At 46.7% G+C, this 144,179-nt stretch overlaps 1 protein-coding gene and 2 long non-coding RNA genes across 3 annotated transcripts; 1 reads left to right on the forward strand and 2 right to left on the reverse strand.

The window, feature by feature from the left end:
• Positions 1 to 23,492: 23,492 nt before the first annotated feature.
• Positions 23,493 to 33,832, reverse strand: LOC118501180. The gene is made up of 4 exons (XR_004903786.1): positions 33,770 to 33,832; positions 29,468 to 29,845; positions 28,854 to 28,924; positions 23,493 to 27,864 (listed from the first exon to the last, which is right to left on the reverse strand). It is a non-coding gene; the product is annotated as an uncharacterized LOC118501180 (long non-coding RNA).
• Positions 33,038 to 99,531, forward strand: NECTIN1 (nectin cell adhesion molecule 1). The gene is made up of 6 exons (XM_036028398.1): positions 33,038 to 33,962; positions 83,973 to 84,323; positions 84,816 to 85,118; positions 85,543 to 85,660; positions 87,112 to 87,263; positions 96,131 to 99,531. The coding sequence occupies exons 1-6, from the start codon at positions 33,884 to 33,886 to the stop codon at positions 96,676 to 96,678; spliced, it is 1,551 nt and encodes a 516-aa protein (XP_035884291.1). The 5' UTR covers positions 33,038 to 33,883; the 3' UTR covers positions 96,679 to 99,531.
• LOC118501181 lies at positions 37,024 to 45,668 on the reverse strand. Its single transcript, XR_004903787.1, has 2 exons — positions 43,006 to 45,668; positions 37,024 to 38,516 (listed from the first exon to the last, which is right to left on the reverse strand). It is a non-coding gene; the product is annotated as an uncharacterized LOC118501181 (long non-coding RNA).
• Positions 99,532 to 144,179: the final 44,648 nt, after the last annotated feature.

A 144,179-nucleotide genomic window follows, 5' to 3' on the forward strand; every position in this document is an offset into this window, starting at 1 on the left:
GGTTATAAATGCCATTGAATGAGCATGTGTACTATGTGGCTGTCCCATTCAAAATGACAGAGAGTAGAGCAACAAATCTGCATCAAATTTCACATTAAGCTTGAACATTCCTGCATGGAAACTGTTCAAATGTTTCAGAAGGCAGCAGCTGTGGGCAACTGGTGATCAGCAACTTCATCACAACAACACATCTGCTCATGCATCACATTTTGTACAGAGTTTTTTAGTGAAACATCAAATCACCCAGGTGACTTAGCCCCTCTATAGCCCAGATTTGGTTCCCTGTGGCTTCTGGCTTTTCCCAAAACTAAAATCACCTTTCAAAGGGAAGAGATTTCAGACCATTGATGAAATTCAGAAAAATAAGATGGGGCAGCTGATAGCAATTGGGAGAACTGTGCAAGATCCCAAGGTGCGTACTTTGAAGGAGATTGAGGCATCATTATCCTATGTACAATGTTTCTTGTATTTTGTACCTTCTTCAATATATGTCTCTATTTTTTCATATAAAATGAATGGATACCTTCTGGATAGATTTCATGTGTATATAATATGTATATTATATATAATGGAATATTAATCAGCCATTAAAAAAGAATGAGGGTCTTCTGCACTACTCAAGGGCATCTCCCTGCTCCCCAGCAATCTCACAAGATCCCTCTATATCAGTACTAACCATGTGAGCAAACCCAGTCTTAAATAAACAACTTTCCCTTGGTCACAAGCTCACAAATGGCGGTGAGGTAGATTAGAGCAGAGCCCACTTCCCCCTGCAACTGGTGGAAAACCCAGCTGATCTACTAAGAAGAAAGTGAACAAACAATGGAATCCCAGCATATATGAAGGTTGAAGGCCTAAATTGTAGGGGACATTGAAAAACACATGGTGGGAGCTGTGAACACCAATATACCTGCTGGAAGAGAGAACATACAAACAAAGGAATCAACAACAGATAATAAAGGCAGATGGCAGAGAGGTGAGCAGAAGCCACACTAACCTCCACCCAGGACCAATCTGGAATACAACTAAACCAAGGAGAAATTACCCAGAATAACTCAACAATAGCAAGAGAGAAGCCTCTTAACGTCAGACAGACAGAAGAACCAGCTTCAACACAACTTATCCAAACTGCACAACAACAAGGTTGGATACAAGGTGGTGGGCAGAGTGATCCTAATCAACCAGCTAGAGGGAAGGAAGTAACCAAGATTACACACAAAGAATGAAAGCAGAATTCTAAGGATCGATAAATCCAGGAACTGGTTCTTTGAAAAGATAAACAAAATTGACAAGCCTTTAAGCAGGCCCATCAAGAAAAAAAGAGAGCACAAATCAGAAATAAGCACAATCAGAAATGAAAGAGGAGAGATTACAACTGATACCACAGTAATTCAGTGGATTACAAGAAATTGCTATGAAGGACTGTATGCCAAGAAATTTGAAAACATGGGTGCAATGGACAAATTTCTACAAAAATATAATCTTCCAAAACTCAATGAAGAAGCAGCAGAAAGCCTGAACAGACCAATAACAACTGACAAAATTGAAGCAGTAATCAAAAAACTCCTAGCACACAAAAGCCCTGGACTAGATGGCTTCACAGAAAAATTTTACAAAACATTTAAGGAAGAGCTAACCCCTATCCTTCACAGACTTTTCCAAAAAAATCAAAGAAGATGGAGGACTCTGAAAGTCTTTTTACAATATTAGCATCATCCTAATACCAAAACCAGATAAAGACATAACAAAGAAAGAAAACTACAGGCCGATATTGCTGATGAGCATAGACGCTAAAATCCTCAACAAAATATTGGCAAACCTCATCCAGCAATACATTAAAAAGATCATACACCATGATCATATAGGATTCATCACAGGGATGAAAGTATGGTATACTATTCACAAACTAATAAATGTAATGCCTCACATAAACAAAAGCAGAGACAAAAATCACATGATTATATTAAAAAATGAAGAAAAAAGCATTTGATAAGGTACAGCACCCATTTATAATTTTAAAAACTTAGAAAAGTAGGAAAAGAGGGAGTGTTTCTCAACACAATAAAGACCATATATGAGAGACCTACAGCCAGCATCATACTTGATGGGCAAAAACCAAAAGCTTTCCCACTAAGATCAGGAACAAGACAAGACAAAGTCCTAGCCAGAGAAATCACACAAGAAAAAGAAATAAAAGGCATATGAATTGGAAAGGAGGAAGCAAAACTGTCATTGTTTGCAGATGACATGATAGTGTACATAGAAAACCCTACAGACTCCACCAAAAAACTACTCAACCTAAGAAGGGAATTTGGCAAAAACAGTGGAATAAAAAGTCACTATTCAGAAATCAAAGGCATTTTTTTACACCAACAATGAAATATCAGAAACAGAAATCAGGGAAAAAATCCTATTTGATGTAGCAACAAGAAAAATAAAGTACTTCAGAATAAACCTAACCAAGGAGGTAAAAGACCTATACTCAGAAAACTACACAATACTGAAGAAAGAAATTAAGAAAGACACAAACAAATGGAAGCATGTATCACGTTCATGGATTAGAAGAATTAACATCATCAAAATGTCTATAGTTCCCAAAGCAATTTATAGATTCAATGCAAGCCCTATTAAAGTACCAATGACATATTTTATAGGTATAGAACAAACACTTCAAAAACAACATGGATGGAACTGGAAATCATTATGCTAAGTGAAATAAGTCAGACAGTGAGGGACAAATACCATATGATCTCACTTTTAGCTCGAACATAATCAACAAAAGAAAAAAGCAAACAAAATATAACCAGAGTCACTGAAATTAAGAACAATCTAACAATAGCCAGAGGGGAGGGGGAAGGGAACAGTGGGAAGAAGCATTTTCAGGAACTACTATAAAGGACACATGGACAAAACCAAGGGGGGCGGGGTGGAAGCAAGGGATGGAGGTGGGTTTGGGGGGGGGGGGGGTTTGGGGAAAAAATATGAACAACTGTAATTGAATGACAATAAAATAATTTAAATTAAATTTTAAAAATTATATGGAACCATAAATGACCCAAATATCTGCAGCAATTTTGAGAAAGAAGAACAAAGTAGGTGGGGTTACCATATATGATATCAAACTGTATTACAAGGCCGCTATAATCTAAACAGTCTAGTACTGAAGGAAGATGGTGGAGGAGTGAATGAAAGTCACACTGACCTCCTCCCAAGACCAATTTGGAATTACAACTCAGTTGTGGAGAAACCACCTGAACAAACAACTGAGCAATAGCCAAAGAGAAGCTTGTAACTTCAAACAGAATCATCTCCAACACAACCGGTCTGGTAAGGAGTGTGGTAGCTAATTGAGAGGGTTGGCTGGGTACCCAAGGGTGGCAGCACCGGCCTTAAAATTAAGTGGCCAGTTGGATCCCCTGAAGAAGATTGGGGTCTAAACCCTAACCTAGGATTCCCAGCCTAGAACACCAGAGCCCAAAAAGTACACAGATAAGAGCCAGTGAAAAAAGCAGTAGGGTTGCTCTCTGCCAAAGACAGACAGTTGGAGACTAGCCGCCAGGATCCTGGTGCTGAGTCATCCCCCAGAGAGCAGCAGCCTTTGTGCTCAGCCAGACCCCTCCCCTCTGAGTGGCTGTAGCCTGAGGGGAAACAATAGCCCCCACCACAGGAGCGATTTGGCCCTCCCTAAGGTGTTTAAACCTGACTGCTGAGTGCAGAGGGACCATATTAACAATTGAAAGAGACAGCCAGTGACAGCAGATCACTGGAAGTGTCAAACAGGCTGCCTAAGGTCAGACGGGGTCAACATCTGACAACACCATAGGCACATCCAGAAAGAAAAAAATCAGTGGTAAATACAAGAGACTACTGATATGAAAGTCACTGTGGTCTTCTTCATGATGTGCGATATTTTCTTTCCTGCATAGCTGTATAACATTTTTAGTCCAGCAAATTTGTATATAGTGTCACTAAATTTTATACTATAATGTATTTCAATTCACATATTTTACCCCTTCCTTCTCTTAGCCCATCTTACCTTCCTCTTTTGTTGCAATACTCTCATTTCAAACTTGGTTTTCTCTCTAGCTACAAGTTGTTTCCATTCCACACTCTTACCATTTCTCCCCTATCCAGACACTCAGAACAAATTCTCTTGTCAAGGGTCATTTCACATCCCTTTGCCCAGCTATTAAAATACCTGTGTTCTCTCTACACCTATAACAAACTTTACTAGTAGGTTGTGGGTAGGGTAGCTGTTGTTGCATTGTTTTTGCAAGGTTATCTCTAGAGCTTCACTATTTCAGTATTTCAAATAACAAATCTTACTGGACCCCTCTCCTACTCATTTTTTTACTCAAATTTTAATTATGCTTTCTTCACCTGTTTTTTTTTTTCCTTTCTTGGCTTTCTTGTATTTCTCTTGCATCCTTCCCTTTTATTTTTCTTTATTCTCCTTTTTTTTCTATTCTTCACATCCCAAATTTTAATTTTTCCCTCACTTAGTCTAGTCCTTGTTCCTCGCTCTTAGTATTCCCTCTCCCTCTATCATTTCAAAATCACTTCCCATTACTCTAAATATCCCTTGGACTTTTCTTTGTTTCTTTTTTCCTTCTTATTTCCAAACTGTCATATGTGGGCACAGGTAACCAGGTTCTCAGTGATCAGGACAAAGAATTGAACTGAACACACAGAGTTTATAGCAGAGAATATGGGAGCAGACCAACTCCAAGCAGAGACTGACCTCATGGGCTGGAGGGTTTCTATTCTTATAGGGTGGATCCTTCCTGGCTAGTTTTGGTGGGCTTTTACTGTGCATGTGCAAGTACTTCTGTTATTTTAACACTACTGCACATGTGGTCTCCCATGATTTTCCCTGATTGATCACCAGAAAAGGGATCACACAATGTTACCAAATGGACCCCCCTTCTCCTGGGGTCCCCTGTACTAGGTTCCCCTTGCCTGTGGCCAGGGAATTATAGCTCTCCATGTCAGAGATTGGTGAAAAGGAAAGGAACTATGCATTCAAAAGTTATACAGACTTAAGAGTAATGACTTAATGTCTTCATTAAAACTCCAAAGTCCCTTAACACACCCACAAACGCATACAGTCCTTCCTTCCCCCCTTTGCCCAGTCTTGGGTACTGTATCTCAGGAAAAGAAATAGAAGTCCATAGCTCAGGTAGCCCCCAGCTCTTCCCAGTAATCCATGCTTGGCTGGCAGGCCTCCCTCGGTTCCCAGCACAACCAGCTGTGTCACCGGGATCTCCAGTTCTTAATCCAAAACCACATGGCACCTTCTCATAGCCCACCAACAAGAGTCCTTTCACCCCTTCCCTTCCCATAGTGTCTCTCCCGCATTCTTCTGAACTGCTATGAGAAAGCTGTGCATTGCTGCAACACCTTGCTTTCGAGCTTCCTAAGCTGTGTGGCAAAGGGAGACCCAAAGCTGCGTGGTTCTCCCCTGCTAAAGTCATGTAATTCTCCTCTTCTGAAACTGAGTGGTGATTATTGTCATGGTTGCCATGCCTGGGTTTATATCCCAGCACCAATCTTACCCTGCAGTCCCATTTCTGACTCCTCCCACAATTGACAACACTTGATTTTTCCAGGTTTTCTGGACTGCCATAGTAAGTTGGGGCAGGTGCGAGATAAAGTGCTTCTCAGATAAGATCAAGTTAAAGGAGTTCATCATCACCAAGCCCTTATTATATGAAATGTTAAAGAGACTTATCTAAGAAAAACAAGATAAAAATATGTATAGTAAAATGACAGAAAACTCACAATTATTAATAACCACACCTAAAACAAAAACAAAAACAAACTAAGCAAACAACTAGAACAGGAACAGAACCACAGAAATAGAGATTACATGGAGGGTTAGCAACAGGAGAGTGGGAAGAGGAGAGAGGGAGAAAAGGTACAGAGAATAAGTAGCTTAGATGGTAGGTAGAAAATAGACAGGGGGAGGGTAAGAATAGTATGGGAAATGTAGAAGCTAAAGAACTTATGACATATGTACATGAACTAAAGGGGGGGATGTGGGTGGGAGAGGGTGTGCAGGGTGGAGGAGAGTGAAGGGGTAAAAATGGGACAAGTGTAATAACACAATCGATAAACTGTATTTAAAAGAAGAAGAAACAAAAAGTATCCCACAAAAAATAGGAAGACAAAGAAACAACCCCCAATCTAAAGGAAAGGAGGAATCCTCAGAAGGGATGCTAAATGAAATAGAGGCAAGTCAACCAACAGATATTGAGTTCAAAACAATGTTTATAAGGAAGCTCAATGAACTCACTGCAAACTACCCAAAACTACAGGAAAATTGCAAGGAATTTTCTGCAAACTATATCAGCATAAAAAATGACATAGAAACAATCAAGAAGGGCCAAGAACAAATGAGGGATACAATTTCTGAATTAATAAGCACGGTAGAAGGAATCAAAAGCAGGCTAAATGAAGCAGAGGATCAAATCAGTGAGCTGAAGGACAATGTAGAAAAAAACTTCCAAAAAGAGCAAGAAAAAGAAAAAAGAATGAAAATGAATGAAGGGGTGTTAAGAGAACTACAGGACAACATGAAATGAAATAATATCCTTATAATAGGGATACCAGAAGGAGAAGAAGAGCAAGGGATAGAACACCTGTTTTAAAAAGTAATGATGGAAAACTTCTCTAATTTGATGAGAGAAGAAGCCACACAAATACAGGAAACACAGGGGGTCCCAATAAGAGGAAACTAAAGAGGCCCACTCCAAGACACATCATAATTAAAATGGCAAAATTTAAAGACAAAGAGAGAATCTTAAAGGCAGCAAAGGAGACACAGGAAGTAACATACAAGGGAGCCCCTGATAAGACTTGCAGCTGACTTCTCAACAGAAACATCACAAACCAGAAGGGAATGGACAGAAATATTCCAAGTAATGAAAAACAAAGGCCTGCAATTGAGACTACTCTATCCAGCAGGACTCTCAATTAAAATGGAAGACCACATAAGAAGCATCCAGGACAAAAAGAAGACTAAAATAATACACCTCCACCAAACCAGCACTGCAAAATATGCTAAAGGGATTGTTTTAAAAAGAGGAAGAAAAACAATGAGAGAGAAAAGAACAAAGATAACAAAGGGAGTCGACTGGCAATGAATAAGTACCTATAATAATAACCTTAAATGTAAATGGATTAAATGCCCCAATCAAAAGATATAGGGTAGCTGCATGGATAAGAAAACATAACCCACACATATACTGCCTACAAGAGACCCACCTCAGAACAAAAGACCTACACAGACTGAGAGTGAAAAGCTAGAAACAAATAGTCCAAGCAAAAGAACAGGAAAAAAAGGCCAGAGTACCGACACTCATATCACACAAAATGCACTGCAAAACAAGGACCCTAAAAAGAGACCTATAAGGACAATTCATAATACTTAAGGGAAGTCCAGAAGACAAACACATTATAAACATATATGCACCCAACATAGGAGTACCCAAATACATAAACAAAATTTTGGAGGATTCAAGAAAGATATAGACAGCAACACACTTATACTAGGGGACTTTACATCCCACTGTGAAAATGGATAGATATTTCAAACAAAATATCAACAAAGATATTGCAGCATTGAACAATGCCCTAGAAGAAATGGACTTAACTGATCTATAGAACCTTTCATCCCAAAGAAGCAAAATACACATTCTTTTCAAAAGCACATAAAACATTTTCAAAGAAAGACCACATGATAGGACACAAAGGAGCCTCAACAAATTCAAGAAAACTGAAATCATAGAAAGCATCTTCTCAGACTACAAAAGTCTGAAACTAGAAACCAAGCCCAAGGAAAAAACTCAAAACCACTCAAACTCATGGACATTGAATAGCATGTTATTAAACAATGAATGCCTCAAGAATGATCAAGGAAGAAATCAAAAAGTTTCTGGAAACATCTCCTAGCTAGTGTAGCTCAGTGGATTGAATGTGGATCTGCAAACCAAAGGGTCACCAGTTCAATTCCCAGTCACAGCACATGCCTGGGTTGCAGGCCCTGTCCCCAGTGTGGGGTGCATGAGTGGCAATGACACATTGATCTTTCTCTGCCTCTCTCTCTTCTTCTCTTCCAGTCTCTCTACAAATAAATAAATGAAATATATTTTTAAAGGTTTCTGAAAAAAATGGAAATGAACTCACAGTAGTCCAGAACTTATGGGACACAGTGAAGGCAGTCCTGGGAGGGAAGTTCATAGTGACACACGCCTACTTAAAAAGGATAGAAACACTTAAAGTAACCACCAAACCCTACATCCACAAGAACGGGAGGAACAACAACAAAGACAACTCAGAGCAAGTAGAAAGAAGGACATAACCAACAACAGAGCAGAATTAAATGACATAGAGACTAAAGAAACAATTCTAAGGATCAATAAATCCAGAAGCTGGTTCTTTGAATAGATAAACAAAATTGATACACCTTTAAGCAGACTCACCAAGAAAAAAAAAAGAGACAGGACCCAAATAAGCACAATCAGAAATGAAAGAGGAGAAATTACAACTGATACCACAGTAATTCAGTGGATTACAAGAAATTGCTATGCCAAGAAATTTGAAAATCTAGGTGAAATGGACAAATGTCTACAAAAACATAATCTTCCAAAACTCAATGAAGAAGCAGCAGAAAGCCTGAACAGATCAATAACAGCTGATGAAATCGAAGCAGTAGTCAAAAAACTCCCAGCACACAAAAGCCCTGGACCACATGGTTTCACAAGAGAATTTTACAAAACATTTAAGGAAGAGCTAACCTCTAACCTTCACAAACTTTTCCAAAAAATGCAAGAACATGGAAGACTCCCAAACTCTTTTTATAATGCCTGCATTATCCTAATAACAAAACCAGATAAAGATACAACAAAGAAAGAAAACTACAGGCCAATATCGCTGATGAGCATACTGTAGACACTAAAACCCTCAACAATACATTGGCAAACCGCATCCGACAATATAGTAAAAAGATCATACACCATCATCAAGTGTAGGGAACTGCTTCACATGGCGTGGAAATGTAGCTCAGCCTCCATGTGGAAAACCAGTGGGGAGCGAGTGGCACACAGGATCACAACCACAGAGAGGTTTTCCCATGGGCAATCAGGCCTGCATTTCACCTAGACTGCTATAAGACTCACTTTTGCTAAAACTCCCTCACCCTTCATTGAGGCAGCAAGTGCTTACTACAACTTCCTAAAATCTGAGCTAAACCTCCCAAGTATGGAGCATGGCCAGTTCAACCACTTTTCCCCTTGGTCTGCAGCATCCTTCTCTTTGAAGTAATTAGCAATATTCTTTCCTTTGTTATCTGTAAAAAGTAATCACCTTCAGTGAACCAGTGCATAGTAAATGAGGACTATCCTACATGTAACAAAAGCCCATCCAGGCAGGGACTGGGGTCCTCTCATGTGAGAGAGAGAGAGAGAGAGAGAGAGAAAGAGAGAGAGAGAGGCCATGCCTTCCCTTTTTCTCCACAGGACTTCTGCTGCCTGTGTGTATTTGTTCACCAGCAGCTACAACATACACAGATCTTACAGGCCATGATCCACATCAATCAAGTGCAATTCACCCCAGGAAAGCAAGGATGGTACAATATTCACAAATCAATAAATGCAATACCTCACATAAACAAAAGAAAAGACAAAAAATTACATGGTCGCATCAATACATGTGGAAAAAGTATTTGACAAAGTACAGCACCCATTTATGATAAAAAAAAAAAAACTGAGCAAAGTGGGAACAGAGGGAGCATTCCTTATCATAATAAAGGCCATATACAAGAGACCTACAGACAACATCATATTCAACAGGCAAAAACTAAAAGTTTTCCCACTAAGATCAGGAACAAGACAAGGATATCTGCTTTCACCAATCCTATTCAACATAGTATTGGAAGTGCTAGACACAGCAATCAGACAAGAAAAAAAATAAAAGACATACAAATTGGAAAGGAGGAAGCAGAACTGTCCTTGTTTGTAGATGACATGACAGTGTACATAGAAAACCCTATAGACTCCACCAAAAAACTACTCGACCTAATAAGTGAATTTAGCAAAGCACTGGGATACAAAGTCAATATTTAGAAACTGAAAGCACTTTTTACACCAACAATGAAATAGCAGAAACACAAATCTGAAAACAAGAATCCCATTTTATATAGCAACATGGAAAATAAAGTACTTCAGAATACACCTAACCAAGATGGTAAAAGATGTGTGCTCAGAAAACTACACAATACTGAAGAAAAAAATTAAGGAATACAGAAACAAATGGAACCATATACCATGCTCATGAATTGGAAGAATTAACATCATCAAAATGTGTATACTACTCAAAGCAATTTATAGTTCCAATGCAATCCCTATTAAAGCATCAATGACATATTTCACACATATAGAACAAACACTTCAAAAATGATATAGAACTATAAATGACCATGAATACTTGCAATAATTTTGAGTAAGAAGAACAGAGTAGGTGGGATTACCATACTTGATAGCAAACTATATTACAAGGCCACGGTAATCAAAACAGTCTGGTACTGGCATAAGAACAGACACATAGATCAATGGAACAACAGAATAGAGAGCCCAGAAATCAACCCAAGTCTCTATGGTCAATTAATATTGGACAACGGGGGCAGAAACATAAAATGGAATCAAAATAGTCTCTACAACAAATGGTGTTGAACATTCTGGATAGTTATATGCAAAAAATGACTCTAACAGCAACTTACACCATATACAAAAATAAACTCAAGATGGATAAAAGACTTAAACACAAGTTGTGATACCATAAAAGTCCCAGAGAAAAACATCAAGAGCAAAATCTTAGATATTCCATGCAGCAATATTTTCACTGATATGTCCCCTAGAGCAAAGATATAAAGGGAAGAATAAACAAATGGGACCTCATCAAAATAAAAAAGCTTCTTCACATCTAAAGAAAACAGTATTAAAATGAAAAGAGAACCAACTATATGGGAAAATGTATTTGCCAATGATATCTCAAAAAAGGGTTTGATTTCCAAAATATATAAAGAACTCATATGACTCCACTCCAGGGAGACAAAGAATCCAATTAAAAAATGGGCAAAAGACCTGAACAGATACTTCCCCAAGGAGGTCAAACAGATGATCCAGAGGCATATGAGCGAATGTTCAGCATCACTAGCCATCAGAGAGATGAAAATTAAAACCACAATGAGATACCACTTCACACCCATGAAAATGACGATCATAAACAAATCAACTAACCATAAGTGCTGGTGGGATTGTGGAGAACAAAGAACCCTAGTACACTGTTGGTGGGAATGTGAACTGGTGCAGTCACTGTGGAAAACACTATGGAATTTCTTCAAGAAACTAAAAATGGAATTGCCTTTTGACCCAGCCATTACACTGCTGGGTTTATACCCTAAGAGCTCTGAAACACTAATTCAAAAGAACTTATGCACCCCATTGTTCATAGCACCACAATTTATAATAGTCAAGTGCTGGAAGCAGTCTAGGTGTCCTTTGTAAATAAGTGGATCAATAACTATGGTATATTTACACAATGAAATACTATGCAACATAAAGAAATAAGGAGCTTCTACCTTTCACAACAACATGGATTGAACTGGAAAGTATTGTGCTAAGTGAAGTACGCCAGGTGTTGAAAGACTAATACCATATGATCTCACCTGAAAGTGGAACCTACTTAACAAAACAAACCAACAAGCAAAATATAACCAGAGACATTGATATTGACAACAAACTTACAGTAACCAGAGGGGAGGGGAGGGGAAAAATAACATGGGAACGAAGAGAAAGGGATGTAAATCAACGTGAATGAGGGACCCATGGACGAAGCCAAGGGGCATTGGGATTGAGGGTGGGAGGTGGGCGTTATTAGGGCAGGGTAAAGTGGTGGTGAGAAAATGGGGACAACGGTATTCAAACATCAATAAAAAAAAAAAGTTAAAAAAAAAACAGCCTGGTACTGGCATAAAAACAGACACATAGACCAATGGAATAAAGCAGAGAGAGTAGAAATAAATTCAAGTCACTATGGTCAGTTAATATCTGACAAAGGGGGCAGAAGCACAAAATGGAGTCAAAATAGCCTCTTCAACAAATGGTGTTGAAGGATCTGGACAGCTACACGCAAAAAAAAATAAATAAATAATTGAACTTGATCACCAACTTATACCATATACAAATATAAAATTCAGGTGGATAAAAGACTTAAATATAAGTTGTGATACCATAAAAGTCCTAGAGGAAAACATCAGCAGGAAAATCTCAGATATCCCACACAGCAATATTTTCACCAATATGTACCCTTTATAAAGCAAGGGACATAAAGAAAAGAATAAACAAATGAGACCTCATCAAATTAAAAAGCTTCTGCATAGCTAAAGAAAACAGTATTAAAATGAAAAGAAAGCCAACTATATGGGGAAACATATTTGCCAATGATACCTCAGACAAGGGTTTGATCTCCAAGATATATAAAGAACTCACATGACTCCACTCCAGGAAGACAAACAACCCATTCAAAAATGGGCAAAAGAGTTGAACAGACACCTCTCCAAGGAGGACATACATACAGAGGGCACAGAGACATACAAAAAGATGCTCAGTATCACTAGCCGTCAGAGAGAGGCAAATTAAAACCACAGTGAGATACCACTTCACACCAGTCAGAGTGGCCATCATAAACAAATCAACAAACAAGTGTTGGAGAGGATGTGGAGAAAAGGGAACCCTAGTACACTGTTGGTGGGATACAGACTGGTGCAGCCACTGTGGAAAACAGTATGGAATTTCCTCAGAAAACTAAAAATGGAACTGCCCTTTGACCTGGAAATTCCACTGCTGGGATATAATATCCTAAGAACCCTGAAACACCAACCCAAAAGAACCTATGCACTCCAATGTTCATAGCAGCACAATTTACAGTAGCCAAGTGCTGGAAGCAACCTAGTACCTATCAGTAAATGAATGGATCAAAAAACAATGGTACATTTGCACAATGGAATACTATGCAGCAGAGAGAAAGAAGGAGCTCCTACCCTTTGCAACAGCATGGATGGAACTGGAGAGCATTATGCTAAGTGAAATAAGCCAGGCAGTCAAGGACAAATACCATATGATCTCACCCTGAAGTGGAACCTAATGAACAAAACAAACAAACAAACAAGCAAGCAAAATATAACTAGAGACATTGAAATTAAGAACAAACTGACAGTGACGAGGAGGGAGGTGGGAGGGGATAATGGGGAGAAGAGGGGGAGGGGTTTTCAGGAACAACTATAAAGGACACATGGGCAAAACCAAGGCAGGGGGTGAAAGCAAGGGATGGTGTGGGTTTGGTTGGGGTTGAGTGGGGAATGATAGGAGGTAAATGCAGACAATTGTAACTGACAAACAATAAGATAATTTTAAAAACTTGATGGCATTTAATGCAAGCAATAAATTTCCATTTTGAACATAAAACTGCATATGCATATACATTTTTCTAAGATTTTAATTTAATTTTTATTTAACATTAATTTTTAAATTACAATTGATATTCAATATTACACCAGTTTCAGGTATACACTATAGTGTGAGACATTTATGCAACTTATCAAATGATCATCTTGATAAGTCTACTAATACTCTTGACACCATACATAGCAATTATAATATTATTGACTGTATTCTCTATGTTGTACTTTACATCCCTGTGACTGTTTTTGTAATTGCCAATTTGTATTTCATAATTCCTTCACCTTTTTTACCTATAATCCCAGCACCCCTTCTATCTGGCAATCATCAATTTGTTCTCTGTATCTATGAGTTTGTTTCTATTTTCTTTCTTCATTTGTTTTTTAAATTTCACATGGAAGTGAAATCATATGGCATTTGTTCTTCTCTCTCTGAATTATTTTACTCAGTCCAATATGCTCTGGGCCCATCCATATTATTGCAAATGACAAGATTTCATTCTTTTTAATTTTTATTTATGTATTTACTTTTAATGTTTAAGTACAGTTGACTGCATATCCCCCCCACCACTCGCCCCACCCCAGCCATCCCCACGTCCCACCCCTGACCCCAATGTCCCTTGGTTTTGCCCATATGTCCTTTATAGTTGTTCCTGAAAACCCCTCCCCCTCTTCTCCCCATTATCCCCTCCCACCTCCCTCCTCGTCACTGTCAGTTTGTTCTTAATTTCAATGTCTCTAGTTATATTTTGCTTGCTTGTTTGTTTGTTTGTTTTGTTCATTAGGTTCCACTTCAAGGTGAGATCATATGGTATTTGTCCTTGACTGCCTGGCTTATTTCACTTAGCATAATGCTCTCCAGTTCCATCCATGCTGTTGCAAAGGGTAGGAGCTCCTTCTTTCTCTCTGCTGCATAGTATTCCATTGTGCAAATGTACCATTGTTTTTTGATCCATTCATTTACTGATAGGTACTAGGTTGCTTCCAGCACTTGGCTACTGTAAATTGTGCTGCTATGAACATTGGAGTGCATAGGTTCTTTTGGGTTGGTGTTTCAGGGTTCTTAGGATATTATATCCCAGCAGTGGAATTTCCAGGTCAAAGGGCAGTTCCATTTTTAGTTTTCTGAGGAAATTCCATACTGTTTTCCACAGTGGCTGCACCAGTCTGTATCCCACCAACAGTGTACTAGGGTTCCCTTTTCTCCACATCCTCTCCAACACTTGTTTGTTGATTTGTTTATGATGGCCACTCTGACTGGTGTGAAGTGGTATCTCACTGTGGTTTTAATTTGCCTCTCTCTGACGGCTAGTGATACTGAGCATCTTTTTGTATGTCTCTGTGCCCTCTGTATGTATGTCCTCCTTGGAGAGGTGTCTGTTCAACTCTTTTGCCCATTTTTGAATGGGTTGTTTGTCTTCCTGGAGTGGAGTCATGTGAGTTCTTTATATATCTTGGAGATCAAACCCTTGTCTGAGGTATCATTGGCAAATATGTTTCCCCATATAGTTGGCTTTCTTTTCATTTTAATACTGTTTTCTTTAGCTATGCAGAAGCTTTTTAATTTGATGAGGTCTCATTTGTTTATTCTTTTCTTTATGTCCCTTGCTTTATAAAGGGTACATATTGGTGAAAATATTGCTGTGTGGGATATCTGAGATTTTCCTGCTGATGTTTTCCTCTAGGACTTTTATGGTATCACAACTTATATTTAAGTCTTTTATCCACCTGAATTTTATATTTGTATATGGTATAAGTTGGTGATCAAGTTCAATTATTTTTTTTTTGCGTGTAGCTGTCCAGATCCTTCAACACCACTTGTTGAAGAGGCTATTTTGACTCCATTTTATGTTTCTGCCCCTTTTGTCAAATATTAATTGACCATAGAGACTTGGGTTTATTTCTGGGTTCTCTATTCTGTTCCAATGCTCTATGTGTCTGTTTTTATGCCAGTACCAGGCTGTTTTGATTACAGTGGCCTTGTAATACAGCTTGGTATCAGGTATTGGGATCCCTCCTACTTTGTTCTTTCTCAAAATTGCTGCAGCTATTCAGGGTCATTTATAGTTCCATATAAATTTCTGAAATGTTTGTTCTATATATGTGAAATATATCATTGGTACTTTAATAGGGATTGCATTGAATCTATCAATTGCTTTGGGTGGTATGGACATTTTGATCATCATGTTTTTTAAAATGTTCAAATATATTGTGGTAGCAGAATAATGGATGCTAAAAATGTTCATGCCTTAATCCTGTGACTTGTGTTTATGTTATGACATGGCAAAGGATTTTGTTGATGTGCTTCAAGTATGGCCCTTGAGATGGAGATATTATCCTGAATTGTCTAGGTGGGCCCAACCTGATCACATGAGTCCTTGAAAGCAGCCAGCCTTTCCTGGCTGGGTTAGAGAAAGATGTGACCACTGAAGGAGATTCATAGATGCAATATTGCTGGCTTTGAAGATGGAAGAAGGGGACACAGGCCAACAAACATGGGCCTCGGGAAGCTGTAAAATGTCAGTAAATGGAGTCATCCATAAGATCACCAGAAAAGAATACAGTCCATCCTACACCTTGATTTTTAACCAGTGAGATTTGTGTCAGACTTCTAGCCTCTGGAACTGTAAGATAATAAATTTGTGTTGCTTTACACCACCAAGTTTGCAGTCATTTGTTACAGCAGCAATAGGAAACTAATATGTGTAAACACTGAGAACACTATCTGGCACATAGTAAGAGCTTAATAAATGGTAGCTCTCTAATATAAATACTATAATTATCATTATCATTATCATCATTACCAGTGTTATAATACTAGGTAGAGGAGACAGACACACTGTTGCTTCCATCCCAGAGCAGCTGCTCAGAGCCTGTATCTCTCTTTACTGGGTGTTGGATTCTTAGTGTAAGGAAGCTAGGAGTAGAGAACATACTCAAAACAAAATGTCACTTGGCACAGGGTACCTGAAGGTGAGAGACAGATGACCCTACTCCCTGCAGTCCCTTTCTTTTAAAGAACAAGAGTGGAAGCACCCTGGGAGGGCAAGATAGGCCTGCCTGGCCCAGGCAGGAGAGCATACCTATAGCTGTCATTGCAGAGATGACAGTTTCAAAGCTTAAGTGTTCTCCAAACAAACCCTACATAACTGGGACTACTACTGTGAAGACAGAGTGTCCAGGAAAAACTAGCCTACTCCAAGAGTTTGGCATCCAAAACCTATACCCGCTATGCTCTATGCCATGGAGTCTATGGGAGTGAACAGAACCTACAGGAGGAAGGACTTCAAGTTAAACAGAAGGGGAACTTTCTCTTGGGAGAAAGCACAGAATGCCAGGTAATGTGAGATTTATTGAGAAGATCCAAAAGAATGAAAAGGGGCACTTCTTCTGAACAGTTGTGTGCTGGGGCAAGGTGGGAGAGGGAGGTAAAATGGCCTCCAGAGGCCCAGTCTGTGATGAGCAATACATTGCCTTCACAGAATAAGCCCCGCCACCACACCCTCTCTTTCTCAGTCCCTCTCCTGACCAAGCGAAAGTGAAGCTTTGCCCCATAGAAACCTCCCAGCCCACCCACCTCTCTTTCTTCCCTTCCAGAAGCCCTTTGTCCCCAGTTTTCCTCTTTAGTGACCATCCATCTTCTCTGAATAGTAGGGGGCTTCAGAAATCTGTTTCCATTTAGATGTTCTACTTCTCAAGAGCCAATGAGCCTGGCTCCAAACTGGCAGCCTTTCATAGTCCTCAGTTCTAAGGTAACCTCAGACTGAGCCCAGCATAGACACTAGACCTCCCCTATCTCAGGGGACAAGGGCCATTTCCCTTCAGGCCTATGACAAAAGACCAATTAGACTGTAAGAACAGGATTCATGCCTGTCTATTCACCACAGGGCCTGACATAGAGTAGACCTCCAAAACCATTTGTTGAATAATGGAACATACTCTAAAAGAGTATACAGCCTTCTCAGAGGGCCCAGGGAAAAAAATGCAAGGCCTTCTCATCTCCCTCTAACGGGACCTCAGCAGAAAGAACCACTCCAAAGAGATGACTGCTTTGCGGTGACTAGAGACAGGAATGAGCTAGTTTGGGGGGACCAGGAGAACCATGGCTTCCTGGTGTAGCTTAACCTCAGCCCAAGGGCTCAGAAGTTTCCAACTATCAGCTCAGAATTGCCTCCCTCCCTCCATCCCCCACCCTCAACCTCCCTTTCTGAGGTTGAGCTCTGAGCTGATGTTCTTTCACTGCTCCCTGATCCCAGCATTCTTGGGCAGCTCATGGATAGTGGAGCCTCTCCTTGGTCTGCCCTCCACCCCCCAACCTCCACCTCACTTTCTGATAAAGAAACTCCCCTTACCACCACCCCTCATGTCTGCATGGGGACCTTGCAGGTCTGCTGCTGATCCAAATTAGAAAAAAAATTCCTCTTTCTCTGGGTGTATGCAGGCCCCATCAGGATACATGCCTGATGAGAAGAGCCTAAGCTGAATTTTAGCCCCATCCACCTCTTGGCCAAATGTCCTTGCACAGTGCACTGCCTGCTCACCTTCACACAGCAGCCCTATTTAACATACTCCAAGGAGTACACCCATTTAAGGGGCCTGATAGATCAACAAGTCTTAACCTCTAATTTTACAAGTGAGGAAGTAGAGAGAGACCCAAAAGGGCAGGGTAGTTTATCCAAAGTCACTCACCAATCTAGTGGCAGACCCAAGGCCAAAGATCCAGATGTCCTGACTCTCAATCTAGTGCTTGTTCCCTTATACTGCTCTACCCAAGCCTCACTCTTGAGAAGAAAAGACAAAACCAGAACAGCAGAACTCCTGAAAGCAGCACCTAGGGAAGTCTTCTTGCACTGATTAGAAGTTATAACCTCATTCCAAACTCTGTCTAGACATAAAATTGAACATAATACTATCTGAACCTTGTATTGCCTAATGCTTGGCTGCTGTGGAACAGAAATACAGATCTTCCCCATTTACTTCCCACCTACCAACCAGCACAGGCCAGCACATCTGCCTTGGCCTAGAAACTCCCAGAGCTTCTTGCTTCAGAGCTCCTGAATCCACAAGTACTGGGAAGATGACTTTTAATTCAGATGAAGATGAGGCAATGGTGATAGGGGAGAGGGGGAGAAAGAGAAGGAGAAGAAGGGAAAGAGCAGGAAGAGAAAGAAGAGGGCAATTTCTGGTACCTTAATTTTTTGCCCAGGGTTCCCAGTTGCCAATAACACCACTGAGTTCTGCTTCCCAGAATAGGTAGTGAAGATACACATAAACACATTCTCACTCCATCACTCTCTGGATTGTGGTCTGCAATGCAATGTACTGACTAAGCTCAGGCAGGCTCATAGCTTCTGGTTTTGAATCCTGGCTTTGTCACTTTGTGTTGCAAAATTTTAGACAAGTGCCTTAACTTCTTTGTGTTTCAGTTTCCTCCTCACTACAACAAACATGACTTCAGAGTTTTTGAAGATTATGAGAGTGAATATAGCAGGTACTCAGTAACCATTAGCTATAACCTATATTGGGGTACTGTTTTTTCACACCTTGTCTTGGCCTTTTTTTTTTTTCAGTGAGGACGGGAGGGGCATTGTCCAGGCTGTCCAGCATAGTTTTCCAATTATTCCAATTGTCAGAGCTGAGATGAACTGCCTTGAGAAGTAGTGAGCTCACTCTCACCAGAAGCAAGCAAGTGGAATCCAGATGAGCATTTGGCATGGATGTGGCAGAAGCAGGTGGGAGTGAGGGATCGCTTCCAAAGCCCCTTCTAGCCCTGAGAGACTCTGAATATGTAAATAAACCCACATCTCCCAGCACCCACATGGGCAGAGCTTTGCCCACAAATGGGGATACAGATGCAAAGGCACACTCTCAACACTGGCTTTAGGGATCAGGGAGGAGTGTTTTAAACTAGGTAAGCCAGCAGCTCCACTCAGCCCATTCCCTAGCACCCAGGCAAGTCCTGTGTACACACAGGCATCCAGGTGGCAAGCAGGATCTTTGAGGCAGGCACTGAGCAAGATTTCAAGTAACCTGCTTCCTACCACTCCCAGTTGTCTTTTTATGGGCACCAACTGCCAGCCCCTGCCAATTTAGTGCACTCCAACTCTAAGACAGAGTTAGGGCAGAGACCAGAACTGAGGCAAGGTAGTAGAGTGTTAGTTTTATCTCTGATGTAGGTGGACTGATGGGAAACCTGGGGTAATTCTGGTAGCCCTGGCCTCTGAAGGATCAGGGTGCCCAGAGAGGTAAGGACTTCCTAACACAGAAATGATGAAGCAGGAATTTGTAGAAGGTTCAAAATTATCACCTCTAGCCAAAGGTCAAATCCAGATCCAGCTCTACCTCCAGGAATAAGATAAGAAAAGAATAGAAATGGACATCACATGGAGGATTATCAATGTGGCAGGGGAAGAGGGAGAATGGGGGAAAAGGTACACGGAATAAGAAGCATAATTGGTATATACAAAATAGACACGAGGATGTTAAGAATAGTATGGGAAATGTAGAAGCCAAAGAACTTATATGCACAACCCATGGATATGAATAAAGGAGGGGATTACTGGAAGGAAGGGACTACAGGGCAGAGGGGTATAAAGGGAGAAGAAATTGGGACAACTGTAATAGCATAATCAATAAAATATACTAAAAAAGAAAAGAGATTCAGGAAATCCTTGCTGCCAAAACCATTCCTGCTCCTGCCTCCTCCACCATCTCACACCACACCCCCACTTCTATTAGGCATTCTGTGGAAAAGACCTGGCACTGATAAACCAGAGCCGCAGCATATTCAAACCTTCCCATCAGCCCAAGATGCATCACTGCACATTATTTCTCTTTGCAACAGCTGTGACAGCAGTTTTTCCATCCTAACAATACTGGCTTCACCTGGTATTAAAAAGAGCCTCTAAGTGCCACAAACATCTTTGCTGGGAGAGACCATGCACCAGAAGGTGAGGGGAGGTAGGCCAGCCTAGGATGAACCATTTGCTACAGATTCCCTCAAAAATGGATGCAAGAATTAGGCAGAGGTGGGGAACAAAGAGCCAGCCTCACAGGGATAGAACTTTCCCCAGGAATATATGTCCAGCCCCATGCCGCCTGGGGGTGCTGGGTGCTTCTGGGTGCTGGGTGTGTATGTCTGTCTGTCTGTGTATCCCCCTCCATCTTTCCTACCACAGCCTGGCCTCTTCCCAATCATTCCCTGTCCCTTTTGGAGACTGAGGAGGGTCACAAAACAACAGAAAGTGTAGGGGGGGAGGGATGGGAAGCCACCTCGTGGGTATTTGCTGCTGTTGAGCCAAGAGGCCTAGGGCTCCCCAGAACCCAGATGCAGTATGCTCCCCTGGAGGGTCTCCACACTCTCTAAACATAGAGGATGGGGCCAACAGAGGCAGTGGCTGGAGCCTCCCCAGACTCTGTGGGCAGTCCCATCCTATACTCTAGGGAACACAGGGACATAAGGGCCCCTGGCCTCACATCCACTAAGTGGTGCTGAGCAGTCATGCACCTCCCACCAGCAGCAGCCCCAATAGCATGGAGGCTCCTAAGGCACCTGGAGGTGAGCTGTTGTGATGGGTGCCTAGTCAAGGACTCACAGGATGGGGGAGAGAGATCGCAACAGCATCCTCTCCTTCATTTATTCATGTCCACTGAATTCCCACGGCCTCAGCACTCAGTTGCATGTTCTTCTCTTGACAGCCTAAATACCTTCCTGGTCAAGAAGCCCACACTCAGAGGGACAAAAGATACATGCAGGAAGAGCTAATCTGAGGCAATCTATACAAAGGCCCAAGGGGGAGGTACAGCTAGTGCTCTGAGCTCAGGAACAAAGTAAAATAAGACACTACAGAACTCTGAGCCAGATTATTTTAGCCATTCTGCTCTGGATAAATCAGATGGGTGAGACTCATCATTCCTTCCAGTACCCGGAACAGGACTAGGCCCTGAGCATACAACTGTGACCAAGTAACACAGTCCCTGCCCTCAGAGTGCTTATATAGCCTAGTGAGGGAGGAAGACATCAGGCAAACAACTACACAAACAATTAACTACAGCTGTCGTAAGTGCAACGGTATGTAAAGATTTAGGGAGGAAGTTTGCACACATACTTGTGGTCACCTGCTCCAGTCCTAACCAGGGTTGAAAATGGGGAAGTTTATGCTGTGGAGAACATGAGCCCACTTCCACTTAGTCCAAAGTAGACCTAAGAAACTGTTGCTAACATCCAAAGCACAATCAAGGCTAGGGTGATTTGTTCCTCTAAGTAAAATGGAAAAAGAACCAACATATACTGAGTGCTTAGTTCTATGTGCCAGGCACAGTTGATGTCTTCTCAGTCTTTACTCTGTGAAGTATATGTTGAGCCCACTTCACAGAAGAGGAGACTGAGTCTCAGGGAGGTAAAGATATAGGCCCCAGGTACCAAGAGACTTCAGGCAAAGCTAGGATTGGAACCCATACCTGCCTGAGTCTAAACCCTTATCTCTTCTGCTTTAATATGCTGCCTCTGGGGCCATATTTAGATGTCCTGCTGGAGGCCCAAGCAGGGAGCCTAAGAGAAAAGAGAAATGGAAAGAGAAAGGGGTAAGGAAGCACCAGACTGTGGCTCTCACCAGCTCCCTTTCACCACCACCAGCCCTTTCTCAGCATCTCCTGAACAAACCACCACAAGCTTAACATTCTGCTCAGTTATCACTCTGCTCCAACTCCAAATGTTTATCAACACATGCTGTAATGTAGTCATCTCCTGGGAAAATACACACCAGGTAATGGATTCTAACAAAAGTGTCAAACAGATTTCCCCTTTCTCCCACCCTCCCACCAGACCAGCACACCCAGGAAGCACCTCTTGTCCTGCTACCCCTCCAGTCCTACAGTGAAGACCTCCTCAGGCAGCTGAGACAGTGACCTGGCAGTGTCCCAAGCATGGTGCACAGGGCAAAGAATGCTTCCCACACTTCATTTCATCAGATCCTCACAGCAGCACTGTAAGGCTGGTCTTACTGTCTCCATTTTGCAGATGCAAAAACTACAGCACAGAGTGATGATAAAACCAGAGTGAAACATCAGCAGCATCAGAAGCAAAGGAAAAGATGATCTTTCTGCCTATTCTTTCACCATCAGGCCATCTTCTACTCTACAGAGCACAGGCCTTTAAAGGAAGCTGTGTCATCCCCTTTGAAAGTTGTTGGATCTGAAGCCTAAGGCCTGGGCCTCCATGGACTTGGCAGGCCTGATATCAGGGGGCTGGCTGCCTGTTCCCTATTTCCGCCCGAGCCAATTAGGGCACAGGGTGCTCAATAGGTCCTGAAAGCTCAACACTGAGCAAAAAGGAGGCTTCACTGTGGTGGGAGAGGAAAGACAGGCTCTGAAAGAGGGAGCACTACCCTGGTTCTTTTCTCTCCCATTCTCCTAAAACCAGACCTTAAAGCCAGCCCAGGCAGAGGGGAAAGAGAGTGCATGCAACTGGGGAGAGATCCCAGGTGGGACAGGATCACCTCACCCCCTACCAAGACCTCCAGGCTCTCCCAGGATCAGCTCCTGTGGCCACACAATCCTAAAAGAAATCAAAATTTACTTTTCCCTCCAACCAAGTCAGTTGTTACTTTCTTCTGATGAGACTTGTAAATGAGACTTTATGGGATTTCTACCTATGGCAGCATCCCTTTATCAACCTCTAATCCCCACTTGTCAGCTGAGGTTCACTCTGGGAAATGCTTTTTTTTATTTTAAATTATTTTATTGTTGTTCAATTACAGTTATCCCTGTTTTCTGCCCACCCCTCACCCCACACCCTCCATACCCACCTCCCTCCCTTGCTCCCACCCTCCCCCTTGGTTTTGTCCATGTGTCCTTTATAGTAGTTTCTGAAAACCCTTCTTCCCACTGTCCCCTCCTCACTCCCCTCTGGCTATTGTTAGATTGTTCTTAATTTCAATGACTCTGGTTATATTTTGTTTGCTTTTTTCTTTTGTTGATTATGTTTTCACTTGAGATCCAGAACCTAATAGCAGGTCCCTGTCCTTGTCCCTGCTTTCCAATGTGAGAGCTATAAGTTGTCAAACAGGCATGGGCCATGGGATATTCACATGGGGAAGTCAGATCTAGGTTCTAGGCCACCTCCCAAATGGCATACTTAACCTCTTCAGTAGATCTGCTACACCTACCTACCTCACTGGAATGCTATGAGGATCAAATGGGTTTTAGTCCTGAAAGCCCTTTGAAAAATATAAAGCAATCCCCCAACCTGGATTCGCTATTATTATTATTATTGTTGTGATTGTGTATAGATAAAACTGGAAGAGCAAATTGTGACATTCTCTATGTTTATGAGAGTGAGTTTGTTGGTGTACACAAAAGTACACACACAGTTTCACAGAAGGATAGAGATTTTGTGTTTGTACCTGCCTTCAAAGGAGCATATGGGGCAATGTATATGAATCTATATTGGTACATGGGCACCCATTTCAGCATTTTAATATAGTATCAGGTTAAAAATAATAATATAATAATCTATGTGCCAGGTGATTTGCTAAACACTTAAATATAGGGGTATGGGACCACTTGGGTGAACAGGCATTAATAGAGTGTGTACTCATTCATCACATGCAGGTAGCAGGGAATCTCTCCATGCGCTTGCCTGAGTTTCAGTGAAAGTGTGAACATAAATGTCAGTGAATCTGTGTGGACACATGTGTATGTGTACAAATATATGTAAATGGGTGTATACCCACCTCCCTGTACCTGGACTGATTGATGTAATTGTTCATTACATATTAGCTGCCTGGGATGCCCTGAGTTCATTGCCATGCAGCCATGAAGCCCACACACACATTGTGGTGATAGAAGCATGCTTGGAAGGGTGGGGAGAGGGGTGCCACTCTGCTCTCTATAGGCACAGTCTGTGCCAGGCAGCAAGGCCCCTGCCAGGGGAAGGTTTGGATTGACTATAATAAGCTTGGAGCCACAGAAGTGCTCAGCAATGAGCCAGGCTGAGAGACCCTGGGAGCAGGACAGACAGAGCTGGCACCTTCAGGTCCAGAGGACATGACCATAATAGGCTAAACCTGGTACCAGACCCAGGAATACCATCTTAGCATAGTAAGGGTTGGGGCTGTTGAGTTGCCAGGTGTGAAACATCCTGGCCTCCTCAGTGCCTCCAGGATTAAGTCCACATTCCCTAACATCATGCAAGGCCCTCACAACCTGGCACAAACCTCCCCGGCCCCTCTCTCCCTCTGCTCATGTACTGCACCAGACAGTCTTACTCAATTTTTGATACATCCAGTTCCCCGGGCCTTTTTGTTGCTTTTCCTTCTGCCTAATTTCTCTACATGACATCCCTGGCTAGCCAGCCCTCATCCCTCGGGGCTCATCTCACCTCTATAGGAACGTCACCCTGACCCTTCCTTACCTCCTAGATTAGAAGCGTCCCCACACACAGGAAGTTCCTACTGACATCTAGATTTCCCTTTATCCCACTTCCTGATAGATCCTTTCTTCCCTATTAGACTTTGGCACCAGGAAAGAAGGGAGCATGTCTCAGTAATTAATTCATGGCTTTATTCCAATGCCTGGCATGGCATCTGGTCAAATATTTGTTGAACTATTGCTAAAAGCCTGTTATATGAGAGTGGTTAAGCTCCCCATATCTAAATCATGATGTGCATCTGAACAGGATCTTCGTCTCTCAGGTCTCAAGGCTGGGGAGAACACCCCTTCCCCTATGCCCCCCTCCTCTGTCCCACCCCACCAATAGTAATCATTATCCCCAACAGGTGTAAAGATGGTAGAGTTTACAAAGTACTTTTACAAACATCCTGGAAGTCATCAACACCATTTTACAAATGAGAAAACTGAGGCATAGAGAGCTTAAAGTGGCTCATTAATAGGGTGACCAATTCGTTCTGGTTGGCCAGAACTTTACCAGTTCCAGCACGGAAGTCCCATGTCCTGGAAAGCCCCTCAGACCCAGGCAAAAATGGGACAGTTGGTCACACTTCTTATCCACAGTTAGTAATAGCAGATCCAAGACAAAATCCTTGGACTCCTGACTTCAAATCATATACCCTCTACTTGCTCAACTTCCTCCTGAGGTTTCTCAAAATTCAGTGACCTGCCTGGGCACTGTCTATTCTTTGTATGTCATTTCAAGGCCACTTGACACCCTCCTGGAACATGTCTCCTCACAAACAAGTGCTCAAGGATTGCAGGGCATTCATATTAATCTAAATTAAATATAATTCAGAGGCTGATTTCTGGAGGAAAACCACTTTACATAATATAGAAAAATTAAATCTACTATTACAATAATCTCACAATGATATTGAAATAAATCTTAAAATAAAAAACTTTACCCACAAATTATTTTCATTTATCCATGTTGCCTTCATTTTATAGGTGCATTTTTTTTACAGAATTGTAATGCAATGTATATACATCATGCTTGTTTTCTTTCTACTTCACATTATAGAAATCTGGTTTTCATTTTCCTCATTCCAGATCCTCCACATCACTAACAACCCTCATTAGACTGGATCACAGGGAGCTGGGTTCAGAGCTACCTGCTTCTTGAAGGACTCCCTTTTCAGGGCCCCAGCTGGGCTTCTGCAGGTTGCCGTGTAAACCCTGTCTTCGTGTGTGTGTGCTGTTTGCAGGGCAGAGGGACATAGTTTCATCAGATCCTAAAAAGATCTGAAACCCAAAGAAGTTAATTAAGATCCATAATCCCCTAGAGAAGGATGTGCAGGCTCATCTCTATGCTCCCAGGGCTGCCTTCTCTACTGGGTTTGGGCTGACCCAGAAATTCTGGTCTCCCTTACAACAAATTCCATTTCTCAGCTTCCATATGGCTCTCAAAAAAATCAGGTTTCTTTATAAGGTAGTCCATCCTGATAATTATTTTGACCACAACACCCCCTCATCCTGGATCTAAAGGCACCATTGAAAAGAAGAGAGTGTAGGTGGGAGGTTGAGTATCTTCTTCTTCTTTCTAAGTCCCTTCCCTTTTTCCTCTTTCTACACTGGGCATGATCCAGGTTAAAGTCATACCCAGCCCTGTCCTAACTGCTCATCTAAGCTTCTTGGTCCATGCAGTTCCTCACTGAAAATGAAAACCTCTTCTCAGTACTGCTATTGAGTTCTAGGTATAGCCACCCCAAGTCAGGGAGGAATACGGCCTCCAGTCACGTCCAGAATGCCTTAGGATTTTGGATGTGGTGATTCACAGGAATATATTGAAAGCCTCCTGACCAGAGCCAGGGCATAGACAAATCTTCTGAACTCCCTTCTTGCTGAAAAATTGGGTGGCTCAAGATGGAACTAGGGCCTTTCTATCATTGCTCAGAGCTCCAGCTCCCAAAGTCAGACAAATCCCTGGCACACCATGGCCCACAAGGGAGAGACTGGCTGCCTGTTTGCCATCATGGTATCACTCTGAGGTGGTAGATCATTGGACCTGGAAGGCAGCTGTGTTCAGCTGCACCATTGTTCCCAACAGCAATAGCAGCCATGGCAATAGGGAGGCTCTGCAGTGATCTCTGTAAGAATAACAATTAAAAGTTACATAGCACTGTGGGATACAGAGGCACCATCATGATCACCACAGCTACCAGAATGGTGACAACAGTAACTAGATGCTGTGGTTTCCCAGCTACCCACAGGAGCACTGCCAGGGGTGAGGTTGGCCTGTCAGGTTAAAGAAGGGGGCACCCATGCCATGCCAGTGGGCTCTCTCTGGGACTGGCTAGGGCTTTGATCATATTCCCTCCATGGGATTTCTCCTCTTCCTCTCCTCTCTCCTTGCCCTTAGCTTCAACTGACCCCAGACTGGGAACACAGGAGTGGGTGACCCCATTCAGCATACCACTCTAATATATGTTCAAGTTTATTTTCTCCTAGCAATGGATATCAGGGTGTTGTGACATCTCAGGGACTTCTTAATAGGATTGCCTTCACATCAAAGTTAGCTTTATTAGCCAATTACTGAATGACAGTGAGGGGCCTGCAGTATGGCCTGAAAGGGAAGTCATTATTGTATTGACTTTGGGCCTTCTCCAAACCTAATAGCTGCCTCTCTGAAAAAGCCTTTGGAAGCTAAAGGAGGGCTTTGAAGAAGGTTTCCTGGGGACGACCCCTCCCACAGGGCTGATCTCTGTCTGGTCACTGCCCCCAACCATGGTATAGATGAGAGAGCTGGGTCCAAGTGCCTGTCCTTCAAATGGGATGCCATTCCTGCAGTCATCCAGTCTCAAAGCCAGGATGGAATGTGGAATTCATCAGATCAACTCTCCATGCCAGGACAAGAATCCCATCTACAGCATTCCTAATAAATGGATCTGGGCCTCAGTCTGTTAAGGGACAGGGAGTTCATTCCATTGCTCTTTCCCTCAGTCTGTTAAGGGACAGGGAATTCATTCCATTGCTCTTTCCCTAAATATTCTTCCCTAGAATAAATTACAATCTACTTCCCCATCACATACACCCAGTAATCTTGATTCTTCTCTGTGAAAGCACATAGACTACACTGGTTCCTTCTCCCTTCGAGTTTTGGAAGATTGCTAAGTACATTTCCATTCCACCTCCTTTGGTCTTCCCATTACAAGATCTGAAGCCACCTTCTGTCTTCTCTCTACAGGTAACCTCAATTCCGACTTTACTACAATGACCTTATTATTAACTTCCCTGCTTTCTACTCCAAAACTTCTATCTCCACTGTTCTCTTCATCTTCCCTCCAGGTTTAAAGAAGTCTGAGTCCTCTCCTTTACAAGGCTAAGCCCTCTCCTCCCCTAGTTTCATCATCAAGGCCTCCTCTAGAGCCTGATCCATGAAGTACAAATTGTCACTTCCTACACTGTTTCTCCAATCTTCTCTGTCTACTACCATCTTTCTCTCTGCTTCTAAGATACTCAGTAACTTTTGATTTCCCATCCAAAAGGAGAAAATAGGCTCCTTGGCATATGTTATGTTAACCCTCTCCAAGCTTCTGATCCATTTTGCTCATTCTGCCCACCACCAAACTTCTCAAAAGTAGGGTAAACACTTGCTGCCTCTGCTTTTTCACTTCCATTTGCTCTTTCTCTCACTTTGATATGGGTTCTGCCCCTGCCCAGCCACCAACACCACCCTCTCAAAGGTCACTAGTGCATTTGCCATGATTTCCAAAGACCTCTCCTGATCACCACCTGGGTTCTATGGTTTCTGACACTGTTGGCAACTTCGTCCTCCATTAAATTCACTTCTCATTTGGCTTCCATGGCCACATTCTCTCCTTCCTTCCCTCCTTCCTCACTGACCAATCCTCATCTGTCAGTCCTACTTACATTATTGACAATTCACCTGAAAATATAGCTCTGACAGCTCTCAATAAGTGCTCCTCAGTTCAGAAATCTTCAATGGCTCACCACCACCTATAGAAAAGAAAATCATGGAATTATAGAATAATGAAACTATGCATAATACATAATATATAATGTAATAATATATCAGGGGGGGTTCAAACATTTTTAAGCAGCACAACCCATTAACAAGAATTTTTCTCAGCATCCCAACATTTAAAGACCATGAAAACAATGTGCTCTTTAAACATGGATCTTATGAAAGTGGGGTGTGGGGAACCCAGGAACTTCTAGGGGTTTCACAACACTATTGAAAAAATCATTGAATAAATTAAATTGCTCAGTCTGCAGATGAGAAAACAGGCCAGGAGAGTGGGAAAGTGATTGGTAGGAAGCAGCATAGGATATGAGGCAGTAAATCAACACATTTTCATTAAGTGCCTACCAAGTTCCAGGCACATTCTAGGTGCTTGGGATAAAACACAAACTAGACTAACGTGGTCCTGCCCTGGAGGGGCTGACGGCCCAGTAGGGAATTAATCAAGTGTTATAAACAACTACCGAAGTGATTATAAATATGCAAAGAGCTGTGAGAACATGTAGGAAGAGACTCACATGGTCTGAAGAGCAGAGTGGGCCACCCTGGGGAAATCACATGTGTAACCTGAGCACTAAAGAATAGATGAGTAACTGGTCAAAAAGAAGGAGAAGAGCACTGGTGCAGATGTAACAGCTTAAGTGAAGATTGAAGAGATGAGTTTGATGGCTGGAATCTCAGGAAAGCCCAGCAACTCCCACTCAAAGCCCTGGAGCTGTGTGAGACAGGTTGCAGAAGCAAAAGCCCCACAGGCCTTGCTGAGTACTTGACGTACTTGACGCCAGCCTCAGAAGTTGGCAGGCCAAGGAAGGGTTCTCGGGTGTTGTGATCTGATCATTGAATTAGAAGACAATCCACTGCTAGACTCAATGTGGAATGGAATTGTGGGTTGGATTCTGGAACATAAAACAGACATTAGTGGAAAAATGAGAAATCTGAATAAGTTCCATAGTTTCATTAATAGTGTTATATAACATGCTAATTTCTTAGATTTGACAAATGTACAGTGGTTATATAAGAAGTTAACATTGGGAAAGCTAGATGAAGGACATATGGAAATGCTGTATCTTCTTGGCAACTCTTCTGTAAATCCAAAACTATTTCAAAATAAAGATATATCTATATCTATCTATCTATCTATATATATTATCTTTATATATATATATAATTCTGGCATCATGGCAGAGAGAAGCAAAACTGGATGTGGAGAGAAAGATAAGTAATAATAATGACTAATACCTAAAAAGTTTTTCCTGTACACCAGCCATTGTCCCAAGCACTGAATTTAACCCTGACAACTCCATGAGGTAGATGCTATTATTTCCCCTTATTACACAGATGAGGAATCTAAGCACAAAGAGGTTAAGTCACTTGCCTAAGACTAACACAACTACTGAGTGGAAGAGCTTGGGTTTAAGGATTTGAATCCAAGCAGTGTAGCTCCAGAGTCCTGGGGACTTGACCATTACATTTTATTCCTTCCATTCAGTGTGCACAGGTTATATTGCCAGAGGATATTACAAGGTTCAAGTAGAAATTATGTGTGCATGGCCTAGGGTGATAACAGTAGAAATAGCACAATTATCACTAAACTTAAGATAAATATTGGAAGCAGAATCAAGAGCATTACATTTTAAATTGGAATATGGCAGTTAAAGAAGAGGGAAGAAGCAAGAATGACTCCTAGGTTTCCAGCTTAAGAGTAAGGACCAGAACCTAGTCTCCTGACAGTTGGTCCTTGCTTCTTCCTGCCACTGAAGGGAACCCTGTAGATGGTTCACAATCTGTCTGTCCCTTTCTCTTACACATCCCCAGAATGCAAAATAAACTGGACCACTTGCTGTTTCCACATAGGCTCTGACCTCTCTTACCTTTATGTCCTTATACAAGTTGTTCCCTTCACCAAAATTCTCTCCTCCATCTCCCTTGGTTCAAATCTGATCCACACCGCAGGGCTCATTAAAACGTCTCTTCCAGAAGCCTTTCCTGCTGTCCACAATGAGAAACACTCACTCTCTCCTTTAGAGGCCACCATGTTTTGGCTCTCTTTGGCAGCAACCTACCACCCTAGAATATAGTTATTTGAGGATGGTATTGGCTGTTGCTCACTCTTGTTTCCTCAGCACCTAGCACAGCACATACTTAAAAAGACCCCTGTTTCCTTTCTGAGTAAACGTACTACACACACACACACACACCACCTGGCACCCATGGGGGTGCTCTGTGTGTTTTAGGGGCTTATTTTTAAAGATGTTGAGTGGGTTATCAGGCAGTCTCATTTACTTTCCTCCATATTCTCCACCCAACCCATCCCAGGCAGTTGTACCAACAACCAGATGCACCCTCTCTGGAACCCATTAGCAGAAGATCTAAGAAACCTTACCCAAAGATGGAGAGGTGTGAGAGCATGAGCAGGAAATGAACAGTCCTTGGTGTACCTGGAACTGCCTCCTCAAACCCATCTACTCAATTCTTACAACATGCCAGGCAGAGTCTGAGACCACAGCAATGAACATAATTCAGCCCCAGCCCTAAACGTGCTTAGAGGCCAGTGAGGAGGTACCTGGCTACCAGACTGAGCTACCGCAAATCATGATTAGGCATTCCCCAGTGTAAAACCCTCCTGCTGGCTGTCTAGAATTCATGTACACTAGGATTTTCTTTTCTCCAAGTCAGGCTCAGGCTGCAACCAAGCATTCTGAGGCCCTACTCATTCAGCTGTTGCTGGCCTTCCTGCCTTTTTTCATGCTTACTGAGCTACCTTGAATCCAGTCTCTTCACTGCCTTCTCTCTTCAGTACATGCCTGTCTGAAATGACTGACTCAGCCCCTGTGGAGACCCCACCACCACCTCCGCACCAAACTGCCTATCTTTCCCTTTATCCTTCATCTAGACTGAGTGCCTTTAGGACAATGATGATATCTCTGTATATCTCAGCCTGATACAGTGTTTGGTAACAAGAATGCATGGTTAGATTCGTTGAAGGTAAATACATGAGTATGGGTGTGTTCCTGTGACTGCAGAATTAAATGACTTCAGCCAGAAACCAAAAGAATGAAAAAGTGGTGTGCCCTGCTTGCCCACCCTCCCACTCTTCCTACTCCCTGGAAGTAGAATTTACATTTTGTGAGGAACAGCCACTTCCCCTCTGCTCCTGCTGGCTGGGCAAAGGGCAGCAATGGGCAAAGGGAGAATCCTCTAGCCAGGTGTCTGGCTAGGGCTAGGTTCTGCTTAGATGTCTATCTGCCTGTCTGTGACTGTCTGCCTGCCTCCTCCTGGGGAAGAGGATGGGGATAGGAGATCCAGAGGCAAAGAGGAGAGGGTAGGCTTCAAACTGCCAAGGGCCTCTAGGACCTGACACCTTGGCAAGAAGCCAAGCCATCAACATGGGGATGTGGTGATTGGTGAAGGGGGTGGAGCAGAGTGCATGCCTTGACTAGGACACTGAGGGGATGGACTACTTTCTCAGGAATCCCGCAAATCACTCAAAACAAGTGTCATCAAAGGGAAAAGAGCTCCCTTTAATGCTCTATTTGGGGAGGGGTTCAGTTTTTCGGCAAATGAACTCTTGAAGGGTACGGGAATTAGAAAAGACTGAAACCCTCAGTGGCCCATCTCACCCACTACCCCCCCACCGCTGGCTTCTCCAGAAGGTTCCTCGTATAGCTGCCTCTCCATTTGGCAACCAGATGATGGAGAGGAGGTCTGGCTCTGGGTTCTAATCCAACTCTGTCACCCTTTGCCCTTGTGCCTCTGGGCAAGTCGCCTTACCCTTTTGGGGGCCTTTGTTTCCTCATCTGTAAAAAATGGGGCCAGGACTGAAGTAGAGGTCCTGTGGAAGCCTTTTCGGCTCCTACTTGAATAGATCCGTGTGACGGCGGACTGCGCGTTTGTCCTTCCTCGGGTCTTAGCTCCACCCCCACCAAGCAGCTCCTTCCCAAGCGCCGGCCGCTAGGGGTCACTGCCTCCCTTTTCAGCGACGGAGGCGCGCGGCTAGTCCTCCTACCCTCTCCCGGGCTGAAAGGCTGCGGAAGGGGCAACTCCCGAGCCAGTGGGCCTGAACGGGATACTACAACCCTCGCTAGGGCTCTGCCTCTGCCCGAAGCCGGAAGGTGCTCGCATTCACGCGGAGGCCGGGCTGGGCGTGGGCCCCGCAGCGGAGCAGGGAGGGAGTTAACGCTAACTCCTCCCCTCCCCCTGACATCACTGGACGAGCGAGGTGGAGGCTGGCGCTGGGCGTGTGAGAGAAGGAGCGAGAGGAAGGATCGTGGCTTCACTCTGTACCCTGGCAGCTCCACATTGTTGCGGATCGCCTCGGCCCGGCAGAACGGCGGTGGAGGCGGGGACACGTGGCGCACCCGCCTGGCTCTCCTCTCGGAGTCGCACAGCCCGAGCAGCCCCGGCTGCTGGCCACTGGGCCGCGAGCCTACTGCCTGGGCCCCGAGCCCACCAAGCCGCCCGCCCTGCCCGCCGCTTGGGCTCGTCCACTCCCCACCCCTCCCCCTCAGAGGACGGTGGGCCATGGACGCCAGCAAGTTGGAGGCGAGCGCGAGGGTGTGAGTGCGCCCGGAGCCGGGAGCCCCACGCTGCTGGGCACCCGGGCTTCTAGGGGGTGGGTCCTTCTCTCCAGACCGCTCTGTGTGGAAGAAGAGGGTGGGGAACGGCGCGGGGAGGAGAACAGAGGAGGAAAGGGGGCATGATTCCTGCAACCAGCGAGGGGCATCTGCCGAGCCTCTGAGCCACCGGTAACCTAGGGCCTGGATTGCTGCCGTGCTGAGCCCACCCCACCCACCCAGCCGCGGCCAACCGCTGCGGCTTACCTCGATCCTCGAGCGCGCGCCGGCCGCCAAGGGTCTGTCTTCATCTTCCACCTGGTTTCTGGAGCTCGAGGAGCGCTTTCCTCAATACCCTTCTCGCTGGATCTCCGGCCCCCAATGGCTCGGATGGGACTAGCGGGTTCCGCTGGACGCTGGTGGGGACTCGCTCTCGGCTTGACTACATTCTTCCTCCCTGGTAAGCGCGTTCTGCCTCTGCCTTTTTATCATTTTTTCCCCATCCAATGGCTCCCTGGGGCGGGAGCTGGATGGCAAGCAGGTCTGAGTTGTAGGGATCGAAAGGAACCAGAAAAGTTGGGTCAGGACTTAGGTAAGAGGCTGGGGAGGGGGGAAAGGCACAGCAGAGAAAGAAGCCAAGTAGCCTGACTCGCAGGGAAGCAGTAGAATGCAAGTCTCTATGTAGCAAGAGAGAGCACCTTCTCCCCTCAGTTTCCCCCAACACACACACTATATATATACTTATATTTATATTTATTTATATTTATATTTGTTTATATTTATTTATATATAAATAGGATTCTATTTATTTAATAACCCTGCTTGTTATGTAAATGCAAAATAACTACCGCAGTCACCGTCTTGGGGAAAAGAGACAACAGCCCCTGGGGAGAGGGCGTCAGTCTCCGAGCTGGTGGGCTGTAGGTTTGGAGGGTGGCTGGGGTGCTTCGTTTCTTTCTCAGGCTCCTTTGCCAGACTCTTGGGTGCTCGGGCCCCTCCGGCACCAAGTCGCCCCACATCTCGGCCCGCTACTGAGGCACTAGCAGATCTTTGCTCACCTGAGCTTCCCTTCCGGGAGAGTGAGGCCGGATCAGCGAGTCAGCTCAACCTCCCAGCCTTGGCGGGGCGGGGCTTCTCCTCGGAACTCCGCCGCCCGTTTGCGGGGGGCTCTCCCCCGAGAATACGCCGCGGGCTTCGTGCCAGCCTGGTGGCTGCATGACCCACTTTCCCGAGGTTGCCCTTCCTTAAAGGGCTGGGGTTCGAGGAGTGGCTGAGGAGTTCATCGGACGCTCGAGCCTTGGGTAGCCTGTCTTGGCCCCTCTGACCAGTAGGATGGGAGCGGAGGCGGGGACCAGTCCCTTGGTTTAGTGCTGGAGAATGGACTGGAAAATGTGTTTAGGAGTCCCCTTGCCTGAATTTAACCCTTTGTGTCTCAGTAGCTGGCGACACTTGTGCTCGTCCGAGACTGCGGGGGCGGGGCGTTTCCTCCAGAAAGAAAGCTGAAACCACCACCCCCACCACCCCCGCTGTAGCTAGGTGGGGGGGTTTAGGGGCAGGGTAGGGACTTGGCTGGAGCCCATGGCCGTGGCCTTAGTGTGGCAGAGTAAAGGGTCGGAGTACAGAGAGACTAGCTCCGCTGGGGCAAGAATATGAGATAGTGGGCGCCGTTGGCAGTGACCAGGATGAAATTCCTGCGGTACAGCAGACTCGCCGGGTAGTTTGTTTCCAGGGGCCATCCTGGCTGCGGAGTTTCAGGGCTGGAAGGCAGGAACCTGGCCTCATCACATCTTTACCCATCTGCTGCCAGCTCACTGCCTGAGCCTTGAAAATCTCACTCAAGGAATGGCCAATGGTGTCTAAAACACTTTGTGGAAGCTGGCACCAGGGTTCCCCCACTCCTGCAGCCTGTAGGTGCTGCCCTGATAGGTGTGTGGGAGAGGGGAAAATTCCAGGGCGCACGGATGGCACCGCACATTTCAAAGCGGCTTGACTGAGTCCCTCCCAAGCTGGGTGGTCTCACACTGGGCTCCTTGGGGAGTCGGCAGCAAATTCTTCTGAAGACCGGGATTTGGGCTTCTGGAAAATCTTCGTTACATATTGCCCACACCTGGGACCCAGCTAAAGAAGAGCTTTCCTGGAGTTCTAATTGGTCTGGCATACTAGGGGTTAACCTAATTTTGGTTTAGATAAAGGGATGGAAAGGTTTGGGGGAGGGGGAATAATTCAGGCCCATTCTCTCCCCTCCTTTGGTTATTTCTTCCCCTAGCTTTGGGGTACTTAGTGGTTAATTCCTGCTTTGTGGGCCTGGATGCTTCCCCTGCTCCACTTTCCTCAGGAGGCAGAGAGGGGTCACCTGGCTCAAGTATGAACACTCTCTCCACCAAAAATCCAGGTGGAGGGGGAGGTATACAGGGAAGTAACCACAGCCAGAAAGGCACTTAATAAGAGCTCACTGATTGATTGTAATTGTTATGACTGGGTAGCATCAGTGGCTGCCAAAGTTCCTGGACTCACTGTGCTCCTGCACCCAGTGCCTGTGCCCTTGGTGACTCTGAAGGGAGGACCCTTGGATATGGTACTTCCTATCTGACATTTGGACAGATAGGTTCGTGGCCCAGAAGTTGCTCCCCACAGTCCCCCTTTCCACCACTCCCAGGCTTCCTCCTGATTGCCTGCTGCTGCTTCTCTCAGGGGACTTGCCAGCCTGATGCTCTTTTCTGGGCTCTCCTGAGCATGAAGAGGTAAGGAGTGGAGCTCACAGAGGGGGTGGGAGTCAGGGAACCTCTGGTGTGTGTGATGGCCCCCTGACTTCAGAACACTCCCAGTCTGGCTATTGAAGTGTAAACACAGAAGTGTGTTTTCAGCAACACAGACTTTACCAGGCAGGGTGGTGGGAAGCCCCACAGGACTTGAGATGATAACCTTCCTTTAGTTAGCTCAGAGGAGAGAGCCAGTGAGGCATGGGGGCTATGTCCCAAAAGAGGCATAGGAAAAGCCCAGGGAGAAGGTAGAGAACCTGCCTAAGAAGCAAGTGCAGAGCTGGTGTCCCACCTATACCACACCCTCCCTAGTTGGCTTCCCCAAACCTTTTGTCTGGAAAGAAAACACACACCCCAGGTTGTCATGCACACCCTCAAAGACCTGTCTGCCTACAGCGACCATTCTTTGCACCTGTACAGAGCTTGCTCTTATGTTGGCTTCCTTTGAAACTAGGAGTGTCAGGGTTGTTGGCTTAGTTTCCTCTCTCCCCATTTCTCACAGTGGTATATTTGGCCACTGTCTGACCCAGGACTCAGTTGTATGCTGCCAGGATGGTCTCACAGGCCAGAACACTTGTGCTGATGGCTAAGCCAATGGGCCAGGCTAGGGGGCAGAGGGTAAACCCTGGTTGCTGGGTCTATGATACGGCCATTGTTTAGCAGCTGACTAATGTTCATTGTTCATCACTAACCAAACACCCAAGGGAGGCGTGACTGTACCTTCAATTTTTCCTGATTGTTTCTTTCCTAGTTAATCTGGTAAATTGCATGGCTCCTACTGAGAGAGGGACAAAGAGGGCATCTGTATGTTCACCTGTTTTTCTGATTTTTTTTTACTTTGAATGTTAGCCAGTATGCTAGGGTAGAATGTACATTATTAGCCAGCTGTGGGGCTTAGGCTGTAACATTTCTGACAGTCTGTGTATAGTCTCACACTCAGTATAGAGTGGGAACATGAACACATGTGCAAAGCTTGTGTGCTTGAGTTAGTTATCCACACCTCATTGTGCATGTGCAGGCCCATGGGCACTAGGACAAGGAGGTATAAGCACTGGTATCTATGGGTCACTGTGGCCATACATCAAATGTATATTCTCATATAAATGATTTCCTATGTCTTTCCAGCTAGGATTTTGTGAGTGACTCTGAGCCTTAATAATGTCTGCAGTTATCTCAGTGTCAGTGAGAATGATTTTGGGAGGAGACTTAGGATGTACCTTTAGCCAGCTCCTTCTAACACAGGCTTCCAGGTCCTTAAGGAGTAGCAAGCCTTGACACTACTTTCTTTTTGTGCCCTGCCTGCAGCTTTAGATTGGGCCTCTGCATCCTCACAGGAAAATGCTTACCTAGAGAGACTTTTCCCCTCTTGTCAGCCTGCCCAGCAAACAGAGCTCTAGTGGAACCTGGTATCAACTGGAACCTGGCTTGCCCTGAGACTTCTCAGGATCCCTGAATGACTGGAAGGGGCCTCAGGAGATAGGTTTTCAGGTACTAATTTAGCACCTTTGCTTCCTGCATGGACATGTGGAGAAAAGCATCATCTGAGGGGAAATGTGACATACTCTGGACATTTAAAAAGGAGTATAAATGTGGGCCTTGGTCTTCCATGAATAGTCCTGTAGAATCATATGTGTTTCTAAGTGGGCAACATACATGTGCCTGAAAGCATCCCTGGTCCATGCAGCAGAAAGTGGCAGTCCCTTTGTTGGAAAGGGAAGTGGGAATGAGGGCCAAGGAGAAGGAAAGAGAGCTGTCCTGGAAGCCCGTCACCCTGTGTTTATCCACCATGATGCCCACCCTCTTCATAGAGACCAGGTCTGCAAAGCCAGCAGCAGATGTGCTGGCTTGGGCAGGAGGTAACTTAAGATCTGAGCAGGGATCAGCTTGCAAAGGGAATGCCCTGAGTTGAAGATAACACCTCTTACTCCAGTTAACCCTTTAAACTCTAGATTATATTGTGCTATTTGGAGTAAGGAGATGGAGAAAGGGAAGAAATAGGAGAAAACACATCTTACCTAATATCCAAACACTGACCCATTCCACAAGGATAGATTAACTCAGCAGCAGGAAAGACCCAAGAAGTATACAAAGAAATACTTCCTGACAGCACAGCAGACTGGAGGCTCTTCAGAGAAATGGATTATTCCAAGGCTTATCCTGAGGTGAAGGAAGAAGCAATAGGTATATGTTCTCAGGGACATATAGCATTTATACCTTCATAGTCTTCCAGGGCAGAGCAGCAGTGGTCGTGTGCACTAGTTAAAAGAGAGCAGCAGATAACTTGGTTCCCTCCCTACAACCTAAAGATTATCCTATTTGACTGCCCTGCATAATGAAACTGCAAAGTGGGGCCAGATGGACTAAGTTTAAATCCCAGAGCTACCAACTGCTAGCTAAGTGGACTTGGTTAAGTCACTTTGCAGGCCTCAAATTCCCATCTGTAAAATGGGTTTCTGTTAATACAGATTTCAAAAGAAGTTTGTGAAGGCTAGATCAACAATAATGTATGAAATGCACTTAAGCACATCACAAGGCATGTGATAAATGTTCAGTAAGTAGTAGCTACTCCTATTCCCTGTGCCTTTCCTCTGAGTTGTCCTGGTCTCCTCTTCAGCTCCCTGTCCACTGCTACCTCACTTCCTTTGTCTCCAACCGGGAGCTGTTTTGGGCAGGGTACCTGGCTGGCTACCCTGGGTGTTGGGTGCTGCATGAGCATCAGGGGCTGTACAGCCTTTGTTCTGTATTTCACCAAGGGCTCTCCCCAGCACCTGCCTTTCTGCCAGCTTTGGCACAGCTGGGCACCATTGCCCATCTGGAGCGCTTGCTATGGCAGCAGCCTGGGGCTGTCAGAGAGGGCTTGGGACCAGCCCCTGCCTTCCCTCAAACTTATACATTTTGGGATAGGGTGGGCAACAGGACCCTCTCCCCAGCAGTTCATGGTGCCATCTCATTCAGTGAGATTGTACAGCCACAAGGTTGAGAATCCTCCCATAGTCACCTCCTGCTCATTGGCAGAAAGGCCTCTCAGTTTCTCCTGTTGCAGGAGAAATTATTTTGCCAATAATAAAAGTGTTGTGGCACTTTTCACAGCTCCTGCTTTCTTTCAGTTGACCCTCTGAGTAACTCTGAGTGAATGGTATTAGTTCTTCCATTTCACAGAGGAAAGTGAGATAGCTTTGATAGTTTGCTTACCATCCCACACCACTATAGCCAAACTAGATGCCGGGTCTTCTGACTCCAAATTTAGTAGATAAAGACATGAAATAAGCTGGGTAGACAGATACAGAAGAGGTTGAGCTGGGCCATGATAGAACATGTCTAGCGAGAAGGGCATTTGCTTCACCAGCCACCACCACTCTCCCTCCACAACAAGCCAGGGCAGGGCAGCTCCTTGGGGAAGTTGGGGGTCAGTTGAGGACATTGGTTGGAGGGTGATCCGACTAGAGGTGACCATGGAGCCTGGGTCCCAGGTTGGCAGAGTACAGAACATCCAACAGACTGGCAGGGGGGCCAAGAGGGAGGGTGTCCTTTAAGAAGCTAAAGCATCATCCCTAGGGATCTCCTGAGACAAAGGCAGGGCCCCTGAAGTGTGAGCACACAGCCCCAGGGCACAGGCAGGCATAGGGCCAGAGTGTGGGCCTCTCCCTGGGCAAAAGAACTGCTTTAAAAGCACTGTGGACTAGATGGAGCAGCAAAGAAGGGAAGGAGATGAGATTTAGCGGGCAGAGTCAACTCCATCTCCTGGGCCACCTCCCATGCCCCTCTGTTCTATGCAGACCCCAGTTTTATTCCCAGTTTATGAAGAGTCTCATTATCAAGCCACAGACAATAAAACCCACCCTGCCACTGGCCCGGATCTCATTAGAGAACATTAGTTCCATTGGCTGGTGGCTCCCTTGGGGCACAGCTACAGGTGTGGCTCCCTTGGGGCACAGCTACAAGTGTGGCCCAGGCAGCAAAACAGGCCAGTGGCCATGGTCACAAGAATGTCTATCCAATTGGGAGTTTGAGTTTGACCTATGGGCTTAAATGGAGTCCTTTTCCCTCCTCACTTCAACCCCTTCCCCCAGTCCTGGAAGTTCAAGCTTCTAGAGCTAGAAATATGGGCTCCTCTGTCCACTTGGATCCTCAGTTCTGCTCCCTGCCTAAAGGAGACAAGGGCACTGCTCCCTCCAGGGCTATTCATAGGAGGGTACCTTCCTTCTATGGAAGGAGCCTGCTGAGAAGCTCAGTGAGTCACCATTCCATGGAGGAGAGTCTTTGGCATGGGAGACAGCATACTCACCCACACCCATAGGTCTGGAGACACTGACAGACATGTCCTAGCACCTGAGATAGAGCCTGGTATCCTCACAATGCCAGTGGCCTTGATTTTGGCTCATCTTTCTGTTCAGAAGGTCAGGGTACAGACCTAGGGACCTCATGGTGGAAGCATTGCCCCTCCACTTTAGATACAGTTTCACCAGCTAGAAGCCTTGGCAGGGACTTCCTGGTCCCACCCCCTTCCTGAAAGTATAGTGACTTGCCCTCAATCACTGTGATGGAGCCTTGGGTTCCATCATGGGGTTCCTTTTACCAAAGACCAAACTATTCTTTCTTAGCAGATTCCAATGCCTATTGACAACCAGGGGCTTCTCTCTGCCTTTATCCTCCCTTCTCTACTTTACTTTCCCTGCAATCCTACATACCTGCTGGTCACCAGAATACCACCAGGGCTCAGAGGACGTCACCAGGAAAAACAAGGCAAGAGCAAAGGAAAGCTTGCCCCTTCTCAGTGCCTCAGTCTTGGGGAGAAAAGTGCACACTTGTCCCAAATAACTGGTTCTTAGGCACACATGGGCTGACTTGGTCTGCTCCCATGGAGGGGGTCACACAGGCCAGCCCATGAGACAAATGAGTCATTCTGCCAAATTGGTCAGCAGAAATGGGAGTGCCAACCTGCAGACAGGAGTCTAGCCCTGCACTGGAGAAAAGGGAAATGGAGAGACCAGGACTGGCCCCTATGAGGGCACTGTCTACAGCTTGTCTGGAGTGTAAGCCCCAAGAGGTCTGGATAAGCTGCCTCCATGGGTTCCCATTATCTGGCCCCTGACCAGCACTGCAGGCACCCCTTCCATCACTCCTAGTGTCTTGTGAGCAAATGCTGCCAGCAGCTAAGACAAAGGAAGTAGAGAAGATACCTCTAAGCCAAACCAGCCTTGCTGCCACTTGATGTGACTCCACTGCAGGAGGGACTGGTAGCAACATCCTTATACATCAGGCTGTTGCAGCAGCCCCTGGCTTACTTCTCTCCTTGACCCCTGGCTCCCTGGCTCCAATTTACCTACACTGCTTCTTGGATGAATGTACCTAAAACATACCTGAGAAAGATACTCACAGGCTTAGAGAGGTATTTGTTGGCTGCTCAGCCCTGGCTCATCTCCCACTGCCCTCCCCAACATAGTTAGGCCCGCAGCCCCACACTCCTCTATTCATGCCCCATGCTTTCCCACCACAGTGCCTTTGCACATGCCATTCCCCCCCAAAGTTCTCTCTTATTTCTCATATCTAAATACTGAGGACAAAAGTCACTTCTGTCATGAAGTCTTTATCCCCAGCAGGGGATAACTCTTCTCATCTCAAAGTCCCTACCCCAGCACTTCATCTATGCCACCCAGTGGCAATACAGTTCTGCATCTTGCTATATAGATATGGGGGCCCGGGATTTATCTTCTCTGTAAGACAGAACTCCAAAACAACGGGGTCCATTGCAGACAGGGCTTGGTATCCCCAGGGCCTAATGCAGTATCAGCCTATCATAGGCTGGTAATACATGCTAGGCAGCTACATGGTTGCTTATTAGCAAACTTTTATCAAGAGCTTTTGGACACTCAGACACTGTTGTAAATGTCTTACATAGAATAACTTACTTAATTTTCCCAACAACTGACGTGGAAGGTACTTCTGTTGACCCCATTTTTACATATGGTAAACAAGGCCTAGGAAGAGGTTAGGTTACCTTGCCTAGGGTAATACAGATAGTAAATGGCAGGATTCAGATCTAGGAAGTCAGGCTCAGTGTCCATGATCATACCACTTGGCTAAGCTGCCTCTTCTCTGGGTGAGTGGGTAGGAGATGGAGGAAGACAGCTTACTAAGCCTGGAATAATACAAAACCTTGCTTCCAGAATGCCTGCCACCCCTACATAGTGGCAGGCATTCTGGAAGCAAGGTACTCTGCCCTGCAGAGCACCTTATCTCTTACTGTCTTTCTCCCTTTGATGCTGCAGAAATAACCTGGTGTACCCTGGAGTATTTGGGGAGTTATTAGTGCTTATCATCAGAGTCTCAATGGTCATTACTGCTGTGTCCTATGAATACCTTACAAGTACTACAAGTACCATCATTACATTTCTGGTGTACCCTTCCAGTGTCACTGTTGTGTCTTGGGAGTATGAGTGTGGCTTGCTAGAAGAAAATATCTTGATATTATCATTATTTTATCTCCTGAGCCTTTGGACATCACTGATGCCATTTGGGAGCCTCCTACCATGATTCACTGTGAGACTAGGGGTGGGTGTAATACCTTCTTTCAAAGAATCTGCCTGGAACTTCGAAGATGTTCCCAGGCTGACCTCAGATCCTGGATGGGTCCATGGCTCAGCAAAGTGATACTATGCCAGGGGCTGTCCAAAGCTTTTGGGAGGTTTTGGCCTCTCTCTCCCTCACCCAGAATCCCAAAAGATGCAAGGGAGGGGTCCCTACCTGAAAATAAGAGCAGATAGAGGGGACTTAGGGTGTTCACTTGTGTTTGCTGCTTTGATCTTGGAATGAAAGGACTGTTGTTTCCCCTGCCCCAGGCAGGTTCAGGAATGAGGAGGGTAGTAGGAGGAGGCAGAGACAACAGCACCCTTGCATCTGGGGTAGAGAACTGTCCCAGGAAAGAGGATCATGGGAGCAGAAAAATCAAAACTGTTCCTAGTGTTGTGGTTTAAGACTAATAGAACACTCCAGCTGGCCCTGCAGATCATCATGTGGACTCAGACCTCACAAACTCCATTCCTTAATTAGTAAGGTAACTCAGTTGCAAAAGTCATCTGATATATTTCAGTGCCAAAGAGAAATTCGTCCTGGACCCTGTGCTGTTCTCTATTATCCGTGCCCCATTAACTTGAATTACAGAGCAGCCTCTGTGGCCCAGACACAGGTCAGAGCTATGCGTTTAGTTCCTGGGACTGGATACAGGAATGTGACCTGTACCCAGGAACTGCTTGGAAGCAATAGGAGGAAGAAGGGCTTAACACCCATCTGACCTCCATCTAAACCTAAGAATTGCCCTTTTTAGTAGAAAGGGACCAGCTTTGCCCACAGCCTGCCTGCTCCAGGATGGTGCTGTTGAGCTAAGTCATTTTCATGTACCTCTTCTCTGCCCTCCGAACCAGGCTTACTTTGAGAGTTTTGAGTCAATGGCAGAGGTTTCTACAGCAGCTCCTGGGTAAAAATTGGAGTGGAGGAAAGGACAGGCTTCATCCCCAGTATAAATATGTAAAATCAGAGCCAAGCAGCCGCACTGCACTGGATGATCTTTTTATGATTGCCTACCTCGCTCACCCCCCAACTGACCTGATCTCATTGGTCTAGATTGCTGCATGTCTCAGAATGATGGATGGACCTACTCCCCCTTCCCAGGCAGGGTGGCCTGCCCTACTGCCAAGACACCTTCCTTTTCAGCCCCTTCCCAGATTTATTCTCTGTGTTTATGGTACCCAGACAATAATCAGTGCCAAGCACCCTGATTATCCCCACTCAGTTGATGAATGGGCCTTTGGAGAACTTACTCAGCAGCTCCCGTGCTTTCCTGTGCCTGCTCCTGCCAGGCCCCAGCACCCCTCCCACCCCTGACCTCTCCTAGGAGTCAGATAATGGGCCTCCAAGGGTCAGTGGAGAAGGGGCTACTGATAGAGTAGGGGAGGCAATGACAATTCTTGGTACCCACTTCTCAGCACTGTTTTAGAGATAGCTGGGAAAGGTCTCTGTGGTTCCCTCTTCCCTCCAGGGAATCTGCAGCAGGGGGCAGACAGTGCCATCTGGAAGCTTCTCTGGAGACCAGCCCCCAGGGAATGGCGCACTTCCCCTCTCCATCTCCCATCGCTCCAGTACTCTCTTCCCTTGGTACTCGTGTACAGTTTGTGTGGTATTGATAATTCGTGCCAGTTTATGCGTTCCTTACAAGTGTTTTTATGTGCTGTGTGTATGTGAGACAGGTTTATGGTTTATGTGTGCACATGAGGTACATGCTCTATGTGGGCCCAAGGTCACATGTTCTGTGGGGGGACACCTGTACCTGATTGGAATCTGATTGCCATCTCCTCCCCTCATGGAGACAAAGGGTTCTCACCCAGCTCCATGGAGTTGGGGGAGAGGCAGACAAAGATAATGACTGTCTGAGGCAGAGTCTGCACTGCCCCCCAGCAGCCAGTTAGAGTATGGGGAGGTCAATCTTAGTTGTTTTGTCTATAACATCACAAATAACTGGTTTGACCATTTTTTCCCCAGAAAATTGACTGAAACCACTGGGCTCTTTTGGAGCCAGTGGTTTCCACCTCTTATTACTAACATGTGCCTGTGTATATATCTGTGTAATATCTTTTCTAAACTTGAATTCCCTTCACTGTAAAATGGCACAATCATTAGAGGTTTCAAAGAAGTAAATAACCCAAATGATTAGCACAGTGCCTGGTATGAGCAAATCTTCACACCACTTGGTTGTTGTTAGTACTGTGCACCCAGTGACCCTTCATCTAGAGGAAGCTTGGTTCCCTGGGGCTGGAAAGCAAGGCTCAGGAGCACTCCCTGCAGTTCCTCACCCAGCATGCTGCTTGGGAGTTGGAGAAGGGGGTCCCTCAGCTGGGCTCCTGTGACTTCTGCAAGGTGATCAACTCAGGAAGCGTAGATTAGGGGCTCAAGCCCATGGGCTCCTGGAAAACCACCCCAGTGCCCAGAGAGGTCACCTGGGAATTCAGGTGGCCCTTTGGAGCCATCCTGTGCTCCCTTCTTAAAGGGTAGTTGGAAGCATAAGTTATATGCCCTTGATCAAGAACCCCAGATTGCAGCTGCCCTAAGTGCCCACTGGGGAACACTTGAGGGAAGCCCAATTCCCTAGAGTGGTATGGTGGGAGACTAGCAGACAGTTTCATTCTTGGACTGACTTGACAGTGTGTGCCTTCTGTGCTCCTGGCACTGAGTGGAGAGCAGGGGCTGAGCAGTAAGCATAACATCCCTGCCCTCCCTGGAATTTCCAGTCCACCATCAGCCCTCTGATCTCACATACAGCAGGTGACACCTGAAGATGCCACCCTTAATCCCCACCAGGCAGTGGCCTGGCTGGGAGATGGAGAGAAGGAGCTGGGGCCTTGTGGGGTAATGTCTCCATAAGCCTGTCACTGTCCCTAAGCCCTCCATGCTTTGGCACTAAGTGGCAGGTATGGCTAGGCAGGGGGCTGAGTTCTCCTTCACCCTTAAAAGTGGGTTAAACATCCGAATCCACTTGTTCCCCTCCCAGTGGGGCCCTCAGCTGAGAGTACCTCCCTGCCTTACAGGGAAAGGTAAAAGAGGATATATAAAGTAAGTCATAGAATCCTAGAATCTCAGCATTGGTAGGATAGTCAAATAATGTACCACCCATTCACTTCATAAAACCCCTTTTGTTCATCCAGCCTCAGCATTCATAACCCCAGTAAGGGAAAATTCACCACCCTACAAGGAAGAATGCAATTCTGACTGCCCCAAATTCTTCCTTGCACAGAGCTGAAATCTATATCCCTGAAGCTCTAACCTGTTTCTATGCCTTTGGAATCATGTGGAGCACTTCAGATTTTGCACATGATGTCTTTAAAGACGGCCTCGAGCTCCCAGGGTCTTCTCTTCTATTAGCTCATTCAACCAAGTCTGACACACCTAACCATCTCAGGTGCTCTCCTCAGAACCAAATTGTCTAGATCCCAGTCACAGGTATGCTGCTCCATCGTGGACTCACCAGCCCAGGGATTTGATCTAGGATTTCCTCATCCCCCTAACTGCCCAAGAATCCAAGAGGATGCAGAGTGGGTTGGCTGCTTTCCCACTTTCCCACTTCATCTCGCTCCTTCCCAACCCTGTTTTCTTTGGATTAACAGTAATTTGCAGTGAAAGACCCATTTACCTCCCATGGGAATTAAGGAATTAAATTGGTGTGGACAGAGGGAGAGGTCAAAGAGAGAAAGAGCATATTGCCCAGATTGAGGGCACAGAAAAGACTGGGGACAGTGGTGTGGGGTGGGGTCTGAGAAGCAGGATCTCTTGCAGTCACATTACCCTGGAGGCAACTGTAGCAGCCCCCTAATTCTCCAAGCAAACTGTGCCCCAGCTGGAATGGAATGGATGTGACCATCTAGTGGGAAGTCATATGAGTGATCTTGCAACCTCTCCTGTCACCCATCAATACTTCATGACATGGTGCAGAGGCTCTGTGGCATGTCACAGCATAGGGTAAGGGAACCAGAGCCTGCAGGAGGGTGAGGCACCCCTTGCCTCACATTGGTACAGATTCTGTGGTTGGAAGTCTACCACCCACAGGCAGTTCATTACTGTCCTGACAACTAATAACTCCCAGACAGACCTCAGAGGTTGCTTTGCTTCTTTGGTGATACTGGCTTAGCCATGGAGTTCTATGGCCAGTGTTTAAATGTGTCTTTTACCCCTGGAGAGTCTTGACTTACTTTTATCCTCAGGGTAACCCAGAAACCTCCTTCCTGAACCCCAAAGAGGAGGCTACTCAGGATCTGCCCCCTGCAAAGTGCCTTCACTCTACTCAGCTCCAGCACTCCTGCCCCAAAGTCCAGGAAGCTTGACTTGGAGCCCCTTCTCCCATATCCCCCAGACTTGCTGCTTCTTGCCACTCTCCCTGGCATCTGACCCCTCCCTAGCAGGGGATTCAGGGCCCAGCAGGATGGCATACTCTCATGCTTCCTCTTCCCTCCTCCAGGTGCCTCCAGCCTCCCCTAACCAAACCATGAGGCTGAACAGGGAGAGATCCCTAGGATTGCCTCCAGGTCACACAGACCAAATAAGCATGAGGACATGCCCCAAATAATAGTTTAAATCACAGTTATCCCATTCTCTCCTGATACCCCGAAGGGCTGGGAGTAGGGGTTGATACACCAGAACAGCAGCCACAGAGAAGGGCAGGAAAGGAGGGAGGGGAAGGGAGGGGAGCAAACTAGGAGATAAGAGCAAGGCCAGGCTGGTGATAGTCTGCAGGGAGGCAGATGGACTGGGAGACAGGGTGGGGGTGAGGAGTTCCAGAGGTGCTTGGGACTCAACAGTGATGAAAGATGAAGCCAGAAATTGGCCCCTCAAGTTCAAGAGTCTAGCTGGTTAATAATTGGTAACTCTGGTTAATATATCATTGGTGTTTTTTCCCTCAATTTTATCTTTCCCACCTCCAACCCTAGATATACTTCTAGGCTATTCCCAAGCCCTTGGAAAGGAGTCCCCACTTCACCCCTCCCCTGGGCCACCCCCTCTTTCTTCCCATCCCCCATCAGGTTTCTGGCCTCCAGAGACACCCTGGTATTTAATCTCCAAGAGAGATTAGAGACTTGTTTTCACTAGCCTCCTCCCGTAGGCTCTTTGGATGCCCCTAGATATTTTCTGCTGCAAGGGCAGGCCCTACAACCACCCAAAAGGGCGACCACCCCAAAGGGCATCTCTAATTATTCTCCCCATCAGTGCCATCAGCCCCATTGACCCACTTGACTGGCCAGATGGGGTCCTGGGGTAACCCTGTGGGTAATCCTTTAGATGAGGTTAGTCAGTTAACAGATGTTCTTTGAGCATCATGTGCCAGGTACTGTGTGTAAAGAAAAAGTACTTTAAGCAATGCAAACTGAGATTAAAGGCTTTAAAGACTGATGTGTCTCAGGAGGCACCTGAAGACCTGGTATTCCTGCCATGTATCAAAGCAGAATTGGAGGTTTAGAGTAAGGAGGAGAGTGAGCCACATGTCCTTGAGGTTTGGCCTTCTGGTGGCATTGTCATCTCTAACTACTCAACAGCTTCCCATTGGAGGATGTCCAGGTTTCCAGGCCTCTTCCTCGGGGTCCTTGGTGCAATCCCATCCTGATGTCTGTCTGAATAGTTCTTTTTAGGGCTATTTTTGTATGTCATGGGGTCAGGACAGGGGGAGGTGGCAAAGAAACAGCAAACAGGAAAGGAGGCAAGAATTGAAGCAAGGGACACAGGAACCTCTGCTGCCTGTTTTAATCCTCTGCACAAACTGGGGCTAGGAGTCAAGTAATGATGTTCCCTGTTCACTGGATGGTGCACAGGGCTGTGAAGGAGATACTGACTCACATCTGGGGGCGTCCCTGGGGGAGTGACCTTGATACCGAGACCTGGGGGCCAAGTAGAAGTGGTTGGCAGATGCTACAGAAGAGAGTGACCACAGCAGCCTGAGGGGGGCCAGAAATGGGCACACGTGGAAGAAGATTTAACATCTCCTGGAGTGTCTTCTGGATGGGGGAGAGGGAACCTATGGAAGTAGGAGAGACAGGGAGGATTTGGGACTCAAGAGAACAATTGCCCAATCTGTTCTGCCCAACTCCAGCTAGACCTACACCCCAGGCCAGCTTTTCTGACCGCCAACTGGATACTGTGGCCTTATACCGTGTATGCAGCCCAGAGCCACCTCATCCTTCTTTTCCTAGAACATGGCCCATGATGGATTCTTCCCTTTCCGTGCTCAGAACCCCAGTTCTGCCATTCTCTGGAGCTGTGACTCCTCTCCTTTACTCTCCATATCTGATTTATTGCCTGTTTTTATTGGTTCGTTTATCCAGGACCCCTCCCCAGTGCTACCACCACCCGACTCTGAGACATCCTGGAGCCTCTCCCTCTCCCTCTGTAGCCTGCACACTGTCAGAGTAAGAAGATTACATGTCATGTTCCTGTTTTGTCTGAGCCCTTGTGAGCTCCCCAGTGCTGCTCACTTAAGTACAGACCCATGATCTAGGCCATCACTGTTGATTTTGGGCCAGGCAGTTCTTTGCTGTGTGGGGCTGTCCTGTACATTGGAGAATGTTTAGTGGCATCCGTGGCCTCTATTCACTAAATATTAGTAGCATGCTTTCCCTCCCCCCACTGTGTGACAATAAAAAAGTCTTTACACATTGCTTAATGTCCTCCCCGGGTAGGGGGTGGCAGGGCAAAGTCACCCCCAGTTGAGAACCACTGGTCTTGGTTCTTGCTGTGGCCAGAACCTACTTTTCCAAAAATATTTCCCACTGCTAGGTTCCAGCCAAAGTTAGGTTCCAGCCAGAGTCAGCTCCCAGCCCTTCCACTCCTGCCCCTGTGCTTGGCTCCTGCTTCTGGCTGAACCCAGAGCCCCAGCATAGCCACCTGTGAAATAAGTAGTTCCCAAATAGCTCCCTCCCCTAAGGCCATCCTCCCTGCCTCCTAGTACTTTCTCTTCTGTTCACTCTAGACCCTGAGCACTTTGAAAGACAGGACTCAACCTTAAAATCTCTGCAAGCTGTAGTTCAGTGCCTTATACACAGTAGGTGCTCCATAAATGCACAGCAAACTGTTGGGAGTTGGCTGGCTGGCTTCCCCTCCTTCTCAACCCCAGTAAGTTATGAGGTTTTCTTCTTCTGCACACATTTCTGCTTTCTTGGCACTTTGTTTAAACTCCATAGCCAAGATGGGAAAACTTCTCATGGTTCCCTCTCTCCTGACACATCCCATACCCATTCATGTTGTTTGCAGCATACAAAAGCATCTTTTTCCATTTAGTCAGCATTTACTAAGGACCTCCTGTGCATTGAGCCCTGGGGACTAGGAGCTCTGTGGTTATGTGTCTGAAGTTGTGCATAGATGTGTGGCTTTGCAGGCAGGTGTATGCTATCACATTTCTATGAATGGGTATTAGTGTTTGAGTCACAAACTAGGCCACCTATACCCAAGGTTGTTCTGGAGTCTCCCCTTCCACTAGCTACTCTGCACTCCAAAGTCCACTTACACTGGGCTTGCCCCCTCTACACACCATCTCTCACCTTTCATTTTACCACGCCTATGCTTTTGCTGTCCCCTTTGCTTGGAAGGCCCTACCACACTGCCTGGCAAACTCCCACTCAGCCTTCAAGGCCTTTCCTTCTCTTATCTTCAAATTCATCATTTCCTCCCAGTATCATTATGCACTTCCTGCCTTATTGTTAGTTAATTTATCCTGTGTCCTTGAGCCTGTGACCTTATCACTTGTGTGTGTTTGCGCATATAATCCCTACTTTCAGGCACTGGATAGATTCATATTTGTTTATTAAAATGAATTAAATTACTATATTTTCCAAAGTGTTTTCTTTGTACTGTTCTAAGAGTGTGTCTCTGCTGAATGACATTAGTTAACCTTTGTGCACATGATCCCATGTGTTTCTGTGCATGTAAACATGCACATACACATACATATCTACATATACAGAACTATTTGCACACCTATGCTTTGGTGTGAAAATATGCATGCAGATATCTCTGTTTCAGTGTTTCTGTAAATCTACATGTGTGCACCGCACCTTTAAGAATTCAAGAAGTGGGGGTAGGGGTAACTACCCATCCCCCAGGCAGCTTTCTCTATCTACCTGAGATCCCTCACTCTCCCAGAAAATCTTTCTGACCTAGCCCCTGCCCTGCTGGAAATGACCAGAGGCTTCCTCTCCATTCTGGGGCAGGCTAGGGTGGGCAAGTGTGGTTGTGGGGCAGAGTCCTCTGTGGCCTAGTCATATCTTACCCCCTTTCTGATCCATCTCTGCTCTGTTTAATTGGAATTTGGCTAGTGGAGACCATCTGTTCTGTTCCAGCCTGTTTCCATGACAACCAACTGGCTTGAGACTGAGGTTTGTAGTGAGAGAAGTGGCCTGGAGCATGCTGGGAAAAATCATTGAAGTCCCCCCCTCAAACCTGCTCTGCCTCACCTTCTCTTCTCTGTCCTATCCTTACCACTAAACCCAGAGTAAAAATAAAGTGAATTGCCTGCCAGGGAATCAGGAGTCCCATAGCATCACTCTCTCATCCTAGCTCCATCCCTGCTCTTGTTACCACACAGACTGGGGAGCTAACCCTGCCCTTCTGCCTTTCCCTAAGACTGAAGGGGAACCTTGGGACATGGAAGCTTGTAATTTGTGCCTAGCCTCAGCCACCCCTACCTCCACACCACTTCCTCACTCCATCCAGGCACCTCAAAATCACCTTCAACCAGGGCTCTCTCTCACACACGCTGCACTTTACGATATCAGAAATTTCAACCCACTGTGATGGCTGATATATTGCCCCCTCTACAGCCTATGTCTAGGGACCCCAGTCCTCACAGACCTTCCAGGTGATAGGGCTTGGAGAGTAGGGTCTTTGCTTCCCTCCCCTTGGAATGAACACTCTCTTGCAGACCCACATGAAGGACGCTGTTGGAGCCCCTTCCTTGTCCCAGGACTCTCCTCCCCTTGCCACCGCCACCCCCCCCCCAGCCCCCGTGAATAGAGCAGGCCCTGACAAGTGTCAATGGATGGTCCCTGGATTCCCTGTTGTCTTCCTCAATCCCTGACTCAGGATTGATTCTGTTGGGGTGGGGAGCACCTGGGACCCCCACCTCAGGCAAGCTCCCTTCTGCCCTCACATGCTCTGAAAGGCCCTGACACACTTGGTTGTGAGCAAGGCTTTTTCTCTCCTATTTCTAGACAGACTGTTCTCTGCATGGCGTTATTTTCTGCCCTAATTTCCCCATTTATGGCAAAGCCTCTTCTGTGATGCTCTGTTATCAGGGGACCTGCCTGTCTTCAAAAATAAGTGGTACTGCTTGTCAGATGGCCTGTCCATCACTCTGGTCTTAGGCATAATGTTCTACCACACCTCTTGGATATAGGGTCAGGAAGAAGCCTGTGCAAAGTGGGGTCCCAGGACATCTCCACTGCTCCCCACCCCAACAGAATCAGTCCTGGGTGGGGAGGAAGGAAGACAATAGTCTGGGACCTCAGATGGCCATGGCTTGGAGCAGCTGTGCTAAGCAGGGGACCCCTACATTTGAGGAATGCTGCAGTTTTGCAGAGGTCTCCCAGTGGACTGTTTGCTTCCATTAAGGGTAGGGTCTAGCTCCTCACTATCAGTCCTACTTCATTTTTATATTGAAATATTCACATACCGTAAAATTCACCCTTTTAAAGTGTACAGTGTAGTGGGTTTTAGTATATTCACAAAGTTGTGCAGCCAACACTATTTCCTAATATAGAACATTTTCATTACCCCCAAAAGAACCCATGTACCCATGTACCCATTTCAGTCATTCCCCATTTTTTCTCCTCCCATTCCCTGGCAACCACTAATTTGCTTCTGTGTCTATGTCTTTGCCTATCCTGGGCATTTCACATAAATGGACCCATACACTTTGTGGTCTTTTGTGAGTGGAGTCTTTTACTTAGCATTCCATGTCACTATCCTTTCCTTCTCACTAACCTGCTTAAAGAGCATCAGTGGCACCCAGGTACTATAGGGTGAAGTGCAGACCCTTGTCTAATACAAAGCCTTTTTAGGCTGACTGGTACCCACATCCCTTGCCATTTACCTCTGCACCAAAAAGCCAGTGCTAATGCCACATCCATGCTTTTAAACACACTCTTTTCTTGTGCACCTGAAACCTGTATAATTTTGTTAAACAGTATCACCCCAATACATTAAATAAAAAGAAAAAAAGGCTTCTTCCTATTCTCTGTTCTCCCTCTGATGGATTCCTGCTTATTCTGCAAGACCCAGTTAAAAATCTCACTCTTCTGTGATTCTTCCATCACTCTCAGAATCACTCCTTCTTCTGAACTCCCATTGCTTATGGTTCATACTCTGAAAAAAAAAACACAACTTATCACTCAGTAATTATTTGTTTTCATATATGGGTCCCCTGCTAGACTGAGCTTCTCGAGAAAAAGAAAACTACTCTTCTTTCTTACCCCTGTACCTTCTACCTCTTGCCACTCCTGCCATCACCTCTACCCAGATGAAACTAGCACAGTGTTTGGCACATAATATGCACTCAGTAATGCTCTAGACAAAAACAAGAGGAATAAAAGCACCAAAGCCAGTGGATTTCATCTGGAAGATGTGGCCCTGAAGAAGGACCTAGAAGGAGGGGAGGCTTGGGCAACCTGGCACAGTAGGTGTTAAATGGGAATGGCTGAGTCTGGGAGCTGCCTAACAGATGCTAGGAAATGAGAAAAGTTAGGGAGGGGTCGTTCCCTCAGCTTTTGCGGAGCACCTAGGTAGTTACTGGCATAAGAGATGGGGTAGAAGGTTTGGCAAAGCAAGTGGCAGAGGAGTGGCAGGGGTGGGAACAGAATGTGACATGGGCAGTAAAAGAGAGTGAGAGTGACCCTTAACCAGAAAAGGAGCATAGTGGACACAGAGAAGATGATGCTCCCAAAAGCATGTGAAAGTCAGTACCTAAAATATCCTGGAGGAGAAAACCCAGCATGGGAGAGGGAGAGAATAGCATGAGGCTTAGGCTGTTAGGATGAGCAGGAGCCATTGTAAGGGTGGTGGCCTTTACCCCTGTGTCTGATTAAAACATTCATATCTCTCAAGGGTCATTTAGGGAGGGACTGACCGTCCCTGACCACACCAGCCAGCAGGGGTGTCAGTGGCCCTGCTGTCCTTGTCAGATGGAAACTACTAGAAGGCAAACAATGGATTCTAAAACTGTCTCCTTCCTCACCCAGCCCCATGGGGAAGTATTGAGGGACTAGGTTGAATTTGGGTTCCCTGCCACTTACTAGCTTTGTGGCATGGACTATCTACTTTACCTTTGGCCCTCAGTTTCTCCTCTTATGAGTATTGGCCAGCTGAGTATAAAAGCAGGATTATACCTATTCTAAAGGTTTTCATGAGGATTAAATGAGATAAGGCAAACAAATGTTCCAAATGGGCTGTGTGAACATTTATTTTCACATGTGCTATCAGTACAAATTAACTGAGTGAAGGAAGTAGAGGCCCAGAGTTTCTAGTTTAAAGGAATCATTGAGGTCCCTTCTTTTTTCCTGTTTTTTTTTTTCTTGTTTCTAAGAGATCAGAAACCCTGCTGGGGATCATTCCATGCTGTTTATCTGAAATAAAATTGAAAGCAATCAGTGCTATATTTTCTGGGGGATAAGGGACAAATTCAGCTTCCACTCTTACTCACAGGGTACAATGTGTAGAGAAAAGATATAGTGGTGCTTGGTTGGAGACATCTTTCTGGATACCCAGCAGTTCTGAAGCAGAGGAAAGTCTCTATCCTTCTTGCTACTAGTGGGTGGGTGAGGTACTGGGACTGGGACTGAGGTGAGGCAATCAGCCTTCTCCACAGGGAGTCATCAGAGCTGCTGGCCCCCTCGGTACTGGGATCTAGTTCCCGAGGAGGGTGCCAAGAAGACCTTCTGCCTTTGCAGAAACAAAGTCATCTAATTGCTTTTTAATCTGGAGATGTCAGTTGCTGGTGTTGGTGCTGAATTGTAAGGGAAGATAATATCTTTCCCTTTGAGTGAAAAGTTATTTGATCTCTTTGTGTCAGAGGAAGGCCAGTGTCCAGGGAAGAGGTGGGACAAATGGAAAGGTAGGAGAAAGGAGCCAGGCCCTGTCTCCCAGCCTGCCAAGGGGAGGCAGGAAGAGAACTTCATTTCTCTTAATAACAATCATAAATAAAGGGGAGCAAGCACCCTTCTCGTCTTGGCTCAAGGCCATTGTTTTGTGCAGGACTTCTGCCTCACCCCTGCAACTCCCAGCCTCCCTTTCAAGCCCAAGATGGGGAAGACAGCTTGTCTGCTGGGAGAGGGAATAGGCTGCCAGCTGTCCCACTTGGAGAGTTAGGGGAGGTGAAGAGGTGGGCTCCTGAGTCCTAGATACACCACCCATCCCACCTACCTCTGCCCTGTTTCTGGTCTTGGCTCTCATTGTTACAGCCTCTTAAATAGCTTCCTGCCCCCATCCCCTACAATGTATTCTCAGCAGTCTTAGCAGTTGATGTGTTCCTCTTCTGCTCACACTCTCCAGTGGCTCCCATCTTGCTCAGAGGAGAAGCCCAGGCCTCCATAATCTGGCCTCTGCATCTCTCCCTTCCAGCTATACCAGCCACACTTATAGGCATACTCCTACCTTATGTCCTGGGCACCTCTTACTTCTGCAAGAAATGTTCTTCTCACAGATAGCCACATGATTGACATTGGTTCCTGGCTCAAATGTCCTCTCTCTCAATGTGGCCTTCCTGGCCACCCTTGATCTGCTACTGTGTGTGTATTTGCAATTAGTAAAAGTAATTAGTCCTCTATACACACACAGCCTCTTCAATTCTGCTTGCCACAGCCTGCTCCATCTCTGACAGTGCCCCTCTTCCTGCACGTGTTACAGCATCTACAGAGCACTTTCACCTCGCCCTCCTAGCAACCTCCAAAGTCAAGGTGGTTATCTCTGTTTTATATTTAAGGAAAGTTCAGATGCTCAGGACTTGCTAGAGAATTGCACATGGGAGTGGCAGGCTCTTAGCTAGAGCTGTCCACATTTTCCACAGAAGCCCCCACTGGGCTGTAAGTAGAATGTCTAAACCCTCTTTCAGTCTTGGGTTTGATACCCTGGCCCAGGATGCATGCTGCCTTATCTTGGGAGCTGATTTCTACCCATAGCCAAGGCCAGTCTGGGTTTTGCCCATGTTCTTGCTCATCTGGGTTCCCTACCTCCTGAGCATGCACATAGACACATGCTCAGGAGGTGCCTTCTTCTGCATCTGTCCACCTGACTGGAGAGAGCCTCCTGGTAGTGCCAGGGTGTTCTCAGTGACCCCATGGCCTGCCTTTACCCCAAGAAGGAGAGTCAGACCAGCTCTGAGCCCTCACAACACTTAGCTATAGGTGGAAAAGTGAAAGCTAGGAAGCCTAGAGGGCCTCTTACTAAGTTCAGGGTTGTCCTCTGTCCCCAGAAGCCCTTCTCTTACAATTCTGGGCTCTCTCCCCCTCAAGAAACACTGGGGTAGTCTGGGAAGTATTCAGAGGGAGGAGGGAGACAGCCCTGCCTTCAGGTGCACTTGCCTGAGTGTGATGACTGCCGGGGAATAGCAGCTATATGGCCTTGGGCAAGCCCCCAGGAACTTTCCTTTCACCCCAGATCAACATCTCTGAATACTAAAGCAGGGTCCCCAAGTGGGGAGCTAGTAGGCCTCACTGGAGCAGGGTTCCTAGAGGAACAGTGACTGGTCTTGGAGAAGAGGCATGGAGTGGACAGTAGTGTAGGGCCAAGCCCACATTGAATTAACCTGGCAGTGAGCTACCTTGCATTTACATGATCCTTTTGAAACTTCACATTAAGGATGGAAGAGGATAGTTACTTTAGCGATAATTGAGGATGATGGGAATCAAATATGAGAGTTAGATAGGAAGCAGGTTTGCTACTGTGGGCCAAGTGAGTTTTGGGGAAAGAGCATCAGCCTCTGAGAAAGGCGCTCTGCCTCAGCCACTTGCTGACTAACTCACCCTTGGCACTCTCTGGCCTCAGTGTCCTGTCTGCACATAAAAGGGTTGGATTAGTTGTTCCTATGCTGTCTCTTCTGGCCCATCCTGGTACACAATGGATATGTACAGGACCAATGACTGTGCTCCACCTCTAGGCCAAGTCCAAGGCACTCAGGGACCAAGAAGGGGACAAGAGAATGAGGTGCTAGGACTTCCCAGGTCCAGCTGGTCTCTGACCTCTAAAGATGTCTAGAGTGCCCTTGCTGTAAAACATTTCTTTGTCCCTTTGGCACCCAGCATGAAGCCTTTTCTGACTACCTTTGGGACTCTAGTATGTGGGATGCAATGAAGTCAGGAGGGGAAACTTGTGGTTGGAACTGGCCGCTCAAATCTGCCTGAGCCCCAGACTCTTTCCACTGAAACAGGTAAGCTTTGAGACACCTTGGCCTTCCAGTCATGCAAGCATCAGTGAATTCTTAAGTGATGGATCACCTGCATGCAGGCCCTGGCATGGTGCTGGGGCCCAGTTTGAGCAGGCAGTTGCCATTCATGTTCTCATGGACCTTGTGGTCTATTGAGGGGTAGACATCGAACAAGTTATTTTGGGCCAAAGGAGATGGCCTGGTGGGAACACGCAGCAATGAGGTTGAACCCAGTCTAGGGCCTCTGAAGGATAAGGGGGCTGGAGGGAGAGGAAAACGGAAAGAGAAGAGCACATAGTCAGGCCTTGCATCAACAGAAGGCACAGGTGCCATTATAGATTGGGAAGGCGTGGTGGCCAGCAGCACCCCAAGCTAATGTTTACCTAGCACTTCTACTACTCCAGGTTCTGCTCTTAGTGCTTTGCTTATAGAAATTCACTTAGTCTTCCCAACAATCTACAAGAAAGTTACTACTACCACTTCATTTTTATATGTGAGGAAACAAGTACTAAAAGTCGGAGGTCACACAGCTAGCCAGTAATAGAACTGGGATTTGAACCCAGGAGCGTGGAGCAGCCCCTCTGTTATACTACTAGAGAGAGTGTAGACTTCAGCAAATGCCTTTGAGAAGGTAGAACCAGGAGGGGGACAAGTGACAGGGCCAGGCCCAGCCCAGCCCAGCCAAAATCAAAAGTGAAGCTACACTGTCTTCTAGCAGCAGAGCTGGTGTGGCAGTACACAGACGCCTGTTCTTCCATCTCTGGTCCAGCCTAGATGGCATCTGGTGATGGCTGACCCTTTTCCTCGGATCTGTATCAAAAGGCCTGGGGAATTGCCCCTGCTCTTCAGCAAAAGGGATCAAGGTTAAACAGCAAGAAGAATTTCCCAGCTGTCCATGACCATACACTATTAAAACAGGCAGCCAAGGGAGGTAGAGAAGGTCAGTGCATTGGTTGCTCAGAGCCATGGAAGAGGTGAGTGGAGGCAGGTTAAGGTTACAGGGGTGTCCAACCTTTTAGCATCTCTGGACCACACTGGAAGAAGAAGAGTTGACTTGGGTCACACATTAAAAACATTCTGATACATAATCACAAAAAAAGTCTTATGATGTTTTAAGTAAATTTACAATTTTGTGTTGGGCCACATTCACAGCCATCCTGGGCTATATGAGGCCTGCAGGCTGCAGATTGGATACCCCTGTTAGGATGACCCCTCCTGCTAGGTTGCAGCTTGGCACTGAAAGTGAGATAATATCAGACAAATGGAAGACACTGTCCCATAGAAAGAGGAGACTATCAGCCATCTCCACATTTGTCTCACCCTCTTCCTGGGACCCTATCTGCCCCAGCCCTGACATCAGACTACATTAAATTGCATTTTCCCAGAGATGGGCAGACTTGTGACAGAATGACTCAACACCAGCTTGCTACAACTGTCGCCCCTGGAGCCAGCAGGCATAGAGGGAGATAATTGGGAGTGGTTTGACAGCTTAATGCCTGGGGTTGGCTTCCGGAAGCAGTGGCAGGGTGGGGTGGGTGCAGGTAGTCAGCAAGGAGGAGGCACATTGGTATGGCCTGAACCTGTTTTCAGACTGACCCACCACTACCACCTTTCCCTTCCATTTCCCTAGCCACAGCTCGTTGGGCAGGGAGAAAAAGCACAGGGAAGGAAATTAGATCTAGAGAATAAATTAGGCTCTTTCTATTAATTTGTCAGAGTTAATTAACATCTCCCCCAGACTGATCTTTTCTTCAGATTTGCCCCTGGGCATGAAGAAGGGAGGAATCTGGAAAAAGCCAAACTTTGGGCTTTGGGGTCTCATTCTAGGGACTGCAAGCAAGAGGGACCCCACAAAGTCATGTTGTGCACTTACTGAATTGCCAAGTCCCATTATGGATGACATACCTTAGTGTGGAGTCCTAGAAAACCTCTTGCACCAAGTCTCAGCTGTTTCATCTCAGGGTTTCCACCACTCCATTGGTGAAACCAAGGTAATACCTGCCTCATCCAGGGGTTTTGGAAGAATGTGAAGCAACTAGTTACCTGCTTAGTGCAAAGGCAGCTCTTTGGGACTTGACTTTGGGAGATGGAACTTAAGTAAAGCACTGGAGAGGTCTTAAGAGCTCCTTCATATTCACAAGGTCATTTTGGTTTGACCCTAATAGTAATCTCAGGAGGTGTTAAAAAGCAGTCATTGGTATTCCCATTTCACAGTGTCAAAAAGGAAGCACAGAGTGATTAAATCCATACTGGGACCACACAAAGAATCTATATAGAGGCAAGATCAGAACTTGACTGGGCAAGTGTTCTGCTCCCTGGCCTGGGTCTGTCCCACCCTACCCCCATCTGTGGGCTCTTCAGAGACCTGACTCACTGCCAGAGTCTCACTTACTAACAGATACTTCACACACTGGGTGTGAGTTCAGGTCTCAAGCTGAGAAGCCTCTCCCAGCTACCAAAGTCTGGGCGCTTCTGCAGACAGCCACTTGACTTGGGCAAGAGTCTGGATTTGTTGGCTAGTGTTGGCACTTTCCCTTCTGCACACCCCCACATCTCCACCTCTGCCCCAGAACAGGGCGAACCCTTGCCATTTCAGAGACTCACCAGCTCTAAGAAATGCCTTTCCAAGCCAGGCACAAGACAAGCCCTTGAGAATCAACCACACCTTATTTGTAAGTCTCAGAGGGTTGCAAAATCCAGTGTGTTCTCTATCCTGCTGTGACATGATAGCATCTCAGAGAGTCTGTTTCTGCCCACCAGCAGCTCCCAGACCCCTGGGTGCGCCTGGAGGTGCATGCTCCTGACCCCAGCAGCATCCCTCTGATGCCTGAGAGCTCATTGTCTTCTGCACCTGCAGCCTGTTGGGGTCTGGCTATAGAGCAGCAACTCCCAAACTGGCCAAGCTGGAGGGAACCTGCAGGAAGCATCAATTAACCAGGTCCTATATCTTAAATGAGGACACTGAGGCCTAGAAAGATAAAGTCACATGCTTATTTCACTAATTAATGGCAGTACCAGGACTAGAACCTGGGTTTCGGAGGCCCCTTTCGTGAAGCAGGTGTTGGTGCTTGGTAAATTTATCATAAGAAAATGAATTTGTCATATCCAGGACCATCAGAGCCAAGAACAGGCTGAGGGACTGTGGCAGCCAGAGAGTATAAAGTCCTGGGAGGGTGGGACGTGTTCCCATTGGGGCCAGACCACAGCCTCCATCCAGGGGCTAGGTCATTCCCTCCACCCCTTCCAGGACTCTGGGCAAAGCTCTCAGGAGGGGCCTCACCCCCACCCCACAGAGCATACAGTCCTGTTCATACCTTCAGATCATGAACCAGTAGCAATGGGCACCTCTTTCTTCTCTAGCACCACAGTTCTCTTTTCACAGCTTGTCTCATTAAATATCCCCACAAATCAGCCAGTGCACATGTGGTGGTAGCTATAATTCCCACTGTACAGAGGGGAACAGAGACCCAGACAGGCTTTAGGTTTTCCCAGCTTGTTGAGCCTGAAAAGCACTCTCCTCATTCCAGGGGCCTTGGAGAGGAGTGGTAAACCAGTGAGCAGATCTGGGTTTTCATTCTGGCTCCACCATTAACTGACTGTGGCAGTCCCCAGTACCGCTGGGCCTCAGTTTCCTCAGCTGTTTCCTAATGCCTGCTCTGGAAAGTCATGCTGAGGACTTAGGAGGTAAGTGAGCCAATGCCCAGTGAGTCCACCCAGTGTCTTTCAAAAGGTCCTATCCCAAGTTTTTGCAACTTCCCATCACACATTTGTGGGTGATGAGGGAGAAGGGAGATGTGTTGGAATAGGGCCTCCCAGCCATCCTGTGACTCCAGCCAGGCCCATAGGCCCAGCCACACTTGTCTACCTGAGGTGCCAGAGTGCAGGGGTGTGACAAGCAGCTAGGATGGGGGCCTCTGCTTTTCAGGACTCAGGGCTGGGTCCTGACATAACTAGATGTGGCTGGTCTGGAGTGGCAGGGAGAAGGATGCGGGGAGAGGGAGGAGCTGGCATAGCTGGCATCTGCTGGTGGCTGTGGGAAGGAGTCCAGAGTTCCTACGAGGACACTTAGATCTTAGACTCTCAGAACCAAGGAAGGAAGTTGGTGGAGGTCCCTCAGCTCACATTGTGAATACAGGTTTGCACATGCCCAGGAGGCCAACTGGTGGAGACCCTCTGCAGGGAACACAGCCCAACACTTGATGAAGTTCTGCTTGGTCCCCACTGCACTTGCCATAGGACTCCAGGACCAAGGCAGGCAAAAACGGTGCTGATGTATGTGTCAGAGGAGGGCTGTCGGTGACAATCAAGGTATCTGAGACATAAAGTGGAGCCTTGAGGCTACCCATCTTTCTGCATGAGGGCACAGGGCAGCTTCTAGAATCCAGACAAATGGTAACCTGGACATTTGGGGAGAGCCTGGAGCCCACTTTGGCGTACAGGAAAGGGACTGTTCCAGCCTTAAAGGATGGTCTCAGCTTGTTGTCTCTGTTCACAACCTCTAAGCATCTACATAGCAGCTGCTACCTTCTAAGCAATTACCCTATGTCACACTAACCATGGACATCCATTATTTTATCAAATTCTTATAGGCATTTTGTGATTTAAAAACAAACAACAACAACTAAGTCCATTTTGCAGATGAGGCTCGCTGGGACTTACTGCCAGTGAGAGGAACTGCTCAGCCTAGCTCTGTCTGCCACCCAGGTTCCCTTCCTACCCATCCTGTTCTCTCTTTAAGAGGAAGACTTTTCTGATCTGTAGCTCTGGTTCCTGACCCTACATACCTAAGCATGCCACAGCAGAGCGTACTTCCATTGCAGCAAGAAAAATTAAAGGCATACATCAGGAAGAACTTCTCTGGCAGTGAAAGATGTAGAACATTTTAGCAATTTCACAGGGAAAATGATAGAATCTTCTATTACAAAGACCTTGAAAGAAGAAAAATAGATTTATGTAGTCACCTGGTTGGAGGTGTTTAGAATGAAACCTTGCTACAGGCATAGGATAGTATATGACAGTCCCTCTCTCTCAAACCTCTGGTTGGGCAGTTTAAAGGCTCAGATCCTCAACTCTGCCTGGGAATGACTATCCTCTGCTGCTGCTACCCAACCCAAAGGATCAAACACAGATGTTGCCTTTCCAAGGACATGCTTCCTTGTCCAAATGCACTTGGGAGCCCTTGCCAACTGGTGCCTGGGGCAGCGTGTCAGGCAGGACAGGGCCTGAGAAGGCGTGGTCTCCCAGCTACCAGTTTGGCAACCAGTTGGCTCCATGGTGAGAACTTAGCCACTCCAAAACCCCAGTCTTTGCTTCCTTTCCCTTTTCTGCTTCCAGAACAAGGCTGGGAGGAGATCTGAACTAGACAGGTCACTAAGAACTTCAGCTTCTAATGCTTACCTTATCCTCTGGGGAAATCCATCCTATTTACTTCAGCAAATCTGCGGACAACCTATGAATGTCAGCCAGAGAGTTAGGCACTGTCTGCTTAGAGAGCTGGAATCTGGTTTTAGGAGAGGTTCAAATTAAACAGACAGAAAAACAGAAGATGGCCTCATTTTGAAAGTGAGTACAGTGCACAAAAGCCAGAATACTGAAGCTCAAGTTCTGGACCCACCACTTTTTAGCTATGTAACTTGGCAAATTTCTCAGCCACTGAACCTCAGTTTCCTCCTCTCCAAAATGGGAATATCAATACTTGCTCCAAAGAATGGGAATAAAAATGATACAAATCCTAAATGGGAGATACATCCCAATGCCTGTTAAACAGGAGCTGTTTAATCAATGTTAATGAAAATAAAATAACTTGCTGTTAGAATTCTTGGAGGCACAAAGCACAAATGCTATCCACCAGTATTTATTTTTAGGTATGAGAGAGCCTAAAAGGAAGGGTCTGAGCCTTCTAAGAATTTAGGGACACACTCAATCTGTCTAATCACTTTGAAGATAAATTGCTGTGAAATGCTAACCATTCTGATGGCTCTAGGACTAGATGAAGGCACACAGTAGGGTAGATTGTTTAAAATAACACACATATTTTAATTGTTTGAGTTCACATCTCATCAAAGAAAAAAAAATAATAAAGCATAAGCCCTAGCCATCCACACCCCCTCCACCTTTTTTCTGCCATGAGTCAACAACCTGTTCCCACCAGTGTTTCTTGGGTTCAAAGCATCTCCCTACCTTAATCTACATCCTGACCTCCCTACCCCTCACATCCACTGTGCACAAGGGGGCCTGGGCACTGCCCCTCCCCAGGCCAACCTCTCACCACAGTGGACAGAACTCAAAGTTGTCAGGCCTGATGGGAGGTTAAGGAGGGGGTTGGGATATGGTAGACACAGGCAGCTACCTCCCCACCCCAAACACACACACACCTCTGCCTGCCCGGCCTCCTGTTGATTATAGCTTATTCTCAGGGTGAAGTGGTGCTGCTGTCTATTATCAAGCCTCAGCAAGGTTCTGCTCCAGACAATGGAAGCTAGATGTTGCTTCCCACTTTGCCTCTATCTGTAGCCAGCACCCCTACTTCCCAGCCCTGTCTGAGCATGTAACCAGGGAGGCAGGGGCCTTAGGCCCAAGATTCCTTGAGCCAACAATGCTTTATTTCAACCCTGGGAACCCACCCTCTTTCCCTGATCCTGCCAGCCACAGTCCCCATGTCCTCTGAGGTGGGACAGACCTCCCAGCTCCCTGCCTGTTCCTTTCTGTCCTCCCGTTCAATCTCCACCTCCAGCCCTGACTCACTTCCCACTCAAGCTGTTCTTTGGGACATGTCAGGACAGAGCACCTGGATTCTGGTCCTGCAGGCTCTGGTCTGCCTGCTCTCAGTGGGGGTGGGACATGTGGGAATATTTGCTCTGACCTGCTTCTTTAGGCTTCCCTCTCTCATCCATCTCCACCCCACAGGGCAAGCAGAGGTGAACTCCAGAGCACCTCCTGATCATACCCACAAGGGGCCCAGCCTGAGGCTGCTGAGGCAAAGTGGGGGGCAGTGGGGCAGAGGGGTGTTGTCCATTTCCTCTTGATCTAGGCAAGTCTGAGTCTCTGAGCACTGGGCTTGGAGCACCAACCTACCCTCCGAAGACTCCTACCCAGAAGGCTTCACTCAGCCAAGGTCTGTTTCTACCCCACTCTCTTTCTCATCCCTTTAGGACCAGGAAAGTAAAAGAAGGTCAAGAGACTCAGATTCTTTCCTTGGCTTTTTTCTTAATTTATTGTATTACCTCAAGTAAGACACCCTTCTTGGTCTCAACTTCAACATCTGCCAAATGGGCAGCACCTTCCTCTAGATCAGGGGCATCAGACTCATTTTCATTGGGGTCCATATCAGCCTCATGGTTGCCTTCAAAGGGCCGAAATAGTTTTAGGACTGTATAGATGTAACTACTCCTTAACAGTTAAGGAGTTGAAATTACATTCAGACCTTTGCAGGTAACCTCTAGGCTGATGTGGCCCCCTGGTGAAAATGAGTTTGACACTCATGCAGATCATTCCAGGGTAAATGGGACTGGAAGAACAATGATGGATTAGCCCTGGCAAACTGAGCTGGATAGCAAGGAAGAGGGTCTCCCACCTCCCACTGCGGGGCTGGAATCAGATGCATATCTTACATAGGAGGCCTCTCAACCTTGTTCTTATAGAGAGATCATCCCCTTTTACAAATAATCTTAGTGTTCTCCAGGGAGTCTGTTCTCCCTTTGATCATGAGCTTCCTAAGAAGTCTTGATTAAAAATGTCAGTGAATGGAGAAGTCAACAGAGTCCCATGTCCCTTAGTCCATTCTCTGAGATTTGACTGTCTAGTCTAGCTCTAGGTTCATTGAGCAAATATGAATCAAGGTCCTCTCATGTGCCATGTGCTGGGACTTCAGAAATAACATGTCACCTGGCAGAGCCCAGCACTATGTGATCAGGGAGAGTTGGTGCTGTGAAAACTGAGCACAGAACTGGTAGCAGTGTGGGACCTGGATGTCGAATGTGGATAAGAGTTATCCACAGAAGCTGCTGTGGAGGATGGGGACATGGGAGGGACATAAGAAACTGGGACATAAGAAGGCTGATTAGTCGCTCAGGTTTACCTCAAGGCAATAGAGAGCTTACATGAGAAGATCTGCTTTGTAGTCTAACCCCCTTATTAGTAGTGTGGCTTGGACAGACAACTTTACTGTCTGAGCCTCAGTTTCCCAACATTAACTGCAGGACCTCTCTTGGAGGATTTTTATGAGGATGAAATGAGATTCAGTGCCTAACAATACCACTTAGATTGTAAGTATGCTTATTATAGGTATGCTATTTTTGGTGGTACCAGTGTCAGCGTACCAGATAAGAAGTCCTGGGGGCCTAAACTCCTAGTGATCTGCAGTGAGGATCAGGAGATCAAGGAAGCTATGTTCTAGAAATTCAAAGGAAGGAGAGTCAAATGGATATAATGAGGTGACTGATGTGATTGGATCCTGGGGAGGATGGAAGTGAGGGAGCAGCTGTAAAGAGAAGAGTTCAGTGTAGGGTTTGGCAGCTGAACACATGAATTTGGGGCCCTCAGCATGGAGGCATCATCAAGGCAATGTGGAGATGTGGACCCACCCTAGAGTAGACCAGATATTCACCCCAAGCAGCCAGTCCTCTCTCTCCATCTTATCTGATATTTATTCCCCCAGTCTTCTTTCCCAAAAGAGTTCAAGGGGCAGATATCTTATCCACCTTCACCCTCCTCCCCATCACTTCAGAAGAAGACTAACGGGTGTGAGCCAAGCAGGAAAGCTATAGGAGATATTTGAGAGATGCCTCATCTAGCCCATTCAGTATGGACCATAGAAGAGAAATCCACATTAGAGGGAGTGCAGAGGTGGTGGCCTTCCGCTACCTGCCCACCTCCCTTTCTCTCTACACCTGGCTGCTTCCTGGCTTGATGAGCTATTTGTTTGTCTACTGACCCAGAGGCTATGCCTCTGTAGCCACAGCAAAAGAAACCACAATGATGTCCATGGACTGGTGTCTGCCTGAGACCTTCCCCAGGTGCTGTCATGTCCATCATCACACCAGGCTAAAGTCATAGGATCCCACCTCTGTTCTTCCAGGGTCCAGCTCTACCAACTACTCCTTCCAGATTCCCACCAACTTCATGGCAGCCTTGGATGTGTTGCTTCTCTCTGCACCTCCTTCTCCTCACCTGTGACTGGGATAGCCAAAAGGTTTTCTCAGCCTGGCCTTCCTCCCACCTGAAGCTATTCCTGAGTTTCAGTGTGCATTCTCTGTCCCTTTGACTTTCCTATCTATTTATACATAAAATTCACTCACAACATTTCAGTTTTCCAATAGAATCATTAATTACCCCAGTAATTAAACCCAATTAGCATTTGTAGAAGCTTTTCTGAGCAAGGAGCCATTAGCCAGGGTGAAAATATGAGCGGGAGCCAGGGAAAGAAAACTCACAGTTCCCATCATTTACAATGAAAGGAGACAGCACTGCAAAGCCAAGGGCCCCAATTAAAGCTGGGGCCCTCACTCATTAAATGTGACCTGCTATCCCAGCAGCCTGGGTGAGAAGCCTGCTGGCAGAGCAGGTATGTCAGAGCACCCTGTTCACCCAAAGTACCCTCTCTAGACCCCTAGGTCTTATTCTGGAAGGTGGGTGAAGTCTTTGCAGATTTTTCATTAACCCCTGCTGCCCCCTTCCTGGGCTTCAGGGCAGCTAATAACCCACCATGGGTGGGGAGGGGCTGGGTGCTTACCAGGTAAGAGAGGTAGTATGAAAAATGAGAGGGAAAAGAATAATAGAACCGCACATTCTGGGGCCTTAGGAAAGGACAGAGTTTGGCAGTCACTCACCTCTCTGGGCCTGAGGCTGATGGGATTCCCCTCATGGAATTCTTGTGAAGACTGAGATATGTGTAAATGACTGATACAACCTAGGTGCTTAATCAATGGTAGCCCTCATTATCCCTTTGCAGTTTCCATAAGTATCTAGGCATACCTGTTCCTTCCAGCAGGCCCCATAGCCCCAGAGGGGAAGATGTGAGCACCAGCATTTTACAAGTGGAGTCCCAGGGGCAAAATGGGGAAGATGCACAGCCAGAAGGGCAGTTTGGACTGGAAACCAAGTTTCCTAATTCCTGGATCAGGAGGGCAAGGGAGCAAGGGGAAAATGTGTTCGGAGTGCCCAGTAATGTCCCCTTGGCCCAGGACTGCTCTGGGCCCAACTGTTCCTGTAGTTCAGGAGTGGGATGGGGATCTCGGCCTCACCCAGAGCCAGGATGTGAGGCAGAGTGGGGTTTGGTCTACCCTCCTACAAAGGATCCTTCCCAGCTCTATCACCATGGCTACCAACAGGCAAGGTTCCATGTATGGTGTACACCCTCACCACAATTCTGGGGCCTGGTAGGTATGTGCCAGCCACTCATCTCCCCAGGAGGAGAAGAGGGAAGCCATGGCCAGCTGGTGTAGTGGTGAAGACCATAGCCTCTGGAGTCAGGCTGCCCTGTGTCCAGTCACCTTCACATACTGTGTGACCTCAGGCAGGTTGCTTGACCTCTCTGTTTCCTCATCTCCAAGATGGAGACAGTAATGGTACTGGAGCTTTTGGAGTTGTGAGGATTAACTGAATTAATATATGTAAACATTCAGACCTGGGCCTAGCACAGGTAAGTTCTTGTCATCCCTTAGGGGCTGGCAGGAAACATCATTCTTCCTTCCTTTCTTTCTTAGTAAGGGAGAGGGGCATGTGAGGGTCCTGCTTCTGCTGCTAAGGGAATCAGCCCAATCCTGGGGTGGCTGAAAGAAGCAGATAACACATTTCCCACACTTACAAGAATATGGAGGTCAGCTCTTCTCCCCGCCCTTTCCCCCATACACATATCCCTGCTCCTGGCCACTCCTGGGCTTTCCGAGGCCACTCTGGGCAGTGTGGTAGGCAGGGCAAGGAGGGCACATGAATGGGACTGAGAGGGATGGAATGAAAGGGTGGGAAGCAGGTGGCCCCAGAGATTGGGCTGCATCCCTGAAGCTGGGCACTGTTCCCTACTGCCTACGTGCTTGCTGTTTCTGCAAGGCAGAACAAGAAGCAGGTCCTGGCATGCCAGGCCCCTACCCAGTGACTCCTGAAATCCCAGCAAGTTTGAACTGGAAGCAGGCCTGGGCGAGGCCCCTGATAGATTCATGTTGGGCAGAGGGATGATGGGGAGGAAGGTGTGAGGAGGTTGGGAAAGACCCCACATTGGAAAATCTGACACTGCCAGTGACAGGGGGAACTCGGAGAGAGGGAGCAGGGCTGGGGAAGTGACTGGGGCTTAGGGTTTTCATCTCCTACCTCTTGGGTCCTCTCAACACACGTGCTTCTGCTGGTGGGGCAGAAAGAGAACAGGCTGTGACAATGGCATGGACTTGCTTATGTCAGCATTTTGCCAAGAAGGTGATGATCTCAGTGCTGCCGAGAAAGGGAGAGGAGGAGAAGGGAGGAGGCAGGAAGGGAAGATGGCAGCTAGGTGCTAGGAGCACAGGCAGGAAGGCCAGGCAGGAGGTATCCCAGGAGACCCCAGAACCGTGAAGATCACTCTATATAAGATACATTCTCACTCTTCCTCGCCCCAGCAAATGAGGTGTCTGCTCTCAGCTCATTTTACAGATGACAAGGCTGGGTTTCAGAAAGGTTGTGGGACTTGTTTCTGGGTTCTACCACTAGTAAGCGCTGAAGCTGAAATTAGCAGCAAAACAGACTAGAATGCTTGTGACCTCTCATACCCTGTTCAGCCAGGTGGGGAAAGAGCTAGCCCAAGGAGGGCTTCCCAGGGACTAGATGTGTTCACAAGGCCCTGCTATGGGGTGGGATGGGGAGGGAGCAGGAGATCATGGGAAGCCTATTGCCCCAGTAAGCAGCTCCCACCCCACAGGGGTGGCCTTCAAGGTCAGCCAGCCTCTCCCTGCAACACAGTGTGAGGCCTCTTTGAAGACCCTACCTCCTCTGACCATCCCAAGGGGGAGGGCTGTTAGGTAGAAGGAAAATTGAGAGCCATGGCTGCCTTCCATCTGGGTGCCACCAAGCTGAAGCTGAGTTCAGACTTGGCATTGAGATTAGAGCTGAAATGATAGCCACACATGGACCTTTAACCTAGTGGTTAAAACCAGGAAGACATTAGCCCTAGGATTAGGGTCATAATCTATATCTTGTGGTTGAGGTTGGTACTGACACTGAGACTGGGCTGGGGTTATTATTGGGGTTTACACTGGTGGTTGGGGAGGATGCTTTTCAGGGTTAACATTGGGGTATGTCCAGAAAGGTTGAGGAGTTTGTGGGATCCAGCACCTGTTGCTTATATTTGGAAGGGAAGTGTTTATTTTTCACTTAGGCCTTGAACTGGGCAGAGAATTCATGTGTGGGGGTGGTAGCCAAACCATAGCAGGTTGGATGTGGGGGTGTATAAGGTGGTGAGTTCTGAATGTGATGGAAGGACCGTTGAAAGACTTTCCCTTCCCTTTTCCCTAAGTTCCACTCACCTCTGTTTCATCTTGTAATCCAGTTCCACCCCAAGCCCCATTCTGATACTACCTGGATTATCAACCTGAATTTCAGAGGCATCATAACAGCTCTACTTTGTGGGGAGTTGGGTTCTCCCATCAGGCAAAGGACAGTGAGGACTAAGGGTTTGCCTTGTCCTCTGCACCCCAGCAGGCCCAAGGCCCTGTTCTGCTGGAGCCTGGGAAACCTCCTGTCCTGGCCCACTTCCAGCCCCCCACTGGAGACCCTTTAGAGGAGGCTTTTGGGAGCCTCCTTAACACCAGCTGAGGAAGGCCAATCAAAGAGAAAATGTGACCCCAAGCCTTTGCCAGTTCCCTGTTTCTTGCCTTTTCCTCTTGTCTGCTTGCTCTACCCTGCCCATTAAAGAGGTTTAATGCTGCCCATTAGAGTGCATAAAGAAAGACTGCTACCCTCCCACCTGAAGTCCAGGAGCAGAGCTCATAGGGTTGCAAGGAAGGCTTTTGGGGGATGGAACAACCCCCAAACCAGGAGCCATGGAAAGGAAGGCTGAACTGCTGGATGCTGGGACCAGGTTGAGGCAACTAAGACATTTCAGGAGGGGCTTCACCAAGGAAAGGCTGTGTATCACTGCTCCCTTTCCCAGTACCTCATGAGTCCAGAGCCAGAGGAGGTCCCCTCTACAGGCCTTAGAGCACCTTATTGCACTGCCTCCGGCCAAGTCTGGTTCAGTACTTACATCATGCATATGTTCAGTGAGGGGTTCAGGAAAGACCCAGCCCTTCCAGCCCTGCCTGGGAATCATACATCTAACTCAACCTTGGGCTGCAGTTTGACGATGGTGTCACTTACTGGGTCCAAATCAGTGAGTCCTCTCCCGAACCAAAACAGTGGTTTTGGTGCCTGCAGCAGGCACCTTCTCCTTAAGCTGCTTCAGAAGCAGGTAGAAGGGAGGAGATTACCTTAGGCCCTAATCACTGGCCCCACTTCTCTGTCCGAGAGTCCAGAGTAACCACTGTGCTGTGGTCCTAAAGCATTTTCACAGAGGTCACTGAATTTCAGCACTTGGGACTGGTGAGACCAAGGCCTTCCCGGAGGAGGGGTTAAGAGGCAGTCTCTGCCACCCTACCCCAGTACCCCTCCAGAGACTCTCAACACCACACTAGCAGTGCTGCAGTCAAGCATTTGGGCCTGTCACTTTGTTGAACTATGTGGACATGGTGCCCTGAGCTGTAGAGTTGCCTTCTCTTCATTGTCTCATCCACAGCAGTGCCCCAGCCCACCCTGAAGCCTGCACAGTTCCTCCCAGTCCAGCCCTAGAGTCCCTTCTGGCAGGAAGAATTCTGACCAGCAGGCCTTGCCTAGGAGGAGCCCCCAGGTAAAGGAGACTAGCGCTTGGACAGAGGTGCTAGGAGCAACAAATATCAGCCTAGGGTGGGACAGGAGCAAGGGCTGGTGACCTAGTGTTCGAATGCTACAGGGAGGGGCTGGTGTGTGAGGCTGGAACCTGCAGTCTGCCACCAGCATTAAAAGGATATCAAGGAGAGCTAGGCCTGGGGTGAGAAGAGCAAATGCAAAACTTAATGACTTTAATATGAAAGAATTTGCCACTAATTAAGCACAAACACTCCACTAATGCAGAGAACACATGTTGTGGCTTTCACTTAACCAGGAACCAAATGAGGTAAAAATCCTTTCAAAATGATAGCAGTTTACCAGCCAAAGGAAGATGCTGTCTGACCTCATTTCTAGTCTTAGAAACACAGACCCTCATCTTCACAGCCTCCTGCCTTCCTGTCCAAGCATTCCAGCCACATTTCCACTTCATGTCTCCCTTTCTGTGTCTCTTCCCCTACTTCCCTTTCCCCATGCTCTGCTTTCTCTGAGGACATGTATGCCATTCCATAACCCACATAAATAGCAATCAGTCCAAACTCCCCAGGTCCTCCTGTCTTCTCCATTTACACACCTCACCGCCCCTCTTCCTACAGAGCCCAGAGCAGACACTTCAGACAGGAAGACCTGCACCTGTGACCTGAACCCACTTCTAAACTCTCTTCCCCTTCACAGTGCACCCCACCCTCACTTCCCACTGCCCTCCTGTACCCAGCTTGCTCATGTCTGCCCCCCACATCCATTATGTACTCCAGCACCCTGTCTGAGCTTCATCGCCTTTCTCTAGGCCAAGGGTCATAACTGGAGAAACTTTTGTGCCCCTGGAGAACATTGGACAATGTCATGAGATATTTTTGGTTGTCACAACTGAGGAAGGGTACTATTAGGCTGGAGTACACAGAGGCCAGCGATGCTGCCACACATCCCACAAGAATGCATAGGACAGCCCAACAAGGATTATCCAGCCTATATAGCTCAGTGGGTTGAGCACAGGCCTGCAAACCAAAGGGTTGCCAGTTTGATTCCCGGTCAGGGCACGTGCCTGGGTTGTGGGCCAGGTCCCCTGTGGGGGGCATGTGAAAGGCAACCACACATCAATGTTTCTCTCCCTCTCTTTCTCCTTCCATTCTCTCTAAAATAAATAATAAAATCTGTTGAAAAATAATAATTATCCAGCCCAGATATCAAAAATGCCAAGGTAGAGGAAAGTGGCCTTGAAACATACCAGGGACTTGCTCAAGATCACAGAGTACTGATTGAGCCAGGATAGAGACCAGTTTACCTGATTCCTAGGCAGCTTCTTTCCCCATGACTATAATAATAATAATAATATAGCCACTTGTGTAGCGTAACTATGTGCCAAGCACTATGCTAAGAGCTTATATGAATTATCTCATTTAATCCTCATACTAACTATAATTGGCCCCATATTGTATGTAAGAAAACTGAAGCACAGAGAGAGTGTTGAAGCTTGCTCAGTTACCCAGCTAGTAAATAGCAGGTACAAGCCCTGGTCTATCTGAATCAAATTCATTGCTCATGGATGAATTATTTTATTCACCACCACCATATTCCTCTTAGCCCCTTCCATATTAGCTTTCCACCCAACCCTTTCCTCTTAGAATGAACTTTTCCTGAAGCAGGTACCATATACCCACCTGACCACCTTCCTTTCCTGCACAGGCCCAGCCTCCCCACCCCTGCTGTCATGCAGGCAGCTGCCTGGAAATGGACAGGAAGCTGGCAGAGCTGGGCACTGGGGTGGTTCAACAGGCCCCTCCTGGTAAGAGGTAGATAGATCAGAAAACCTCCATGTCCAAAAAGGTGGTGAACATCAGCACAGAACCCGCTGGGAAGGCCTGGGGAACTATTCCTCTGCTTTCTTTGCAGCCCCCACCCAGCCTCTCCCGCCATCACACAGGCCTTCTAAAGAGGGTGCTTCCTACAGTCCCCAAAATGTGTCATTAAAAGCACACCTTTGCTGACTCGAATCCAGGCTTCTGTGTGTGTCTATGTAAGAAGGTATCATCTGCTGCTGCTGGGGTGGAGAGCGGTGGCATTAGCTACAGAGATGGGACGTATCCAAACCCTGGCCTTAGAGCAAGGTCATTCCAGGTCTTTTGGACTCAAATGGCTAGGCCAGAAGAAACCCAAACTGTGTTAGGAGAGGTATAGAGCCGGGGAGCATGCAGACTTCTCAGGGCTAAGACTGAGAGGAGAGCCTCAGAGCTACAACTTGCTTGAGTGAAAATATTTTTCATGTTATGGTCTGGAGTGAGGAAGGAGGTGGGGCTGGGTGCTAGAAACTGGGGCAGAGGAGCGAGGAAAAGAATCAAGAAGTGGGGTGTGATCATAGCATATGGGCGGTGGTGGGGTGGGGCAGGCAAGAAGTCAGGCAAACATACACCTTTTTGCGGTATAGCTTCCTGGTTTCAATCAAGATTCAGGCCCTGGCCTGCTTCCCTTCCATGCAGATGCAAGGCCTCACCTTCTGTCTCTGTCATCCTCCCCTCCCTGCCCATCCTGTGCTGTGTCCTCCTACATAGGCCACAGCTCTTGGCCAATACGCAATTCCTAGGAAGCTGCAGTCAGACCTGAGAAATGGTTAACCCTGGCCTGGGACCCCAACTGGCTTACATTCTTCTCCACCAACCCCATAGGGCCCCTGTATGCTTACTACATGCCAGGCACTGGGCTGAAGTCCTGGCTTTTCCCCTCAGTAGGAAAAATGCTGTGACAAAAGTATGGGGTCCTCAGGGTGCAGGAACACCTAACTCATGGGAGGAGGATAAAGTTCCAGGCAATTAAAAAAATGAGGCTAAGATCATTCAAGACAGTTGAAGAAGACTGGGGGCAGGTGACAGGGATGTGTTTTTAGCATACAGAGTTATGGCATTGTCCCATGTGTCAGGAGAGAGCAAGGAGAGGAGGTGGCTGGAGACTGGGATACCCCAGATGAGTACCAGAGCCCAAAAGGACTTTGAACTTGATCCTGAGGGCTATAGGAAGCCATGGAAGAATTTTAAATAGAGAATGATTTCTATTTTATAGAGTAGAAAATGGGTTAGAACAGGGAACCTGGATGCAGGCTCCATGTACATTTGGCGTTATACTACAGTAGACTAGGTAAGAGATGATTGTGGCCTGCACCAGGGGCATAGGGAGGAGGGGACAGTGTAGGAGGAATGAGATGGTGGGTGCTAAGGGTCAAAGGAAAGGGACTGGGACTGACTTAACTGGGGTAGAATCCCAGCCCAGGAATGTTGAGAAAATAAGGAAGTAAGGCTCTACTAGAGGGAAGGGGGCTGAGTTGCTGGGAAGGGACTTAAGAGAAGTCTGGATTGGGGCCAGTGGAGATGGAGAACAAAAATGAATTCAAAAGCATTTAGGAGCAAACATCATCTGCACTTGGTGATTGTGTGGCTGTGGAAGAGCCCTGTGTACCCCAGGTATGCCATTGTGCAGCCTGGACTTTCCTGACATTCCACTTAATCTAGGAGGTCTTCTTGAGGTTGCTGGGCAGTATACAGAGGTGGAGCAGCCACTTGGTAGAGAGTTTCCAGAGGCTGATCCAGGGAAGGTACGGAGCCAGAGCAGAGAGAGTTGGACAGTGACATCCAAAGTATAGTCCCCCAGGGTCATGGGGTCTAACACTTTCATTTTACAGAAAAGGGAACTGAGGCCAAAGAGGAAAAATTTGCCATGCCTAAGGCCATAGAGAAGAAAATGACCAAGCAGTGGGGACCAGAGCTCGCCTCTTTCTATGTTCAGTAGGTACCCTTCTTCCCCACAACCCTGACAGAGGAAAGGTGGCAGGCTCAGGATGAGCAGCCCAGAGAGGTACACTACACCTGAAGGCTAGACATGGGAAGAGGCAGAGCCAAGAGGCTCCCTTCAAGGAGTGTGAGGTAGAGTTGGGCTGCTTAGGATCAGCCTTGTTCTGGGCTTCAGTGATAGGGTAGCCAGCATGAAACAGACCTGTAGGAAAGCAGTCCAGATGTCCCTGGCCACTTCCTCCTCAGTGAGAAAAGGCAAAACCCAGCCCCCCTTATTCATCCCTGTCCCCCAGCCTGTCCTGCCAGGTTTCAGAGAGAGATGGGACTTGCCAGAGCAGCCCCCACTGCCACCATCACCCTGGGGCTTCTGTGTTGCCAGGGAGCAAGGCTGGCCCAGCCTGTCTGGAAGATGCTGGACTCCCCACTCTAGCTTTCTTGGGACTTTTCCCAGGCTGCCACACCCCTTCCTCTCCCACACACTGTGCTTATGTGCCTAAGGCACCAGGCGCCAGTCCCATAGCCCATCATTAACCAGCTCCATGTGGGGATTTGGAGGTGGGGGTGTCAGCCAAGATGAAAACATTGTCAGTTTCTGTGACCCCAAGTGAGGGGCAGAGGTGCATGGGTTTAGACAGTAGCAATTAGTCCCTGACTTTGGGTTCGTAGGATGTTATCACCTCTGCTGGTAAGGTGGAGTGGAAGAGATTCAAGGCCCCAAGACACCTGGAGTCATCATCTAGCAGTCATCCAGAGAGGATCTCAGGGTGCACTCCAAACCAGACAAAGCCCTGAACTGTGGGAGCCAAGGGGAGCAGTCCTGCTGGGCTAGCAGTGGCACAAGGCAGGGGCACACAGCCCAGACTTGGCCCTCATGCCCCAGCCTCATTGCGGGGCAAGAACTCGGTCAGTTGTTGCCTGTTTCTTCACTCTGACCTGGGTCACCTTGGATGCTACCCTGGGTGCAAAGTGAAAGCTGGAGATGTAGCCTGGTCACTTGGGGAGCTCCCTGGTAATGAGGAGAATGTCTAGGGTGTAGAGATGAGAGAGGACAAATTCAAAGGACTTTAGTTAGAGCCCTGCTCATGTGGGTCTTGCTGGGAGAATGGTTGGATTCCAATGACACTGACTGGCAAAACCTTCCCAGAGGAGGGGACCCTAGAAAGGTTATTCCCTCCTGGTCTCACCCTTTTCCTCACTGGCCAGTTCTAGGAGTTCACATTTGTGAAGAAGCTGCACTGGGAGGAGGAACCTTTAGATCACTGTGTTTTCAGCTGGAGGGCCCCCCAGTGGGTGAGTCATTTGCACTTACCACTTAGCTGGTTTCTTACTTGGTATCCTCTTCCCTTCCGCCAGTTTACAGGGGTGGGAGGTGAGGGGTTGTCAGGAATGTTGCATCCTTGGAAAGCCCTGGAGATGGATGCCATGCCAAAGGATTTTGGTTTCAGAGAGGTCCTTGTTGGGGAGTCCAGTGTCCTGCCCTCCATGCACTTTCACTTTTCTCCAGGCCAGGCCTGCCCCTGCTGCCCACCCAACTGAGGGCACCCAGGCAGAGTCTCAGGAAAGGAGTGAGGGGCAGAAGAAGAAGTAGTCCATGCCAGAAATCCCTGAGTGCCCTCCATTCCACCCACCCACGCAGGCCCTATCTCAGCCTGGTTGGCCAGGAAGAGGGGTCTGAGGTTTCAAAGGGCAGGAACCCACTCAAAGTGACTATGGGAAACAGAGTGTAACCCCCCACACACACTATGAGCTGCACCCCACTGCGTGGGAACCCAATGGCCCCAGACTGGGATTAGTTCCACGGTGGGCAGGGCAGGCAGGCAGGGCCCTGGGGAGCAGGTTTGTTGGCCACAACTGAGGAGCCTTTGTGTTTTATTGCTGAGCTCAGGCTTTTGCAGGTCCATGATGTCTCAGGGGGCCAGCCCAATGCCTGCCCTGTTGGCTCAGCACTTCTGGGAAGCCATGAAAGCAGCTCAAATTGCCCTACCTGTGTTCTAGTGGGGAAACTGAGGCACTGCACACAGGGCCCTAGGGTCTGAGTCCCAGATTCTGGAGCTGATAGGATGGTTAAGGAGAATAACAAAGGTCAGGAAATGAAAAGACTCATTCTTTGGTATCCCCAGAATGTAAGAACTCCTCTGCTGAAGGCACAGGTTCCCATGGATCTTTCCACCCTCCGCTGCCCACCTCTCTGGCTCCTTCCTGTTGTGAATATAGCAGCCTCTTGCAGGTATTCCCCCAACCTGAGCTCTCAAAAATCCCTATTTCTGGCCCACCACCTGATACCCAATTATTGGAATTTAGCTGGAACTGTATCCCTGGCCCACAGGCACTGCCTGCAGTATTGTAACTAGTATCTGTGCCTTTTCTTCAAAGGAATGATGGAGGCACTGAAATTACATTTCAGGAGGGATACCACCCAGAATGAGGTCCTGGGATGTTAGATTGAGAAGCTGAATCTGTTTTTATGGCAGGGTGGGAAGAACACTGGGCTGGGTGCTACCATTGTGTATCTCTAAGCAAGTGACCCAACCCCTCTGGACACTGGTCTCTAAAATGATGGATTGTGTGGTCCACTGAGCTCCAACAGGCTGCATTTTAGCTGTCCCATTCTCACATCTGGGACAGCCTCTTCTCCTCATGTAAGAGGGAGCCTGTGGTCAAGGAGACATGGCACCCTCTGTGGACCAGCCCTGACTGCTTGGGGAGAGTCAGCAGGGTCCTTGCCACTGTCTGGACCCACCAGTGTCAGCTTGACATGATCTTCTCAACCCAAAACCAAGCTGGCTCCTTCCCTCCCCGAGGGCTTGCAATCTGTCGGGAGACAGAGGGTAACACAACAGGAAACACGAGACACACGTGCCAAGAAACAAAAAGTGACAGGGTACAGATTCATGTTATATGTGGTTGGGGTATAAATATAGATGTCAGCTAAGTAGGAAGGAATGAGAGTCAGGAAGGGCTTCCATGAAGAGAGGTCCTAGGAACACCCAATATAGTGCCTAATACTAGGTAGGTACTCAATAAATATTTGTTGAATGAAGTTCGAGGAAAAGAAGCCTACTGTACTGCTTCATAGAGGAAAAATGATTGTGATGATCATGATGGTGATGATGACAGGAACTACCCTTGAGCATTAAATTTTTGCTAAGTGCTGCTTCTCTAAGTTTCACATGTACTCAGTCATTTACTCCTTACGACATTTTTATGGGGTATGTGTTGTTATAATCTCCATTTTACAGATATGTGACCTTAGTGCAAATTGAGGCACAAAAAGGTTAAGTCAATTTGCCCAAGGTTTCACAGCTCACAAGTGGCAGAGGTAGAATTGCAAAGCCACATTATTTGGTTCTTCACAACCCCACCATACTGCCTGAAAGGAATAGTGACTGAATAGCCCTTCAGAAAGTAGGGGGAGCTTTGGCATCAGTTTTCTGGTTATCAGAGCCAGAATGGCTGGTAGAGAGGCTTGGACCATGGACCACCACGGAGAGGGGCTATAATGGTGGTAACAATGATGATCATCATTAGTCAGTCGCCAGGGGACCTCCTTCAATTTCCACCCCTTCTCCCAGGCTTCCAGATGAGGCTTACTGTCCACATCTTTCTGCATAGTGGAGGGCTCTGCTTCTGGATTCCTGCCCCCATCAACCCTTTCTCTCCCTTATCAGTGGTGAGCCCTGTTCCCTCAATGACTAGCATTCTAACCATGCTTGACATAATCACCAGGGGTCTGCTTCCCTCTCTAAAAGCCTCCCAATCTTCCCAATGTAAAAAACAAGGGACATTCTCTCTGACCCTACATCATTAGACCAAGACAGGAAGCTCCAAGCCAGAAGCTTGGGTTCTGGGTTCCTAAGCTTGGAGAGTGGAGGAGTGAGTAAGGGAGGGTCTGCAGACCTTGTCAGTCTTCTCAGCCTCTCCCAGTTTCGTAACTCTTTTTTTTTTCTTTTTTAATATATTTTATTGATTATGTTATTACAGTTGTCCCTTTTTTCCCCGTCATTTCCCTCAACCCTGCACGCCCTCTCCCACCCACATTCCCCCGTTTAGTTCATGTCCATGTGTCATAAGTCCTTTAGCTTCTACATTTCCCATACTATTCTTGCCTTCCCCCTGTCTATTTTCTACCTACCATCTATGCTACTTATTCTCTGTACCTTTTCCCCCTTCCTCCTCCTCCCACTCCCCTGTTGATAACCCTCCACATGATCTCCATTTCTGTGGTTCTGTTCCTGTTCTAGTTATTTGCTTAGTTTGTTTTTGTTTTTGTTTTAGGTGTGGTTGTTAATAATTGTGAGTTTCCTGTCATTTTACTATATATCTTTTTTTTAACATTTTGATGGAAATCCTTTTATTTTTTTTTAAAGATTTTACTTATTTATTTTTTAAGGAGGGAAGGGAGGGAGAAAGAGAGAGAGAGAGAAACATCAATGTGTGGTTGCTGGGGGACTATATATCTTTTTTATCTTCTTTTTCTTAGATAAGTGCCTTTAACATTTTATATAATAAGGGCTTGGTGATGATGAACTCCTTTAACTCGACCTTATCTGAGAAGCACTTTATCTGCCCTTCCATTCTAAATGAAAGCTTTGCTGGATAGAGCAATCTTGGATGTAGGTCCTTGCCTTTCATGACTTGAAATACTTCTTTCCAGCCCCTTCTGGCCTGCAAGGTCTCTTTTGAGAAATCAGTTGACAGTCTGATGGGAACTCCTTTGTAGGTAACTGTCTCCTTATCTCTTGCTGCTTCTAGGATTCTCTCCTTCATTTTTACCTTGGGTAATGTAATTATGATGTGCCTTGGTGTGTTCCTCGTTGGGTCCAACTTCTTTGGGACTCTCTGAGCTTCCTGGACTTCCTGGAAGTCTATTTCCTTTACCACATTGGGGAAGTTCTCCTTTATTATCTGTTCAAATAACTTTTCCTCTTGTTGCTCTTCCTCTTCCCCTTCTGGTACCCCTATAATTCAGATGTTGGAACATTTAAAGATGTCCTGGAGGTTCCTAAGCCTCTCCTCATTTTTTTGAATTTGTGTTTCTTCCTTCTTTTCTGTTTGGTTGTTTCTTTCTTCCTTGTGGTCCACTCCATTGATTTGAGTCCCAGTTTTCTTCCCATCACTATTGGTTCCCTGTGCATTTTCCTTTATTTCACTTAGCATAGCCTTCATTTTTTTCATGTAATTTGCAACCACATTCAACCAATTCTGTGAGCTTCCTGATCACCAGTGCTTTGAACTGTGCATCTGATAAGTTGGCTATCTCTTGGTCACTTAATTGTATTTGCTATGGAGCTTTGATCTGTTCTTCTGTTTGAGCCTTTTTTTTTTGTCTTGTCATATCTGTTATGTTGAGGGGCAGAGCCTTAGGTGTTCACCAGGGTGGGGCAACCCGGTGTCTGTGTTGCGATGCAGTATGTATGGGGTGGGGTCTGAGCGAGAACAATGGTGCTTGCTTCTCTGTCCCTCAGATTTCAGTCCCTTCCACCACTTACCCCAAGCAAACTGGGCCCCTCTGCTGCTGATTCCCATGTGGGTGGGCTTGTGTACATTCTGGGATCCTGTGGGTCTGTCCAACGGACTCTTCCATGAGGCTGGGAGTCTTTCCTAGCTCCTCAACTGCCACAGGTGTTTTCAATTGGTGTTTTGAGGCTTTATTTCCCCACGCTGGGACCCTGGGTTGCCAGGTCTGTCTCGCTCCCCAGTTTCGCCTGGTTTATCTGCGTGTGAATGTGGGACCGCCCAGTCAGCCAGCCACCTTGCACGCCGTGCCCTGCTTCACAATCACCACCTCACTGGGTCTGCCCATTGCCACATTGCACCCAGGGTCTGCCCGCTGCCATCCTGCACTCCCAGGGTTTGTCAGCTGCTGCCTTGTGCCACCGCTATTTTTTTTTCTTTTTGCTGTGACCCCTCTCCATCCGGCCACCCGACTCTGCCCCTCCCAGCAGTCTGGATAAATGTGTCTATTTTAACTCCTTGGTTGTTGGACTTCCATATAGTTCAATTTTTTTGTCAGTTCTGGTTGTTATTTTGTTTCTAAATTGTTGTTGTCCTTATTTTGGTTGTGTGAGGAGGCATAGTGTATCTACCTATGCTTCCATCTTGGCCAGAAATCTTCAACTGCAGTTCTGTAACTCTTGGTCCCCACCCTTAGTGATCCCAATGCCTATATTCCAGGAGCTTCCTTATGCCCAACCCCAGGGTCTCATCCCCAGGCCCTGCTAACTAACAGTGGCTGTGGGTACAGAGATCAACACCAAAATGAGTGCCTGCTCCTTAGAGGTCCTCCCACCCCACTGTGCCCTACCCCTCATCACTGGGGCAAATGGCCAGGAGAACCCATTTCATATGCAGTGAGTAGGCATACCAGGCACTTTCCTCACTGCCCCACCATAGGGTTGTTTCTGGGAGAGCTATACCAGAGAGAAGCCTCCCTCTAAAGCATACATGGGGGTGGGGAAGCATTAATGGATGACACGTGATCTCTGGGGTGCCTGAGCCCATTGCAGTGCCCTCCCTACCCCATGGCCAGGCTGCTATCAGCCATCTCCTGGCATTCACATCTCTGAAGGGTGAGGTTACTGCTGAAGTTCCACAAATGAATGTCAGCCTGTGTGCCAGGCACTGGACCCTGCCTGTCCCCACACTTGTAGGGAGAAGAGAGGAGATGGTATCACAGAAGACTGGGTGGCCATGTCCCGCTGCAGGCCCCACCATGCCCTGACATCAACCTCCATATGGCTCCTGGTACCCACAGCTCTCACACACCCCTCAATCTGTATCCATGACCAAAGCCCTCCCAACTGTCTTTTGCTGTTCTTGGCTTTGTGTGGTGAAAGTTCCCCAATTATACCCACATTATATCAGCTGCTGGGCAAGCTTGGTGGGTGGAGGCTAAGGGCTGGGTATAGGGAGAACCCACTTATTCTGCTAGGAGGGCCTAGGACTTAGCTGTTTGTCACCTGGCCAGTCAGCTAGAATACTAGGCTGTCTGTCCCACTGACCTCACTGTTAGACTGTAGCTGGGGTGGGGCCACATTTGAACTGGACTGCAGTTCAGGGAATCAGACAGTTAGGGCCATTGAGATTGGAGTTAAGACTGCTTCATCATGGAGGAGGAAAATAGAGCTCAGAGGAGGAAGTGCATGGCCAAGGTCCCTTGATTAGCTCAAGACAGACCAGCTAGAACCCAGCCCTCCTCACTTCCTGGTGGGTTCTCCTCCCTCACACTTTCACCAGCCTGCAGTGCATCTGCTCAGGGACATGTGAGACCCCACAGTACAGCCAGTGGACAGCTGTAGGGTGGGAATATGGATACCCCAAGAAGCCCTGGAAGAGCTGTGTAAATGTGAGGAGGCATGGAGAAGGGGAAGTATCAGGGAATCTTTTAGAGCATTGTCAAGGCCTGGCTTGGAGGGACCAAGGAGATGTTTATTCAGCAGGCATTTCATGAGTATCTATGGTATGTCAAGCACAGGACATACTGCAGTGATCTAGAGAGAGCTGGCCTGTACCCTCTTAAGGGGTGGACTGGGGGGCAGCCTGCTTCACTGACCATGAGCTTTGGAGACCTCAGAGGTGCCCTGCTCCCATGTCTCCACCATGCAGAGGCACAGGTGAGCTTCAGGTTCCTACTCTTGAACCCTGGACTCCCTTGGGGAGCCACGCCATTCCTTTGCCTCTGGGTCATACAGGGAATGGCATTGATATTATTGATGGCACTCAGTTGTGCCATAAATTGACTGGATGAAGTAAGGATGATAGGACATGACGTGTACAAATGGCGAGAGAGAGCTGAAGCTACCCATTAGAGGAGGTGGCTCCCCCAAATGAAGGGGGCTAAGCCAAGTATAGGGTTAAGGGTCAAACAAACGCCATTCTAGATGTGATAAAAACAACTGGTGGAAAGACCATAGGGAATATATTCAATTCTACTGATCATACCCTCCTCCTTGCAAATCTCTGCTCTAACTGCTTCCATTGTGATATGTAAATATTTTTTAAAACAAATATCTACTGAGCACATACTGTGTGCCAGGTGCTGTGCTGGGCACTGAGGATACAGAGATGTAAAAGACACAGACCCTGCTCTGGACCAGACTGAACTGGTGGAGGAGTCAGGTGTTAACATCTAAATTCCAAGGCAGAAAGGGCTATGATGGAGGTGGTTGGGTTAATACAGCTGGGAGGATCAGGGAAGCTTCCGAGAATAAGTGGCCTGAGTAGATTACGCACCAGTAGAGGAAGGGGTGGAGGATGGGAAGGGCCTTCTAGGGCACTGCATGAGTAAGAGTCAGGAAGTACTCCATCTCTAGGCTCTGTGCTCCTTGGTGGCTGGGGCTGACTTTCTCATTAATATGAGTCAAGTGCTGATAAATGAGAGGATGATGGGAGGAAAACACAGAAACCTGGCATTTTCTCAGTGTAGTGCCTACTTCTTTCTTCCTGGTTGGGTAAGAGAGGCCAAACCAGTGCACCCCATGACACGGGACTTAGCTGTGAGGGAGAAGAGAGCAACAGTGGCACAGTGACAGCCACTATGGGCCCTTGTGCTTCCCCACTGTTTTCTGCCTCCTGATACACTTTCTCATCCATCATATCATTTGGTTCTCCTAGCAACCCTATGAGGTACAGACCACTGGATTTATCTGCCCCATTTGTCAGAAGAGGGAACAAAGCTCAGGAAAGGGAAATAGCTGGGTGATTCCTCTGCTGGAGCTGTGCTCAAAAGCAGCACATTCCACTTTCTCATTAAAAACGAAGTAGACACGTACTTATTGCCATGCAGCAACACTGATGGTATACCACCAGGTAAAATGCAATATATGGAACAATATGTAGAATATGGTTTGGATTTTGTGTAAAAAATAATTAATTAAATAGAGAGTTGTGTAGATACAGAGATAAAAGTAAAAGAATACTTTCTACAAGATTATCAGTGACATTTCTGAGTGTTGGGGTCATGGGTTGTTGTAATTTTCTTCTCAGTATTTTTCAGTGTTTTTATGGCAAGCAATTATCCTTTTTATAACCAGAATAAAAAGAACTGCTAGAAAATACAAGACCAGTGCCCAGGGAGTTTAGGTGGGAACTTGTGTCCGTTGCTAACCCTTCCTGCCATCTCTCTTGACCAGGTGCCCACACCCAAGTGGTCCAGGTGAACGATTCCATGTATGGTTTCATCGGCACAGATGTGGTGCTGCACTGTAGCTTTGCCAACCCACTGCCTGGTGTAAAGATTACCCAAGTCACATGGCAGAAGGCCACCAATGGCTCCAAGCAGAACGTGGCCATCTACAACCCAGCCATGGGTGTCTCTGTGCTGCCTCCCTACCGTGAGCGTGTGGAGTTCCTACGGCCCTCCTTCATTGATGGCACCATCCGCCTCTCCCGCCTGGAGCTGGAGGATGAGGGTGTCTACATCTGCGAGTTTGCCACCTTCCCTGCTGGCAATCGAGAGAGCCAGCTTAATCTCACTGTGATGGGTAAGCTGGCCAACCCCTCCTTCCCCGCTTGTGCAGAGGCCTGTGACCTGGGGATTTGGCCATCCTCGGTGTGTGTTTCAGTGGCCTCAGACATTCTTCTTCTGTTGGCATGCTCCCAAAGATCCAGCATGGCACCTCTAGCCCTTCTGGACAGGCTCTCTCACAGTTCATTAGGGATTGGGTTCAGGGCCTTACCTGTGTGCAGAACTGAGGATCAGTATTCAGGTTGTAGCTCCACTATGGAGCAATCCATGGGTAGTCTGGAGGCATGCTGAAGCATCAGACATAATAGTAAAGAAAAGAGTTGCTTGAGTTGTTTGCCTTGGTCGTGACAAGACTCCAAGAAGTCCTGCACTTGCCAAAAGGGGATGCAAATAGTAGAGCAGGAGGTTAGACATTACAAAGTTCCTATGAGAAAGGGCAACTGACAGGCAGTAGAGTCAGTCCCATGAATCTCTCTGATGTCCCATGGCTCTTTCTGGTGTCCCACAGCCAAACCCACCAACTGGATAGAGGGTACCCAGGCAGTACTTCGAGCCAAGAAGGGGTATGATGATAAGGTCCTGGTGGCTACCTGCACCTCAGCCAATGGGAAGCCACCCAGTGTGTTGTCCTGGGAAACACGGTTGAAGGGTGAGGCAGAGTACCAGGAGATCCGGAATCCCAATGGCACCGTGACTGTCATCAGCCGCTACCGCCTGGTGCCCAACCGGGAAGCCCACCAGCAGTCCCTGGCCTGCATAGTCAACTACCACATGGACCGATTCCGGGAAAGCATCACCATCAACGTGCAATGTGAGCAGGGGCCAGGTGCGGGCGGGTGGACTTCCTGGGCTGGACACCACTATCCCTCCCCATGGCCTCACCCTTACCTATCCTCCCTTCTCTTTTGCTTCTTATCTCCTGTCATACTCCCACCCCATTTCTTGCCTTACCCACTCTATCCTTTCTTCTACCCTCCTTTTCTTCTTCCTCCCTTTTCCTTTCTGGAGGTGCTTTGTCCTCCCCTCCTCTCTTCCCCATCATCTCTGTTGCTCATCCTTTCTCTCCTTCCTTGTTCCACTTGCTGCTTCTATGATCTTCACCATCCCTCTCTCTTCCCCTCTTCTGGTCATTTCCATGTCACTTCCAATTTTAACCCTTTGCTGTCTTGAGATTCCCTTGCCCCCAAATCTTGCTCTTCTGACATTCTTATTCGACATCACCCTTTGCCCCACAGATGAGCCCAAGGTGACCATCGAGGGATTTGATGGGAACTGGTACCTGCAGCGGATGGATGTGAAACTCACCTGCAAAGCTGATGCTAACCCCCCAGCCACCGAGTACCACTGGACCACGTAAGTGCTGTGAAGCTGACTGGTTCTTGTAAAGTATCTTGCTGTCACAGAGATGCCTACCCACCCAACCTCCAGGAGCCTTAGGCAGGGAGGAAATTGGGGTCTATGTTCATGTTTCTCAGTCAAAAGTGGAGGAGTCATGAGAGATCCCACACATACATACACCCACATGTTTGACAGAGTCAGGGTCAGTGGGACAATCCATTTTGCCAGAGGGATTTTACCTTGTTACCTACCTCCCTTCTTCTCCCTAATAGTTTTGTCATTTTCTGTTGGTGATTCAGTCTGAGTCACTGCCTCCCAAGCCCCCAGAATTTATTTTTATCAAGGTGTCCCCAGGAAAGCTGGCTTTCTGAAGCATTCCAGATCTTTCTTTGTTTCTGTTCCTTTTCACCAACACCTCCAGATTCTCAGGGAGGAGGCAGCAGTCAGCCCAGAATACCTGTGTTCATAGAGCTTTCATTCTACATCCCATGATCCCATTCTTGGTTTCACAGTCTTTAGGCCTGGCCCTTGAAGGGTTCTGTCTCCTCTCTAGTCAGTGCTTACGGTTGAGCCAAAGTTTGCCCCAGAGAAGGGCTGGATAGAACACATAGAGAGAGAGGGATGTAGGTGAAGCCAAGAAGAACATTGGCATGGGTGGTCAGACAGCTGTCTGGATTATATCTACACACTTTTCCAGGAAGTAGGGGGCACAGGATATTCTGGCTATTACCTTCTACTTTCTGGAATCAAATCTGCTTCTGAAAGTGTGAATGGGCAGGGCCTGCTTGCCAATTTCAGCTCTGTGGACCACGAACCTACATTTAAGTCCCGCAGAATAATTGCTTTGTGGCATTGGGGACCAGGAGGAAGGAAGAAAATTCCCTGTGTTCTGGAAACTGCCAGGATGCTCCCAACATGAAAAAGGCCTGTGACATGCCCAATAAGGACATAAGATAGTGAAATGGAACAACTCCTAAGCATGGGTCACTCTCATTACCTGATTAGCTTGTTAAAATACAGATTCCCAGGCTATGGCCCCAGTGGTCCAGCTTCAGTCAGTCTGGAGTTAGAACCCTGACATCTGCATTGTTAACCAGCTACGCAAGAAACCAAGTGTCAACAATTAGGAACCACAACTATTAGAAAGGACACTATGCCAGGAGTCCAAAAATCTGGGAGAAGCTCCAGTTTTGCCACCTACTAGCTGTACTTCCTTGACCTTGAACCTCAGGTTCCCCATGTGTTATCTACCTGTTCTATCTGCATTTCAGTGCTATGATGATCATGTGTGAAATGCTAAATGATATAAAACTGCCAAGTGCAAGAAATTGTTGTTATTGTTCCTGCTTTTACTCCTTCTAAGACAGACCCTACCTTTTAATCAGAAGAAGGGCAGCTGGTGGGCTTGGAGCCACATGGGTGCCACAGGAGAGACATAAACCTTTGTCTTTTCCCAATTTCTACAGGCTGAATGGCTCTCTCCCCAAGGGTGTGGAGGCCCAGAACAGAACCCTTTTCTTCAGAGGACCCATCAATTATAGCCTGACAGGGACCTATATCTGCGAGGCCACCAACCCCATTGGTACCCGCTCGGGCCAGGTGGAGGTCAATATCACAGGTAGGAAGCTGTGTCCTTCCCTGCCTCTCCCTATCCACTGCTCCCTCTGTAGCCATCATCCCCCTCCTATGGGTTGTTTTGTTACAGGAAACTTTTCTTTTTTTCCTGCTTCTCTTCTTCCTTGAGCTCTGGCCATTGGTCTAGCTTTGCCTTTCTCTTTCCTCTGTTTAAGGCTGTGTGTGAGACAGTCAGTGTAAGCCCCAGTCAGAGAGAGGAAGTAAGTGCTGCTTACAGTAATGCTGTTGGTGGTGGGGATGTTAAGAGGCTGCTACCATATGATGCTAGGTTATGGGGATGGGTTTGCAAGTGGAGTTCATCCCCTCCAAGTTCTGCTTCTGCAGCTCAGGAAACTATGAACTGAAAAGGAGGCTTGCCTCAGCAGGGATACTGGAGGGGTAGCCCAAAGCCATAGTGGTTTGTGTGCCCTGCCACTGAATTACTCTTTTCCCTGCATTTTTCTCCTTGTCAATGCAGATGAAGAGGTTCAGCCACCTGACCTTTCAGGGCAAAGGGAGAATAGGCTAGGATATTCTGGAGGAGACTTCACACAGACTAAGAAAGGAGCATGGGCTTCGATATCAGACAGGTGGGACACTGGACAAGCCTTTATCTATTAAAATGGGATGTTATGAGGTGCCTTGAAGGGTCAGAATTATACATAACATAGGCCAAGTTCTTAGCACAGACCTGTCTGCCAATAAATGGCCAATGCTCTATGATTATCTTGACTTCTGTCATTATTAAGGGAAAGATCAAAACAAGCCAATAGCCAATAGCAGGATAAATTGTCATCACAGCTTCACAACTGGAAGAGGGAGTATCTTTAATATTGTATCTAAGCTAGGTGCAGGGTGAGAAAGTAAACAGAAAGTGACACCATGCTGCTGCTGAGATGATAGAAGTAACATCAGAGGGTAAGTTTCATGTATAGGAAGTTAGGCCAGATTCAGGACAGGGAGTGGGGCAGAGGTTACTGGGCTCCAATTGCAGGGCTTGGGCAAACTCTGAAGCTTGTCTTAGGAGTGTGAGACCTCGTTTGTGGGTATATTCAAGGCATAGCTTCAGAAGGAGCAGCCCAAAGCTGTCCAGGGGCTACACTTAGCTGACTTCAAGGCAGTTCTGTCACCTCTCTGGGTGGTGGGGGGTTATAGAGCCACTTTTTGCTTGCTCTTTTCTTCAACTCTCTGTCCTTGGCCTTCAGGCTGCTTAAGGGAGAGGAAGTGTTAGAGATGGAATCTGGGGAAAGCTAAGGCAACCCCTCCCCCAGGCTAGGGTTTAGTGTTCCCAAAGGTTGGCAAGGAAGGGAGGACCAGAGTCATATACTTCGTCCTTCCTAGAGAAAATTTGAGCAAAGCTCAGATAGAGCCTCATAGGTGCCTGAGCTCTGGCCCTGAGTCTATGGGAGAAGACAAGGATGAGAAGTAGTGATGAGGGAGCATGACCACCCCAAAGAGAGGCTTGTCATATGAAGAATAGTTCAGATTTGGCCTGAGCATGTTCACATACTGGCTCTTCCTGGCTATGTGACAAGTCCTTCACTTCTCTGAGCCTCGGCTTCCTAGTCTGTAATATGGAAATAATTGGGTTTTTATGATCATATCAAATCCATATTCTCCTGCCTGGCACATGGCAGGTAATCCCTTCATGGTGATACCTCTCACCCAGGTAGACTACCCATACCACCAATGTATACTGCATCCCTCTCCACCTCCAGACTCTCCAGGGAAAGTGCTGATTAGAAAATCAGAGGAAGAAAACAAGAAACCCAGAAGCAATATCCTTTCATTGACCCTAATCCCCAGCATGAGTGGACCAGCCAGAGGCCAAAGGCCCTGCTAGGCTTATGGAGTTTATGGTGCTGCTCAGCCCCAGAGACAGGGCTGGGCAGGAAGGTCAAGCCTCCCTTTTCCAAAAGCACAGAAGGATACAAGATGACTGTGAGTGCAGACTACTCATCAGGAAGTCACACCAGATGTAGAAGCAGGGAGGAAGAGAAGGGTGCATTTCCTAGGCCCTGGCTACAGAGAAGAGAGGAAAGGAAGAAAGAGACTGGCTGTGGAGGTGGCCGTCTTTGTGGGAGTCAGGCCTAGGCAGACTTTGGGCAGGTGGTCAGGCCTGATGGGCAGGTAGGCCAGGGATTCCCAGGGCATATAACATGCCCTCCTATGCTCTCTGGAGGTATAGAGTGGGACAAGGTTGGTAACTAAAGACACACACATGGGCGGTGAGAAGGGCCTTGCATAAGTGGACTCTTGTTAGCAGCCTAGGTTGGCAGGAGCCATGGAAGCATGACATGCAGTGAATCGCTGATGGGCCCAAGAGCTGTTTAGCTGGCCATCCTAAGAGAAGGTCTGATAGCCCCAAAAGGAAGACTTAGCCAGGCAGCCCAAATCTTTTCAGAGCTGTTTATTCTTGTGCTCAGGGGCAATCTCCAAGCAGTAGTCAACCCTACCAGCCTTCACTCTGCATTGACTAGTGCCTGTCACATTCTCTGAGGGCCCACTCTGGGGGATACAACCATGCCATGTGCTCTCAGGTCTCACTTGTCTAGAAGGAATGCATGAGTGAGACAGATAAGTGGAAATTTAAATTTTCATTCTGTCCACCCATTCAGGTAATAGCTTTGCCCTGGGTGCCTATGGAGAGGAAAATGAAGAGTAATTGGGGCAGGGACAGGGAAAGGTATACAGAGGGGAATATGTCACAGATGCAGTGTGTACAGGTCGTGTATGTCCCTGGCTGCTGCACCACCTACACAGACACACTTTGGCACAGGCCTCTCAAGGTCCCAGATCCTGGAAAAGGTGTTACTTGAGTTGTTCCTACAAGGATGAGTGAGTGGGCAGTGGTGGAGGGTGGGAGGGTGGCAGGGGAAGTGTGTGTAAGAAAATTGAAGGAGAGGGACTTTCTCTTTGTTTGTTGACCCAGGTGAGCCTCTGAAGGGCTTCTGCAGAGAAGCAGTGTGCCAGGGCAGGTGGTTCAGACTGAGCATTTGGGAGGCTTTGTGGTTGGTATGCAGGGAACAGTTAGGGGCCATACAGTGAGGTTTTTCCAAGTGGGAAACAAGAGGCCTGGGCTGTGGCCATGGGGATAAAAGCAAAGGAGACAAACTTACCAGAATTTCCACAGGGCCTGGGGTTCTCCTACTGAGGAGCAATTTCATGGGGTTGGCCAAATAGTCACAAAATAAACTAGTAAGCTCCCCTCCACTTTCCCTGTGGGAGTAATGCTGAAGATGGGGAGGGGTGCTCAGGGTATGGTTTTGACTAGACAAAAAGAGGCCAAATTAGGCAGTATCTATGTCCCTGGTATGGGGCATGTTAGGAGGAGAGTGTCTAAGCCACTCACAGAGCTGGGCAGGGAGGTCACTGGGTGGTAGGGTGTTATCCCAATTCCCATTTCCAGTGAAGGTAAGAGTGTACCCATTAGGCAAGGGGGTCTTCAGACCAAGGGTTGGTGGTGCTTCATGGTCCATCTAGAAGGTAGGGGGTGTGTGAGCCTGCAAGTGTGTATGCCTGGTCCTGAGTATGGGCACGTGCCTCTGAGCAAATGAATGTGCACCCCCACGGAGGCACGTGGCCATGTACATGCTGAGTATGCACATGGGAGCCCGTGGCTATGCAGCGGGTACATGTGCCTTTGTCCAGGCTGGGAAACAACAGTGCCCTGGGGAGTCTTTGAGGAGGCAGCAGCACCTATACCTCAGGGGAACATGGTTCTCCTCTAGTTTGATGAGGCCCTGTCTGTTGGTCTGACAGATACACAGCTGCTGCAGCTGCAAGAGGAAGAGAGGGGCTTCTCACCCTCTCCACACCCCACTGTACTGCACACCACCGGGAGATGTAATTCTCACAGCTTCCTAGCCTAATCTTCTGATGCCTGCCTACATTGCTCTTAGAAGCCAGTCCAAATATTTCTTTCTGAAGAAAGCCTTCAGAAAGACTTCTCCAAATCCTAGATCCAGACTGTAAACTCTAACCCTTCACCCTACCTCAGATCCATCCAAAGCCCCCATAACCATCCACCTACCTCAGGAATGCAGAGTCCCCACTGCCCCAGAGGAGAGACTGCAAGCCTTCAGGAATGGGGGCCAAGCTGCCCCCTTTATAAGATGACACAAGGGATACAGGTGGACCCCTGCCAGTGAGCACAAGTGAGCCCACTGCTCAGCTCTTTTCTTTCCTCCCAGCTGCTCCTGGCACAGAGGCTGTGCTCTTGGCACAGAGACAACAGCTACCGTCTGAATGTGACATCTGGAGGGACAGAGTGGGAGGGGGTAGGTTCTCCTTTCCACACCAAACAGCCAAGTTTTCTACTTATGAATTAACTAGATTCCTATACCTATTACTTTCTCCTGTACCCTCACTAAGCATCTTCACTCTCAAGTCTGCAATGATGGAAGGTCATCTTAACCATTCTTCTTCCTCTACATGGACCTGGTCCTAAAGCAACCAAAGCAGTGAGGGTTCCCTTTGGTCCAAAAAGCTCCCTAGCTATCCTAGGTAGAGTAAACCTCTCATTAGGACTAGGAAAAAAAAAAGTTAAGCAGAAGGGCCTAGAAGGGGAAGAGACTCAGTATCATCTGTCCCCAAGCCACCACTCTCCTCCTCCTGTTACCTGCTCCAATGAAATGTGGTCTCCATTACATGCATTTATTTGAGTATCTCCAGAATATTTGCTGTGCCTAGAGCAAGGCTCACCTATATGATATAACGCTTGCCTTTAAACAATTTATTCAACTAATTATTGAACTCCAGCCACATGCCAGTCAGTCTAGGTACATGGGAATACATCATTGAGCCAAAAAAGTCCCTGTCCCTGTGGAGCTTACATTTTAGCACAGGAGGACAGACAACAAGCAATAGATAAAATACATTTGAAAAATTATGTAGTCATTTTGAAGGTGATATGGAAAAAAGAAGAGCCTCATAGAAGGGTCCCAAGTGTTGGAGGTGGGGGCGCATGAACTGCAACTTTAAACAGTAAAGTCAGGGAGGGCCTCGATGAGAATGGGACACTGGTGCCAAGCCCTGAAGAAGGCGAGACAGTAAGCATGAGACACCTGTGGGAGAAGCCTTACAGGGTTGCAGAGCAGCCACTGCAAAGGTGCTGAAAGTACCTGGGGTGGAGAAGAGCAGGAGATGAAGTCAGAGGTAGAAGGCAGAGGCACAGATTATGTGGAGCATTTAAGCTCCCCAGATTTAAAAGGATCTCTGTGGCTGTTGTGTTAAAAAAAAAAATAGTCTATAGAGGAAGTGAGTGGAATGAGGATAGACAGGTGGCTATTGTAATAATCCAGGTGAGAGATAGTGGTGGCTTGGATCTGGGTGGTGGTGATAGTAAGAGGTAGTCAGGTTCTAGATTTACTTTGAATGCAAGTGTACAGACTAGTTTGGGACACCAGCCACTCGCATGAAATAGATAATACTGTAAACTCTACCATATTATTATTAATGGGGTTCAATAAATTCAACCTAGTCTAGTAAAATGTAGGAGAGCTGTATTTTTTTCATTGGGTCTCTGTCATCACAGAACACATGAAAATAAATGTAGTGGAATTCACATTATATGCAACTGTAACACACTAAATTGAGTTGATCCCAATTCTCTTAAAGATCTACTCCCTCTACCTTTCTCATGCATTCCTGCAGAAGAGGAGAGCCTTAGCCATTTGAACACTGGCAGAAGAACTGGAGCCAATCCTGGCTAATTTACATTTATCACAAGGTGTATTATCACAGGCTCTACTATAATATGTCAGTGTACAATTAATGGAATAGACTTAACTATTATTTATACCAGAATTAGAGGTGTAGACCATTAATACAGAAACTTGTAGAGAGAAAAGATAAGTGTGAACTGGAGAAGAGAAGGCTGCACAGAGAGGGGCTGGAGGACTGGAATAGGCAGAGGATAAGCAGGAGCACTCTTGGCAGAATAGACAGCAAGGACAGGATGTCAGCCAAGCCCAAGATCAAGTTACACGATGGAAGCTTTGAAGACAAGACTAGCATGTGTGACACGTAGTAAGGAAGTCATTACTAGTCTTGAGAAAGGGAGTGGTAGTGACTGCACAATGGAAAATAAGCCTGGCGATTGTGGATGGAATGGCTAGAGGGGCAGAGACCAAATGAAGGTGGGAGTTTCAGGAATATACAACAACACCTGGCATAAAGTGCAAGATATTGAATAGCAAGAATGAAAGAGAAATGAGGTTCTAAGCTAGAAAAGTAAACAAATGGTGGTGGGAGATGTGGTGTTGATTAGAGAGGGTTTGGAGGTAAGCTGGTGAACCAGGTGGACACAGATGGATTGAGATGGTGGAGAGAAGTCCATATAAAGATATGCTAAAGAAGAGTTTCCAAAGAATGTACCCAGATGCTAGTCCGGAGAATGGCCCTTCAGTCTGGAAAGGTGGGGTTCATGCTCCATTAGGTTAGAGAACACTGCATCCTGTATGTTCCTATTAGAGCTCACTGTGTGTGTAAAAAGATGAAGGGCTCTGATGCTTTGTCTAAACCAACATTTCCCAAAGTGTTTAACCCTCGTATTTTTGCTGATGTCTAAGCCAGTGGTTTGAGTTTCCATGGGCTATAGTTTGGGAAATGTCTTCTAAGAGTCCTTTGGAGATAAATCTCAGAGTTTGAAAAGCAAGCATGGTAAAGGTAACTCATGACCATGGACCAGGTCTGTCACTAGGAAATAAAGCAGATGGTAAGGGCTGAAGGTCCACTGATGGAGTCTTCAGCCAGGTGGCTGGAGCAGAGCGTAGGCCCAGCAATGCAGCCAGAGACAGACAGAGAGGAAAGCCAAGATCTGGGAATTCTTATATTATAAGTCAAGGGACACTTTTCTAACTCCAGTCCCCATGATCTCTTCTCCTGCATTCCTGAGGCACTTTCTCTGCCAATGCCCTGGACATCTGCATACAGCTCTGTCTCTGAGAATGTCCTTTGATTCCCCAACTAGATTGTTAGTTTCTTGTATCTTGTTACTACTAGCAAAGTGGATACTCAGTACTTGTTTGCTGATTGGCTGGGTGGGTGGATGGATAGATGGATGGATTGAGTGAGTGGATAGGAGGGTGGATGGAGCAAGTGAAGAGAGGAGAGAGCATTCCCATATGGGGTGAGAACTGAAGAGGTATCTAACAAGCAGGTAGAAAGTATAGAAGAGGCCAGCTGCCTCTTGGGTTCCCCTTATGGAGGCAGCTCCCACCTCATGGGGAACAAGGCTACAGCCCCTTTAAAGGCAGTAAACAGATGAGACCTGGGGAACCAGAGGAGTCTTGATGTTCTCAGGGATACTGCTCTGGAAGTAGGCAGTGAGGACAAATATTCAATAAATATTTATTGGGTAGCCACTTGGGGTGCTGCACTGAGGACACAGCGGTAACAAGTAGTTGAACTTCTTCTCTCTGCCAACTCCTGCATGTGAAGAAGCCAGGAACACATATAGAGAAGCATCTAGGTAGCCCTAGCTCAGTAGTGTACCTGAGCAAATAGCCTCCCCTTCTTAGGCCCCAGTGTTTTCATTAGCCCTTCCCACCTGAACTCCTGGAAGACCTTTACTTCTCTATTCTGGAACTCTGCCCTGCTCTGTACCCACTACAGATAACACTGCACACTCTCACACACATGGGCTGTCCCACCTCTGGGAGAAGGAAATGTCAAATAGGAGGAGCAGGATTCCCATGAACTGAGTGAAGCTGAATCAGGGAGTGGTGAGCTGGCAGAAACCAATTCTCAGAGGCTGAATGATGCTCAAATCAACCCCTTACCATGGCCTGAAGAAAGGAGGGGTGAGAGCATGGGTACTGAGCCTCCAAGTTTGCCCACCAGCTCTTGAGCTAGGCTAGCTGTGGTCTCTGGTGCCACCCTGTGGTGATGGTGGCAACCACCTCCCTCAGCTTCTTCTAGGCCCCTGGGTTTGCCCCACTGGCAAAGAGTCACCCACCCAGCCTTCTCTTCCCTTCCTCCTGTTTCTTTTCTCTTTTTTTTTTCATCTTTCCTGCATTTTGTTTTTACTCTTTCCTCAGTATGAACATATTTGTACAGATATACTCATCACATCAGCATAGGCATACAGGCTCACTGTGCGCAGAGGGGTGTGTGCCCGTGTACATGCCCTCTGAGTATATGTGTCATCTTCACTATATACTCCTTTGCTCTCACGCTCCATTTCTACACATCCATTCTAAGCATCTTATGCTAATTGCCCAGGCTGGTTATATCCCTAGCCTCTACCTTGCCCTGCAAGGCCTGGCCATAACCAACAACCACAGCCTTGGTTTCTGACACTCATGGGCATGTGTGGAGTCAGGACCTGGGAACCTGTCCTCTTTCTTGTACCCTAGGAGCAGATGCAATCAGGTGGCACCCAACCAGCAGGTATTGGGCAGAGGGGCAGTAGTGACATTTGCACAGGCATGTCATGTAAGAGAACCAACATTGCATCATTGGTTGATGGCCATGGGTGTTATTTTTCCTCTCTAAGCCTCTGCTCCCTGTGTGTTAAGTGGAAATTAATAGTACACCTACCGCACGGGGTGTCATGATAGTGACTGCATCTAGGGAATACTAGGCTGGCACCTGTGCCTCCCTACATTCTAATGAGGATGATCTGAGCTTGCACCACATCCAAGGAGAAAGTTAGCATGGAGGCTCTGAGACTGCACAGCGCTCTCTGCCTCTCTTCTCTCACTCCAGCTTCTGACACTCTGCACAATGGGCTCCTGGAGGGAAGGATTGTGGAGGAACTGGAGCTGCCCTTGGCCTCACCTCCTGGCCTTTCCCTCCCCTACCTTCCTCACTCCCTTCCACTGAGCAGACACTGACACTGTCCCTCCACCTCTTTTCTTCCCCCAGAATTCCCCTACACCCCATCTCCTCCTGAACATGGGCGGCGGGCCGGGCCAGTACCCACGGCCATCATTGGGGGCGTGGCAGGGAGCATCCTGCTGGTGCTTATCGTGGTTGGCGGGATTGTGATGGCCCTGCGCCGGCGCCGTCACACCTTCAAGGGTGACTACAGCACAAAGAAGCATGTGTATGGCAACGGCTACAGCAAGGCGGGCATCCCCCAGCACCACCCACCCATGGCCCAGAACCTGCAGTACCCTGATGACTCAGATGATGAGAAGAAGGCCGGCCCACTAGGAGGGAGCAGCTATGAGGAGGAAGAGGAGGAGGAGGGTGGTGGAGGGGGCGAACGCAAGGTGGGAGGCACTCATCCCAAATACGACGAGGATGCCAAGCGGCCCTACTTCACAGTGGATGAGTCCGAAGCCCATCAGGACAGCTATGGGGACCGGACTCTGGGCTACCAGTATGACCCTGAGCAGCTGGACTTGGCTGAGAACATGGTTTCTCAGAATGATGGGTCTTTTATTTCCAAGAAGGAATGGTATGTGTAGTCTCCTCTCCAGAGCCTCTGTCTTCACCCCTTCTCCCCAGCCCCTACCCACACACCCCCTGCCTTTCTTCCACTTACCCCTTACTGCCAAATCCTCCACAAACTGACAAGAGACTCACCCAACTACCCAAAGCCAGCTCCTTACTCCCAGGGAGCCAGGGAGTTCAGGGCAAATGCCACCTGCTTTGTTTTGATTCCCTCCCTGTCCCCTGTTCTCCCCATGGTGTCATGCTCGCTATGGCTTTGATATTCCTGTACCTTCCCTCCCCAACTGCAGCCTCCTGCCCTTTGTACAAGATGCCAATTCTTACCTTGTGTACCTAGGCATCTGTCTTTCCAGGGTTTGTGGAGCCAGCCCTCCCCTGTCCCAACACTGGAATTTCTCTGTGTTCTCTCCACTGGGGGCAGGAGGCTGCAGGGCCTCCCAGAGGAAAAGCCTTACCCCCAGATACTGCTCCTTTGTTCCCAAGAAGAGGGAACTCAACACCCCCAACATGAGCTGACACAGCTGGGAATTTGAACCCCAGTCTAGACAGAAGTTTCACCCAAGAGGTAGGGTGTGAGGTGTGACTTCTCTGAAGCACCCAGGGTTGTCTGGGTAAATCAGGTTGAATAGAGTTGAGGTCCCCCTGGGCAGTGTGTTTTCCTCATGAGGTTGGTTTTTTTTTTCCTCGTTATCCTAGAGAGTAATGTCCTAAGTGACCCTCTTCTTTACCCTTTGGCTCCCCACGGAATGGGACTCCAAGGTGTACTCTGACCCACACTTCCCACAGCTCTACTGACAGACACATACCCACATACACACACACTAGGCTTCTGTGCACCCAAAAAAATACGTACCTTACCCAGGCTGGATACTGACCAAGGCTTGCCCCTCTCTGCTCCATTTCTTTCCCACTCCCCTCTGACAGTGGAGAGGCCTTCAGAAGCCTTTAGGACAGCTGAGACTAGGTCCCCAATGCCTCCACCTAGTATCTCAGGCTGTCCCTAAACTGCTTCTCTGGCATGGAAGTTTCTCAGATTTTTCTTATCTATTCAGTGCTAGCAACTCCTGATTCTCTTGGGGAGTCAGGGCTGGCATCCCAGAAGGGAAATGCCTCTTGGAGTTAGAGGTGAGCAAGTACCCAGGTGGAGGGTATAGGGAGGAAGCCCTGTGATAGAAGCTCTGCAAATACAGTCACAGACTCTGAAGGGTGTAGGTAGCACCTCACCCACGAAGGCCAGAAAGTGCAAGAGGAATAGGGGAGCCAGGGATGCTGAGTCAGAAGCTCCTACTTGCTCCTGCTCACCACTCTCTACTTCCTGTTAGCTATTCCTGGCCTTTGTTCTGGGTGAAGGACACCTTGGAGAAGTTTTCCCTTTGAGTTGTAGATTTCCCCCTTGAATGGACTTCTGAGTTCCTGTCAGTCACCCAAGACTCAGTCTTCTCATCTCTAAAATGGAGGGAGTCTCCTCCCAGCCCTCTCAGTTCCCTTAGCTCAAAGTGCCTCAGTCCCTCCATCTATACTCATTGCCCCCTATACCTCACTCCTGGCACTCTAGATAAGAAAGACCCTGTGATGGGAGAGGCAGGTTCATGCCTGCCTATTAGGATTCTGGTTAAATCAGCCCAGGGTGTCAGGAGCTCTATGGGATGGCAGCTGTTGGGGGTAGGGGACAGACCACTCTGTTTACCGTGGACACTAGCCAGCTCTGCCATAGGCTTCCTAGGAAAGCTCCCAGCTCCATCCTCTACCCCATTTCTTCCTGGTGCTGCTGTTGGACCCCTAACCAGCTCTATCTCTGTCCTGGCAACCCTGGGCCCACCATGTGGGCCTCCCTCGCCTGGCCCCCATTGCCCTAGCCCCAGTCCAGGCCACCCAGTAGCCACGTAGCAGAATTCTGAAGCCATGCCAGCTCTGGGGCCATTCTCCCCTCTTGGCATTGAGAGTACTGGATGGAGTGGAGTTAGGGGAGAAAATTCTGGGGTCTTACTAGCCACAGGGCAGAGGAGGGGTGGAGGACATGGGCTGTTTCTCCCAGTAGTGTTATTGTCCCCCCAAGGCAAAGGACCTTTTCCATGTCATATCACTGCCCATCCCACCTCATGCCACTCTGACTCCTGTGCCTGGTTTCCTTGCCCCTAGGCAGGAGGAAATCCCAGGGACCTGCCCGGTAAAGTCATTCTCTGCCCCCTTGAAACCATAAGACCAAAAGGATTCCTCCTGTGTTGACCTGACCCTGCACTGCCAACCCCTATTTCTTACTTTATGATGGACTTAGAAGGCCCCCAGGCCCAGCCAAAGGGGGACGCAGCACTGAGTCCCCCTTAAGACACCTCCACACCTTCCACCCAAACAAAGCACAAATTGTTATGCCTATGCCACATGCATTGGTCGTATGGGAGCTCCTGCCTAGCCCAGAACCCAATTGCAGCATTACCAGCAGGGAAACTGCTCCCCAAGGCCAAGAGTGGGCTTGAGGCAGGGGTCAGCACTTGGGCTGGAGAGATGGGTTTTCTGTGCCCCAAGTTTGTGGGCATGTGAGCATTGCTGCTGGGCCTACAGACACAGCCTCTAGCAAAGGGAAGGTGTGGCCGATCAGAAAGAAGAGGATGTTCTCCTCTGTGATACCAGCATGAGCTAAGCTTCTGCCCTTGCTGGAAATGAAATAAACTTGGTATTCATTGTGCCAAGAGCTTTCCAGTTGTCATCCTGCCTCTTCTTGCCCTCCCTGCCCTTGCCCAGCCCCTGCTCCATCTGTATTTATATTTCCTTAAGATTTTGATTATCTAATGTAATAGAATCTCTGAGCCCCTTCTATCAGAAAAATCTGAAAGGTAGCAGCATGGGAATGCACGTGCAGCCACCTGAGGCCCAGCCCAAAAGCACATGGGGCATACAGACCCCAGCACAGGCAGAGGCACACACTCACACTCTCAGGCATGGCAGGGGAATGGGCTGGTCCTACTGAAACCCTTGAGGACAAGACAATGGTTTCCCAGTGTTCAGGCTATAAGGCAGACTTACAGGAGTTGTATCTCTTGGACATGTGCCCCTCTGCCAACCCCCTCCTATGTGCCCAAATCACTGGTGCAATAATTCTGCCATCCTCCAAACAGAGGAACCAGGGATTGTTAGGTGGGTGGGGCAACTCACCTGGGAGAAGGAGATTGCCCTCAGGTCTCCTAGGGGCCAGACAGAGAGTCCTCTGCAGTCTGACTGCCACCAATAACCCTCTCCTGGTGAGCAGTTATTGGTGGCAGTCAGACTGCAGAGGACTCTCTGTCTGGCCCCTAGGCCTCTCCCAGGCCCCACACATCCACAGGGTAACATGCTCTGCCCATGGGTGTCTGGGAAGGAGGCCTGTACTGCCACCACCCAAGTGTAAGGCCAGAGGAACTCTGCCCACTGGTGCTGCTGCTCTTCCCACTACTGCTATGAGGAATGGGATACTTGGCTGGAAAAAAATGGTTTTCTTTTTTGTATAAATGAAAACAAAATCCAGGAAAAGCTGCCACATTCCCCCTCTGAGTGTTAGGCACATACTTTGCTTCAGTTTCTTTGTCCCCATTTTCATCTTTGGTACTAGGGATGGCCCAGGAGATTCTCCTGGTTCTGACCTGGGGGTGTTTGCATCACCCTCTTTTACTTGTATTTAAAAAAAAAAAGTAATGGGTTGAAAAATGTACTGAGGAAAAAATGTACTTTTTTTATAATAAATGTTTAAAACAATGCTGGCTGCCTTGTGTCACTTGTATCTCCCTGGAGTGGCTGTGCCCTTCCTCTCAGCAGCCAGGGGAATGGGGACAGGGCAGAACTGGAGACCTGCCCAGCACCATGGTGAAGGGAAGGAAGCCTCCACCCCATGTTCAGACTCCATGGTTCTGGGGCAGTGTTGCAAACCCCTGCATCACATCCTAGCTCACCATCTTGCAGGAGCCCCAAGGGAGAATGTACTGGTCCAGCCTTTGTCCTCACCTGCAGCTCCTGGTTGCTATTGAACCATCTTTCACAAAAAGACTTTGGATAGCAGCACTCGGAGGACTTGGCTTCTGCAGGCTTAGGCAGGGAGGCCTTTAAGGATGCCTGACCTGAGAGGTTGGACACTGGAATCCTCTGCCCTCCTGCCTCAGAGCTGCATAGATCCCAATGAGGCTCTCTCATTTCCCCTTCTCTCTATACTCCCTTACTCCCCAGTGTTCTGCTTCTTCCTCCTGTGGCTATTTGGATAAGAAAGCAAGCAGTGTCACACCCATTGTGTTAGATTCCTTGAGACAGGTAAGTGATGGAAGCTTATCCTTTCATCTGTTTTGAGGATACTGCCAGGCTTCATCCCCTGAACGCTCTCTCTAAGAACCAGCTCCTATCTCTCCAAGGCACTGGTTGCAGGGAAGTTCTTGCAGTTCCTTAGTTACCTACCCCTCCTTACTGCTGTACCATCTGCTTCCCATCTCCTGTGCTGGAATGCAGGACAAATCAATCCTGGGATGAGAGTGGTAGGAGCTTCAGTGATGGCTCTCAGCCATCCCAGTAGCATTTCCCTTCGCTGAAATTCACAACATACAACCCTGAGAAAAGGGAGTGGGGATGTTGGAAGCCAAGGTGTCTGCCTAGCAGACAGCCCTTCTGGTCCAATCTGGGGCAAGGCCGCATTTTTTACACCTAGGATTGGGACAGGAGGTAGAGCCTGGGGCAGGTGGAATCAGGCATGAAGAAGAAGCCAGCAGCTGTTGGCAGCTGGCTGGGCCCCTCACTAGAAGGCCGAATCCAACACCCTAGATTATGTTTAGATGTTGATACTTGAATGAAATGCAAATTGGTTAAGTGGTTACTTTCTCAGTTTTCCAGTCTGCCCCTTTAAGTTAATTTTTAATTTGTACAGGCAATGAGTGCTAATTACATTATTAATGTATTGGAAGAGAGCAGTGGACACAGTGTCCTAATTGGCATTTAACTAGAACGTTCTAGAAAATTAAGACTTCTTCCTATAGTGGAAGGAGGGCAAGCCAATTAGTCCCAGGCACAGCCTCTCTGGGTTGGTAAATCCAGACCTGGGCCCTTCCCCCAGGATACTAGGAGCCCAGAGTATACTTAGCTTCTCCTTGAGCTAAGTGTAGGAAGAACTTTCTGCTAGTTAGGCTCCTTCCACTCAAATCTTAACTCTTGTCCCCAGCTCCCCACCCAACCAACACTCAACAGAGCAGACAACCAAAAGCTGGATGCCCTAGGGACAAAACCCACCTGGGGTGTGCCCACCATCACCCTACCTCAGCTGTGGGTCCAGGACTAAGATGTCTGGGTGGTTAGAGTTCTTCTCTCTGGACACTATGGAGGCTTCTCTCCCATCCTCCTTACCTTACCCCCTCTGGTTGCACATGGTTAAAGGAATTAACTTCATAAATTGAGGGATATATTTATTCACTTATGCATTCATTCATTCAATTGGTCACCCAGGGCCATATGCTGTGTGATATTTTGACAGTCTCACCCAGAGTCCCTACTTTTAAAGAGTTCAGATCCTACAGGAGTCTCAAATTCCAAAACAGCCTTTGCAGTGCTGGGTGTGGGCTGAAGCAGTGCTGTGCATAAAACACTAAGGTAGCACAGAACAGGAATGGCTACTTTTGTTTTGGAATGTCTGAGAGGTTTGATGGATGAGGTGACATTTTCTCTGGGCTTAGAAGGATGTATACGAGTTCTTCAGACCATGGATAAGTTAAGAGTATTCCAGGCCAATTGAGAATTTAGTATCTTATATTAGTTCTTTTTTATTACTGTTGTTGGAATACAGTTGTTTCCATTTTCCTGTCACCACTTTCCCCTGTCCCACCCATCCCCATCTACAACCCTCCATCCTACCCCCCTTTACTTAGTCCATGGGTCCTTTGTACATGTTCCCTAACAGCTCCTCTTCCTTCTTTCCACCATTATCTCCCTCCTCCTGCAGTGGAAGGAGGTTTGAAAGGAGTAACTCAGGTTACTGTCAGTTTTTTATTTCAATGTTTCTGGTTATATTTTCCTTGCTTGTTTGTTCTGTTCATTAGGTTCTACTTACAGGTAAGATTATATGTTATTTGTCTTTGATTGCCTAGCTTATTTCGCTCAGCATAATGTTCTCCAGTTCCATCCATGCTGTAGCAAAAGGTAGGAGCTCCTTCTTTCTTTCTGCTGCATAGTTTTCCACTGTGTAAATGTGCCACATTCTTTTTACCCACTCATTTACTGATGGGCAGCTAGGTTGCTTCCAGCACTTGGCTAATGTAAATTCTGCTGCTATGAACAATGGGGTGCATAGGTTCTTTAGAATTAGTGTTTCAGGATTCTTAGGGTTTAATCCCATTGGTGGAATTGCTGGATCAAAAAGCAGTTCCATTTTTATTTTTCATTTTATTTTTAAAATTATTTATTTATTTATTTTTAGAGAGAAGGAAAGGGAAGGAGAGAGGGAGAGAAATATCAGTGTGTGGTTGCCTCTTGTGCAACCCCTACTAGGGACCTGGCCTGCAACCCAGACGTGTACCCTGACTGGGAATCAAACCAGTGACCCTCTGGTTCCCAGCCTGTGCTCAATCCACTGAGCTACACCAGCCAGGGCATTAGTTCCGTCTTTAGTTTTCTGAGGAAACTCCATTCTGTTTTCCACAATGGCTACACCAGTCTGCATTCCCACCAACAATGTACCAGGGTTACTTTTCCTCTGCAACCTCACCAGCATTTATTGTTTGTTGATTTGTGTATGATGACCATTCTGACTATTGTGAAGTGATGTCTCATTGTGGTTTTAATTTGCATCTCTGATGGCTAGTGATGCCGAGCATCCTTTCATATGTCTCTGGGCCCTCTGTATGTCCTCCTTGGAGAAGTGCCTGTTTAGATCCTTTGGCCATTTTTCAGTTGGGTTGTTTGTCTTCCTGGAGTGAAGTCATATGAGTTCTTTATATATTTTGGAGATACCCTTCTCTGAGGTATCATTGGCAAATGTATTTTTCCATATACTTGGTTCCCTTTTCATTTTGCTAATGTTTTTTAACAGTGCAGAAGCTTTTTATTTTGATGAAGTCCCATTTGTTTATTCTTTCCTTTATATCTCTTGTCCTAGGGGACATATTGATGAAATAAGGCTGTGTGAAATATCTGATTGTCCTACCTATGTTCTCCTCTAGGATTTTGTGGTGCCATGACTTGTATATTTAAGTCTTTTATCCACCTTGAGTTTATTTTTGTGTATGGTTATCAAGTTTGATTTTTTGCATGTAGCTGTCCAGATCTCCCAAAACCATTTGTTGAAGAGGCTATTTTTACTCCATTTTATGCTTCTTCCTGCTGTGTTGAACATAATTGACCATAGAAACTTTGGTTTATTTCTTGGCTCTCTATTGTGTTCCATTGATCTATTTGTCTGTTCTTATGCCAGTACCAGACTGTTTTGATTACTGTGGCCTTGTAATATAGTTTGATGTCAGGTATCGTGATCCCTCCCACTTTGTTCTTCTTTCTCAAAATTGCTGCAGCTATTTGGGGTCATTTATGGTCCCATATAAATTTTTGAAATGTTTGTTCTATATCCGTGAAGAATGTCATTGGTATTTTAATAGGGATTACATTTTTCTATAAATTGCTTTGGGTAGTATGGACATTTTGATAATGTTAGTTCTTCCAATCCATTAACATGGTGTATGCTTCCATTTGTTTGTGCCTTCCTTAATTTCTTTCCTCAGTGTTGTGTAGTTTTCTGAGTACAGGTCTTTTACCCCCTTGGTTAGTTATTTTTCTTGCTGCTATAGCAAACGGGATTTTTTTCCTGATTTGTGTTTCTGATATTTCATTGTTGGTGTACAAAAATGCCTTTGATTTCTGAATATTGACTTTGTATCTCAATATTTTGCCAAATTCACTTATTAGGTTGAGTAGTTTTTTGGTGGAGTCTATAGGGTTTTCTATGTACACTATCATGTCATCTGCAAACCATGACAGTTTTGCTTCCTCCTTTCCAATTTGGATGCATTTTATTTCTTTTTCTTGTTTGATCACTGTGGCCAGAATTTCCAATACTATGTTGAATAGAAGTGGTGAAAGCAGACATCCTTGTCTTGTTCCTGATCTTAGTGGGAAGGTTTTTTTTTTTAAAGTTTTGTCTGCTGAGTATGATGTTGGTTATAGGTTTCTCATATATGGCCTTTATTATGTTAAGGAATGCTCCCTCTATTCCCACTTTGCTGAGTGTTTTTATCATAAATGGGCGCTGTACTTTATCAAATGCTTTTTCTGCATCTACTGATATGATCATGTGATTTTTGTCTTTCATTTTGTTTATGTGATGTTTTATGTTTATTAACTTGCAAATAGTGTACCATACTTGCATCACTGGGATGAATCCCACTTGATCATGGTATATGATCTTTTTGAGGTATTGCTGGATGCAGTTTGTCAATATTTTGTTGAGGACTTTAGCATTTTTGTTCATCAGCGATATTGGCCTAATGTTTTCTTTCTTTGTTGTGTCTTTGTCTGGTTTTGGGATTAGGTTGATGCTGGCTTAATAAAAAGAGTTTGGTAATCTTCCATCTTCATGGATTTTTTGGGAATAGTCTGTGAAAGATAGAGGTTAGCTAACCTCCTTAAATGTTTTATAAAATTCTCCTGTGAAACTGTCCTTTCCAGGGCTTTTGTGTAACACGAGTATTTTGATTGCTGCTTAAATTTCACCAGCAGTTATCAGTCTGTTTAGGCTTTCTACTTCTTTATTCAGTTTTGGAAGATTATATTTTTCTAGAAATTTGTCCATTTCACCCATGTTTTCAAATTTCTTGGTATATAGTTGTTCATACTAATTTCTTACAATCATTTGTATTTCTGTGATATTCTATGTAATCTCTCCTCTTTCATTTCTGATTGTGCTTATTTGGGTCCTCTCTCTTTTTTTCTTGATGAATGTGATAAAAGTCTTGTCAATTTTGTTTATCTTTTCAAAGAACCAGCTCCTAGGTTTATTGATCCTTTGAATTGCTTTTTTAGCCTGCATGTCATTTAATTCTGCTCTGATCTTGATTATATCCTTCTACTATCTTTGGCCTTTGTTTGTTGTTGTTCCCCCCAGTTCTTGTAGTTGTAGGGTTAGGTTGTTTATTTGAAATGTTTCTGTCTGTTTCAAGCAGGCCTGTATCACTCTGAACTTCCCTCTCAAGCCTGTCTTCACCATAGATTGTGGACTATTGTTTGTTTGTTTGTCATTTGTTTCCAAAACTTTTTAATTTCTTCCTTGATCTCATTCTTAAACCAGTCATTGTTTAATACATGCTATTCATTCTCCATGAGTTTCAATGTTTTTGAATTTTTTCCTTGAAGTTGATTTCTAGCTTCAAGCCCTTGGGGTCCGAGAAAATGCTTGATATAATTTCAGGGGTTTTTTTGTTGAGGCTTGTTTTGTGTCCTATCATGTGGTCCATCTTTGCAAATGTTTCATGTGCATTTGAAAATGTGTATTTTACTTCTTTAGAATGAGAGGTACTATATATACATATCTCAGTTAAGTCCATTTGATCTAATGCATCATTCAGTTCCACACTATATTTGTTGATATTTTATTTAGAAGATCTATCCTTTTTTTTTTTTTAGATTTTATTTATTTATTTTTAGAGAGGGAAGGGAGGGAGGGAGAGAGAGAGAGAGAGAGAGAGACATCAATGTGCGGTTGCTGGGGGTCATGGCCTGCAACCCAGGAATGTACCCTGGCTGGGAATCGAACCTGGGACACTTTGGTTCCCAGCCCGTGCTCAATCCACTGAGCTACGCCAGCCAGGGCGATCTATCCATTTTTGACAGTGGGGTGTTAAAAATCCCCTGCTATAATTGTGTTACTGTCTATATCTTTCTTGAAGTCCTCCAAGATTTTCCTTATGTATTTTGGTTCTTCTATGTTGGGTGCATACCATATTTTCTGGACAATAAGATGCACTCCCTTCCCAGTTTGGGAGGAATAATGGTTGTTAATGCTGCTGTTGAGTTCTGTTTACATTTACATTGGTGAAATATTATGTTATTTATGTTACTAGGTATTTTACCACATTTTTGCTTCACAATTTTTTTCCTAATTTCCTTCTCTAAAACCTAGGTGTGTCTTATGGTCCAAAAAATACAGTATATGTTTACAATATTTATGTCTTCCTGATGGATTCTTCCCTTGAGTATTATGAAGTGACCTTCTGTGTCTCATTTTATGGCCTTTCTTTTGAAGTCTATTTTGTTTGATACGAGTATTGCTACCCAGAATTTTCTTTCTTATCCATTTACTTGTAATTTTATTTCCAACTCTTCGCTTTCAGACTGTGTAGGTCTTCTGTTCTGAGGTGGGTCTCCTGTATCTTGTACAGGATATGTTTGCTTATCCATTCAACCTCTTTATGTCTTTCATTGGAGCATTTAATTCATTTACATGTAATGTTATTATTGATAAGTGCTATTCACTGCAATTTTCCCCCTTCATACCTGTGTTACTGTTTCTCTCACTCTTTTTATTCCTCTTTTTAAAGCAGTCCCTTTAGCATATATCTTGCAATGCTAGTTTGGTGTAGGTATATTTTTTCAGCCTTCCTTTGTCTGGGAAGCTCCTTACTTCACCTTCCATTTTAATTGAGAGCCTTGCTGGATAGAGTAGTCTGGGTTGCAGGCCTTTGTTTTTCATTAATTGGAATATTTCTTGCCATTACCTTCTGGCTTGTAGTGTGTCTGTTGAGAATTCAGCTACTAGCCTTATTGGAGCTCCCTGGTATGTTACTAGCTTTTTCTCCCTTGCTGCATTTAAGGTTCTGTCTTTGTCTTTGAATTTTACTGTTACAATTTTGATGTGTCTTGGAGTGGGCCTCTTTGAGTTCCTCTTGGTTGGAACGTTCTCTGCTTCCTGGACTTGTGTAACTTTGTCTCTCATCAAATTAGGGATGTTTTCCATCATTACTTTTTCAAACAGGTTTTCTGTTCCTTGCTCCTCTTCTTCTCCTTCTGGTATCCCTATTATACTGATATTATTGCATTTCATGTTGTCCTGAATTTCCCTTAACCCCTCTTCATTCTATTTGTGTATTTTTCCTTTCCTTGCTCTTTCTGGGAGTTTTTTCTACCGTGTCCTCCAGCTCACTGATTCAATCCTCTGATTCATCTAGCCTGCTTTTGATTCCTTCTACTGTGTTCTTAAATTCAGAAATTTATTCTTCATTTCCCATTGGCTCTTGTTGATTGTATTTATGTCCTTTTTATGTTGTTATAATTTGCAGTAGATTCCTTCTCGTTTCCCTATAGTTTTTGGTAACTCGTACTGAGCTCATTGAGCTTCCTTATAACTACTGTCTTGAACTCAGTGTCTCATAGTTGACTTGCCTCTATTTCATTTAGCACTGTTCCTGAGGAGTTCTCCTTTTATTTCAGTTGGGGTTGTTTCTTTGTCTTCCCATTATTTGTGAGACTCTTCTTCTTTGCTTCTGCTTCTTAAATTCACCTGTTTTGACTTCCTGACTTTGTGGTGTGAACTTCTATAGCAGGAGTCCTGTGAGATTCAGTGGTACATTCTCCTTGATCACCTGAACTTGATGCTCTTGAGATGCCCTTTATGCCATTTATGCTGGTTCTCTGGATGTAATTAGGTTTTAATTATTGTTGGGTCTTTCTTTGGTGGGCCCTTCCCTCTAACTAGTTGACTGAGGGTTGCTCATCCACCACACTTTATGTGTTGCTGTGAAGTGATGCCAGAAAAAAAAACACAATGCCCAGGAAACAAACCCACACCTGCAAAAATAACTCCCTCCCCCACAATCCCACTATCAATAGTAAATGAACCAGTATTAATAAGAGTATAAAGAGATTAAGAGTATTATAAGAAAGTAGAGCAAATATGAGATGACCTACTGAAAGAAAAAAAGCTTTGAGAGGATCAAGGGAGGAGCACTAATAAGAGTTTAAGGAGCGGGCCAATGTAAAGAGAGAACATAAAATTTAAATCATGAATTAAAAAGGGAATGAAGAATGTTGAATGGAGGATGAGAAGGAAAGCACATAAGATTAGGTTTAAATAAAAATTAAAATAATATAAAATAAATTAAAATGAGGAACAGAAAGAAAAATGAAAGAAAAATAGTAAATAATTAATAAAAATATAGGAGCTAAATTAGAGAGAAAGATCCACCACAGTACTATCAACAACATATAAGCTAAAATTAATATAGGTGGTATGAGAATAAGAGGGAAAAAAAAAAAACAAAGAAAAGCTTAAGATATGCCTAGGGGAATGGGAAGAGATTTTGATATGATAGAGGGAGAGGGAATATTAAACATGAGGAGCAAAAGCCAGGCTAAGACAGGGAAAAGTTAAAATTTGAGATGTAAGAAAAAAGAAAACAAGGAGAATAAAGAAAAATAAAAGGGCAGAATGAAAGAGAAATAGGAGAAGAACAAAAAAAAAAAACAGGCTGGATTTCCGGCCAAGATGGAGGCATAGGTAAACACACTGTGCCTCCTTGCACAACCTAAAGGACAACAACAATTTAAAAACAAAAAACAACCAGAACTGACAGAAAATCGAACTGTGTGGAAGTCTGACAACCAAGGAGTTAAAGAAGAAACATTCATCCACACTGGTAGGAGGGGCAGAGACAGGCAGATGGGTAGAGAGGATTCTCGGAGAGGCAGCGGCTGGAGGACCAGGGCAGGCAAGGTGGCGGCTGGCAGACTGGGCAGTCCCACATTACCGTGCAGATAAACTGGTATCCTAGTTGTTCCTAGGGAGCAAGATACACTGCACAACCCAGGGTTCCAGTACAGGGAAATAAAGCCTCAAAATCTCTGACTGAAAATGTCTGTAGGGGTTGAGGTGGCAGGGGGAGAAACTCCCAGACTCACAGGAGAGTTTGTTAGAGAGAACCACAGGGTCCTAGAATGTACACAAACCCACCCATCCGGGAATCAGCACCAGAAAGGCAGTTTGATTGAGGGTAGCTGAGGAAGTGATTGAAAGCTGGCAGAGAGCAGAGAAAGCAGCACTGTTCCCTCTCAAACCCCTCCCCCACATACAGTGTCACGAGGCAGCGACGTGGGTTGCCCTGCCCTGGTAAACAGCTAAGGTTCCACCCCTTTCTATGTAACAGGCCCACCCAGACAAAAAATAAATGGCCCAAATGAAAAAATAGTTCAAAGCTCTAGAAAAAAATACAACTAAGCGACAAAGAGATAGCCAACCTATTAGATGCACAGTTCAAAACACTGGTTATCAGGATGCTCCAGGAACTCACTGGGTAACTTCAACAGCATAAAAGAGACCCACGCAGCACTGAAGGATTCATTATGTGAAATAAAGAAAAATCTACAGGGAACCAACAGTGACAGAAGGAAACCAGGACTCAAGTCAACGGTTTGGAGTAGAAGGAAAAAAGAAACATTCAACCAGAACAGAATGAAGAAACAAGAATTAGAAAAAATGAGGAGAGGCTTAGGAACCTCCAGGACATCTTTAACCGTTCCAACATCCAAATCATAGGGGTGCCAGAAGGAGAACAGGAAGACCAAGAAATTGAAAACATTTTTGAAAAAAATAGTGAAGCAAAACTCCCCCAATCTGGCAAAGGAAACAGACTTTCAGGAAGTCCAGAGAAGCTCAGAGTCCCAAAGAAGTTGGACCCAAGGAGGAACACACTAAGGTACATCATAATTACATTAGGCAAGATTAAAGATAAGGAGAGAATCTTAAAAGCAGCAAGAGAAAAGGAGACAGTTACCTACAAAGGAGTTCCCATTAGACTATCAGCTGACTTCTCAAAACAAAACAAACAAACAAACAAACAAACAAAAAAACAAACCTTGCAGGCAAGAAGGGACTGGAAAGAAGTATTCCAAGACATAAAAGTCAAGGACCTATATCCAAGATGACTCTATCCAACAAAGCTATCATTTAGAATGGAAGGGCAGATGAAGTGCTTTCCAGATAAGGTTCAAGTTAAAGGAGTTCATCATCACCCAGCCCTTGTTATATGAATTGTTAAAGGGATTTTTCTAAGAAAAAGAAGATTGAAAATATGAGCAGTAAAATGACAACACGCTCACAGTTATTAACAATCAAAACTAAAAAAAAATAAATAAATAAGCAAACAACTACAACAGGAACAGAATCACAGAAATGGAGATCACATGGAGGGTTATCAGTGGGGGAGTGGGAAGGGGTGAGAGAGGGAAAAGGTACAGAGAATAAGTATCATGAATGGTAGGTAGAAAATAGACAGGGGAGGTTAGGAATAGTATAAGAAATGTAGAAGACAAAGAACTTCTATGTACAACCCATGGACATGAGCTAAAGGTGGGAAATGTGGGTGGGAGGGGGTGTACAGGGCAGAAGGGAATAAAGGGGGGAAATAGGACAACTATAATAGCATAATCAATAAAATATATTAAAAAAACAGCAGGCAGCCCCTGGCTGGTGTAGCTCAGTGGATTGAGCATGGGCTGCAAACCAAAGCATCGCAGGTTCGAATCCCAGTCAGGGCACATGCCTGGGTTGCAGGCCACGGCCCCCAGCAACCACACATTGATGTTTCTCTCTCTCTCCCTCCCTCTCTCTCTCCCCCCCTCCCTTCCCCCTCTAAAAATAAATAAACAAAATCTTTTAAAAAAACAGCAGGCTAAGACAGGGCAAAATTAAAAATTTGAGACAAAGGAAAGAGTAGAAGGGACCAGTAAAATTTGGTATTTGAAATACAATATTAGTGAAGCTCTAGAGATAAAAATGAAAAAATGCAACAACAAATGCCCTGCCCACAACCAACTAGCAAAGATTGCTAAGGGTGGAGAGAGAACTTGGGTATTTTAAGAGCGGAAAGAAAGGATATGAGATGACCCTTGACAAGAAAATTGGTTTTGTGTATCTGGATCGGGGAGAAATAGTAATAATGTGGAATGGAAACAAGTTGTAGCAAGAGAGAAAACAAAATTTGAAATTAAAATAATGTGAGGAAAAAAGACAGTAAAATGGGGTAAGAGAAGGGAGGGGCAAAATATGTGAATTGAAATACACTATAGTATAAAATATAGTGACTTAATATGTACAAACTTGCAGGACACAAAATGAATGTTAAAAAGCTATGCAGGAAAGAAAATATTGCAAATCTTGGAGAAGACCACAGTGGATTTCATCTCAGTAGCCTGTTATATTTACCACTGTTTTTTTTCCTTCTGGATCCGCTTCTAATGATGTCAAGTGGTGATTTTGTCTGACCTTAGGCAGGCTGTTTGAGATTTCCAGCAATCTACTGTCTGTGGCTGTCTCCTTCAGTTGTTAAATTAGTCACTCTGCACTCAGCAATCAGGTTCAAGCACCAAAGGACAGGGCAGTACCCCTTATGGTGTTGGGGCTATTGTTTCTCCTCAGGCTACTGCCACTCTGAGGGGAGTGGTCTACCTGAGCACAATGGCTGCTGCTGTATGGGGGATGACTCAGCACTGGGATCCCAGCATCTACTCTCTCAGTTCTCTCCCCAAAGCTTCCATCCCCAGTCTCTCCTCAGGTATCTCCAGCTCACTCTGCCCCTGCCTTTGCCAGAGCCCATGGTAAGTGGCTGCAAATGAAAATTTGTGTGTTGGCTCTTTGAATGGCTCTTTGCATCTCCAGCTGTCAATCTCTGGCAGAGAGCAACCCTGCACTTTTCCCTACTGGTTGTTATCTGTGTACTTTTTGGGCTCTGGCACTCTAGGCTGGGAATCCTAGCTTATGGTTTAGACCACATTGTTCTCATGGGGATCCAACTGGCTGCTTAATTATCACTCCAGCATCGCTGCCTGTGGGCACCCAGGCAGCCCTCTTGAGCCTGTACCGCGCTCCTACCAGACAGGCTGTGCTGAAGCTGAATCTTCTGTCTGTCTGAGGTAATGAGGCTTCTATCTTGCTATTGCTATATTGTTTGTTCCGGGTGGTTTCTCCACAATTGAGTTGTAATTCCAGATTGGTCCTGGGAGGTTCATGTGACTTCCATTCACTCCTCGACTATTTCCTACCTCTCCTATATTACTTGTTTTAAAAGATATATTCCTAGTGCAATAAGCTCATTTGGCATATGAACTAAAGCCTAGAGAGTAAACTAAGGTTTGGCAACCAGACAATCAGAAAGCATGTTCTAGTCATGATCAAAGGCAGGATCATGTCCTGAGAGCAGTAGGAGGGGCAGGAATCTAGAGGAAAGGGGTGGCACCAGCCCAATTCCTGGGGGGTACTATATGTGACACAAGTTTCAGTCTAACCGCATAGCAGTGCAAACCCCATAGGCAAAACTGACCTTGTCAGAGCCACAGAGTCAAGGCTGGGTATGGAGGGAAGATTTCCTTGAAAAGGTTGTACATTGCTTACACCAACTTCAATATGTGTTCTTTTCCACATAGCCAAGCATGTAGCTTAGTTTTGATGCTGCCTGAAGATAACATCAGATGCCACAGGTTAAGGGCTCAATCTCACAAAACTGCCCCTACTTCAGATGTCAGCCACAAGTCCAGGTGCTTCTGACTGACTGGCTATAAATCAGAGGTCCTCACAACCCTCTCCTGTGTTTGGTTAATTTGCTCGAGTGCCTCACAGAATTTAGGTAACCAGTTTACTCACTAGATTACTTGTTTATTATTAAAGGATATTACTCAGGAACAGCCAAATGGAAGAGATGCATAGGGCAAGGTAAGTGGGAAAGGGTGCAGGGCTTCCATACCTTTTCTAAAGATACCACCCTCACAGCACCTCTATGTGTTCACCCAACGCAGAAGCTCTCTGAACTCTGTCTTTTTGGGTTTATATGGGGATTTCATTATGTAGGTATGATTGATTAAATAATTGGCTTCAATCTCCAGTCCCTTTCACATTCCTAGATGTTAGAGATGGGGCTGAAAGTTTCAACCTTCTAATCACCTGATTGACTCCCCTAAGGTGCTTCCAGAAGTCACTCCATTTACATGAACTCTGATATGGTTGAAAGGGATTTCTTATGACTATCAAGACTTTTTTATGCCTTTTATTGCTTAGTAAATTCAGGTTTTAGGAGCTCTGTGTCAGAAACCAGGACAAAGACCAAACACATACTTTTCACAGGGGCCAGCACAAATAACGCCCCTTTTATTACAAAATCATAAGCATATAATTGAGTGTGATAACAATATCACACTCAAGCATACCATATGACATTTTAGGTGAAATGTTCAAATTAAAACTATAAGTTATGTCTTGCTCTCTCAATAGCAGGCTGGATAAGAGAGCCCAGGGTCATCCCAGACAGGGGAGCGCCCCGGCAGCCAGCCAGGGGAGGAGGACACTTGTTTAAGCCCTGGCTGCTGTAGCTCAGTAGATTGAGCGCGGCTTGTGAACCAAAGCATCGCATCGCAGGTTCGATTCCCAGTCAGGGCACATGCCTGGGTTGCAGGCCACGGCCCCCAGCAACCACACATTGATGTTTCTCTCTCTCTCTCCCTCTCTCCTCTCTCTCTCTCTCTCTCTCTCTCTCTTCTCTCTCTCTCTCTCTCTCTCTCTCTCTCTCTCTCTTTCTCCCTCCCTTCCCTCTCTAAAAATAAATAAATAAAATTTTAAAAAATGCTATTAAAAAACAAAACTATAAGTTATTACACCCATATTATTACTCTGCCAATCACAGTCAAGAAGGTGTTACTTCTGCCAGACCCTATATTGTAAATCACATATCATGGGTGGTATCTGTGATGGTTTTGAAGAATGGAAGGCAGGTGGGATGGAGGAGGAAAAGCCTCTGTAAAAGCTGGAGAGACTCTACTCCTGGAACTACCCCTATCCCTACAGCTGGACACTTCTGGGGAGCAATCCTCAGGATCCACATTGGTACTAGATTTTGTGTCCTCCAAACCCTATTTTCTCCCCTGATTTACAGTCTTGATGGCAGAGCCAGGCCAATTCCCACTCCCCATCCCCACCACGGCCTCCCTTCCCTCTGCCAACCGCTCCTTCCCCTGCATGTGCAGCGTACACACACACAGAGTCCATTATCTGAGGCCTCATGTAAGCTGGCCCCCTCTGGCCCTGTAGTACACAAGTTTATCTTGAGCCCCTCCCTAGGAAGTACACAGGAACAGTCTTGCTTCTGGGTATCATCAACACACAGCACAAGCTTCATTGAACCATACAGCTAAACCATGGGCATACACAAGAATCACCTGGGGATTTAAAATATCAAGTGGGGCAGTGGGGTCAGAGCCTCTGGGATTGTGGCCTAGGCAGGTGTATTTTCAACAAGCTACCCAGGAGATTCTAATGAACAGCCAGATTCAGAGCCCCTGCCTTGAGGAAGAGGCAGGCCCTGAGATAGGAAGCTGTGAGTGAGGAGTATATAATTAGTTGGGTGATGTGGAAAGTTAATGTACAAATATCTTGGATGCCAAGTATGCTATTAATTGTCTTGATCATCAATCATTTTCATCATCACCATCATCGTCACCTCTGAGATGTAAGATCCTGGCTGATGGTGACTGCAATGGAGGCCAATACCTGGAGGAAAGTAGGGAGCCAGGTTAAAGCCATACTTGCAATTCTAATGAAGCTGGCCTTCTGGTTTTAGACATTTCTGGGATCTTGGTCTATGGTACCTGTGGGAATGGAAAGCAGGATTCTGAGTTAAAAGCCGCTATTCAAACAAAATTTCCCTCTCTGAGTTTTACCCATTGGTCTAGGTATTTCCCTGAGAAGTTACATGGTCTGGCCTTTCTAGGACAGTCTTTTAGGTATTTGGAGATGGTTACATCTGTCTAAACCTCTTTTTAATATGCTTATCCCTCTGCTCCAGTCATCAGGTCACTTAGCAACACATCTGTTAGGAGTCTGGACTTGGAAGTCAGGCAAACCTGGGTTCAAGTCTTGGCTCAGTTCCACAGTAGCTGTGGAAAAGCATTATCACAATTACCAGCACAGAGCAAGCTCTTAAGCCTACATCAAAAAATCCTCAATACCTGTAGACTTTGGGTGTTCATACTATATCAATAGAGGATCACTGATTGTAACAAATGTACCACTCTAGTGTAGAATTTTGGTAGTAGAGGAGGCTTTACATACACATGGGGTAGGGACTATGTGGGAACTATCTATATCTTTCACTCAACTTTGCTGTGAACCTTTGCTGCTTTACAAAATAGTATTTTAAAAAAATCCAGTTAATTCAGCTATTCTGGGGTGAGGGGGCATATTATGCCTCCCTCTCATTCTGGGGGCCAGGGATAAAATACCATTTCCTGGAACTGAAACTGCTCTGACCAGGGAATGGGGATATGAGATTTGGAGGGATGGGAAATTATCTGCTTGTCTTCCCTGAACCTGGCCTACATCCTCTCTCACTGTGAGCACAGGTGACCCCACTGACTTCATGGTAGTGACATAGAACACAAAGGAGTTCCATCATGTGGTTAAATTTCTGAGGGCAGGGCTTGGATGAGTGGAGGGAGGAATGAATGGATGTGTCTTTTTCATGTGTACTACCTCTAAGCAAATCTCTCTCACCCTGTACTTGGGCTATTTTTTCTCTAAAAATAGTGATGATTTTCAAGTATCTATGCTATATTTTATCTTAATGATCAGGGTCAGCATTTCAGCCTATTGTGGTCCTTTCAGATGGATCTATTAATTTAGTTCACAGCAGACGTTTATTAATAACCTGGTAAGGGGAAAGAGGCAAGGTTTGGGGTTCCAACTGACCTTGATTCAATCCCTGTTTTTTATTTAAGATTTTATTTATTTATTTTTAGAGAGGGAAGGGAGAGAGGTTGCTGGGGGTCATGGCCTGCAACCCAGGCATGTACCCTGACTGGGAATAGAACCTGCGACACTTTGGTTCGAAGCCTGCGCTCAATCCACTGAGCTATGCCAGCCAGGGCTTCAATCCCTGGTTTTACTACTTATAAGCTGTGTAAACCTGAGGCAAGTTGCTTGCTTTCCCTGAGCATGAGTTCTCAATCCTGGACTGCTGGGATGAATAAAGGTAGTAGTATATAGAGAAAGTTATTTGTAAAACAGATAATGGTGACACCTACCACAGAAAGCTGCTATAGGAATTAAAGGAGAATCATCCTTTTGTAAAGGACTTAACACAATGCCTGGAACTGAGTGCATATTCAGTTCAAGTTAAGCTAGGATAATATTATCTCTTACTGTTAGTTTCATCACTGTCTATCTATCTGCCCTAAGCAACAAACTGCAGCAGCAAAATGGTACCTGTCGTGGGAATGACATCAGGTATTAGAACACTTGCCAAGTCCCAAGTAGTGTCCCAGCTCTGTGCCTTTTTGGCCAAGTGATGACTGCCATCCCCTTAGCTTCTGTCTCCCTGATTTGCATCATTCCACACAATCGTAGAAGAGCTGGGCTACCCCACGTTGGGGGATTGGGCCAGCTTTGGGAACATGAGGCCATGTGTACTGCAGAGTGAAGGCTTCCAGCACATCCCAGTTTCATCTGCAGAAATGCCCTAGGAGCCACCAGAGATGAAAAGCAAGAGCAGTCACAACTTTTATCTGTTTTACTTTCTTGTTGTTGTTATTCTTTTTAATATGTAACATTTTTACTATATTTTTGCCATTACCATTTATCCTCTTTATACTGTCTCCCTCTTCCACCCACCCCCACTTGCTCCCCAACCCCTGCAGTCACCACACTGTTGTCCATGTCCCTGAATCCTTTTTCTTTCTTTTGCTCAATCCCTCCACACCACTTTCAACCTGAGGCTGTCAGCCTGCTCTCTATCTATGAGTCTGTCTATTTCCCAGGATATTGTGTAAGGCTTTAGTAGTTTGCTATTTTTAACTAAAAATTATCAAAGAGTACAAATGATAAGGTGTACAGATGTTTAAGGTACAGCTCCATATATGTATATACCCATGTCCTCAGCCCCAGATCATGGCACAGAGGCTCACTCAAGTTCCCTCCCAGGCAATACCCCATTCTGTAACTTTACATAAATGGAATCATACAAAGTATTCACATAAATAGAATCATACAAAATGTATGTGTGTGCCTTCATTCACTCAATATGATATCTGAGATGTATCCATGTAGTGTATGTTTCTTGATGTGTAATTTTCCAGTGTTGAATATGCCTCAGTGTAGTCTTCTATTCTGGCATCAGTGAAATGTATGGTTTCCAGTTTTGGGCAATATTATTAGTAAAGTTGCTACAAACATTCTTGTATGTAACTTTGGGGCACATAGAATTCATTTCTGTTTAGTATACACCCAAGATAGAATTAGGATTAGTAGATGCAACTGGTTTTCCAAAGTGGCTGTGCCAGTGTATGCCTCCACTAGGAGTGTGTGAGAGTTCTGGTTACTCCACCTCTGTGCCCACATTTGGTATCACCTGTTCTTTGAGTTTCAGCCATTCTGGAAAGCGCATCATGGCATCTCATAACCAGCACTCCCCTGATGACTAAGTGTGTCAAGCACTTTTCATGTAACTGTCAAATATTTGAGGTTTTCTTCCTTTCTCTTCCAGAAAGGAAGAGGAAGGGAGGGAGGAGAAAGAAAGGGGTAAGAAAAAAGGAAGAGTTTGAAAACTCATTGTCATGCATTCCCTGGAGGAGGAGTTAGTGTCCAGCCAGTCATCTGTGGTCTTCCTGGGATAGGTCCCTGTCCTGGGTGCCAAGGAGGCACTAGGGGTTACAGGGGCAGGGTGGGTAGAACCAGAGGAGAGGGAGGATAGTGTGTGCTCTGGAGGAGACCCAGAGGAGCAGGAAAGAAGATGTGGCAATCAAGAAACAGGAATTCTAATACAAAACACTGAGTAATGCCCTGTGCCTGCAATGAGGGACTGAGATAGCACAATGACCACACTGGGTGAGTTTAGCTGGGAAACCTTTCCCTTCTCCCCAGATTGATTCCTCAGCAATACAGATTTTCTAGGGTTTCACCAGAATAGCAAGGGACAGTGAGCCACATCCAGATGGGGTTTTCACTGATGACTGTAATGGGTTGGAGGGGAATGGCTGGTGGTCAGGGCTGGACCACAGGTAAGCAGGTAACATGATTGAAAGAAGTCTGCCCTAGGAGTGAGGAGGCTGGGTTCTGCGTCTGCTCTGCCACTTCTCACCCAGGGACCTTGAGCAAGGCCCTTAGCCTCTCTGATTCCAGATGGGCCTTCTGGGAGAAGCAACCTGGAGGCCTGTCCTGGGCTATTCCCAAAGACAAAGTAGGGCTGTATAGCAGGTCCTTGGAGCTCCTCCCCGACAGCCCTGACAGTGATAAAGCACCATGCCCCATTCCATCATCTCAATCTACTGCAGTTGATCCTGAGACCAAGTGACTGTGGTGATAATGGCTAGGGGCAGCTTCCAGAAGACTCTGGCTTGCTGCAGCCATAGGAGTGTTGCATAAGGGTGGGCAGCAGCCAGCTAGGCTGTTCTTACCCACTTACTGGTAAGAACACCCCACATTGCTCTCCTCTGCAGAGAAGTGAAGGATCTACGCTGTTAACAGAGCAAATATCCAAGCCCTTACATGATCTAAGCAAAGAAGTGGTCCCAACTAGGAAAACTATGATGACAGTGGGCTCTCCATGTCTCTTCTGACAGCTTACTTAAGGAGTGCTGGGTTGGGGGAGGCCAGTTCCACCCCCCACCCCAAGAAAAGATGGTGACAGCTATCTTTCTCCAGGATTTTCCTTTGGAGAAGTTCATCCTAGGCAGATTTGGGGTTTTGATCAATGAAAGGTGTAGACCCCTTATATGCAGCTCTTTCAGGAGATACACCAACTCACATGGGAACTGGGGCACCCAACTGGTTGGTACTCTGTATAAAGAGCACACGGGTCCTCCCTGATTGGAAAGGTTTGGCTTCCAACATCTGCTGCCTCCTCTTGGGTGTTTTCTGCCATTACCTCCCAGAGATCAGGTTATCCCTTCCAAAGTCTGGACCCTTGGTTGTCATGCCGTGTGTCCTATTCTTTTGCCCCTACAGGACAATACATGCAGATCCCTAGCAAGACATTTATCTGCCTGTTTCAGAGTTGCAGACCATTAGGCTCTCAAAGATCATTTGCCCCAACCCTAAAAGTGGAAAAACAGTCCCAAAAAGGCTAACAACAGCAAGAACTTCTTACATTTATGCAATGTTTGAAAATTACAAAGTGACCCAGCATCTTTCAGTAATAGGTAAGACATACGGTATCACTCACTATGGGCCAAGAGCTGTTCAAAATACTTCACAACATTAAATCTTCACCTCAGTCCTGGGGTGTAGGAATTATTATTACCATTATCCCAAGACACAAGACTCATGCCTCCTCACCCTTCTAAATATGTCTAGTTCCTTAAGTCCTCCAGATGTCTTGAGGCTTCTGCACCTTCACCCAAGGCCATTGGAGCTTACTCATGACCTACAACAACACACCCCACTTTAGAACTAGAGTTATTCCTGAGGGGGTGGATTTGCTTCTACTTTGTCAAGGCCCAGAGAAAAGCCATTGAATTCAATTGCATTTTAACATAAGCATTTCCATATCCCCTCTCACTTTGATAACTTCAGACCTGCTGGGGTTACTCTCAATATGTACTTGATATGGGGGAATTTCTACAGGTGAGGCCATGGTTTGGAGGTCTAGGATGGCAGAAGGCACCCTGCCCAGCAAAGACAGACATCAACACCCATCATTCCCAAGGAGACAGACAGCCCCTCAGCTTCTGGCCTTTGCTTTAGGAATTCTAGCCTTTTCAGGTCCCTTCCCTGCCTAGCCCCAAGAGTCTGTCTTGCTAATGGGTCCCTGTAGGAAGGTGATATTTCCACTCAATCTGCTGAGGGCCCATTAACTCCAGAATCCCCTTTGCCACCTTCTAAGTACCCTACAAGTGTGGGTCAACCTGGAAGAGACCAATTGGTGAGATATTCTCCATTCAGTATTCAGTAAGAAAAGAACTGCAGATTCTCTAAGTTGAGGAAGCTGTGTCCCAGGGAGTGCAGATTGTGAACCCCAACAAGTGTGGTTACTACTTCTAGGTGATTTCAGAAAAGTCACTTCTATCTTGTGTCTCAGTTTTCTCATCTCCGAAACAGTTATATTAATCCACACTCTGCCTGTTTCCTGGGATTATAACAAAGACTGAGAAAACAAATGAAAGCCCTTTGTCAACCCTGAAGTTCTGTGTCAGCATAAAGGATCATCTTTATGTAATGACCTTTCAAGGTCACTCCCCACCAAGAATACTTTAAGGCCCTGTTAGAACACTTCCAATGACAGGAACCTCACTTCCTTCCAGAGAAGCCCAAGCTTTCTGCTGGCAATGCTGACCTTCAGAGATTTCTAGCAAGTCTGTGACTGGGTGGTAAATTATATTGGGAGAGGAACCAAATTCTCTGTGAACTCAGCCACTCCTGTGTTTTTATGTCTTCTGCTCTTAGTTGCCTAACAGTGTTCCTTTTGAAGAAATGCTTATCTTGTCCCAGGTAAAATAAGTAGAAGAATGATTTGTCACTGTGGGTTGTAACTGTTATGGCAAGAAGTTCAGGCTGTCAGGGGCAAACTTCTGGGGTGGGAGTAAGGGAGTTTAGAATCCCTCAAACCCAGAGCCTATTGAGGTAGGACCAGGAAAAGAGCCTGAAAAAGCTCTAAGGGCAGCCCATCCCCAGGCCATTCCTTACCACAAGTGACAAATACAAAGCCCAAGGGCCAAACCTGACCCTCCACCATGTTTTATCTGGTCCGGCACCTTGTTTCTACCCAGTGACAGCACCAAGCTCTCACTTAACAGTTAAGGAGTAGTTACATTTATACAGTCCTAAAATTACATTTGGCCCTTTGAAGACAACTGGAAGGCTAATGTGGCCCCTGGTGAAAATGAGTTTGACACCCCTGCCTTAAACCATGCAGTGGAAGTCCCAAGGTATGTAGGGTAGGTGAGGGTTTCCTTGGTCACCACCCAGCCTAGGAGAGAATGAAGGACCCCCCGATAGGGAGGAAGGTGGCTCAGGGTGTAGGCTGTTTTTGAGAGTTGGGGTAATGTGTATATAGGGTGGGGATGGGGGCACTTAGGCTGCTCATTCCTCTTTTTTTTCACCCAACAAGCTCAGAACATACCCTGTGAGGTCAGCTGACTCCTGAATCCACTAGCTATTGCAGCCTTCTATCCAACTCCCAGATGCCTAGAAACTGTCCCAGCTGGCCTTGACCTCACCTCTTTCTATTCCAAGTGTAGTGCTGACACTGCCATGCCACAGTGAGGGAGAGTCAGACTTGACTGCTTTAATGCTGTTGTCATTCTGTCTTCATACCCTCCAGCCTTGCAGCCCAGTCCCAGAAAGGCAGGCTATGGTTGCAATATCCCCTACTAGGCTAAAAGAGAGAGGAGACTTCCTCATGGCCACCTAAACCCACTGGAATTCCCAGGGGACAACAGGGGCTCCAACAGTGCAGGGACTCTCTACTCAGTGTCCAACAACTGAGAGTGGGAAGGTGGCTGGAGAGACCTGGCTGAGACTTCAGGCCACACTGACCCCAAGCCAGTGAGGTTTGGTTTCTTCAGGGACAGAGTGAACCCCCTTTCTATGCCCAGTTCTTCTGCTGGGTGCTAGACAGTTGCTCCAGGGACAGCTCTGTGTGTGTGTGTGTGTGTGTGTGTGTGTGTGTGTGTGTATTGGGAGGGGTGTTGGAAGGAGGACTTACTGTGCTGAGAGAATCTGGAGCTACACACATGCTTCTAGCACTGCCTCTACCATCCAGACAAAGGAAAAAAATTTCCCCCACATCAACACTGTAATGTCAAGATACTGGTAATAATGGTACTAATAATAGTACTAATGTTAGAATATTACCACTGCTGCTACTGTGATTTATAGAGGCCACTCTATGCCAGGCACTCTAGGAGAAAACTGGGGCTCAGAACAGTTACGGTCACATTACTAAAGTGGAGAATCGAGGTCATTATTTTCCCACTGCATATATGTCAGCTCAGAATTGGTTCTTCTTTCCCCCTTCAAAGCAGCCCTTTATGAAAGGAGAAAGATAGGAGAGAGTTAAGAGCTGGCAAGGGTGAGGGAACAGGGAATGCCCAGCCCACAGTGGGTAACAGACAAATGTTTACCCTATGCCTCCCCCCAGCTTTCTCCACCTGGCTGGCCAATATCCTTGCTCATTTCTCTTTCTCAGAGATGGCTGGGGGCCAGGTTCCTGCCTGGCAGGGTCTTCAACAATGAGGTCATCCCTCTCCCCTCAGGAATGTGTGTGAAATCCCATTAACTCCTGCCAGCTGGGCCTGACCTAGGAGGGGCTGGAGCACAAACCCTGTGGTAAGGGGGTGGGGGAAAGCTAGGCTCCATCATGTTCTTTCTCCCTCCTAATGGCAACTCAGGGTGTAAAGGGCTAGATGGCAGGGGCTGGGAAGCCTAGGGACATTGGGAGAGCATTCCAGATGGTGGACTACTACATGCAAATTGTAGAGTGACTGCCCTTAACCTTCCCCAAGGAGTGTCACAGTCACACACACACACACACACACGTCCTGATGCCTGTGTAGGCCTAGACAAGCTGGGATTTATTTGTGGATCACAACCAGCAAGGATCTAGAGAAAGTTGAGGACAGGGATGAGATAGGCCAATAGGCAGGGTTGAAGCAGGGCCCCAGCCCTACAGCCTAGGACTTACCCAGGGAGCCGACATGGCCCTGCCCTACTAGAGCCAATGCTTACTAAACACTGACTAGGCACAGACACTGTGCTAAGGGTTCTAACAGGCATTACCTCATTTATACCTAACAGCAGCCTTGTCATTATTCCCATTTTACAGATGAAGACACTCAGGCCCAGAGGGTTTGAGTGACTTGAAAGATTATTCAGCCAAGTAAGTGGCAAATTCAAGAGTGAGCTGTCCTGTCTTCCTCTGAAAACAAACTGGGAAATGCAGGGATCCACATCAAAGCCAATCAGCTCTGCACTGAGGATCTTGATGTCTGGGTTCCTATCTCACTTCCACCATCAGTGAGTTGTGTGACCTTGACCATTTCTCTGAGCCTCCAGTTACCTATCTGTCAACAGAGCAAACAGGTGGGAGCATCAAATGAGATAATTTAAGTAGAAGTATTTGTAATATATAATTAATATTATATTAATTTGGCCACAGATATAATTTGGCCTAGAGTTCTGGCTTGAACTTCTAGCAAGGGAAGAAGCACCAAATCGCCACCACTATCAGTTTGCTTTTATTAAGTCACTAATAACAAAAATAGCAACCATTTAGTACATATTAATTGTATGTCAGTCACTGTGTTAAGAATTTATTCATAATTTCTTTCTGATCCCAACAAATGAAATGGAAGTCAGGGGCAAGGGAGAAAAGAGGGCAGGCTACAGAGCCTGGAGCCTCCAGCCCCCATCTAGGTATGAAGTGAGTGACCTCCACCTGAATTTAGAAACAGCAATTTCTGTAGCCAAGAGAAAAGGCTTTTTATACTAATACTAATATACCACAGAAGATACAAGGCTTATGGGCAATCCATCCCAGGGCTGAGGGACTGACCAGGAGCCCACCCCAGGGAAGAGGCAGGCTGAGGCTCCCAGCAGCTTTAGTCCTAGAGTCAGACCTCCTACCCCTGTAGCCCAAAGGAAAGAGAAGGCAGTGGCCTGGCCAAGTCTGAGCCATGTGGCCAGGTAGTTTCTGACTGGCTGCATTCAGCTGAGGAAAGAGCTATGTGAATTCTCCAGTTCTAGGCTCTGGGTGGGCTCCCTCACCACCCTGGGTCAGAGGAAAGTGCCTAAAAGGCACTTCAGTATGGACTGAGCTGAGGAAGAGAGGGTTAAGTTCACTCCTGGACTAGTGGAGAAGAGATTGCCACACCCCTAAATGTGATGGTGCTGCAGCCACCCCTCTGGGAGTCATGGAAAGAAAGAACTAAAATGAGAGACAGGGATAATAAAGAGCTGGAGCAAGCCTGAACACACAATCAGACTCTCACAGGAAGGAATGTGGGCCTGGCTGGGAGCTCATATAGGACCTTGGAGGGCAGGCTGCAGCTTAGTCCTGATGCTGAGGCCACAGGACTGTGGGGACACACCACTGGTTGTCCCCCAAGCACAGAGGACTATACCAGTGGCCCTGCTGCCCTTCACTGTCTGAAGCTCCAGCCTCAGGGCTACTCCGGCCTTTGCAGTAAGAAGCTCTCTGTCCCTTGTGGATCAGGTCCTGGATTCTCACAGCTGGACTTAGATATAACAAGATTAAAATGGGTTTTCAGAGCCCTGCTTCCATCTAGAACTTGAAGATGAAAGGTACCCAGTGAGACTGCTGGACTCTGCTTTCAGACCTTCTGGAGAGAGGAGAGTTGACTCAGAGTGCCCAAACTTAAATCCTTGCTCCCTGCCTCTGGCCAGCAGGAAGGAACCACTCCTGCACACCTGGGCTGGAGAATCTAAACCTCTGAGCCAGGTCTGTCTGCTACTTACCCTTAATCCCAGATTCCTGCTCTGTCTATCCCCTTTGTATCCCCACTCTTCAGCCATATCTAATACTTGTAATTTCCCTCATGTACCCCACATTTTACATACACATCCCTGCAGTACTCCTAATTCTATCTACAATGTTCTCCCTTTATTCTCCTGGTGAACTCCTATTGTGCTTTCAAAACTCTGATCAGAAGACCCCACTTCTGTGAAGCCCCTAACCACCAGAGCTAATGACTCTCATTTCTACACTCACCCTGGCCCTTGGCCAGACTTCTCTTGAGGCATGAGTCACAAAACAGGTACTTATTTGTGTACATGTCTGACTCCCTATTAGCCAAGGGGCAAGACTCTCAGCACCTGGCACAGTTCTGACACATAGTAGGTGTTTGGGATGGTTATTGAATTGAATGAGGGAAGGGAGCATGCTGTGAGCAGGAGGTCTGGACTAACTTTCCACCACTGAGCATAGCTGGGTTCAGGACCATGGAGGTCTGGCAAAGATGGAGGTTGGAATGAAGAGCAAACTGGACTCGGTGGATACCTGGATGGGATCCAGAGCTCCTCCCACTCGCCACCTTGGAGCCTCCATGCAGTGGACAAGTCTGGTTCCAGGAAATACCAAGAGGCCCCTGACTGCCTGTCCTACAGCCCTCTGCCCCCAGGACTGGAACCCAATCCTGTATTTACCTCCTAACTAGGGCTTTAACTTTCTTAGTCTTTGGGAGGGGAAAACCAGGTGTGTTCTCACCATGTGACAGGTGAGAGCCCTGAGGCTTAAGGGGTATTACTGTTATGACCCCAGAAACAGAGAGGAGGAAATTGGTCAAAGACCATCCTTGAGGTGGGCCTGAGCCAAGAGAGATGCAGGCTCTGCCTAGACAGAGGAGCTCCTGCGATGCAGAGAGACCAGGCCCTCCTGACAGTAACGAAAAGAAGGACTTTAGAAATTGACCTGGATCCAATTCCAGCTGCAGCATTTCAGGCCGTGGGACAACTGGCTTTACCTCTCTGAGCCTTCTCAGTAGAATAAGACCAACAAGGGCAAGCCCAATCCAGCAGCAAGCCTGACTCACAGGAGGTACTGACAGGAGACTCACCCCCTCACACACAGATTTCTAGCTTTCCCAGTCCTGGCCAAACCCTAAAGCCTGTGGAGCTGGGGGTGGAGAAACAGATTTGTCCTGGTGTAACCAGAAACCCTTTGGAGGCCCAATGCCAGAGCGCCAACTGGGGCCTGCCCTGGGCCCCTTCTCACAGCTGTCAAGGGGAGGCTCAGAGACAAAACAAGGATGGGGTGGGCATAGGTAAGGGTGAGTCTGGGAAGGGTGAGGGGGGGATGGTGGCTCCATGTTGTAAGAGATCAGGACTAAGAACACCCTGCAGACTGATCAAGAAACTTCACACAGATACAGGTTCCAGTTCTCGCTGTGCCACACTCATCAATACAAACAACAAGTGCTCTGGCAAACAGAGGAAGGCATGAACCACTTCCTCCAGAGTGAATAAGGCCCAGGTTGTGAAGGGCCTCACAGCCTCAGAGCTCAAACACTTCTCTGAGGGTTACAAGTCTCTCTTGGAAGATTTTAAGCAGGAATACGGTCTAATCAGATTTGTTTTTAGAAAAATCACTTAGGTTCAAGGGTGGAGAGCTCCCTGGAGGGGACAAGACTGAGGAAGGGAGGCTAGTTAGTCTGTTGCAGCAGTTCAGGTAATGCTGGTGACTTGGACCAGGGTGGTGGCACTAGAGACAGGAAGGAGCAGCCATACCTGAGAACTGTCCAGGAGGAAGTGAGGTAAAAGGGAAACAGTGCAGCTCAAAGGCAGGGCTATATGTTGCCTAGTGCCAGAACCGTGTCTAGACTGCTCAGTAAATGCTTACTAAACCAAAGGAGAAGCAGAGGTGGAAGACTGTAGGAGCGGAAGCAGGAAGGCTTCAGAATAAAGAAGAGTATGGGAAGGAGGTTATAGCGGGGGCTAACATGCCAAGGCTTAGAGAGAATGGACAAGGTTTGTTTAACTGATCACCATATCCTAGCCCAAGATGTCTGTGAAAGGAGAGTAGAGTAGGTGCTGGTGAAGCATCAAGGGTCCAAGGAGGAGTCTGGGGTTCCTGAGTCCCAATGATACACACACACAACAGCCTTGGAGCTCATGATTCTCACACCAGGGCAGCCCTCCCCACAGACACTGTCCTCCCAACAGGGCCACAGCCCACCAGCTGTGGATGGATGAATACTGGGGCCAGAGCTTTTACAGAATGCTCCTCCTGATGCTCAGAGAAGGCCTTCAGACTCCCCGGGACCTGGATACCTCCTTCAGAGCCTAGGAATGGAGCAAAGAGATGGGAAGGTGCTTTCAATCCTGCCTTAGAAAAATCAGCTCCATGATGTTTATTGCAAACTGCAATTTAGCGCCTCTGTCCAGGTGCTCTCTGTGTTGAATTACATATAACATGGCATCAGGAGGAAGAAGAGAAGGAAGTAAATATGATGTTCTCCTCTGTCTTCTCCCCTCTGGGTTATTGCAAAGGTCAGAGGTGAGAAGTGGAGCCCAGCATAGGGAAGGAAGGGAAAGGCCAGACACTGCCTTGTGACATCACACACCAAACCTGAGCCAGCACAGCCAGAAAGCAACTCGCGGCCCTGGCCACAAGCTCGGGTTTGGGGTCTCATAGTGTTCTTGTCTTCAGGGACAGCCAGATGCTCCAGCTCAAACCAAGAAATCATTCAACAAACCTTCACTAACCTCCCAGGTTCTTATCTTTCTGAGGCCCAGAGAGATTGAGTGACTTATCCCACCCACCATGGAGCAAGTTGAAAGGGGCTGCCCTATATGGACCCCAGTTCTACTTTCCACTGCTGGGACTAATGCTCCCAGGGCAACAAGTAGGCAGGTCCAGACAGAGGTGGGCTTAGACCACAGCCCTCTGGGTTTTTCAGCTTCTCAGGACTGGATTGACATAGTCTCCCCTAGGATCCCCATCCAAATCTCACAATTTTCATCTTCCAGTCTCTGATCCTTGCTCTCCAGAGCTTATAGGGCAAAGCGCCAATTAGTTCATTTGCTTATTTAATTGGGTAGAGAAGGGGAAGGAAATTAAAATCCTCAAGAGGAATCTTCCATACAGGACCAGAGACAGAATGAGAAGTACATACCCCCATCTCTGAGCACCCCTTAGCCTGCCCTGTGTTCCTACCCCCCACTCCTATCTCCACACCTCAGCTTCCAAGATGGGAGTAGAGTCTGGGATTATAGGGCCCTGGAAACCAAAGTATGAGTTCTGTCCCACCCTAACTGGGACAGCCTCTTCCCAACTGGAGTGAGGTAAAGAGGGGGACTGTAGGGAGAGGGAGAGGGTTAGGGCTGGGCACTTCCTCAGGGTCTGATTTCCTTATGTTTTGTTCTGACTCTCTGAGTCTTCTCCCTCTCTCTCTCTCCCACTCTCTTTCTCCTTCTCTCCCTCTCTCATTCTCTGCCCTGGTCTCTTGGCTCCTGAAACACCCCTCTCCCAGGGGAGCCCAGGAAGTTCGGCCAAGTTCCTGAGAGGCACCATGACCATGGTCCTCATTCTTGACATGGCTCTTGCTGTCTTCTTTCTTTATCATCTGCAGCTGAAGCCTCCTGGAAATGGATAGTGACAGTATCATTAAGCCCATCCATCTGCCCACCCACACTCCTCTTCCTGCTGGCCCAGGGCTTTCCCAACTTATAAGGTCTTATTCCCTCCCATGCCCCTGCCAGGTGGGAAGGCCACTAATCCTTCTGTAGGAAGAGCTAACCCTTAAGAGAGCTTGCTGTGTGCCAGATACCCTCAAGTGTTTACTCTGAGTTACTAAAGATGCATTTTACACCCCCCAGCAATTGTAAAGAGCAGGTGTACAATTATAATTCACTATTTACAGATGAGGAAACTGAGGCTCATAGAGGTTAAATATGTTATACAAGTTCACCTTCTCCCAGCCACTGACAAGGGGTGAGAGCAGGACCCAGGCCAGGGTGAGGTAAGTGGGGCACGTGCCCCTGGCACAAAGTTTAATGGGATGCCAAAAACTTCAGTCATCATGATAATCTTACCTTTTAGTAAATGTAAGATTAATATTGCTGATTTTTCCTTTTGCCACAGGTTCCAGTATGGCTTGAGATGGCACTATTACTGATCCTGTTGTTACTTGAAATGTTGGTATTTCATTCACCATGGATTTTTGTATTCATTTTATTTTTTAAAATATTACATTAAAATATCATAACAACTGAGACTTCTGGTGTTCTCATAAGCTTTGCACCTGAGCCTCACCCCCCTCACTCTTGTCCTGGTGAGGGCACATGTGTATCCTCTAGATTTCTGACTGTCCTCTATGCTAGGACATGGAAACTCACATGGTTCCTGTACCCAGGCTAGAGGGAGGAACAGGCTGGGCTGGGCTGGGCTGGGCTGGGGGCAGAGACATGTGAGAAGGTAGGAGAAGCAATCTTAGTCACCACCACACTATGCTGAGTGACCATACCCCAAACTCTGACCACTTCAGTGGCCACCTGGAAGCAGAGTTCTGGGGGACATTCCTATGAGTGGGACTCAGAGACCAGTACTGTCAGGTGACCTAGCTGGGGCAAAGACTCCATGTGAGCCCCATTCTGTTCCCCCAAGACTGCCTGTCCCCTTTCCCAGAAGCTGAAGCCTTGCCCTGAGGACTTTCAGGTGGGACCAAGTCCCTGGAACAGGGGGCAGGAAGAAAAAAATGAGAGGTGGCCCCAGGGAGGGGCCCAACCTGAAGGCAGAGCCCTTCCTCCTGCTTGGGCCCCTGAACAGTTCAATATCCCAGCACACCAATAACCCTGGCTAGTTTCCACAGGCCATGACTCAGGCTTTCCCTCTCCCCTACCTGAAGAAATTACAAACTAGGCCCCTCCCTACCCTGGACCCCAGAGGAGGCCCTTCCTCCACCTCTCACTGCATTTATTCTCTAAAAGAAAATCACCAAGAACCTAGCAGCAGTTTGGCCATGTACTCCCAGCAGGAGAGTCCACAGAGTTGCAGGTTCAGTTGCACTTATACCTTCCAGACAGTCAGCAGTTCAGCAAATGCCAGGATAGGGTGTATAGGGACCTAGGAGGGGAACCTGGATCAAACTGGGGTTGTCTGAGAAGGCTGCCTAGAGCAGGGCCATGGAAGATTTTGTAGCTGCTCGCCCACTTCTCTTCCAGATTCTCCATCTGAAGCTGGAGAAGCTGCCACTGCAGCAGAAAAAGGATAAACAGCAGGAGTTGCCCCTGCAGACCCTCTACTATGATCTAGGGCCCTCTTTCTCTTATGGTCCCTCAGTAAGAACCATTGCACCTCAAGGACAGTGCTCCAACCCACCTTCATTGCAGCTTCCTTAGAGGGAAAGAGGATAGAGGAGGGCAGAGGAGGCTGAGGAGGCAGAACAGGGACGGCTTGGGGCAGTGGGAGGCCCCTCAGAGTTGCTCCACTGCAGCTACTCTGGGAAAAGCAAGTATTGGATGCTGACAGATCAGGAAAGAAGTGTGGGCTTTCTGATGAGGCAGAACCCCAATCTGATGCCCAGCTGTCTCTCCCCAAACCCCACTCCCATCTCTGTACCCTGCTCCTCAGTCCCTAGTCCCCAATCCCACCAATGACCACCAGAAAACCAGCCATAACCCCTCCTCCTGGCCCCACTCCCAGGTGTTCAGAAAGCCAGCATTCCCTTGAATGGCTGCCACCTCTGCCCATAGCTCTGGCCTTTCAGCAGACTTGAGGATGGAGATGGTACCCATACAGTGCTGCCTCTGAGATGTAGGTCAGACCACCTGGGCCCAAAGATAACAGTCTCTCCTGGCACAAGTGGGATGGCCAGGCCCTTGTCTCCACAGCACAACCATCCTCCTTCTCACCTGAAAGTGCTAAAGTAGCATATGTTGAGATGCTAAGTCCTACCCCAGGAGTCAGCATTCCAATCTCAGGTTGCCAAGGCCAGAGAGCCAACCTAGTCCCCATTTTTATGTAAGGGGTAAGAAGACCACCAGCTGTTTATTATTCCTCAACCAACCTAGAGACTTAGAAGTAACTTGAAACTCACTGAGGACACAAGCTCTATTCTTCAAACAGCAGCTGGAAAGCCTTTTCCCATCTAAGAATGTACCCTTCAACCCCCATTCCCACATCCCAGGCTATATCACACAGCCCTGTTATTTACCCAAAAAGGAAATGCTGAATATTTGCTCTGTGCCAAGTACCTTGCTAAGACTTCAAACACTATTCCATTTAATCCTCATAACAATCTATGTAATACATTTTGTCATTGTACCCATTTTATAGATATGGAAACTGAGGTTTAGTGGATATTAGAGTCTTATACAAAATCACCCAGCGAGTAATTGGGAAAAGCATCATTCAAAACCCTGGTCCTCTGGCTTCCAAGTTTAGGCCCTTACCATACAGCACCCACTGGAGACCAGACAATTTACCTGAAGACAGAGATACCCAATGAGGCTTGAAGAGCCTTAGGCTGGGTACTGGCAGATACAGAAGAGTCCTCTTTAGCCTCAGGCTTCCTATGCTTAGCAGAAGGTCCAGCTCTGTAGCTTGGCTGCTTCTCAGCTCCAGTGGCCTAGGGAGCAGGCAAGGCAGCCCTGAGAGCTTGGGTTCAGTGTCCCGAGTTGGGGATCAGGTGGCACTTTGGGTCACACAAATACCAGGCAGGGTAGACTCTCTGGAGAGCCTCATCTCATCCTTCCCTCCCTCAGGACAGTGAGAAAGAGCATTATTCCCAGACCTAAAAGCGGGTGAGATAAGAGGCAGAGAGGGCAGAGAGCCTAATATTTCCAGAAAGGAGAAAGCCATGTGCCCTCAGGATTCTCCAAAGCAGCCTTCTCCCTCAGTTCAGCCCAAAGCCAAGATTCAATAACCTTGTCAGAGCCCCAGGTTGAAGGAGAAGGGGGAAGAAGGGGCTTGAGGCACAGAGAAAGAGGTGAGATGATAGAAGTTAGCAATGTGGAAAGTCATGGAAGACTCCAATGCAATTCCCTGAAGAGCTGGCCCAGGCTCAGCATAAAAATCACTGTGATGTAACGGGACAGCTGCAGCTTGCCCTAATCCCCACTAACGACTCCTCTCTGTCTACTCTCTGGCCCCTCAAGCCTGGCATGCAAAGCTCCCCTGGGGGGCACAAAAGGAACCAGGCCAAGCCTGGAAGCTCCAGCTCAAGGACAGCCTCTACCACTTCACTTCCCCCTCCATGCACACTCCTCCAAACCTTCTCTCATACAAAGCCCACACCTAGCACATAGACCTGACCCTGTGCCCTCCCTAACAGCCCTCTCTCCCTGGCCTCTGCTCATATTGGATTGATGGAAACCCTGACTGAGCTTATGCATTAAAGAGACACAAAACCACCTGGGACAAAGAGGAGAGTAAGCCAGCCTTTACCCACCAGCAATGTGATGGAGACACTCTATGTCCTAAACCATGTGATTAGTGCATCAGGGAGCACAGGTACTCCTGAGAATAACTTGTGGGGTGGGGTAATAGTGGTCAACTCACATCCTGGGGAGATGCTGCTGTTGATGCTTTTGGGCTTAGAGAGCAACTGCTGGGCCAGAACAAGATTTATCCCCAGTACTCAAGTTTGTTTGTAGTGTGGCTTGTATACAAGTCACATTATTGATGTTGTCATCAATTCTCCTTCCCAATAAGTAGTGAGAGGGAGTCATACAGAAAGCATGCACTGTTCAGCAAGGCAGGGCTTGAGAGAGGAGTAGGAAGGCTTTAGGGGGTCTGGGGGGCCAGCAAATAGAGGCTCATCCAAGTTCAGTGGGCCCTGCGCCCCATGCTGCACACATACCCAAGGGCACTAACTAAGGTTCTCAATTTCTATCAAGGTTTCTGGGCTAGGAATCCACTCGGGCACGTACAATTTGAAAAGCTGGGTGCCTCTAGGCTAGACTTCAGGAAGGACTTCCAGAGGATCCAAAGAAGAGGTCTACAAGAAGTAGTAGGAGGAGACATTGCCTTATACTTAAGGAGAGGGGCTTCCATCTCTTCAATCTTGTAAGGACAGACAGCCCAGACTAGAAGCAGAAGACTGAACACTATGATCATTGGAGGGATGGGGTTCTGAAACTGTTGTGTCCATTCAGGTCTCCCAAGTAGGAGACACAAGATGGAATTAGACATGCAAAGTCATTGGAGGAACACCTGGGAAGGATCAAAGAGGGAGCAGGAGTAGGCAGAGAGAGACTTTAGCCCACAGGTGGCAAACACAAGGCCTGCAGGCCAAATCTAGCCCTCTACCCTGTTTTATCTGGCCTGGCAACTTGTTTCTACAATGTCAGCACCGAGCTCCTTGTCCCTGCTTAAGGAGTAGTTACATTTATACAGTCCTAAAATTAAATTCAGCTCTCTGAAGGCAACTGTGAGGCTGATATGGCCCCCCGGTGAAAATGAGTTTGACACCCCTGCTTTAGCCCAGGTCTGACACCTAGAAGATGAAAGGGGGAGGGAAGGAGGATTGGGTGGCAAGAATCTTAGAAAGATACACATTCTCCAAAAGTTCTGGGCAGGCCAGTTGCCATTAGAGGAACCTGGGCCTGTACTAGATCCCCATCATGTTCAGTCATTGGTGGGAATAGCCTAGGGGAATGTGATCTCAGCACAAGTGCTGTGGGAACCCAAAGAACAGCAGTTTTGGCTGTAGGTAGTCATGCCGCCCAGAGCAGATATGAGCCATGCATGTCCACAGCTGCCACATCCACCTTTCTCCTCCATAATTGGTGGGCTGCTCTTCCTGATGCATGTTGCTCTAGTAGATCGTAGGGCCACAACTGGTACTCATTTTCTCTTTTCCATATCCCTGTAAATTCCCCTTATTCAGCTATTGCCTCAGCAGGTCTTAGTTGCTTACCTGGTGCTATGAAACAAATCTACATTCCTAAGCACTCTGAGTTCTTGATCATCATACTCCTCAGGCCAGTGCTTTTGCACTTGCTCATTTACCATTAAAGCAGAAGCCCAAGTAGTAACCTATGCCCTATGCATCTCTTTCCCACCCCACTGTCTGACAGCAGCCTAACCTCCTGCAGACCAAAGCCAATTACCCCCAGTTGGCCCCTGAACACAAAGAGCCCAAGTGCCTTGGCAGCACCCTGAGCTTCTGGTTCAATGGGGCACTCCACCCTGCAGATCTCAGAGTTGTGGGGTGGGAGGCACTAAGTCATTGACAGCAATGGTGAGTGGGGCCACTCTTGTTTTCATCCCTTGGTTCTTGGGCCCATACTTTCTTCCTTTTGGGGACACAGCACCATATACAGGCCTTTCAGAGTATTTCACAAAGCTGGCACTTCACTGGCGTTTAGAAGACTATCTCAACTGCTGTAATCAGGGCTTCCATTAAGCCTGTGGTAGTCAACAGTCATTTTCTAGGATCCATACAGTTTCTGCAGGGGCCAGATTGATGAATTAAATGGAGACAAAGGAAAGACGACCTTCCCTGCATCCTTTAGGGATTTAATGACACTAATATCTCACCAACTTCAATCACTTTTATTTACATCTTTAGCTGTTGGGAGCTCTTTTGAACATTTTCACTTGGCTCTTGTCCCACAGACCAAGGGACCAATGTAGTGTTAACATGTAAATCCCAATTCTGCCCTTGCGACTAGGGAAATGCCATGCCCTTTAGAAGTGAATTTGCCTTATTCTCTGGGGTCCTGGCCAGGGTTTGGAATCCCATATCCTAAGAAAGTGCCCCCAAGTCAATGCATTCTTATTTATTCAGCCTTTGTTCTGGTCCCCTGCATCAAGAACCCCCAAAATCCAATGCAGGAAAGCTATTTTGACTTCTGCTTGGACATGCTAGTTAATTCCCACCACTCCTTTCTTCTTGGGTAAAATCCCTCCTTCCTCATGAGCTTCCTGAGCTTGGTCATGCTGGGATTTCTCCTTAGTTATCTACCAGGCAGCCAGGAACCAAGGTGGGGCAGCTCACAAGGTGATGCCTGATGCCTTGCCAGGAAAGGCCTTTGTGGTGTCTTCCAGCATGGAATGCATTAGCTCCCATTAGGAGGAGGCAGGCCACCTCTGCTTGATCTGAAAGACACATCTGCAGGGGTCTCTATCCATTTATCCTTACCTCACTTTTAGAGTCCCTGATTTTCCAGCCAGAGCCCTCATCTTACCACAAGTCTATCTCAGCTGAGCATCTGTGATTCTTACTCTCCAATCCTGTGTCTGTTCCTCTGCTGTGTCCACTTCTCTACCACAGGAGAAGATGAGGCTGCTTTGTAAGCTACCTAAGAGGATATCTGGCTGTCACATTGAGCCTCAGCTGCTGATGGCCCTCAGTTTTTCATTATCTCTCAAATACATGCCAATATAGCTAAACAATAACCAGTCAACTCTGTTGCTCCCCTGGCATTGTCTCCTACATATCTCAAATGCCTGAAGGGACCTGAAAGAGCAGTCTCCTTAACCAGGAGGTTCTCTCAGGCCACCATTGCTGAAAACATCAGCAGGGTCTCTCCATGCCCTACTTTCCACTCAGGGTGGGGGCCTCCTTGACACCAAGCAGTGAGTGAGCCAGACCCCAAACTCCATTTTATCTTTTGCTATCTATTTTCTCAGACCACTTCTGGTATCACTTGTGTCAGTTTGAGACCTCCAGGTGAGACAGCAAGACAAGATTTAATGTACCAGAACTTCATTAGGGGAAATACCTGTAAAGGATAAAGGGTAGAGGACAGGAGAAGGCAGGCCAGGCTTCAGACACAGGTCTGGCCCTGAAAATGGAGAGGAGAAAGGAAAGAGAAGCATGTGAGAAGAATCTCAGACAGCAGCAAAACTCTGAAAAAGCCTTGGTCAAGTCAACAGGGAGTCCTCAAGCCAGAGGTGCCCACTAGAGGAGTCTCACCCTGCAGGACTGAGTCTGCATTAGTATCCCAACTATGCTCATTAGTGGGAGCACCTAGGGGAAGTGAGTCTCTGCAAATGTGATGGTAGCTCCAGCCAGGCAGCAGCTGGGCTATCGATCAGCAGTGCTCCGCACAGTAGATCTGAGTAGCACATTTCCATGGCTGCCACAGCTACAGACAGCACAGGGAGCGTGGGAACCCTGGGGCACAGCTGACCTTGAGATGAAACTGATGGTTGAGGTTGCTAAGAAGCCAACTAAGGGTGTACTTCTACCAATTCCCTGAACTTGTGCTGGGAGGTGTGTGTCTTCTGGGATGAAATGGGGCCGGAGCAAGGCTGGTGCCCAGGGCCAGGGATATGCCTGGCCTACAAGGTGCTGGCTCCCTGGCCTGTCACCAATACTTCCCCAACTCTAAGCAGGAGTCTCAGATCATGACTGTTTCCATCTTTTAGAGGATTCTGTCAAGGCAAAGCACCCAGGGCATAACCACACTCTTGGAACCTATAGAATGAACTGGAGAACACCCTTTTACCCATGAGGATAAGATGGTACCTAACCACCTTTTGCCAACACCCCCCAGTCTCCCAGGTCTCCTTGGCACAGAACCAAGGTTGCTCCAAAGAGATGGTGTTCAGTTCAGCAAGGTCCATGAAGAGAAGTTATCTGTGTACTGATGGTCCCTCTGCAGATAGCTTCAGTGAGAACCCATAGTCTGGGCATCTCCAGGACACCCCTGGCCTCTCATCTACCTAAAGCACCTGTCCTCAGGCATCCTTATAATAATGGGAAGGACAAGAGGTGGAGCCATCCATCCTGCCACACCATTGGTGTAAGAAATAAGAACATAGTTGATGTATTCATCCTCTGTCTCTAAAGGATGGTCTCCATACCATCCCAGACTCCCTGCATGAGGCCAAGCTCCTCCTGCCTCCAGGGGCCCTCAGAGACAAGGTGAGTCTAGGATGCCTATAGGAGGCCTTTTCCTTTTAGCAACTCCTACTCACACACTGCTCTGCTTGCCTTGATCCCACCTTCATGTCCACTACCACCCTCACGGGCTCTCCCACTTGTGGCTTGGAGTCAGACCTCCTGTCTGTGCAGCCCCCTTCCCCATCCTTCTGCCTCTAGCCTCCTTCTACTCGCAGCCTCCTCCTTTGGACTCCTTCCTCTGGAAAAGAGGTGTTTCTTTGCTTTCACTTCCAGGAGGGCTCCAGAGGTATAAGTGCTGAAGAACAAAAGGTGTCAGGGTGTGAGTTTCACTTCTGAGAAATCAGGAGCTAACTGCTCTAATCTTAGCCCTGTCATGTGTTCCAACCAGTATGGCTGATGGGTATGAGATGAGCATTGCTGAAAGACAGCAGAAATCAACACACTCAGCCTTCCTGCCACAGGCTGCCAAGCCAAGGTGAAGAGTGGGCACCAGTCTAGGTCACAGGAATCTGTCGCCAATCACACAGATCCCTCCTCCCTGTCCCCAACCTCCTGCCCTCTTGGCTCAAGAAAGGCATCTCTCCCTGCACTTTTGCCCTGTGGAAAGGCCCATCTGCCTAAACATTGGTGTTGAGCTGAGGAGAAGGGGAAACTTCTGAGGAAATCTGCAAAGCACTGGGAAGGCCTCAGAGGTCATTGAGCTACCCTCTCATTTTGCTGAAGGGGAAACTGAGGCCAGGTGAGAAAAAGGCACAGCCAGAGTGAGTTATCAGTAGAGCAAACTCTCATAGGTAGCTGTGCCTGCCCTCAGAATACTCATGCTAATAATTTCCAAATCAAACCAAAGTCAGAAGTGCCTCTGGAGAGCTGGGGTAGAAGTTGGAGCCCTGGGTTATAATGACAATGATAATTCATGGAAGTTTTTTCCCCTCTGTTTTACAAGTGAAAAGCTAGGCTCAGGTGGGTTGAATAATTTGACTGCCACAAGTGGCCCAGTTAAAATTCAAAGTCTGGTCTTCTGACTCCAAGTTCCATTTTATGCCACTGCTACCCTGCCAGCAACTTCCCTATGACCCTGGGCACATCACACTTCCTTTTTCTGGGCCGGTCTATTCCCTATGCAAAATGAAATGGTTGGCCCAGATAATCTTTCAGAGCCAAGTACAGTGGGATCAAAAGTAGGCCCCACCCTGCTTCCGCCCACTCCATGCTCAGAGCCCCCTCTAGTAGTCTGACAGCTCAGCAGAGCATATATATGCTTTGTGACCAATTTTGTAAACATCCTTGCCACATTCTCTTTCTCTGTTATCACTGATTGACTGCTCTTTTTGTTCTTTCTCCCCTTCTCTCCATACAGTTCTCCCTGGTTCCCTTTTCTCCCTCATGCATCCCTTCCACTCTCACACTTCCCCATTTCATACTTGATGATGCCTGGCATTCCTTCCATCTCTCCCTTCTGCCTCATTCCTAGGATCTTGCCTAAAGGACACCACCACCCACTATGCAGAACTGTACATCTTACCCCTGCAACTGGTGCCAGGGCCTGGAAAGGTTATGGAACATGCCACCACCCATTTGAGCCCACCCTCACACATGAGCCATAGCTACCACCACTGCCTCTGGACTACAGGTCACTCTGCTCACCATCCTGCCCAGCAGTGCAAACACCCAGCTGCATGGAGGACTGAAAGGATGCAGAGCTGGGAGCTTCAATAATGGGGCCAGACAGGTGCAAGAGAAGGAAACTAGATTGGGAGCCCAGAGGTCTAGAATGCAGTTTCACTTCTGCCATCAATTTCCTGTGTTACTTTGAATGTCTCACATTCCCTCTCAGAGACTCAGTTTCCCCACTTGTGAAACAAGGAGGTTGGATTCAATAATCTCTAGGGCTCCTTCCTGCTCCAATGGTCCTTATTTATCCTTCTACAGCTCCAGTGGGCAGACACTTCCAGAAGCTGCCTCACTCCCTACATTACAGATGGTCTCTTAGCCCTCACCAGGCACCTGCATACTCCAATTTATTTTCTAACCATGGGACTCCTGTGGTCAAGGCTACACACCCACATTTCTTCTTGACCTTCATTGGCTTAGTTGAACAGTTTAATTCAACCAACATTTATTGAGCACCCACTCTGTGTCAGGCACTGTACGGAGAGCTCAGGGTTCAGAGAGGGACAAGATCCCTGCCAGGGGACTCCCCAGCCCCCGAGCCCTTGGACTGGAAGGGAAACTGCTAGGTTCTGCAAGAAATGATAAGTAGAGCTTTTGGCAAGCTAGGTCCTGGAGTTACATGGAGACCACAGAGCACAGAACCCAGATATTGACTTAGATAGTGAAGTCAGAGGGGTTTTAGCAAACATGTGATCCATCCCAAGTAGTTAAAGGAAGCTGAAGATCCCCTCAAGTTGAGAAACTAGAATCATAAGGCTGGGGACTCAAGTCAAAATGTTCTTTTCTCTGGCTATAGATGAAGTCTTACCTTGAGACCTTGTACTGAGCTGATTTGGGGGATGAGCAGGGTAGGAGAGGAGAGAGAAAAATACAGGATGGAGAAGGTAAGTATAGGCTAAGAGAGACATGGCAGTACGGAGTGTGAAAAAGCCCCACAACACCTGTTGGGGCTAGCATTGGAGGAAAGCCCACAAAGGACTCACTAATGGCCCTGCAGGATGTTTTCCACTGATAGGGAGTTACTTGGGTCCTGGAACCTAAGAAGGGCCAGGACACTGCTCCCCCATATCCAACAGTTGTTCTCCACCCCACTCCACCTCAACAATCTCTTGTGCTCCCCAAATCACCTCTACAGACAAAAGTTTACTTAGCTTCCAAGCCCCCATTAGATGTGGAGGACTGAATACCCAAAGAGGCACAGAGTCCTCCCAGGGTCTCTGCACAACCATCTGTGGAGAAGCTGGTACTGGAATCAGTGGTCTCACTGCTCTAACTTCTCCTCCAGCTCAGTAAGGAAGGAGTGATGCAGGCATGAGGAAGGGGGTGGTGCTAGGCCGGGGTACCTGGACTCTCCAGACTCCATGATCAACAGAAGCATGCTCAGCTACTGCAGAGACTTCTTGTGAGGTCTAGGCACCTGGCAGAGGCCCACTGAGAGGAGGTCATAAGGCTTGCTATGATGGAGACAGGCCATGGGGTGGGGGTGAGAGGAGCCATTAATCTCATAAGTTCTAATTTGGAAGCCCTAGCCTCTTTTAAGTAGGCAGCTGGCATGGATATAATTCTGAGCACTCCTGGCAGGAACCCAGGACAAGGAGGGGTTCTGCTGCCTCCATGGGCTTTCACTTAGCTCCTTCCCTTCAGCTGTGCCCAACATTTTCACCATCAACAAAGTGGAGAGGTCCCAGGAAGGCCCTCTGTTTGGACCTGAAAGATGCTAGAATGCCTTACACAGGGTTGAAGCCAGCTTCTGGGGAACCTGGGCAGTATTGAGGTTGGAGAGCACAGCAAAAACACAGGGCACAGGGGCAGGACTCTGAGTTGGGAGGGGGTTTGGTGAGAGGAAGGAGGATGTTAAGCTTGTGGTGGGCAGGGGAGGGGAGGGGGGCCTTGCAAATAAGCCACTTCCAACTGCTGGCCTCTTCCTACTACTACTCTCACTTGCCTGCTTGTTGTAGTTTCACAGGAGAAACTGGGATGTCAGACAGGAACAGGTGTGTGCCACTTGAGCAAACCCTCCCACTCATTTCCAACCTGGGCCTTGGGCCCCAGGAAACATCTGAGGGTGTGAGCTCCTCACCACCCCCTCACACTATCATTTGGATCATTCAATGTCTTCAATGAGGCCTGAGCCAGAAACTTGTTGGAACCTCTGAGCCATTAGCTAACAACAGTCAACCCTCAGCAGAGCTGGCCAGAGGTGCCTCCCCTGGAAGGAAAGGTAACATGGCAGGTGAGGAACAATGGGTGGACTTTATTATGGAGGCTAACCCCACAGCCCAGATTCCTGGGCAGAAGAGGCTGGAAGCTAGAGCTTCATGACCTGGCCCCCCTCCGCCCTATACGCCCAGTGCTTTTTCTCCAGCCTCTGCTTCTGGGCCTGGTTGACCTGTCTGTCTGCCCACAGTATTTTCTCCCTTGACCCTCCCTCTACCCCACCAGTCTTTCACTCTCCCTTTCACCAGTTGTCTTATTCACACATCTGTTTTTCTCTTCTGTCTCTTCATACCCCACTTTCTATACCCTCCCTTCTCTCTCCTACACTGGCTTTTCCTGACCTTTCCTCTCCCCCTCTCCTGTGGCCTCCCCACTGAAGTTACTGGTTCAAGGGGCCAGGACTTCAAAAGGAAATCAAAGCTGGGCTCCCTCATCAAAGACCAGGTTGCCAGGAGTACCCCACACACATAGACTGTAACTTTCCCTGACATGCCAGAGTCACATATCCCAGCACCCCAGGAAACATATTCTGGGTCAGAGCCCCTGCTGGAAAGGCCACTGTGCTTGGTGGAAAGCTCCCAGTCCTTGGGATTCAAAGAGCTAGCTGGAAACCTAATATAGCCAGCTCCTTCCTGCCTGTGTACCCTTGGACAAATCACTGAAACTTTCTGACCCACAGTTACATTATATTTATTTATTTTTTAAATTGTTGTTCAAGTACAGTTGTCTCCATTCCCACCCACCACATCTGCCCACCCCACCCATCCCCACCTCCCACCCTCGATCCTATATCCTTTTGGCTTTATCCACGTGCCTTTTATACAGGTTCTTTGATGACCCTTCCTGTTATTCCCTCCCTCCTTTCCACTGGTTACTGTCAGTTTGTTCTTTATTTCAATGTCTCTGGTTATATTTTGCTTGCTTGGTATTGGTTCTATTGATTAGATTCCATTTACAATTGAGATCATACAGTATTTGTCTTTCACCAGCTGGGTTATTTCACTTAGCATAATGCTCTCCAGTTCCATCCATGCTGTTGCAAAGGGTAGGAGCTCCTTCTTTCTTTCTACTGCATAGTATTCCATTGTGTAAATGTACCATAGATTTTTTTATCCATTCGTTTACTGGTGGGCACTTAGGTTACTTCAAGCACTTGGCTATTGTAAATTGTGCTGCTATGAACACTGGGGTGCAGAGGATCTTTTGGACTGGCGTTTCAGGGTTCTTAGGGTATAATCCCAACAGTGGAATTGCTGGGTCAAAAGACAGTTCCATTTTTAGTTTTCTGAGGAAATTCCATACCATTTTCCATAGTGACTGCACCAGTCTGCATTCCCACCAACAAACAGTGCACTAAGGTTCCCTTTTCTCCACAACCTCTCCAACACTTGTTGTTTGTTGATTTGTTTATAATGGCCATTCTCATGGGTGTGAAGTGATATCTGGTGATTTTAATGTGCATCTCTCTGATGGCTAGTGATGCTGAGCATCTTTTCATATGCCTCTGAGGCCTCTGTATATCCTCCTTGGAGAAGTGTCTGTTCAGATCCTTTGCCCATTTTTAATTGGGTTATTTGTCTTCCTGGAGTGGAATCATGTATATATATTGGAGATCAAACCCTTGCCCAAGGTATCATTGGCAAATATATTTTCCCATACAATTGGTTCCCTTTTATTTTGCTGATTTTTTGCAGGAGTGCAGAAGCTTTTTATTTTGATGAAGTCCCATTTGTCTATTCTTTCTTTCATGTCCCTTGCTCTAGGTGACATATCAGTGAAAATATTGCTGTGTGGAATATCTGAGATTTTCCTGCCTATGTTCTCCTCTAGGACTTTTATGGTGTCACTATTTATATTTAAGTCTTTTATTCATCTTGAGTTTATTTTTGTGTATGGTGTAGGTTGGTGGTCGAGTTTCATATTTTCTGTATAGCTGTCCAAATCTCCCAACACCATTTGTTGAAGAGGCTATTTTTACTCCATTTTATGCTTCTGCCCACTTTGTTGAACAAAATTGACCATAGAGACTTGGGTTTATTTCTGGGCTCTCTATTCTGTTCCATTAATCTATGTGTCTGTTCTTATGCCAGTATCAGACTGTTTTGATTACCGTGGCCTTGTAATATAGTTTGATGTCAGGTATTGTGATCCCTCCCACTTTGTCCTTCTTTCTCAAAATTGCTGCAGCTATTTGGGGTCATTTATGGTCCCATAGAAATTTTTGAAATGTGTGTTCTATATCTGTGAATAATGTCATTGGTATTTTAATAGGGATTGCATTTTTCTTTCTTTTTTAAGTTTTTTAATTGATTATGCTGTTACAGTTTTTCCAGTTTTTCCCTCTTTTTCCATCCTCTGCCATGTCCCCCCAACCCTCCAGCATTCTCCTCCCCTTAATTCATGTCCATGGGTTGTACATGTAAGTTCTTTGAGTCCTCTGTTTCTTATACAATTTTTTATCTCTCCCCATCTATTTTATCCCTACTAATTATGCTTCTTCCCTGTACCTTTTCCCCCTGTTTCTCCCTTCCCCCTCCCCACTGAAATCCCTCCATGTGATGATCATTTCTCTGATTCTGTTCCTGTTCTAGTTGTTTGCTTAGTTTTTGTTTTCGTTGTCTTTCTTTTCTTTTAGGTTCATTTGTTGATAGTTGTGACTTTGTTGTTATTTTATTGTTCATACTTTTTATCTTCTTTTTCTTAGATAAATCCCTTTAACATTTCATATAATAAAGGCTTGGTGATGATGAACTCCTTTAACTTGACCTTATTTGGGAAGCACTTTATCTGCCCTTCCAGTCTAAATGAAAGCTTTCCTGAATAAAGTAATCTTGGATGTAGGTGCTTGCCTTTCATGACTTCAAATACTTGTTTCCAGCCCCTTCTTGCCTATAAGATTTCTTTTGAGAAATCAGCTGATGGCCTTATGGGAACTCCTTTGTAGATAACCATCTCCTTTTCTCTTGTGCTTTTAACATTCTCTCCTTATCATTAATCTTGGATAGCTTAATGATGTTGTGCCTTGGTGTATTCTTCTTTGGGTCCAACTTTCTTTGGGACTCTCTGAGCTTCCTGGACTTCCTGGAAGACTATGGCCTTCACCAGATTGGGGAAGTTTTCCTTCATTATTTGTCCAAATAAGTTTTCAATTTCTTGCTATTTTTCTTCTCTTTCTGGCACCCCTATCATTTGGATATTGGAACATTTCAGGTCATCCCAGAGGTCTACAAGTCTCTCTCCACTTTTTTGAATTCTTGTTTCTTCATTCTGTTCTGATTGGATGTTTATTTTTTTCTTTTCTTCCAAATCATTTCTTTGATTCCTGGTTTCCTTCCTGTCACTGTTGGTTCCCTGAATATTT

Source organism: Phyllostomus discolor, chromosome 6 (genome assembly GCF_004126475.2).
Source record: "Phyllostomus discolor isolate MPI-MPIP mPhyDis1 chromosome 6, mPhyDis1.pri.v3, whole genome shotgun sequence".
In the NCBI taxonomy this organism is placed as follows: Eukaryota; Metazoa; Chordata; class Mammalia; order Chiroptera; family Phyllostomidae; genus Phyllostomus; species Phyllostomus discolor.

Coding starts and splice junctions, on each gene's coding strand:
- NECTIN1 (XM_036028398.1), top strand. CDS start 33,884: ATGGCTCGGATGGGACTAGCGGGTTCCGCTGGACGCTGGTGGGGACTC. Junction 85,661..87,111: donor ACCGAGTACCACTGGACCAC/GTAAGTGCTGTG, acceptor CAATTTCTACAG/GCTGAATGGCTCTCTCCCCA. Junction 87,264..96,130: donor GGTGGAGGTCAATATCACAG/GTAGGAAGCTGT, acceptor TTCTTCCCCCAG/AATTCCCCTACACCCCATCT.